General features: G+C 48.4%; 7 protein-coding genes and 1 pseudogene across 26 annotated transcripts; 5 read left to right on the top strand and 3 right to left on the bottom strand.

Moving 5' to 3' along the window:
• Positions 1-756: 756 nt before the first annotated feature.
• CA4 (carbonic anhydrase 4) lies at positions 757-9,409 on the bottom strand. Its single transcript, XM_025851486.2, has 8 exons — positions 9,252-9,409; positions 4,644-4,697; positions 3,726-3,881; positions 2,953-3,098; positions 2,740-2,838; positions 2,405-2,471; positions 2,097-2,263; positions 757-1,070 (listed from the first exon to the last, which is right to left on the bottom strand). The coding sequence occupies exons 1-8, from the start codon at positions 9,307-9,309 to the stop codon at positions 876-878; spliced, it is 942 nt and encodes a 313-aa protein (XP_025707271.1). The 5' UTR covers positions 9,310-9,409; the 3' UTR covers positions 757-875.
• Positions 9,410-20,869: 11,460 nt separating this feature from the next.
• MYO19 (myosin XIX) lies at positions 20,870-80,865 on the bottom strand. 10 transcript variants are annotated; one of them, XM_025851273.2, is made up of 26 exons: positions 80,810-80,865; positions 79,415-79,571; positions 78,033-78,184; positions 74,998-75,136; positions 74,383-74,531; positions 72,563-72,676; positions 64,102-64,234; positions 63,347-63,416; positions 62,711-62,813; positions 61,953-62,049; positions 61,735-61,811; positions 59,921-60,011; positions 59,324-59,492; positions 57,528-57,601; positions 56,716-56,837; positions 56,435-56,548; positions 56,000-56,176; positions 55,538-55,690; positions 54,410-54,517; positions 53,432-53,502; positions 51,601-51,704; positions 49,819-49,985; positions 49,555-49,684; positions 48,339-48,424; positions 47,644-47,946; positions 46,258-46,747 (listed from the first exon to the last, which is right to left on the bottom strand). In XM_025851273.2, exons 3-26 carry the CDS (start codon positions 78,042-78,044, stop codon positions 46,619-46,621), a joined length of 2,892 nt encoding a protein of 963 aa, XP_025707058.1. In that variant the 5' UTR covers positions 78,045-78,184; positions 79,415-79,571; positions 80,810-80,865; the 3' UTR covers positions 46,258-46,618. The 10 variants fall into 10 exon arrangements, 9 of the variants coding, with proteins under 9 accessions (XP_073735595.1, XP_025707058.1, XP_025707057.1 ...); XM_025851272.2 differs by lacking the exon at positions 80,810-80,865 and adding an exon at positions 80,585-80,718; XM_025851271.2 differs by lacking the exon at positions 80,810-80,865 and adding an exon at positions 80,273-80,439.
• Positions 38,218-46,114, top strand: ZNHIT3 (zinc finger HIT-type containing 3). Of its 2 annotated transcripts, XM_073879499.1 has the most exons (7): positions 38,218-38,824; positions 40,918-41,163; positions 41,284-41,315; positions 43,015-43,098; positions 43,510-43,581; positions 44,065-44,145; positions 45,573-46,114. In XM_073879499.1, exons 2-7 carry the CDS (start codon positions 41,078-41,080, stop codon positions 45,752-45,754), a joined length of 537 nt encoding a protein of 178 aa, XP_073735600.1. In that variant the 5' UTR covers positions 38,218-38,824; positions 40,918-41,077; the 3' UTR covers positions 45,755-46,114. The 2 variants fall into 2 exon arrangements, with proteins under 2 accessions (XP_073735600.1, XP_025707062.1); XM_025851277.2 differs by lacking the exon at positions 43,510-43,581 and having other exon boundaries at positions 38,234-38,824.
• Positions 38,317-39,684, bottom strand: LOC141370426 (proteasome assembly chaperone 4 pseudogene; annotated as a pseudogene).
• PIGW (phosphatidylinositol glycan anchor biosynthesis class W) lies at positions 80,484-84,310 on the top strand. Of its 4 annotated transcripts, none has more exons than XM_073879498.1 (2): positions 80,484-80,589; positions 82,493-84,310. In XM_073879498.1, the coding sequence occupies exon 2, from the start codon at positions 82,505-82,507 to the stop codon at positions 84,011-84,013; it is 1,509 nt and encodes a 502-aa protein (XP_073735599.1). In that variant the 5' UTR covers positions 80,484-80,589; positions 82,493-82,504; the 3' UTR covers positions 84,014-84,310. The 4 variants fall into 4 exon arrangements, with proteins under 4 accessions (XP_073735599.1, XP_025707061.1, XP_073735598.1 ...); XM_025851276.2 differs by lacking the exon at positions 80,484-80,589 and adding an exon at positions 80,703-80,818; XM_073879497.1 differs by lacking the exon at positions 80,484-80,589 and adding an exon at positions 80,947-81,078 and having other exon boundaries at positions 82,497-84,310.
• Positions 84,311-90,765: 6,455 nt separating this feature from the next.
• Positions 90,766-121,480, top strand: GGNBP2 (gametogenetin binding protein 2). 5 transcript variants are annotated; one of them, XM_025851142.2, is made up of 15 exons: positions 90,767-90,957; positions 91,468-91,666; positions 98,476-98,556; positions 100,225-100,478; positions 102,349-102,447; positions 106,221-106,346; positions 106,435-106,548; positions 112,858-113,061; positions 114,133-114,307; positions 115,491-115,685; positions 117,532-117,679; positions 118,481-118,606; positions 118,687-118,835; positions 119,556-119,804; positions 120,839-121,480. In XM_025851142.2, the coding sequence occupies exons 2-15, from the start codon at positions 91,574-91,576 to the stop codon at positions 121,040-121,042; spliced, it is 2,217 nt and encodes a 738-aa protein (XP_025706927.1). In that variant the 5' UTR covers positions 90,767-90,957; positions 91,468-91,573; the 3' UTR covers positions 121,043-121,480. The 5 variants fall into 5 exon arrangements, with proteins under 5 accessions (XP_073735597.1, XP_025706927.1, XP_025706925.1 ...); XM_025851140.2 differs by having other exon boundaries at positions 112,858-113,067; XM_073879496.1 differs by lacking the exon at positions 91,468-91,666 and having other exon boundaries at positions 90,766-90,957; positions 112,858-113,067.
• Positions 121,481-123,502: 2,022 nt separating this feature from the next.
• On the top strand, positions 123,503-131,526 carry DHRS11 (dehydrogenase/reductase 11). Its single transcript, XM_025851320.2, is given in 8 exon segments — positions 123,503-123,752; positions 123,754-123,840; positions 126,410-126,619; positions 129,186-129,280; positions 129,680-129,809; positions 130,409-130,501; positions 130,704-130,769; positions 130,894-131,526. Coding segments are annotated over 8 exon segments (825 nt in total). The 5' UTR covers positions 123,503-123,650; the 3' UTR covers positions 130,936-131,526.
• An 814-nt stretch (positions 131,527-132,340) lies between these two features.
• On the top strand, positions 132,341-137,551 carry MRM1 (mitochondrial rRNA methyltransferase 1). Of its 3 annotated transcripts, XR_012374448.1 has the most exons (6): positions 132,341-133,055; positions 133,251-133,344; positions 134,978-135,110; positions 135,195-135,314; positions 135,527-136,028; positions 136,354-137,551. XR_012374448.1 is itself a non-coding variant. In XM_025851528.2 (5 exons), exons 1-5 carry the CDS (start codon positions 132,493-132,495, stop codon positions 135,607-135,609), a joined length of 993 nt encoding a protein of 330 aa, XP_025707313.1. In that variant the 5' UTR covers positions 132,341-132,492; the 3' UTR covers positions 135,610-137,550. The 3 variants fall into 3 exon arrangements, 2 of the variants coding, with proteins under 2 accessions (XP_025707313.1, XP_025707316.1); XM_025851528.2 differs by having other exon boundaries at positions 135,527-137,550; XM_025851531.2 differs by lacking the exon at positions 135,195-135,314 and having other exon boundaries at positions 135,527-137,550.
• The last annotated feature ends 693 nt before the right edge of the window (positions 137,552-138,244 follow it).

Here is a 138,244-nt window from a genome sequence, read left to right as displayed (position 1 = left end):
CACCCCACTCCTGCTGGCCTTCCTGCTCTTCCTCTGACTGGCGCCCTTCCCTCCCCCCAGGAACACCTGCTGGCTCCCAGATGGCCCCCCTCCCTGGCCTCATTCAAGTCTTCCCGATGTCCCTTCCAGATGAGACCTTCCCTAACCACCTTCCCTTCCCAATTATGCTTCTCTGTAGCTCTTACTGCCTTCTGATACCTGTACGATGTTTGTTTGATTCACAGTGACTCCAGCTAGACTGGTGACTCCAGGAGGGCTGGCATTTTTCGTCTGCCTTCCCTGCCATATCCCCAGTGCCTAGAACATAGACGCTCAAGAAATATTTGGGCAAATAAATGAACACCCTGGCACCTCCCTTGCCTAGGCCGCACGCACACACGACCCGCACCCTCCAGCCCGAGGACAGAGGAGACAGCGCTGGGCCGGGGGCTGAGGCACCTCTACCAGAGCCCCACCATGTGGCCTCCATCCAGCCTGCTCTCTGTTCTGAGCTTCGGCTTCCTCCGTTACACAGGGAGGAGGCTGGATCGGAACTTCTGTGGCATTCTCTGTGTTGGAACTCAGAGCCGTCTTTGCATCTCTCCAAGTGCGGTGTAGACAGGGAGTTCACAAAGGTGGGAGGGGGTGCCTCATGGTCCCTGCTCAGAAGGAATCTCCAGGACTTCAGGCCCTTCCCCTGGAACAGCGGCGGATTGAGGGGAACAGGGCAGGGATAGTCACAGGGATAGATAGAAGCTAAAAATAGACCTGAGAGAGTTTTCTCCAAAAATATATCCATTTAATCATCATCAAAATCCAAGCTAGGAAGCCTGAGGAATGGAGGCCCCAGGCCTCTACACGCTGAGAGCAGAGGTCAAGTGTCCAGAAGTGAGCGATCATCGGAGGAAGCCAGCCGTCAGGCAGGTGAGCATGGGGACCAGCAGGGCGGGCAGGGGCAAGGGAAGCAGCTGTCCCGGGGCCTGAGACTTGAACACGAGGCGCTGCCCCTGGTCCTGCAAGGGCCTGACGTTATCTGTCATTCTCAGTGTCTGTTCCTTATCATAGTACAGCTTCTTGGAGAATGTGAGGATCTGTGGAAGGGACCGGGCTCAGCAGGAAACCAGGAGCCGAGCAGACCTGTGCTCCCTGCTGTGCGACCCCAGGCCAATCACCTTGCCTCTCTGAGCCCTCTTTAGTAAAGGGGCTCAGAATCTCTAGCTCTCAGGTTTCTTTTTGTTTTGTTTTGTTTTGTTTTTTCCTAGCTCTCAGGTTTTTGTGCAGATGAAAAGAATAAGGGATGTAGAATGCTTGGCACTGGTAGGGGCTTAGTTCCCACTAGCTTCCCTTAGCCAGGTGGACACACAGCTCACGGTTTTGAGGGCCCATAATCACTGATCTCTGCTGTATTATCACTGTTACTATAGAACAGTGGTTCTCAGACTTGAGCGCATGAGCATCACGGCGGGGCAGGGCAGGGGTGGGGGGCTTGTTGGTCCCCACATTGCCAGGCCCCACCCCCGGAGTTTCTGATTCAGTAGGACGGGGCAGGGGGCGGCGAGTTCCAAGAAATGAAATGTCTAACATGTTGATGCCACTGGACCAGGGACCACCCTTTGAGAGCCACCGTTCAGCCGTGAAAGTATCCCTGGAGCAGGGATTTGGGCTCTTGGGTTCACGGCTGTATCCCTGGAGCCTAGTGTGTTGTAAGGCCTCGAGTACCCTTGTTGAATGAATGGACTGTTCTCCTGTGGCTGCACGGCCCCTCTCTCAGCTGCTCCTGGCCAGCCCCGGGCCCTCCCCGTTGCTGACACCTCCTCCGGGTCCAGGACACCAGCTCCCTGCCCTCAGCTGGACATCTACCTGCAGGGGGCAGCACGGAGGCCTTTCCTGACTGCTTCTTCCACAGCCTCCCCCACAGCCCTCAAGCCAGGGACGGGATAGGCGAGAACTTTCTTGTCTGCCCCAGGGAGGGTCTATGGATTCAACCAACAGGACCTCAGCTCCCTGGGGTGCCCCATCCCCACCCCAGCCCAGGGGGCCTCCGTGAGGATCCAGAGGGATGGTTTCTGGGGAACTGGGTGGTGGGAGGCTGCACCCTTGGCTGGGGCCCTACGTACCTGATCCCTGTGGAGCTGAATGTGCTCCTGGAACACCGTCCAGACAACCATTTCTTGGCAGCCTGGAGTGGTGAGTGAGCCCAGGTAGCGGTAGTAATGCCTCAGTTTCTCCTTCTTGGGGAGCAAGTCGAACAGGCTGATGCTCTCTTTCATCGTGGTGTTCATCTCTGGGGTGGGGGTAGGTACAGAGGATACCGTCGATTGGCGGGGGAAGCAAGGGATCCCTGAGAGCCCCGGCCACCGCATCACCCTGGCCCTTCCTCTGTAGGAAGAAGTCTCCTTCCCTCCCCTCCCCCCCAGCCACTCACTGGGTCTAGGGACATAAGACAGCGCCTCCACCAGGGGCTGGAAGCCATCATTCTTCTCAGATCCGACCTGGAACAGAAGGGAAGGGGGCTTGAGAGGGACTTGTGGAGAGCCAGTGCTGACGACCAGTCCATTCTCCTGGTCTGGGGTGGGGAGGGCAGGCCGCTTCTGGGACTGGGGCCCTGAGAGGCACTGGCCTCCCCACCTGGGGGTATACAAGCTGCTGAGAAACAGAGGGGAAGTCGGGGGCCCCCCAACCCCCTCCTGCCTTGCTGGAATCCCAGATCTCTGGATCCGAAGCAGCAGCTTCTCAGCCCCTGGGGGATGAGGGTCCCACCTCCACCAGGAAGGCCAGCACTGCAATCTCATCTTTGGCATCCTGGGCCTCTTTCTCGTTCCTCGATGTGCCCTTTGCTTTCTCATGTACTATGTGCATCTGGTGCGGGAGGGGAATGGAGAGAGGACCCGTGAGGGGGCTGGAGCACCCTTCTTGCCCAAGGCAGGTCCACCCAGAGCCCAGCCATGCACCACCCTGGAAAGGGGCCCTCACCTCCATGGCAAAGCGACCCCCATCGATGGTGTGCTCTGAGCCCCCATCCAGCACCTCAGACCAGTGCAGGTGCAGCTGTGTGGCCCGGTACTGGCCACTCAGTCCTCCTCCAGTGATGGAAGCCTCGCCCTCCAGCAACACCATCACTGCAGGGCACAAGAGGGGGCCGAGTCCTCGCACCCACCTCCCCTAGCCTCTCCCAGCCCCACCCACACAGAACCTTCTCTCCTGCCCCCCGCCCCTTCCCAGGCTACAGTCCTGAGCCCTGCAGGGACAGGATGGGATCAGACAGGTGGTACAGCCCAGACCTGTCGCCGGCCACGCGCTGCCCCAAACATGCACCTGAGCCCAGTCCCTCCCCTGCTTCAAGCCCCTCCCTGATGCCGGGCCTTCTCCATGTCCAACCCCTCAGCCCCTGGGTGAGCTGCGCCTGGGCCCAGTTCAGCTGCTCCTGGCCTGACTCTGGCCCGTCCTAGCTCCGCTCTCTGCCTCCGTGCCCACGGCGCCACACAGGGTTTTCTGAACACCCCAAGCCACTTCACACCTCTGCACCTTTGCCCTATCGTTCCCTCTTCCTAGAACGCTGCCCCTCCTCCACCCAGACCGCCCTGATGAAAGTCCTGAAGATACTGTGAAGTGCTCCTTCCCTTCCGAAGCCCGTCCTGTTTCCCCTACCCCTGGGCTTTGCAAACCCCCCGCAGCAAAGGTGGACCTGGAGGAGCCCCCTAGCCACTGCCTGCCCAGGTCCCCCCCTTCACCTCCCCAGGACCCACCTGAATGCCCATTGTTCTGGACTTTCCACTTTTGCTTCTTGTCATAGCCAGAGAAGGAGAAGTGTCCCAGGTCTGGGTCTACCTGTGCCTTTGTAGTTACAATGTTGATGGGGGACTGGCGGTTCTTCTGGCAGTCTTCACCCCACTGGCTAGGCCCTGAGCAGGGAGGAGGGGTCGGCCGAGAGTCAGGGGCACATGGCACCTCCTCAAGTTCAAGGAGGGGAAGGAGGGAGTGCTTGGAAGCCCTGAGTGGAGTCCCCTGGAAGGGGACCTAGGAAAGGACAAGCTGACTAACAGTAAACATTATCTGAGGGCTTGGAGGCGGGGAAGGAGCCCTTGGAGGATGCTGATTCCCTGAACACGGATGGTTGGGGCTTGGGGAGGGGGCAACACTGTTCAGTCACTGAAACAGGGCGTAGGCAGCAGGAGAGCAGACTGCAGGGAAATGGATCAACAGTTGAAAAAAAAATGCTAAGGACAACCTCCCAGGTCCACCCGAAGAGGTGTCACTGGAATAGAACCAACTCTCTATTTTGTTATAAGAGGGCACCCAGCTGGCTCAGTTGGTGGAGCTTGTGACTCTCGATGTCAGGGTTATGAGTTCAAGTAGGGAGCCTACTTAAAAAAAAAAAAAAAAGTAAAATGTGTCTCTATATCTGATGCTACTGCTGATTTGTTTGTTAGAACACTTCCCCTCTTAGTGACAATGACGGGAGATGCCAGGGAAGACTTGCGTCACGCTACCTTCCCTGTCCTCTGAACACCAGGACTGTGTGTGTGTGTGTGTGTTTGAAGAACTGATATCTGACTGGGGGACCATCATTACCCTTATCCTTCCCACCCTCCCTGGGTTTTCATTTTGACTTGGGCAGTCCCCACCACGCAGAAAAGCCCGTCCCCAAGACTTGCTGTACTCACCCAAGCAAGTATAGTTGGAGGCCTTGGCTTGAATCTCGTAGCACCAGTGTGACTCTGGAGTAGAGAGAGGAAGGATGTGAGGCCTGTGTCGGTGTATTTGCGCACACATGCATCTAGGAATAGAGTTGAGCTGTGTGCACATAAGCAACACTGTGTGTGTGTGTGTGTGTGTGTGTGTGTCTGTGTGTCTGTGTGTGTCTAGTGTACACACTGGGTCAGAGACGAGGAATATCCCTGGAGTCAGAGACCCCCTTGGGTTGGGGTAGAGCATTCCTGGAGTCTGGGACAGAGGCCCGAAGGAAGGAGACTTGAGAAAATATAGGGATGGGGACAGAAGTGGTAGAAGCAGCCAGGCCCCAGGTGACCCATGGCTGATCAACTGGTCATCGTGCCCAGGGCACTGGTCCTCAGGCTAAACAGCCACTCTTGAGGGGCCTTGGGAGGTCCTCTGAGGCCCTCACTGCTACCCAGGGGCTGGCCTTGACACTCCTCCAGTTGCTATCAGCCTCTTCCTCCTCCCTTGTATCTCCCACCCCAAACCTGGAAGGGAGGTTTGGGGTGGGAGGGCAGGAACGGGATTAGGCCCAGGCTCTCCTCCTGGGACAATAGAGCCAAGTTCAGCTTGGCTGCCTTCCCAGACTTGATCTGGGGTGATGGAGATTAGACTAGCCCTTCCCTGGAACACACGCTCTTGTGTGATTAAGACCCATTCTGGACTAAACTCTCACAGCCCACCAGGGAAGGCAATCAAGGCTTTTCCCCTGCCCCACCACCCCAAAATCCTGGGACATGGGAGCAGATTCGGATTCTAATCCCAGCTCTGGTTCAGGGCAGTACAGCCAGCATCCCTGAAAAGAGGCTGCACTGCAAACATACTAACTAAATGCAAGATATTACCCAACAGGGGAAACTGCCAGGGCAGGGTGCCTTGGAACCTTCTGCGCTTTCTGCTCAGTTTTTCTGTAAACCTAAAACTCTCTATAATTACAGTCTTTTTTTTTTAAAGATTTTATTTGTTTATTTGAGAGAGAGAATGAGAGCTAGAGAGCATGAGAGGGAAGAGGGTCAGAGGGAGAAGCAGACTCCCTGCTGAGCAGGGAGCCCGATGTGGGGACTCGATCCTGGGACTCCAGGATCATGACCTGAGCCGAAGGCAGTCGCTTAACCAACTGAGCCACCCAGGTGCCCTATAATTATAGTCTATTGATTTAAAAAAAAAAAAAAAAAGGCTGCAGCAGTAGGGTGGACAAAACATTTGATCCAGAGCTGGAATTCTGGCTGGACCACTTTGGGGCAAGTCACCTTAATGTCCCTGAGCCTCAGTTTTCTCATCTGTCAAATGGAGCTAAGAGCATCCGCCTCACTGGGCTGTGGGAGGATGAAATGAGAGACAGTAGAGTCGTCCAGGCAGCCTAGAAGCATAGTAAAGTCCCCAGTGAGTCCTTACTTTCCCTGGCCTCCCTCCCACTGGCCTCAGATCAGTGCGCAGATGGCCAAAGCCCGGGCTGGGCAGAGAGGATAGAAATGAAGTGAGCTGGAAAGAAATCAGGGATGAGAAAATTCCCAAGAAAAGCACAGCTTCCCACTCAGCCTGAGCTGAGGCCTCTGAGCACCTCCGCCCCCTTCTCTCGGGGCTGCCTCCATCCACCCGACCTCTGCTGAGGTCTCTGGAATGAGGCCAGGGTGGGGCAGGAGCCAGGAGGAGGTCAGGTTCTCAGTAGGGGAGGGGACGAGGGGAGCCAGGCCAGGAGAGTGAGCATCCCCGGAAAACGGGCACCTTCTCACTCCAGGGCCCTCAGAGCCAGCTAGGGCTTTGCGTTTGCCAGCTCTGGGTCCGGGGCTTCGCCTGCCGCCTGCCATGCCAGTCCGACCTCTTTCAGAATCTGCCAGTTCCTGCAGGGTCCTCCCCACCATCCGCTGCCCCCCACCCCCCACCGAGGGGCACTTCCGCATCCCAGGAACCCCTATGTGTGTCAACTCTGCAAGGGGCAGAGGCCCCTCTCTGCAGGTGGTCAGAGCTGTGAAGTTGGAGCCTGCTCACCTGGCTCAGTCCTGGCTCAGTCCTGGCTCTCGCTCTTGCTTAATCTCTACGGGAGAGGTCATTAACTTTCCCGAGCCTTCCATTCTACCTCAGGCAGAACGAACTGCCACCCAACAGCCCGGCACTGTGGTCAGGGTCTGAGGAGACGATGGATGGAGCTCACTTGTAACCGTGAAAGGCTCCTTGTTGTAATTCACCTGTGTCCTCCCCTCTCAAAGGTCCTGAAGGCAGAAGGGGCCTCCAAGGTTGACTGGAAGCCCCAGTGGAAGCTCTTCCAGGGGAAGTCTTGCTGAAGCCAGAGTCCTGAGGAAGAGCGGACCCTTCTCTCAGCCTCCCCAGGGCCCATCTGGTTCAGGCTGAGCCATTCTCGGGAATGTGCTCTTCCCTGACTCTGGCTACGGCTCCTGGTTTTGTAATGGTGACCTCTGATCCACTGTCTTAATTGTGGAGACTTTCGACCCGTGTGACTGAATGCTCTTGTAACTACCCTCTTCGGGAGGCAAGAACCAGGAAAACAGTGTTGATGAGGCCAGGGGTCAGGTCTGTGTCCATGGGCTGAGATGGCAGGGTCACAAACCAGCTCAGGTTCCTGTATTCATTCATGAGAGGGCTGCCCTTGCAAATAATGACAAGCCTGCTGCCTTAGTCCATCTCCAGAGGGCCTGGGAAGGAGAGGGGCTCCCCACAGACAGATCTTGGCTCCAAGCTCCAGGTTCTACCTAGGTGACCCGCCCTGACCAGGGATGCATTCATAGACCTCGCAACCATCACCAATCACCCAGCCACTGTCCCCCCACCCTTGACTTGCCCCCCCACCCAACACCTTTCTTTAGAGTTGACTCAAGAAGTTCTCTCTGATGGACCTTGCTCACTCTACCCACCCCCTCTGTGGGGAAGAAGGAACCCTGGAAACCAGCTCAGCAAAACCCTAGTATGTCCTGGCAAAGTCTCAGCATCTCCCGGCCAGGGTTCTGGGGCCCCAAAGAGACCTAGGATCCTCTCCCCTCCTCCTCCCTCCATGGCAGCAGATGCTCTGGGTCGTCTGATGTGTATCCTGGTCACTCTGCAGCCTCAAGTGTCCCAGGGGATGAAATGGGTAGAGGAAGACAGGTCCCGAGACAGTTTCCAGTCAGAAAGCCCCACGCTTAAGGGGAGCACAGCTTGTAGGAGGGGGCAGCTGAGCTAGATTCCTGGCTGGCTGGCCCCAGGCCAGTGGTAGAGCCATGACGCCATCACGCATGGGGGCGTCTGCCATGCGCCACTCAGGTACCGCACTAAGCACTTACATCCACTAGCTCACCTGAATCCTTAAAACACCTGAAGTCAGAATTACTATCTCTATATTGTGAGAAAACTGAGGTGAAGTGACTTACCCAGGGCCACACAGCTACAAAGCAACGGAATTAATTGCTAAGTGTTTCTCTTTTCTCTTTCTACTGAGCCCAGCCCCTTAGGTAGGTTTCACACTCCATGGTTACATATAAATTTTTTCACAGCCTGGCTTTCCTCTTTCCTCCTTCCTCCTCTCCTAGGAAGAAGCCAGTAGTTTCTGCAAGATTCCCCTCAATCCCCTTACCACACACACACATACACACACACACACACACACACAGAGCTAAATCTTTCCTGCAAAGGGCACATTCCTGCAAAAGCCTTCTCTGCTGCCGAGGGCACCTTCACCCCTCACTCCACGACTCCAAGAAAGGAGCATCTAGCTTTGGAGAGGAAGTTTGGCCAGCTGGACCCGAACGGGGGACCATCGGAGGGGTAAGCTGAGCCGGGGACTGGCGGATGAGGGCTTCCTGCGGAGGAGATGGTCCCCTATGGGGCCGCAGAAAAGATGCCTCCCCGGATCCCTGTGCCCAGCCGTGGGGTTGGAGGCGCTTTCAGCTCCTTATCAAATATTAACACACAACCCCTGCCACCTCCCACCTAGGTGAATAATTAAGAGCTCGGCCACATCAATCTTTAAACGAAAATCACCCTGGCCGGAAAGACCGGCTCGGCCAGGGCCTCGGGTCTCCTCGTGTTCCACCCCCCACCCCCCACCCCGCCGCAGGCTCCCATTAGGGCGCTGGGGGCTGGGGAGGGGAAGGGGGCCCGGCAGCCTCGGGTGACAAGGAACCCAGGGTGCGAAGCGGAAAAGCCAGGTCCCCCGCGCTCTGGGCGGGGAGCAGCCCCTCAGCACTGAGCCCCGGCGGGACGGACAGCGACCCGGGGACAGGCTGAGGACCAAAGAAGCGGGCAACGTCAGAAAGGGCGAGAACGGCGTGCGCGCGTCGAGGCTGGTCGGAGAAGCGTCCACATCACTGACTCGCACGCTCGCCGGGCCGAGCGCCCCGAAGCCCCGCAGAACCCGCAAAACCCCGCAGCCGCGCACACGCGTGCACACAGCGCTCCGCCGCCGCACGTGGCCGCCCCGCCCGCCGTCCCGCCCCGTGGCCGCGGCGGTGGCCCCCGCAGCCCGAGCCCCGAGCCCGGCGCGCGCCCAGCGCCCCGCGCGCACTGGGGCTGGGGGCGCCGAGGGGCCGCCCGCCCAGGGGCCGGAGGGGGGCCCGCGCTGTCACCTGCGCTGGCCAAGGGCCGGGCGGCGGCGAGGGCCAGGAGCGCGGGCAGCAGCCGCATCCCGCACAGGAGCCGAGACGCCGCCGAGCCGGGGGTCGCGTGCCGAGGAGGCCTCCGGGGGTGCCGCGATCATGCCGGCCCCGGGTTTTATAGCGGAGCCGCGACGGGAGGGAGCCCCGACAGAGGGACGCGGGTAGCGGCTCCTCCCCCTGGCGGAGCCTCCCCTCCTCGCGTCCTGTCCCTGCGCTGAAATCCGCTCCCCTCCTGTGCTCCCACCCCCTGCCGGGCCACCTTGTGCCTCGTGCCCGCACCGCCACCACCCCGCCCCCGCCGCCGGCTCTGCTCCTCTCGCCTCGGAGGCAGCGCCCTGCCCCGCACACCCAAGAGCGGCCCGCCCCCGTCTCACACCTGGTCTCTGGTTTGGGAACGGGGTGGTGGTGACCTCGCGAGGTACTTGATCGATACAAGGGTGGGTGCCCGGATTTCTGCCTTTGATCACTTTGGCCTGGACCCCCCGCGCCGCCCTCTCGCTCCCTCCAGTCTGCCGGGGCCTTGGAATAGGCCTGGGCTGGAGGTGGACGGGTAGAGATAGCCTCCCGAGGATGGTGCTGTCGAGGGATGTGTGCTGGTGTTTCTTGAATCCGGTGTCCCCAGAAAGAAGGCTTGCTTTTCTCGCTCAGGCTGTGGTCGCTGATTATCTGGTCTCTTTTCTGTTTCCTCCCAGGCTGCTCCAAACTTAATTTCTAAGCAGACCAAAGACACTTCTTCCAACACGGAATGAAGATGCCTCTAAATTGCTGTGTGAGCATTTATGTGATGGCCAGAGCAGGAAGACAGGGGCGGTGAGGGGCAGAACTGAGAAATAGATCCCAAGGGGCTTATGGGGTCAGAGGGAGGGGGCTGGTTCCTGTTTTGAGGCCCCCAGACCCCTGAGATGCGATGGGAAGAGAAGAGACAGGGGTCTGAATGGACCCCTAGTTCTCTCATCTGCCAGGATCTTCAGGGGGGTCCAGGCTTGAAGGAAGCCCTAGCATTTGGGACAACGGGGCTGAGGGCAGTCATAGAGAGGAAGCTGCCCCTGGTCTCAGGAGGGGTACTCTGTCTCCTGGCTGCCTCCCCCCGGCTGCAGGGCCTCTAGACTCTTTCACGATGGCTCTAGGTACTCTGCGTCCCACATCGGGTGGGGCCTTCCGTGGGGGTTTGGAAAGCTCAGTCTTGGGTAGGGAAGAGGGACAGGGAACCAGGCAGCGGGCCTGGGCCCCCTTCATCAACAGGAAGCCCCTGTTTTCTGGTTTAGTCGCTTCCCCATCCGCTGCCAACCTTTCTGCTCCCACTGGCCTTTGAACCTAGGCTAGGGACCTCTGAAGAGGGATTGCCTCTCCTAGAACTCTCCAGGCAAAGGGGCCTCCTCCTTGCTCAGAGTCCTGGCTCTAACCTCTGCCCTCCCCCCCCCCCACACCTCCTGGCCCAGGATCACAGCCTCAAGGAGCAGCTTTGATCCTTCGGAGAGGGGAGGGGGCGTCCACATCATGTTTAGGGCTCTATTGTCTACACTGCTTTTGAATTTAATCAGCAGCTGAGGCTGTGGCAGTTAGGGGAGGGATTCCACACCCTAGGGCCTTTTCTGGGGAGTGGATTTATGTCCTCAGGGCTATAAAAATATATCTCTCAGGACTGGGGAATGGAGTGGGGAGGAACCCTATTCCTGGGAATGAAATGTACTTCAGGGGGTCCGTGTGAGCCCCCCAGGCCAGCCCCCTGACTGGCAGGAGAGATTGAAAACCTTTGGTGGGGTTAAGGGGCTACTGATCAGTGACCTTCGGACCCACTTCAAAGTCCATCCCCTTGGGGCCTCCCAGGGGAGAAGAATGTGATGGGGGAGCTGCCCTTGCTCCACACCTGCGAGTGTGCCCCCCTAGCATGCGGGGGCCAGCGAGATGGGGGAGAACCGAGCTCTGGTGTAGTGTCCCCTCTGAGGCATGGAGCATGCATGGGAGGAGGTTAAGGATGGGTGCCTCCTCATGGATGTGCCTCCATCAGGGACACCACAGAGGCTGTACATGGGCAATGCGGGACGTTGGGGCATGGCTCCTGCTCTGTATGGCATCTCCCCAAGGCTACACGGGGCAAGAGGCTCCCCGCTTCTAGGCTTAACATTCCCAGCCTTATCTCCCAGCCAACCCCCCTGTCCTGGCTTGCCATAAACTAGTCACCTGTCACTGTCTAGGCCCAGGGCCCCGCTCCCCTGGAGGGGACAAAGCCCTCATTCAAGCAGGGGTCATTAGAGCAGGGATGGGCCCTGTCGCGTCTTAGTGACTTACAGGGCCCATAAAGCTGCCAACCCCAGGCCCACTGGCCCCAGCCCTGGCGCAGTTTCCTTCCTCTTACTCTGCCCAGGCTCCCCAAGTGTCCTGCATTCAAGGCTCTGCGCTTCCTCTAACCTAGGCATGGCCTTGGGCAACTTTCCTACTCCTCTCTGATTGCAACTTCCTTGGCTGTAAAGTGGGGATGGGATGGTCATCCCTGCCCTCTGCCAATGAACAGTTACTGAGAACCAGCTGTGAACCAGTACCTGCCCAGCCCAGGCTTTCACAATGCACCTCATGGCTCCTGGGTGCCTCCTCCCCTGACCCATGGTTGTCGCAGAGATGAATCATGGCTCTCATCCTCTGGGGATGCTCACCCCCATGGCGCCGTCTGGTGTGAGGTGGTTCCCGGTGTTCATCGGTCAGAGGAAGGCTGAGCGTGTACCCCTAAACAGAAACCCATCGCACCTATGTTCAGGCAGCAAGGTGGGCTGACAGAGTATGAAGCAGAAGCTTAGAACCCGCTTTGGAGCAACACTGCTCTGGGTTCACATCCCAGCCCCACCACTCACCCTTTACCTCCCTCAGGCTCAATGTCCTGATCTGGAAAATGGGGATAAAGACAGCACCTCCCTCACATGGTATGGTTGGGCTCCAACTATGTGATGCTAAGTGAAGAGCCTGGTAGAGGTCTAGACACTCAGTAAGTACTCAACAAACCTCAGCTCTAATTACTAGCCATTAAGGGCAAAAATGGCACATGCCCTTGATTGTATAGGAGCCCAGAGAAGTGGTGCCTCAACCAGCCAGTGAGTGGAGAATTGGAGAAGGCTTCCTGGAGAAGATGAGATCCACACTGAGTATTAGAAGACAAGTAGATGTTAACCCGAAAAGGGAAGGGAAGTCCAGCCAGAGGGAACAGAATGAGAAGAGGCAGAGTGGGGTGGCTAGTCACCAAGTGAGAGGTAAGGGTGCTGAGAGACAGAATTGGGGAGGTATTTGGCATCAGATGGCTAGGACCTGTTTGTTGGGGTTAGAAGGTTGGACTGATACTTCTTTTGATGAGGGGGTAGATCTCAAGAGCCTGATTTTCTAGGTCAGGAAACCTCTTCAGAGAGGGTCCCTCGGCCCTAGAAAGGGACAGGGATCCTTAATTACTACTTTGAGTCACAAAAGAGGAAGCTGAGGCTCAGAGAGAGCAGGAACTCACCTAAGCTGCCCAGCACAGAGAGAGCAGAGCTGAGATTTGAACCCGGGTCTCCTGCTTCCCTCCTCATTTCCATGCCACTTCACCCCCCTCTCTCAAACACACACACACCTCCCTCCCACAGGGATACCCAGCCTCCATCTCCCATTGCTTTCTGCACTCTCAGGGCCTCCTGGGATTAGCAGATAATTCAAGGAAATGTTTGCAGAGACTCCAGGTTTGTGTCCCTGGAAGTTAAGATGAAACCCACATGCAGAAGAAGGTTTAAGCAATATTCTCCTCTCCACCACTCCCCAACCTGGATCTCTGCCATGTTCCAGCAGAGACAAGAAAGCTCCTTTCCTGCCGGCATCTGTGAAAGCTGCAGTTCTTCTTCCCTCATCCTCACGCCTACCCTATTTCTCTGGTCTATAGGGAGAATCCTGGGGGAGAGTGGGGGGGGGGCAGAAAGATTTGGAGGCTCTCATGGGGGCAGGATAGGGGCCTCCTTAGTGGAGGGGTTGGTGGAAACTTCTGCCCTTGAACATTTTGAAATAACAGCAGTAAGAAGCATGGGGAATGGTCCAGCAGTGGAGATGACATATGTTCTGTTCCTGCCCTGCAGAGAGTTCAGGAAAACTCCCCCAGGGCTGTCCCCCTCTCTTCTGTGTCTCAACCACAGGAATCCAGGCTCACACCAGCAGGAGGCTGGGATCAGAGCTGCTTTGGATTTTCCAAGTGTATCCACTTACGTTCTGGTTTCGTGATAGGAGAACCTCCGAAGAGGACGATGAGGGTGGAACCAGGTGGGGAGAAAAAGGCAGCCTTGGGGGAAAAGGGGACATTCCCTCCTCAGTTCACGATGCGGCCACATGAGGAGAACAGGCTCTTTCAGGTGTGTGTGTGTGTGTGTGTGTGTGTTAACTTCTTTTTCTCTGATTATCCAGGTAATACTTACTCATTGTAGAATATTTTTGAAAGAAGCAGTGGGGAAAAATCACCAAAAACCTTATCTCTCAGAGGCAACTATTTTACAATTTGACATATTTTTAAGAAAAAAAATTAAACAAAATAATCAGCTCCCCACCTTAATCTGTTTAATTTTTCTTTCTCCCTCTCTCTCTCTCTCTCTCTCTCTTTTTAAGATTTTATTTATTTATTTGACACAACGAGAGAGAGACACAGCGAGAGAGGGAACACAAGCAGGGGGAGTGGGAGAGGGAGAAGCAGGCTTCCTGCTGAGCAGGGAGCCCGATGTGGGGCTCGATCCCAGGACCCTGGGATCATGACCTGAGCCGAAGGCAGACCCTTAATGACTGAGCCACCCAGGCACCACCTGTTTAATTTTTCTGTCTTCTCTTTCTGTCTTTATCTATAGGAAAAACACTGTTGACATAGTGAACAGCTCAGTGTCATGCTTTTTAACCTTCACATTTCAGTGTAAACATGAGTCCACCTTACCTCACAGCCTTTGCAACTGTCATTTTGTGGTTCCCCATTGTACCCAGGCTGTGTCCTCAGCTGACTTCCCATTGTAAATAACACTTGAAGGAACATCTTCCACTGAGGGGCAGAGCTGTAGGCTGGGGAAGGAAACCAGGTGTCCCAGGGCCTTCCCCCAGCTCCTCATTGCACAGAACTGCCATCAGTTCAGGAGAGCAATGTGGAGGTGGGATAAAGGAGTGTGCGGGACCCCTGCCGAGGGACCCTCAGCGGTCAACTGGAGAATCTGAGCCTGGAGTCTCTTTGACCTCGGGTGTGCCTGTAAGGGAACATGTGGGAGGGGGGTGGGGAGATGAGGGGGTTGTTCTGTGTAGATCTGAGGGGAAGAGAGGCTGGGAGGAAAAGTGTGCGGGTGGGTGCCTCGGCCCCAGGGTGTGTTTGCACAGCAATGGCGCCCTCTGCTGTCCCTGTGCTTCCAACCCATCAGGGCCTTTTACACTTCCAAGTTCTTGCCACTGGCTAACTAGATCAGTCTGTCCTGCCCTGGCGTTTTTCAGTTGGGCATGGGTGTCATCTAATGACAGTGAAAGAGCATGCAGAGAGTTGGAAAGCAACTCGTTAGGGTCACCCCATACCTGATTCCCAGAATTTTAGCCCCCTTCAAGAGACTTCACACCATGACCACCGAAAGCAACCTCATTTCACACCTGAACTACTCTCAGATATCAGAAGGGAAACAGAGACAAGTACTTGAGAATGTGTCAGCAAGTACCACACCCTAGCTCCTTCCTTCAGGTGTGGCCCTGGCTCCCCCATACCCCGGGGACATGATGAAGGTGTCAGAGCCGCAGATAGAAGCTGAGATTTAGCAAGGCTGCATAGATTGTTCACCTCCTGCCTCTGGTAAGAGCTACGTGTGGGTACATGTGGGATGGTAAGAATAATCTGCCCTGCCTCCTCCCTTATTCTGGCAACCAAGGGAGGTGGGGGGCAAGTGGCTGCCATAGTAAGTAACCTCAAAGTTAACTCTGAAATGTAGTTAAAGTTCGATGAGACCTATGCCAGATGGGACTGGGCAGGGCTGGCTTCATGAGTGTGGGACTTGTGTAGACACAGAGGGGCTGCACTTGTTTGAATATTCTGCTGTCGCCCTCTTGACATTCTTTTTTTTTTTAAATATTTTATTTATTTATTTGACACAGAGAGAGAGTGAAAGAGCACAAGCAGGGGGAGCAGCACGCAGGGGGAGAGGGAGAAGCAGACTCCCTGTTGAGCAGGAAGCCCAACACGGGGCTCGATCCCAGGACCCTGGGTGGATCTCCACCCTCCTAGGGCTGGCCAGGAAGGAGGCAATGGTGCTTCAGAGAACCCATGGGCCAGCAGCCCCTTGTGGAGCCCTCAGCTGGGTCACATTCTGCTTTCTCGAAGCTTGGACTCCGGCGTGCTTGCAATTCAAACCAGTGATGGTTTGAACTGTTAAAGCAGAGGATGATCCATGCAAGTGATTGGACAGTGTGAACGTGTCCTAGAGTTCGGGTCGGATTCTGAGTGGAGGCTACAAGTGGGGGATGTGGCTCCCAGGAGGGATGGGAGTAGTTGGGAGCTTCAGCACCGTGAGATGGACAGCACCCTTGAGGCCTGGGCTGAAATCCTACTGGGGCGGTGACAGCCCCACTCCCCCACTGTAAGTTTTACCCTGGGAAGCAAGGCAGAGGAGTGCGCCCAGTAGGGCCAAGCCCCTGAGCCGGGGCCACAAGTCCCAGAGGCTGGCTGGGGCTCGGAGCCTGTGCTCAGGGAACCAGCCAGAGTTTGAGGTCAGGGATGAGAGGGAAGGAGGTAGGGAGGGAGCTTGAACTGAGCTAGCCTGGGGGGGCTGGTGTTCCAGGAACGTGGAGCCAAGAGCTGGAGGCAGAGGCCTGGTCACACCCCTGGGGCCTCTTCCCTGTTCGCTTGGAATCCCAGTATAGACTCTGGTTCCAGTGATTGTTGTGACAAACCCTCCTGCACCCGCAGGCCCACCTCACACCCCAAGTTAAAAGGAAAGGTAAGGGCACCTCTGAGGAGAAATGGAGGTGCAGAAGGGCTGTTTCGGGGGAGGGAGGCAGAGAGGTCCAGCTGTGCTGACTCAGTGACAGTGAGGGACATGGGGGACTGTTTCTAGGAAACATGCAAATGACCCTTTGTAGGATTCAGATTCCGTGTTTCATGGAGGGGAGTAGAGCAGCATCCCAACCAGGGCCTCCTCCCAGCAGCCACCCTGTCCCTGGAGCCTCCATGAGGCTCACGAATATGGTCGTGGGGCACCCCTGTCAGAGTGCGACAGGAAGGGGGAAATGAGCGGACAAAGGCGGAGGGGAGACACTTGAGGGCAGCAGTTTATGGTCATGGGAGGGCAAGCACAGTTGGTGTGCCCTGGACAGGTCACCCAGCCCCACCCCAGGACCAGGATGAGGCCCTGGACTTCCATTAAACACGACTCCATCTATACACAAGGCCTCCCCTCCTGAGCTCCTGTGCACCCAACCGGTCCCGCTCATCTCTGCCCATGGCCACTCCCCAGGCAGTCCGCCAGCGCCGGTCTGGGGAGCCACCTCCTAGCCATGTCAGTCTCCTGGAATTTCTGATTCCATCTATTCACAGCACCCTTCTTGAGCAAACTTGTACAGCCCCTCAAGCCTGAAGTGTCCCAACGCCTCCAGTTGGGTGGTGGCTCCCTAGCTTGGGGCCCTTGGCCCAGGCCCCATCGTCTGGTGGCAGATGTCACTGGGTGTGGTCCTCTTGTCTCTTCCCCGATCAGTCTCTCCCAACCCCGAGGCCCTGAGCTCAGTCAGGTCAGGATCCAGGTCGGCTTCTCCCACAGCAAAGCTCTTACACGGTGGGAGTGGGAGCTCCGCAAATATGTGTCAGTGAGCCAGCCTTGTCTTGCTGTACTCATTGTGGGTGGTCTGACTGAAGAAAGGTGGGTCCCTATAGGCCAGTGGCTCAGGATCACCCCGGGAGCGTTTCTGTGAATGCCTGTACCAGGCCGCAGCTGCTGGGACCAATCCAGGCTTGCCCAGTTGCAAGATGTATTGGCAATGTTATGAAAATAACATGGTGAATCTCGGCGCATTCTGCATTCATTTTACAGCTAGGGCTACAGAGAGGGGGCTGTAATTTGTCCCCAGTCACACAGAGAGGTAGGTAGACCCAGGCAATCAGAGGGAGGCCCCTCACACCCCTTTCCTGTCTTCAGAATGTGCATGCAGCTGCTTGCCTTTCCCACACTAGAAGCTGCCCAAGGACACAGCCTTGAGAGAGAGAGACCATCTTGACTGTATGTGTGACTGAACCCAGTTAAGGCCTTTATATAAAGTCTTAAGATTCTGTCAGTGGGTGCGGAGATAATACTCACCTTGCTGCCGGCCAAGACAAGCCTCATATGTAAGTTCCCTCGCTTGTCAAACCTGCCACCTACCCACAGAATGGTTTGTCTCCTTCTCCCTCTCTTCCCACCCCTCTGCATAGCAGGGTTGATTTCAGATTACACCAGGGAAGCTCGGAAGTTTCAATTTAACAATGTCAGAGTTTTTTTCTTACTTTTCCTTTCTTTTCTTTCTCTTCTTCCTCTTTTCTTTTTCTTCTTCTTCTTCTTTTCTCTTTCTTTTCTTTTTTTAAACAATGTCAGAGTTTTTCTAAGACATCAATGGATCAGGGAAAATCACTTTCCACCACCATCTCCCACACACACACACACACACACACACACACACACACAGAAAATTTGATCCTTTAGCAACCTGGGAGACAGCCAGAAAACACAGTTTCCAAATAGCTCTAGTCTCCCAGTCCTGATGTTGATCAAGTGCAACCATGCTTTACTCCCAAGACTTGAGGAACACCAGGGTTGCTCTGTTGGTTATGCTGGCCATGGGATGGGGGTTGCTGAGCGCCCACCCTATGCGTGAAAGTCTTACACCAGCAGAAAGGGCGCTGGAGAGGACCAGGCATGGGTAGCACACCGTGAGCATGAGCTGTAGGGAAACACGAATATGGCTGGCAGGTCCTCAAAAAGATTAATCATGGAGTTACCATGTGACCCAGCAATTCCTCTCCTAAGTCTTTACCCAAGAGGAGTAAGAACCATGTTCAGGTGAAAACTTGTACATGACTGTTCATAACAGAATTATTCATAGTAGCCACAAAGTGGAAATAATCCAATGTCCATCAACTGATGAATGGATAAGGAAAATACGGTATGTCCATTTAATGGAATATTATTCGGTCATAAAAAGGCAATTCTAATATACACTACAACATGGATAAAACTTGAAAATGTTTAGCTAAAGAGAGGTCACAAAAGATCACATATTGCATAATTCCATTCATAGGAAATGTCCAGAATTGTCAGATCCAGAGAGACAGAAAGTGGACTAGTGACTGCCTATGGCTGGCAGGGTTGCGGGGAAATGGAAGTGACTGCTAATGGGTATGGGTGTTTTGTTTTGTTTTGCTTTGGCATGGTCTATGTGGGAGGGCTCACCCACCCCAGTCAGAAACAGAGCCTGTGAATGGTTCAAGAGAGAGGGCCTTTCTATTACTTGGAAAAGCTGGCTCTTTCTGGGGGAGGTTGGGTGGAAGCCCACATTGCTTTATTGGCTAAGCCCTTGTGCAGTGCACAGATTGCACCACATCCATGTCATCCCTCCCAGAACAGGTGAGAACAGCCCTTCAGAGTGTCAGCCCTAGCTTGAGAGTGCACCTCTGGTCAGAGCTGATGGTCCTGCTCCTTATCAACCCAGGGCCACGGTCAGGCTTGTCTCTGTGCAGAGACCAGGTCCTATGTGAATTACCTCTTCCTGGTGTATGGTCTGTGCTTGTCCTGGCTGTTGAGCTTGATGCAAGGATGTAGGGAGTGTGGTGCTGTGCATAACCTGCAGGACATGGGCCAAGGAAGCCTTCAGAGGGGAGAGAAAGCAGCTCGGGAGGGGATGAGCACAAATCAGGGGCTTGTTGACTGGATCAGACACCTACAGGGACCCTCCCAGCCCTGAGATTGGGGTCCCCAGATCAGGATCCTCATGTGTCCTGGGATGCCCCATTGGATGGCCACACCTCCTGTGCACCAGCAGCTGTGTTGGGGCCGCAACAGAGCTATCTCTGCCCTCCCAAAGCGCAGAAGCTAACGGGTCATGGTGGTTGGGCTTGTGACTTATGCCAAGGCATGCACAGGGCACTAACTAAACTCGGTGTCTTGAGAGGTCCTTCTGTGGCAGCCGATGGTAAAGCTGAAGTTATAAGGAGACCGAATAAACTAAGAAAGTGATGTGGAGGATGGGACTGAGGATAGAGTTGAGGGGGCAGTGGTTGAAAAGCGTTCAAAAAAAGAAAAGAAAAGAAAAGCATTCCAGAAGGTGAACAGCATGTGCCTCAAAGGCTCAGGGAAAAGGAGAGAGTGTGGGATATTGGAGAAAGCCACAAACAAGTTCTGGCTCAAGGTAGAGACTGGGGAGGTACCTGGAAGGTAGGAACAGGCCAGATCACAGGGGTTCTTGTGATTAGTACATCCCAGTGACCATGCCACCAGCAGTGGGCGAGGGGCCCTCACCGTGTGTCACCCACAGCCCCTGAGATCACTTACACCTAATGATCTATTTGCACGTTTCCTGTGTCTGTCTTTGGATGGGCCTTGGTGCCCTGGGCTGCCCCTATCCCCCCTCGGGCCCTTCTGCCTGCTCTGGGCTCACAGAGGGGGCAGGGGAGGCCATGGTACCACCTTGGGTATGTACGGAGCGGAGGTTATTGCTCTGTTCACCGCCCTGCATCGTGTTCCCCAACCTTGTCCTCAGGCGCCCCAGTAGTGGGTTTCTTCTGGTTCATGATGGTCATATGTAGATGCTTAGGCTGTCAATCATTCAGTTTGGTGGGAGAGCTCCTTCCCTGGCCTTCACGAAAATCCTCTCCTGGTGGGCCCTCAGTTTCCCTCATTCTGCCAGGCCTGCTGGAGGTGTTTGGATTCATGTTTGTGATTTGGCACAGCTGTGGCTCAACTCCCGCAGTGAGAAGCTGAAGCCGAGCTCCGGGCTCACCCCGGGAGGGCCCAGCAGGTGTGCAAGGCACCTGCACTTCCTCCCAGCCCCCCACACGGCCGTGGGGGCTGACTGGCAGTCTCCTTTCCTCATGGGTGTTGTGCGTGTGCTTGCGGTGGCTGGCAGGCCGGCCAAAGGGGGGCATGTTGGTTCTCAGGGCGGAAAAGCCCTCCTCCTGTCTTCCCAAGGAGGATTCTGTTGTTGACGACCTGTTGTTATTTACCATGACGGGCAAATCTGTTTGGATTTGACAGAGGGGACAAAATCTGCTCCTTGATGACGGAGATGGAGAGCAAGCTACAGGGAGGAGGGTGTCACAGGGCGCTGAACACCACAGGCTGGTCCTTGGGCTTTCTCTGGGGCTTTGGTGACTGGCCCATGCCCTCTCTTGCCCCTCTGTCTTCCCATCTACCTCATGGGTTTGCTAATACCCACTTTGCCTCTTGAAGTCACTATGTCACCCAGTGGGACACTTGTCCCCTTGTGCTGTGCCAAATGGACAGAGGAAACTCAGGTCCTGGTGGGCAAGGAGACTTACCACAGGCCCCCATAAATGTCAGAGGCAGGACTTGCACTCAGGCCTTCTCTGTACCAGTCCACACTGCCTCACGTGGGACAGATCACGTCATAAATGCTCTTTTTTCTCATCTGTAGAACAGGGCCGCTGCTGTCTGCCTCCCCAGAGATGGGGGTGAGCAGGAACATCATGGTTTCACCGAGGGCATCGCCTTCCACATTCCAACCCCGGGCCTCCCCGCCTCCCCCCCCCCATCCCACCCATGTTGGCCCTTTTGCGGACAGGGCGGGCCCTGCTCCCTGGCGCTGTGACCGAAGCCTGAGCCCCAGGCCCCCGCCCTGTCCTCACACTTGGCATCGCCCATCAGCTGGCAGGGCTGAGCTTCGTCCTCAGAGTCGGCAAAGCGGATGTTGCCAAGGTGCAGCAGTCCGGCCAGGACCTGAGTGGGCAAGGGGACACAGTGTGAGCTCTTTCTCCAGGGCTGGAACCTCGCCCGGGAAGGGCCCGTCTCCTGCTGAACAGAGTCCCGGTACCAGGATCATTAAGACAAGCTCCTAACTGATGCCCCCTGACTACGAGACCCTGCCAGGCACAATGCAAGCAGCTTTTATGCATCACTGACTAGAATCCTCTCACAGTCTGGGAGGCGTGTGCTATGACAGCGCCCATCGCGCAGATGGGGTCGGTAGCAGTTAAATCACCGCGCAGACCACACAGTTGCAGAAGGAAAAGCTCGGATTTGAACCTAGGGCAGCCTGACTTCAGATGCCTCTCGGATGCTTTCGGTGGGACTTTGGTGCTCAGGAGAGCATGGCCTGCCTGGTCACCTCAAGACAAACCAAGCACCATGCCAGGGCCAGCAACGTAACAGGAGCACAAGATTTACCAATGAGCAAGCCCCATTTTTTTTTTCCCTCTATGCCTCAGTTTCCCCAGAGATGGTGTGTCGAACTGGGGAAAACCTGGCTGCGTGTGTTACTGCTGGAAGAGCTTCAGATGGCCATGGCCAAGGTGAGACCACTGACATCAGCCAAGAGACACCTGCGCTGATCTTGGGTTTGCGAGGCCAGGCTGAACGAGGGACCATACTGTTCTGTCCTATTCATGCTTTACAGGTGGAGCAAAAGACCCAGACAGAGTAGATGACTTGCCCCAAGCCACACTGTGAGGCCGGGGGGGGGGGGGACCAGATATGGTGTTCTTCTAGGACCTGAAATGTTCGAGAACAACTTCTTTCCACGCCACGGAATCTTGACCTCCCAACGACCCAGGAGGCAACAGGAGAGCAAGGTCCTCCAACTTAGCAGGGGTCCCTCCTTTGGGCCCAGGACCTCCCACCCATCGAGTGCACGACGCTCTGCTTCTAGGTCTCGAAGACCAAGCAGGACAATCGATTGGTTTTCCCCTCCGGGCCTTGCTGAGCGCGGATTGGCTCTGGTTTGGAAAAGCGGAAAAGACGGGGCGAGGGGAGAGCAGGTGGAGGGGGGTCCCGAGGACGCCGGGAGTCGAGCGGCCCCAGCACCGCCGTCTGCAGGAGGTACTCGAAGCCCAAGTGCGGGGTCCTGTCGCGGGGGCCGGGGGTTCCCTCCTTCCCCAGTGCCGTTGGTTCTAAGTCTGGTCAAGTCTGCCCTTTACGTCGCCCCCTGGCCGTGCCCAGAGGTCCTGTGGTTTCTTGTTCGGTGGTCTCCATAGCGAAAACTCATTAGTCGTACCCGCTCCTGCAGCCCCCGTTTTGTAGCAGTGTTTTTCAGAAGAAATCACAGCAAGCGGTCTTCTGTGCCCAAAGCAGAGTTGGGGGGCGTCTGGGTTCCTGAACACCTGTCTACACTCCAGAACTCTGAGGGTTTGCCTCCAAGCATATTCCTGTTCTTTCTCGGTTGCCCATGATATACAAGCATGGCGGCCTTGGAACATTCACTTGCCACCCCCAAACCCCACCTCCCCGCACCTTTCTTCTGTTGGGAAGGAATGTACGTTAGAGTAGTAAGATTTGAAAAAACAAATCGCAACACCAAAAAACCATGTTATGTAATGCAGTGCCATTTGACAGAACAAGCTGTCAACAAAAATAGGACTAGTTAATTCTCTGGAAGCGAAATTAATTACAAATTCACAGGAGATGCCAGAACCCTTCGCTGGGAGGTTTTAAGAAGTAATGGGACTCTGGAAAATTCCTAGCTGTATGGATACAAATAAACCAAAGCTAAAGCACCGAAGTGCAGGCTTCTGCCAGAGTTAGGGGGGCGCTTGACCTAACTTCCATCCCACTCCTCCTGGGGCTGCCTGGCCTCTCTACAGGGGCTGAGTGGGGCCGGGAGCTCTGGTGGGGCGTTCTCTCCTGTGGTAGAGTCATATCATGGATAAATTCAACGGAGGATTGGCAAGCAAAAAATAAAAGAGAAAGAGGAGTAATTTCAAAGGTACAGGCAGTTCATTCTCTTCCATTCCAGAACTGAGCCTGAGACCAGAGGAGAGGGGGCTGGGCCCCTAGCCAGTCTCAGCAACTGCTGCCTCTTAACGTGCAGGCATTTCTCCAGGCTTATGGGCAGTTGGAGGTGTATTTATTTATTTATTTATTTGACACAGAGAGACACAGTGAGAGAGGGAACACAAGCAGGGGGAGTGGGAGAGGGAGAAGCAGGCTTCCCCCGGAGCAGGGAGCCTGATGTGGGGCTCTATCCCAGGACCCTGGGATCATGACCTGAGCCGAAAGCAGACGCTTAAATGACGGAGCCACCCAGGCGCCTCTGTTTGTTTTTATTTATTTTTTAAAAAGATTTTATTTATTTGAGAGAGAGAATGAGAGCACGAGAGGGAAGAGGGTCTGAGGGAGAAGCAGACCCCCCGCTGAGCGGGGAGCCCGATGTGGGGACTCGATCCCGGGACTCCAGGATCATGACCTGAGCAGAAGGCAGTCGCTTAACCAACTGAGCCACACAGGCACCCTGTTTTTAAATACCTTTTGAGGGGCACCTGGGTGGCTCAGTTGGTTAAGCATTGGATTTGATCGCAGCTCAGGTAAAAAATAAGAATAAAAAAAATACCTTTTGCTGTTTGTGCTCAGTATAGAATATAACCTTTATGAGGAAGCATAACACAACCTTCATAGAAAAGAATATTATGTTACTTCAGTGGCTGGCTCATCTGATGGTGTATGTTTAACATTTTAAGAAACTGTGGGACTCTTTTCAGAGTGGTTGTACCATTTTACATTCCCACCAACAGCAAATGAGGGTTCCATCTCCTTGTGTGAGGATGTATAACTTGTACTTTTGTATTTTCTGCATTTTGTTTTTAAGTCAAAATGAGAAAATGCTGTTGGTATTATGTAAGACTCAGTATGTTGGCATTTGTAGATGAAACCAAAAACCACCTTTAACCTCACCCCCCCCATGCTTTTGCTGTATTTTCCTGCAGGATTTTTTCTTTTTTTTTTAATTTTTTATTGTTATGTTAATCACCATACATTACATCATTAGTTTTTGATGTAGTGTTCCATGATTCATTGTTTGTGCATAACACCCAGTGCTCCACGCAGAACGTGCCCTCTTTAATACCCATCACCAGGCTAACCCATCCCCCCCATGCCCCTCCCCTCTAGAACCCTCAGTTTGTTTTTCAGAGTCCATCATCTCTCATGGTTCATCTCCCCCTCTGACTTACTCCCCTTCATTCTTCCCTTCCTGCTATCTTCTTCTTTTTCTTTTTTCTTAACATATGTTGCATTATTTGTTTCAGAAGTATAGATCTGTGATTCAACAGTCTTGCACAATTCACAGCGCTCACCATAGCACATACCCTACCCAATGTCTATCACCAAGCCACCCCATCCCTCCCACCCCCACCATTCCAGCAACCCTCAGTTTGTTTCTGCAGGATTTTTTCTGAACACACACAAGCCTAATGAAGGATGTACCATGATTGAGTCATTCCTCTGCTATTGGATATTTGGATTGTTTCTGATTTCTTTAGTTTTTAAAATAATATTGCTATGAGCGTGCTGCTAAATAAAGTCAATTTGGTTATTTCATTAGGAGTGGAATTAGTTCATTCTTAGAAGTAGAATTATTGGGGGCAAAGGCATGAAGATTAAGCTTCTTGGTGAACACTGTCGCAGAACCAGTAAGGTATATATGTACATATACATGTACATACGTGTGTGTGTGTGTGTGTGTGTGTGTATCCTGGTCAAGGTGACATGTGAAATTCGCCATCACAGGAGTGAAGTACTGATGCATTGCTACAGCATGCATAAAACTTGAAAACACGATGCTAAGTGAAAAAAGGCAGTAACAAAGGACCACGTATTCTATGATTCTATTTATATGAGAGGTCCAGATTAGGCAAATCTATAGACAAAGAAAGATTAGTGGTTGCCTAGGGGTGGGAGGATTTGGAGGTGATGACTAAGGGGTGCAGGGTTTCTTTTTGGTGTAATGGAAATGTTCTAAATTTGCCACGGTGGTGGTTACACAACTCTGTGAATATAATTTAAAGCCACTGAACTGTACACTTGATTTTTTTTTAATTTTTAATGTAAGCTCTATGCCCAGCATGGGGCTTAAACTCACAACCCTGAGATCAAGAGTTGCATACTTTACCAACTGACCCAGCCAGGTGCCCTGAATTGTACACTTTAAGTGGATGAATTATATAGTATGTGAGTTATATCTCAATAAAGCTGCTAAAAGGGATGCCTGGGTGGCTCAGTCGGTTAAGCGTCTGCCTTCGGCTCAGGTCATGATCCCGGGGTCCTGGGATCGAGTCCCGCACCCGTCTCCCTGCTCAGCGGGGAGCCTGCTTCTCCCTCTGCCTGCCACTCCCCCTGCTTGTGCTCTGTCTCTCTGACAAATAAATAAAATCTTTAAAAAAAATAAAGTTGCTAAAAATATATCAGTCAGTCATCGCAGCCAATAGAGTGGTATGTTTGGTATTTGGTGGGTGTCAGCTCAGTGACCTTATTTTTGTCTGTGTTTAAAAATTATGAAGTGGCTCATTTTGTCTCATTTTATCATGGTTTCAGAGTAACCTTATCTGAGGTTAGTATTGTTGATTGCTTATATCCAACAAGAGAAGAAAATGACTTGGCTGTAAATGTTAGACCAGTTCGTAGCAATGCTGAGGTCTAACAGTGAATGTCAAATCAGTTGTGAATGTCAGGGCTGTGTTTTTTCTTCTTCAGCAGACACTGGGAACCTCAGCAGGGGCCTCAGGGGCCCTTGGGAATGCAAGTTAACACACTTGGGAAGGCCACAGAAGCTCTGGTCCCAGCCTCCTGCTGGTGTGAGCTTGGGCTTGTGTGTGTGGGACCTTGGGAGGTGGGGCCACTAGGCTGGAGGAGAATGTATGCCATCTGTGTTGTAGGGACTTTCTGTACTTCTTATGTCTGCTGCTATTTCAAAGTATTTAAAGGCAAAATGTTCCTTCACTCGCTCTGCCAAGGAGGCCCTGTCATACTCCAGTGACCACCGCTAGCCTTCTGCTTTGTTCAGTCTCCTAGGATTCCCTCAGTAGCCCAGGGAGGACTTGTAGGGTTGAGGTGAAGGAGAAGGGAGGGGAGCAACAGCTTTTTCAGGCCTGGCAAGAAGAGAACTTTTCCTGTCTTTGCTCTCCATTGCTGTTGATTGAGCCTTGTTTTGTGTTGGGTTTAATCCCAACAGACACCTAGGGGCACCCAGAGTCCCTGCAGACTCTTCCTGGTATCACTGCCTATCAGAGGATGCAGAGGGGAGGGTCCAGTGGAGGTTGGGGGTCCCAGTGAGCAGAAGGCAGGGGGATGGCATAGAAGGAGCCCTGGGAAGGAGCTTCAGATTCCAGCTGTGGTTCACTAGGCCTGAGGGCCTAGCATGTGTGGGGGGCAATCAAATCCAGAAAACATCTGTGCTTCCTCCAGGCCCCCCACCCTTCCTCACGGTCTGCCCATCATCATCATTTCTTCTTTGGATGCTGTTTGAGTCCTTGCCTTGGCTGTGGGGCCAGCCAAGGGGTGGCACATGGCCCTCAGGCCACATGTGCCCTCCTCCTGTCCCCCTAGGATTATGTTGTTGAGAGCCTAGAGTGGTTGCTTTTTAATTACTGTGGTAGCCAGATCTGTTAGGATCTGACTGAGGGGGACCTCCATTAGCATCAACTCCTTGATGGATGAAGTGGAGAGCAGAGGACAGGAAGGAGGGTGTTACGGTGAGCTGAACACCAGAAGTTGGTCTTTAGGCTTTCTCTGGGGCTTTGGTGACTGTCCCATGCCTTCTCTTGCCCCTCCGTCTTCCCATCTGCCTAATGGTTTGCTAATACCCACTTTGTCTGCCTCTTGGGGTCATTATGATGCCTAGGGTGACATTAGTTACTATCTGTTGCCATGGAGGCCACAGTATGGAGCCCATGTGTTGGGGGGTGGAGGGATTAGAACTTCTCATCTCCTAGTTGACTGTCCACTCCATCCCACACAGGTGTGTGCCTTCAATGGGCTGAGCAGTACTGCCCATCTTTCGACACTCATCCAGGGTGCACCAGCAAGCACCCTGGATAAGGAGAGGGGCAGGTTCTAAGAGTCAAGCAACATTCACTATGCAGCACAATAATTTTAAGAATCCTCATTCTTGGATGGTTCAACAATCCTGAGGCCACTGCCTGCCCTTCCCCCTGGTATGAATTCATCCTTACAGTAGTACATGGTCCCCTGGGACTCTGCAAACTGTGTCCAGCCAGAATGCTCTCTATACCCTGGGGAGCCTCAAACTGGAGTGGCGGGTATTTGTAGGCACTGGACCTGGTTCCTTTCATAAATCTCTGAAGAGCAGGATGTGACATTTACTTCTGCCAAATGAGTGCTGACCACATGCCCAGCTCCTCTGGAGTGCTCTCTCAAAACCCTTTTGCCTCAGCTGGTACCTCATCTCTCTTCTAGCCTGAACTGAGGCCAGCTGATGCTAAGGAGGTATGACTGGGCCCTGGACTGCCATGAGGGTCGCCATGGGATCCTGGGGCAAGCCAGGGCGTATGTGGGGTTGGTCATGAGCTCCGGTGCAGTCATCTGGCTGCCCCTTCTGGCGTCCTATCAGCCCTCTTCTCTGGACTAGTTTCTGGCCCAGGAACTATATGCAGCTTCTTCTTGCTGCCCACCATTACTGCCATCATGATTATGCTAGGCAACTGTGCCATTTACTCCCCCAGGACAAGATTCTAGACTCTTAAGTTGCAGAGCCCTTCACTGGGAACACCTGGTCTCCCCTGCCTGCCTGAACACTGGGTGGGTGGGGGGAGAGGTTGTGGGCATTCACAAAAGTTGGGGGTCATCCAGAGTAGAAGGAGAAGCATCCCCACTGCAGGGAATGTGTACAGGAGGAATTCCAGGGATTGTCTCACCTCATCCTCTTCAGGTAACAGGGCCTATTGGGTTTGGATGCAGGTGGGAAAAATCAAGTTCTTGGAAAGTGAGGCGACCCTCCCCTGGGCCCAGTCTCCCCACACAACCCGTAGGACAAGTTGGGAGAGGGCAGTGGAGATGCCCATAATGTATGAATGCCTACTCATTACAGAATGGAGCACAGGAATTGAGTACTGTCCACTTTCCTGTGCTGAGTGGCCCCTGGAAAACATTGGCCTTCTCTTGGCCCCGTCTGGGAAGCTTGGACCTCCAAGGCGATTCCTTTAAACCTGCTGAGGCAGACAAGCATCCTTGTGGATTATTAGGCCAGTGTGAACAAGGCCTGGAGTCTCCTGGGTTGGGATCGGCGGCTGTAGGCAGAGACTATTCTCTGTTCTCTGGCTGCCGGGCCCAGCATGCTTCAGCACTGCGGGCTGGACAGCGCCTTTCAGGGCGAGCGGTGGCGCCCGGCAAGGACGACTGTCCTCACCTCTTAACCAGACCTTCTCACGGAAGGAACCGGACGGAGTTTCCGGGGTGGGCCCTGAGCCGGCTTTGGGGTGAGGGGCAGGGTGTCCTTGTCCCAGCGCGGTGAGGCAGGTGTCACGTGACCTGGCGCCACCAATCCGCATTAGCCAGTGCCTGGACTTCTGGCATTCTGCAAATAGGAGGAGAAGCGGCTCCGCGGGGATGCTGGATCCCTGCCTAGGAAGCCACCCTTTCTGGCAAACGCTACCACCAGCGACTGGCCCAGAGAGGGCCTAAGCATCGTCCCAAGCCACACAGTGAGGCAGGGGAGAGCCAGCAGTAGGTAGGACATGAAACATCGGGAAAACCTCCTTCTAGTTCAAACCTATGAGAAAAATCACCGAATAAGCAGCCCCTGCTTATTCCTGCTATGGGCATGTGGACCCTCAGTCTGTGTCATCTCTCCACTAACTGCCTTTGTCACAGCATCATGCAGCTGAGCCAGAATGTCCAAACATGCTCTCAAGGTCCTGGCAGCCTTCTGTACCTTTTTGGACACTGTTCTGGGGTTTGCTATTCCCAGAAAGCCAGCCATGAGGCAGCAAGACTGGTTCTCAGGCCACATAAGTGGAGAATGTGACTTGAGAGAGTGGTCATTTCTCAGCTACCAGGAGAACCAGAGCTGTTTGGATCTGCTTGGGAGGAAAAAGTGCAGATATCAGCTGTCTGCAAGTGTTCCTTCACGGAGTAGCAGAGGAATCAGGTGGAGGTGGATGGGCAATGCCCTCCAGCCTGTTTGTGTGATGGGAAAGGTCCAGAGGAAACCCTGATGCAGGAAAGGGCACTCTTTAAAAGCTATGCTAATTTTTAAACTTCTTATTTTGAAATACTTTGAAGCTTACTGGAGAAGGTGGTACAAAGAACTTCAGTAAACCCATCACTCACATTTTCCCAAGTTTCTACTATTCTCTGCCTTCATTTTCTCCCTCCCTCTCTGTTTCTCGAGTACACGCACACACATGCAATTGTTATTATCACTGTTGTTTTGAATCACTTGCCAGTGAGTTGTACAGGTCTTACCTACTCATAGTCTGTGAAAGAGCCAGGTCGTTGGGCCCCGCTGGGAGCCACAGCCCAGGGGGGAATCAGCCTGGGGGGGGGGATGGGGTAGGTGGGGGTCTAAGTAGAGTGATCAATTTAGTGGGGACACTGAGGGAGCCTGGATCGCATGGTTTTCATCTCCTCAATGAGCCTGTGGGGCAGGTTGTTTGCATCCCTCAAAAAGCAGGTCGCCCCCCCACCCCGACTCTGTCAGGGGAGGTGCCCAACCCAGGGGAGGAAGCCAGCTCTAGTTCCTACCTCAGTGAACGGCTCCCATTCAGGGGCTGGAGTTGGGGAGGGGCCCAATTATCCCCCTGCCACTTCCTGACCGCCATTGACCGTTTTCAGCCATGTGATCTCTCTTCAGGGGGACCAGATTCTTGGCATGGGGCTTGGAAGTAGGAAGTGAGTCCTGTCTACACATAGCATGACACCCACACAGGCCCTATTGAGACAATCTGCTTAGTTTTTCTCCTGTCTTGGGTGCAGTTTTGTTACTTTCACTCTTCCTCCCACCTCCCTTTTCTCCATGGCTTACTTTCCTCTTCTGTGTCCCTTGCCTCTGGCTTCTGGTTGTAATGGATTTTTTTTTAAGATTTTATTTATTTATTTGAGAGAGTGAGAGAGAGCGCATGAGCCTGGGGGGGGCGGGGGAGGAGCAGAGGGAGAGGGAGAAGCAGACTCAAGTGGGATTACAAGAGGCCTCGGAATGGCCAGATCCTGAGCTCCTCAGAAAATGTCCAAAGGGAAGAAGAGAATTGGTTAGAGGCAGGAATGGCAGGAGAAGCCTGCGGAGTGTTGAGGAGGCCAGAGCCAGCCATCGCTCCAAGCTAGTGGTGGTTTGAGGGTTGTTTTCTAAGGTAATTTCTGACTTATTTTTGGTGCTGACTTTAGGATTTAACCTTTATGAAGAAGGTTAATATATTCAAACCTTGGGCGCCTGGGTGGCTCAGTCTTTAAGCATCTGCCTTCAGCTCAGGTCATGATCCCAGGGTCCTGGGATCGAGCCCCGCATCAGGCTCCCTGCTCAGCCTGGAGCCTTCTTCTCCCTCTTCCACTCCCCCTGCTTGTGATCCCTCTCTTGCTGTGTCTCTCTCTGTCAAATAAATGAATAAAATCTTAAAATATATATATATATATATATTTAAACCTTTACAGGAACACTGGCTTCAGATCAGGGACAGATGCCTAACAGCTCTAATGACATTTTAATTTTTCTCCTTTTTCTGGTTGAAGCTGAAACTATTAGCAGCGAGTTCCTGGCTAACCCAGAAACACACGTGGAGGCTGAGGTGGTTGCTGCTTTCACCAGCCATGCACCGTGCAGTGAGCGTCCGACTGTCCGGCCGAGGAGGCAGGGAGGCGTACTCGGCCCCAGACAGGCCTGAGTTCGGAGGCTGGCTCTGCCACTGAAAGCTGGGTGACTTCAGGGGAGTCCTTGCACCTCTTGGGCCTCACGTTCCTCCTGTGTGTGGGATCCCACCCACCTTGCAGCCTTCCCTCTGGGAGTTGTCTTAGGCTCCGGGGCTCCCAGGACCTGTGCTAAGGCTGCATCTCTTCCTGGCCTCTGCCCATGTCCATTACAGGCTGTGTCCACTGAGCATCAGCCACACCATCCCTGAACTCGAAGCCGAAAGTGGGACTGGATTTACCAAACCAAATCCTGCTTGGAAAACAGGTCCATTCAATGGAGATCCATTCTAGCCAGGGACTTTTCATGGGGCCATTTTAATTAGAATTTCTTTTTTTTAAATTTTTTTATTGTTATGTTAATCACCATACATTACATCATTAGTTTTGGATGTAGTGTTCCATGATTCACTGTTTGTGCATAACACCCAGCACTCCACGCAGAACGTACCCTCCTTAATACCCATCACCAGGCTAACCCATCCCCCCACCCCCCTCCCCTCTAGAACCCTCAGTTTGTTTTTCAGAGTCCATCGTCTCTCATGGTTCGTCTCCCCCTCCGACTTACTCCCCTTTATTCTTAGAATTTCTTTTTTTTTAAAGATTTTATTTATTTATTTGACAGAGAGACAGCGAGAGGGGGAACACAAGCAGGAGGAGTGGGAGAGGGAGAAGCAGGCCTCCCACCGAGCAGGGAGCCCAATGCGGGGCTCGATCCCAGGACCCTGGGATCACGACCTGAGCCGAAGGCAGTCGCCTAACCAACTGAGCCACCCAGGCTCCCCTTAACTAGAATTTCTTCGAATGTTCGGATTAATTAAGGGATAATTGGCATCTTTAGTACAGAGGATTAGCATTCCATTACTTAGGTACTCTTTGAAGTTTTTCTAATTGTTCGGTAATTTCCTCTATGACATTTTATGGTAGCATTTTTACAGATTCCCCATGAGCTCTTTGGAAGAGAACAGTGCAATCACCCAGGGAAGGCCAGAGTGAAATGTGACTTGAAATTTTGGCTGGGGAGGAAGTAGGGATTTGGCACAGAGTTCCTTTTGAAAGGGAACCAAACCTTAGTTTTTAATAAAGAAAACTTTGCCAAATCTTATATAATCTTATTATAATCTTTTGTGTGGTCTACCTTCATTATACCAAAAACCCAAAGGTTTAAAAACAACCATTTGGCAGTAAGCAAATGTCATGTCAAGTTTTCTTTCCGCAGGGCATTTGCCACCTTGAGTGCCTCCATATTTCTGTGGAGATGAGGACGAAGGCTTGAATGACTAGAACATTTAAGGAGTGCGGGTCTCTAGTATACTTCAACAGGTTCTTGCCTCAGAACTATTCTCTTTTTTTCCAGGCCCTTTGAGAGATACACACCCTTTTCTCCTTAGTTCCTCTGACCCCTATTCATTTATTGGGCTGATATTTCTTAGAAAAGTATCATGCCAGAATTTCTCCCAAAAAGAGGAAATAATTCTAGAATTTGATGGTAGTGATCAAAATAGCCAACCCAGGGAATTAAATGGCCCTTTGCCATCTCTTATTTGCTCCATCTCTGATAGCACTATACCTGAGTCTGGGGACACTAATCATTTATTCCTATGGATCAGCTACCATCCTTTTTACGGGTAAAACCCTCAAATGATACTGCAGAATCCGCAGTGCACGTCCCATCAGGATTCAAATAGAGTCCTTCAAACCTTTCTCCAGAATTAATCAATACCCTATGAATAACAAAGACCTTTAAGGTATCAAGCCCATAATAGAAGAGTAGAAGCCTCAAGGCCTCATCATCCCCAACACTAGTCCCTAGAATACCCTTATTTTACCTGTGAGAAAACCCAGTGGCTGAGGATGGAGGTTTGTTCAGAAACTCCGAGTAATAAGTAACATTACTATCTCTTGCCGCCCTGTTGTTCCTAAACCCCATGTGCTACTCACATCCATTCCCACGGAAAGCAAACCTTTTCACTGTGATTGATGTATGCAATGCATTTTTAGTATGCCAGTTGATAAGGAGAGGCAATATCTTTCTGCTTTCACTTGGGAAGAATGGAAATGCACCTAGACAGTAACGCCCCAGGGTTTCAGAGTCCTTTTTACCTTTCACAAATCTTTTTTTTAAAAGATTTTATTTATTTATTTGAGAGAGAGAGAGAATGAGAGATAGAAAGCACGAGAGGGAAGAGGGTCAGAGGGAGAAGCAGATTCCCTGCTGAGCAGGAAGTCCGATGCAGGACTCGATCCCTGGACTCCAGGATCATGGCCTGAGCTGAAGGCAGTCGCTTAACCAACTGAGCCACCCAGGCGCCCTACCTTTCACAAATCTTAAAAGCTGATTTGGATGCTGGAAGGGTTTCTGCAGCTTGCCCTTGGTCGCAGTGAGTAGATTTGCTTCTCTGTTCCCCTTCTCAATCCTCTTCAAAAGGAAGACAGCACCCACCTGTTAAAACCTTTGACCTTAAAGGGACATAAAGTCTCCAAAGAAAACTACGCAGTTTGCTCAAAGTCAGGTTCTGTACTTAGGGCATCTGATCTGGGAATGAGGATGACATTTGGACCCAGATGAAACCCTCACAACTTCTTAACAATGACAGATTACCTTTTGACTCCCCATGGAAATTTACAGAAAACTCTAACAAATGCAGATTATTCATAGTTTACCAATGGTTCTTATTTATTTTTTAAAAAAGATTTTATTTATTTATTTGACAGAGACACAGCGAGAGAGGGAACACAAGCAGGGGGAGTGGGAGAGGGAGAAGCAGGCTTCCCGCGGAGCAGGGAGCCCGATGCGGGGCTCGATCCCAGGACCCCGGGATTACAAGCCCAAGGTAGATGCTTAACAACTGAGCCACCCAGGCGCACCCAATGTTTCTTATTGAAAGGATGAAAATGGTGCATTTCTTGCTGAGTCTGCTATTGTAACTCCTTTTGAAGTCGCGGAGGCAGCACCTTAACCTTTCCCTTCTTCTGCCCAACAGGCCGAATAATCTGCCCTTACTCAAGCTTGTACCCTAGCTAAGGGTAAAACTGCCAACATTTATACTGATCATTGGTATGCCTTTGGGGTAGCTCATGACTTTGGAATATTATGGAAACAGCAAGATATCCTTACCTCCAATGGGAATAGAATTAAAAAATGGCTCTTATGTCCAAAAAATTTATTAAATGCCATTTTGCTGGCTGCTCCAGCTATTATGAAGGTTCCTGGGCATTCCAGACGTGACTCCCTGGGGGCCAAAGTAATCTACCTTGCTGATATTTCCACCAAAAATCCTGCTTTCAAGGAAGCCAATAGCCAAACCTCAGTCATGGTTCAAATGGATGTTCTCCCAAATGATAATTTGTAAAAGTTGACAAGAGATACCCAACAACTGTCCCAGAAAGGGAAAAATTTAATTGGAAATTTAATAATTATTGGCTCAATAACATAATTTGGTTTGGACCAAATAACAATCTGGGCCTACCAGAAATTCTAAATTCCCACTACTTGCCACTGTACGTGCGTTGAACCATTGGTCTCCTAGCAAAATGACAGAATTCATAAATGGGTATTTGTGGGGAAAAGTTAATAAGGCCATGAAAAGCTCCCACTTCTCTTGTCCAAAGTAGAACCTGGCAAAACCTGCTCACACAAATGGATTTCATACAACTTCTCCTCTCATTATGTTTCATGATATGTTGAATAAATCTGTTTTAGTCATGGTTTGTATGTGTTCTCACTGGATCAAAGCTTCCTGTTGTAGACAGGCCAACGCTTCTTCTCTTGGAGATTATCCCTACCTGGGGAACCCCTCTTAAACTTTATGGTGATTAGGGAACCTATTTTCCTGGTCAGGTGCTTTGACAAGTCTGTGCTATTTGGCTAGTTGTACCACATATTTTTGTTTTGTTTTGTTTTGTTTTAAGTAGGCTCCGCGCCTAATATGGGGCTTGAACTCACGACCCTGAGATTAAGAGTCACATGCTGTACTGACCAGCCAGCCAGGTGCCCTACAACATTTTCTTTGTGCATACCATCCTCAGTCCTCAGGGTTAGTTGAGCACGCTAAAGGCACCCCTAAGACTCAATAGGCAAAATTTGTCAAGCCCCTCCAAAAACTTTAGCCAAAAGCCTTGCCATTGGTCCTTCTAAATCTCAGATCTACCCCTTAGAGCAGGATATCCAATACACTTGGCCCCTGCCTCCTTTGATCCACTGTTGATCAAGGAGATTTACCTCAATATTGTAAAGTCCTAATTGCTTCTATTAGAAGTAACCATGCTGGGGGCACCTGTGTGGCTCAGTTGGTTAAGCGACTGCCTTTGGCTCAGGTCATGATCCCGGAGTCCTGGGATCGAGTCCCACATCGGGCTCCTGGCTCAGCGGGAGCCCTCTGACCCTGCTTCTCCCTCTGGCCCTCTACCCTCTCATGCTGTTTCTCTCTCGCTCGCTCTCTAATAAATAAATAAAATCTTAAAAAAAGATTATCTCTTAAAAAGAAAGTAACCATGCTTTGGGGCACCTGGCTGGCTCAGTCGGTAGAGCATGCAACTCTTGATCTCAGGGTTGTGAGTTTGAGCCCCACATTGTGTGTAGGAATTACTTAAAAAAAAGTTTCTGTTTTAAAAAATTAAAAGAAAAGACCAGAAAGACTCTTCCGCCTCGATGGAAAGGTCCTTTTCCGGAACTGCTCACCAACTCTTGTGTCACCAAAGTCCAGGAAACAGACTCATGGAGTCACATGACATGAAACTTTGGACCAGCACATCATTTGATGACCTGAAAGTAAAGATTTCCAGGAATTGGAGCCTATGACACAGCTTTGCCAAGATGTCCAGACTAGGGCTGTACACCTTTTTCTTACTGTTGCTTCTTCTGTCTCTTTTGTGGCAAGAAAATGCCCTTGTCCACGTTTCCCAAACTCTTATGAAAAGGGGTAACCTCTTCTGTGACTATGGCCTTTCGGACACAGTCTCACCATGATCCTGTGACAAAGGAATTTTTCACTTGCTTTTTCTGAAGGGTTAGAAGGTTCCGAATTCATGAAAGTCTTCTTTCATCTGAACTATTATTATCTGACTCTGGATTCTTATTCACATTCATGGTTTCTGAATTTACACCTTTACAAACTGTATTACTGAAAACCTGTTTGGTTCTAAACAGTTATTTTGAGATAACATTAGTGTTTTATTTTTTTTAAGATTTATTTATTTATTTGAGAGAGCGAGAATGAGAGAGAGAGAGTACATGAGAGGGGGGAGGGTCAGAGGGAGAAGCAGGCTCCTTGCCGAGCAGGGAGCCCGATGCGGGACTCGATCCCGGGACTCCGGGATCATGACCCGAGCCGAAGGCAGTCGCTTAACCAACTGAGCCACCCAGGCGCCCAACATTAGTGTTTTAAATCGTCTTTGAAATTGTGCTGTTTTGCAAAAAGTTCGTTAGCTGTTGCTCTATGTTTATAACTGCCCTGAATCTTCCCAAACGCACTGGGTTCATTCTTTCAGCGCGTTCCTGCACGTTTGCTAGTCACTGCTCTCCGGTTGCTTTAAGCGGAGACCGTAGGAGGCATACGGGTTGCCAGGTCTGCTCTTGCAGGATGGACCTGTCCCCCTCAGTCTCAGTAAGTGCCAGTTACTTTCAGACCTAGAGTCCTGGTTCAGAACCATAATTCCATTTGGAACTGTTATGTTACCTCTTTTGTTATGTATAATTGTTTTAAGTTTTGTATTTTGTTGCCAGTCACACTGTAAAAAAACCCAAAAACCAAAAAACAATGTACCCAATAAGGGGATGCTGGCTCAGTGCTTCAAGATGACCTCTGACACCTACGACCTTGAGAAGATACGGAGTTTAGATGGGAAGTACGTGAGAGTTCTCCCTCCTAGTCTTCCCTATTACTCAAATGTGACCTTAAGTGGTTTCCAACTGTTATGCACTTTCCCTCTGATGTAGGGTATGACGAAAGATCTTGATCAAAGGGGGAAAACGTGGAAATTAATAAAAGGAAACCTTGTTTAGAATGGAGTGGGGAGGGGCGCTTCCGTGGCTCAGTTGGTTTAGTGTCTGTATCGGACATCCTGTTCCAAGGAGTAGATCTGAGATTTAGAAGGACCAATGGCAATGCTGTTGGCCAAGGTATTTGGAGGGGCTTGAGAAATTTTGCCAACTGAATCTTAATAGTGCCTTTAGCGTGTTCAACTAACCCCGAGGACTGAGGATGGTATGCACAATGAAAATGTTGTAGGGGTGCCTGGCTGGCTCATTCCAGTAGAGGATGTGACTCTTAACCTCAGGGTCGTGAATTCAAGTCCCAGGGTTCTGGGACCAAGCCGGACATCGGGCTCCCTGCTCAGTGAAGAGCCTGCTTCTCCCTCTCCCTCTGCCTGCAGCTCTCCCTGCTTGTGCTCTCTCTGTCAAATAAATAAATAAAATCTTAAAAAAAAAAAAAGAAGAAGAAGAAGCTGAGATTTGGCAAGGCAGCAGAGAGCCCAACCTTATGAACCTCCCACCTCTGATAACTGGAACATGTAGCTCAGGTTGGGTGATCAGATCCCTCTGCCCACCCCATCATGGCACCAAGGAAGGTGCAAGGAAGAGGCTCAGGCCCTAGTTAGTAACCTCGCCCTCCCGAGAAGTACGGTTAAACTTCCATCAGCTAATGTGGGTGGCCAGCTTGCAGCTGGATCTCCACCCCTTGGGAATGGCAGGAAGGGTTGGGTGATAAGCATCGGTGAGTTTGGCCCTGGAGGGCCAGTTGCAATTGGAGCCCTCTGCTGATACAGGTCTCGCTTTCGTGGAGGAGACACTCCTGCCCATCCCGTCGCCGGCTTCAGCACCGCGCCCTGCAAGCTCTTTCCTGCCACTTGGCGATGGTCGAGGTACCGGCCAATGCCTGGATTTACCCTCCCCTGCGCGCGGAGACAGCCTTGGCTCGGACACGGAGTGGGGTGGAGTTTACTCCTATCCAGCTCGAGCTCCGCTACACCAAGCCAATCTGGACCTGGAGCGCCCTCTGGCGCGCAGTGCCAGGCTTTGAGCTTGGTCCCGGGAATGCGCTGGAGGGCGCCTGCCGGGTGGCGGAGCTCTGAAAATCATTCGGCCTTGATTATTATCTCACCCCTCTCCAGGTCCGGCTCAGGGAGGCGCAACGCAGCCTTACACTGCTGCCAGGATGGGTTTGGACGGGGGTCAGGGAGAACCAGGGTGCTGCTAAGGGTGGCTACATCAGTGTGGACATGCCGTTGCTGGGCCTGGAGTCATACGTGTTTTCTCTGACCTGGCCACTGCCAAGAAGATCTATACTGGCCTTGCTTGGCCTTTTGATGTTCCCCAACCTCATCACCCCCGCTGTCTTTTCCTGGACATTGGAGCAGGAGGGGTGCAGCTGTTTCGGGATGCTGGGGGTCTCCCAGAGTAGAGGGAAGGCTGTCTTTACCGCGTGTAATGTGCATGGGAGGAATTCCAGAAACTTTTTCTTTTCACTGATGTCACCATCTCTGGACCCAAAGGTAGAGGAATCAACGTGGTTTGGATGTGGGTGAGTTGGGGTTGAGCCCTGAAAATTGTGGAGACTCTCCATGGCCTCAGCCTCCAAAGACAGCTCACAGGAAAAATCTGGAGTGGGAAGTGGTGATGTCCACAGTCAGCAAATTTCTACCAGGTGCCAGAGAGGGCACAGGATTCAAGTGTGGCCTGGACAAATCACTGACATTCTCTGGCCTTCCCAGGTAAGCGTGGACCTTCTGGGATGGTTCCGGGGTGGTCACGACTATTGAATACAGGGAATGCTGCTGATTACTGGGTCGGTGTTGACATGTCTTAGATTTCAGGCGGGTCCTGGGATACCCAGGGGTAGCTGCATGCGGGGCAGGTTGGGAACTATGTCACTTCAGCACTAAGGACTGGACAGCATCCTCAGGGCAGTTTCGCAAAGCCAAAGCAGGGACGCCTGATGGCTTACGCCCACTGAGGGTGGCCCATAGAGGCTGCCGGCAGAACCCTTTTTGAGGATCCTGAGCTTCGGGACCCTGGCCTTGAGGGACTTGGGACCTGACACCTGCACTCATAGGGTTGGGATCTGAGCTCCAGGAGTTACAGACTCTGGGTATCAAATAACCCTTTGTAGTGCTTCGAATTACAAACTTTTAAAAAATTCAATCCATTTCTTTACATATATAGTCTACATGAGTTACGAATCCTCACTTCTGCCACTCTGCTAGAACTTTTCCAGAAAGCCTCCATTTCTTCCTTGATCTTGTTTTCTACCAGTAATGCGAAGTTACTGTGTTTTGAAGGTTATAGCTGTTTGTAAACACCTGCTCGTTGGTCTTCCTGGCTAAGTGCTGGGCAAGGCCAGAGGAGGTCACCATGTCAGAATTGTCTCTAAGGAGGGAGGTAGACACAGGGATGGAATCGTAGCTTTGCACATGGCCACCTCAAGGCTGTGCAGGTGTGGCATGGCCCCCACCCACAGGAAGAGCGAGTCCATCAGCTGCATGACATGGAAATGGGTGAGCTGCTCCTACAGCCTTGTGCTGAAGTTGTGCAGAGAGACATCCTCGACCTTGGCGACCCAAGGCCCCTTCATGCCACAGCAAGCCCCGGCCCTCAATCATTGAAGACTCTGGCTCCGCTCGGATTACATACACTTTTACACATGGTCTTTTCTGTGCTTCTCAACAGCTCAGGAGAGCAGGCCTGCACATCCACACTAATAGGTGGGGGACCTCAGGGAGGGTAGAAGTCACATAGCCAGGGAGGGGTTTGAACCAAGACTAGAACAATTGCCTTGGTCCTAGCAGATGTATCCACAAAAACAATGACGATCATGTGGAGCCCTTATAGTAGTGGGATCCTGAGGGCTGATGGGCTCAACGCAAGGGAGGAGGGATTTGGGAGTGAGAATGACTTATGGCCCTAGGTGGGCACTGTGTATGTGGGGTGGGAGCCCTGGTTAGGCTGGGCAGTGCTTAGGGCTTTAAGGAGGCACAGGCTACTAATGAAACATGACTGTTCCTGAAGTCTGAGGTGCCACTCAAGGCCCATCACAGTTCAGAGTTCATCTATCCAGACTCATTAGGCCAGGACCCCCTCCTTTGGGCCAGAGCTCCCTCATCTGTTGCCTGACCAAGCCATCCCAGCCAGGGCTGGGACTAGGGTGAGTCAAGTAAGGAGCCTAGGGTGCCAGATTTGAAGAGGCATTCACTGTCAGGGCCGTGCAAGTGCAGGCTGGCACCGGCAGGACCCTAAGACAGAGTCTCTTCTCCCTCCCCTCTCCCTCCTGCCTTCACTCTAAGCTTTGAGCTCCTAGAGGGCAGAGACTGTGCCTGCTACTGCCTTGGGGGCCCCGGCCCAGCATGTGGGCTGTGCAGGGCTGTTCTCAGAGCTCAATAAACATTTGTCAGTGGTCAAGCCTCAGCTTTCATTCCTGAGAGAAAAAGAACTTAAGCAGGGAAGAGCATGTGTGTGTCACTCAATCTAACCGATTCTGGTTTGGCCAGGGTCTGGACTTCTCATTTGCTAAATATAAGCAAATGGAATGTCAAGGGGGAGAAGGCAGTGCCCTTGCAAGATTCAGAAAGTCCAAGTCAGGGGCGCCTGGGTGGCTCAGTGGGTTAAGTGGCTGCCTTAGGCTCAGGTCATGATCCCAGGGTCCTGGGATGGAACTCCGCATGGGGCTCCCTGCTCGGCGGGAAGCCTGCTTCTCCCTCTCCCACTCCCTCTGCCTGCCACTCCCGCTAGGGACAACAGCTAGATCTAATCCGGGAAGCCAAAGCAGCTACTGGATGTGGATCGAGTGTATCGACTTTCTACTTATCAGGACTGGAGCAATAAGCAGGATCGATCCATTGCTTTTGACTGCCAGTGAGTGCTGCGCGCCGATTGGTCCCGGTTAAGGAAACGAGGAAAAAAAAGGCGTGCATGTGAGTGCCTCGGTCAGAGACTGGCGCGTTCGGTGGGAACGAGGCCGGCGAGGGACCATGGCGTCGCTCAATTGCAGCGCCGTCGTCTGCGTGATTTGTTTGGAGAAACCCAAATACCGCTGCCCCGCCTGCCGCGTGCCTTAGTGAGCGCGGGGGTTGTGGGGAAGGGGACCGGGCGGGGGCGGCGGGGGGCCGGGCGGGGACCCCGGGAGGGTCCGCGCGACCTTTCGGGCTGACGCGGCTCGTGGCTTCTGTTGTTACAGCTGCTCGGTGACCTGCTTCCGGAAGCACAAAGGTAAGGCACCGGCGTCCCCTCTCCTCCCCCACCCCCCGAGCCGCCGCTCTCCTCGTGCGGGCAGCCCCACGTCCCGCCGCCCTCCCTCCCGGCCTTGCCTCGCCCGATCCTGTCGGAGCCCCAGGGGGAGCCTCTGCCTGTGAATGCCTCCCCGGATTTTGAAGTCAGAAACTTGTGCTCTGCCTTTCCTCCTACAGACTGTCCTCCCCACCCCCCCCCCCTTAAAAATCGGCGACTGCTTTGGCCGTCGAAGTCAGCCCTAGCAGTTTCTTCATCTTAGTGTTCTGACTCAGAAGCAAGACCATTTTCTTTAAATGCCTGGCTAGAAACAACGAGGTAGATCTGTTTGCCTTAAGGAGCGATTAGTGCTGTTAAATCTACATTTTAACTCCAATCGGGAACGTCTTAGTCCTCAGAGACCGTTTCCCACGACTTCATGCTGAGTTGACTCTGGTTAAAGTTCTATTGGTTTTTTGCGTCTAGTGTGATCTCCCCCCCCCCCAAGCCAGTCTCTGGCTTAGAGGTCTGTTTCAAGCTGCATCGCTCCCCCTGCTGTTTTTTGTTTTTTTTTTTACCCTAGTATCTCGAGCATTTTCAAAGGAAATTTGTCAGTTCAAAGAAGTAGAACTGTTTTGCTGGAAATAGGGTCGGGGGAGCCAGGTTGGGTAACTTTGCTCTGGCTCTGCAGCCCTGGGTGGCCCAAGAACCCCTAGGGCAATGCGGGGCAATCTGGAGCTCTAAACAGTGTGGCCCTGCTGCTGCCAGGGTTTCTCCTAAAATGCACATTTGAGTAATTCACTCCCTTGTTGAAAACTCCAGCCTCTCTAGCAAAGGGAGGCAGTGGTTCTTAGCCTGGGTATTGCTCTTCCTAGGGAGACACATTGTGACAATGTGTCTCAGTAGCTGAGGAGGCTTGGGGCCGCTTCTGGCAATCGGTATTGTGCAGATAAACATCCTGTGGTGAGACCATCTCACACCGTTAAAAGACCTTTCCACCCTGAACATCACAGTGCCTTTGATGAGAGACACTGGTCTTGGGAAGGCCAACCTCCCATGTGGCATTCTTCTCCTGCTTCCTCCACTTCCTCCACCTGCCAGGCCTGCCCCGTCAATCAGCTGCTAGTCAGGCATCACTGTGTCCTTGCATGTGACCCTATTTTTCAGGGGTCTGGTCCAGCTGTAGACCTTTCCCTCTGCTGGGAATGCTCTTTCGCGCTGGCAGCACCTCCCCTTTGTCTCCCAGTCCTCTCAGGTGACATCAATCAGACTCTTAATCCCGGGCTCTAGCTGCCAGCCATAAGGCTCAACCCCTTGAGGTGGGCCTGATGACTTTCATCTGTGTCATCCCAGTGGCATGTGGTACATGCAAATTTGGTATCTGAAACTGCTGAGAAAATAGCTAATTGAAGTCAGTGTGCTACTTAATCTTGGGGAGAGCCCTGTGAGGTTAGGCGGTGTGAGGAGGATGGGGACAGTCCTCAGGGTGCATGAGGCCTGCTTCCTCCACCCTCTGCCAGGCTCAGGATTTCTTTTTTTTCCGGGTGCTGCCCTTTGATTGGATCCCTCGGTTCCTTTGCATTTATCTCCATCCCCACCCACATGCCTTACCCCGTACATGTTTCCCACCTAGATGCTGGCTCGGTGGGGAGGTGCAGCCTTTAAGTGGAAGTGATGTGCATCTGATTTATGTCTCTTTCAGAGCAGTGCAACCCTGAAACTCGTCCTGAGAAAAAAGTAAGGTCAGCTGTTACAGCAAAAACTATAAAGCCTGTAGCAAACAAAGGTGGGTTGCTTGACTTCAAAAAAACCTCGGAAGGGGTTTCATACAGAAGCTTAAGGAGGAGACGTGGGTTGGGACAGGTAATCAGGAACAAAGGCTTCATCTTAGCTCAGCACCAGGATGGGGGGGGGCACCTGTTGTGTATTTTAGAGCAGCCTGAGGGCATTGTTAAGGACAAGAAATGAGGGGGTGAGAGGCAGCTGGCTGTGGTGTGGGGGTGAGGGGTGGACCCTGCTGGCAGGAACCTTCTCCAGTCATAGCTTCAGGTCTCCATCCCTGGGCCTGGATGGAGCGGTCCGTTCACCTGAGCGAGGCTCAGGTAGGAGGCTGCCTTGACCTAGCTCACCTCCCTGCTGCTGGGGGCTCCTCATGGCTTATTGTGGGAGTGGGCTGTCAACCCATCCATCTCTACAGACTTCGGTATCTCCTGGGTGTCAGGCACCATGCCAGCCTCCGAAGGCAGCCCCTCCTGGTGCCAGCAAAGAGGTACTGAACATTCACAGCATGGGATAGCCTATTTCTGCCCTTTGAGAAACTTCCTTGTTGGCTTTAGGCAGTGTCAGAAATTTTTGGCCATGCTGAAAGCACAAGGTATTCACGGTAGCAGGTTTTTATAGAGCACCTAGTTTTTTGGCCCCTGACAGGGCTGGAGCCATAGTGAGGAGAGCTGGGGTGATAAGAACTGGAAAATGAGGCTCCTGGCCCAAAGACCACAGAGAAACACATAGAACAAGCATGTGAACACGCTCGGATGCATCTGTTAAACTCCCCAATTGTTAGCTTCACCCTCCTTCCCCAAAAAGAGGAATGTTGGTAAAGTCACAAATTCCAGAAAAGGTCACTTTTGTTTTGTCAATACCTGCTTACCGCTGCTCCTGTCACTGGTGTGCACATTTATCTGTTGGAGTAGTTCGTCTGGCAGCTGGGTTCTATTTCTGGTCGTAACTAGTTGTGTTCTGTGTTCCTCAGATGGTGAGGACTCTGTAGCTGACTTTCTCAACAGTGATGAGGAAGAGGACAGAGTTTCTTTGCAGAATTTAAAGAATTTAGGTAAGTGTGCTGTGCTTGCTTCTTTATTGACCACTGATACATTTAATCCAATGTATAGAATGTGATTTTTTTTTAAGTTACTAAATACAGGTGACCTTTGAACTGCACAGGAGTAGGGCTCCCTTCCGTCCACCCTGCAGCTGAAAATTCGTGTATAACTTCAGACCCCTGCAGAACTTAACTACTAATAGCCTACTGTCAGCCGGAAACCTTACCGGTAACATAGTCGGTTACCACGCAGTCTGTATGTTGCATGTATCATATGCTGTATTCTTACGATAAAGTAAAAGAAAATGTTGAGAAAATCACAAGGAGAAAATATATTTACATCACTGTATTTATAGGAAAAACTCCATGTATAAGCGGACCTGTACAATTCAAACTTGTGTTGTTCAAGGGTCCCCGTACTTGAGTGTGGCACGCAGAGCCCTTCAGCCACATGACCCTGTAAACACTCAGGGCTTCCACACTTCCCCGCCTTCCTACGACTCCCTCGGCCTGGAATCCTACTGGTTTTGTGAGTTGGCAAAATTCCCCTCCCTCAAGCTTGGTTCAGATTACCCTTCCTCAGCTCAGTTTTTCTTAGTCTTTTGTCTTTCTCAGAAGCAAGCACTTTTCACCTTCCCATGGGGCCTTGCAATATACCACTCGTATTTTATGGTACCTTCTCTCTCCCACACTGGTCTGTAGGGCAGGGATCTGCATTTACCCCACCTCCCCAGTGCGCCATATGTGGTCTAGCCATTCAAGCAGACGGTAACCCCAGGAGTTGGGAGTTTTAGAGGGATGAGAATGTTCGTAACGCCCGGTGTTTCTGTAGGCCCGCGCGGTCAGGCCTTGGGGCCATTCTGTGACCCGAGTGATGAACGGGCCTGGGTAGTTCCTACACGTGGGAGGTTTCACTTCCGCCTCACCGTCAGGCCCACCCTGCTGCTCACCCAGTCCCACAGCAGGGAGGAGACTGAGGGCAGGTGTGAACGGTTTTGTAAACTGTAAGGCACCACGCAGATGTTGGCGTCTGTTCATTGCTACTGAGCCTGCAGTGTGAGGGCCACGTGCTGGCTTCTGCAGCGTTCAGAGTCTTTGGTGTAACTCTCCTCACCAGGGAGAACCTTTGGGCCTGTGAATAACAACGTGCCATCAACTTCATGTTGTTCTCTGTGTTTGTGCTGGAATTTTTTCCTACTTGAAATGGTGTAAATTTATAGAGATGCCAAGAACAAGAATCTGTGATGGCATTTAACTGGGAAATCATCTGCTATGCTGACCTCACCTTGTTTATGTGGAGCACTGGTTCCATTCTCGGGTTTAAAGGTGAAAGGAATGCACCACCCTTGATCTGTACACTACATCGGACGCATTTAGCTTTTAGCTGTCTCCATCTGTTCCCACTTGAACTCACACTGGCTTTCTTGTTCATTTTTAAGGAGAGTCTGCAGCATTAAGAAGCCTGCTGCTCAACCCCCACCTTCGACAGCTGATGGTCAGCCTCGATCAGGGCGACAACAAGGCGAAGCTCATGAGAGCCTGCATGCAGGAGCCCTTGTTTGTGGAGTTTGCGGACTGCTGTTTAAGGATTGTGGAGCCATCCCAGGATGAGGATTCCTAAGACGGATGATTGTGCTGCTCACCGGAACGTGTGCATGACTTCGAACCTGCCCGCACCCCCAGGAGAACAGCTAGCGAGGGGCCCTCAGCGAGGGTGCTGACTTGCAGACTGGCTGGCGTAGGGTGGGCTGCACAATGGCTTTATCTCCAGCACTGTAGGTGTGGGTTTCAGGCAAGAGGAGGAGACTCGAGGTGACAAACCCTTTATGGAGGGAGAACTTGACATTCCGATGGTGTTTAAATGTTTTAATTTTGGTAGCGTTTAGACATCACACATGATTTGTCAAGTTTCATACCCATTTGAGTTAAAACTTGCTCACTGTTGCTAAATAAAATCAGGATATGGTGATTCTCTGGTAAATGGCATTGTTCATCCTTAGTTCATAATTGCTTGAAATTACATTAATCAACCTATTAAATAGTAAGGTTTTGTTCCTTTCAAAGGAACGAAATGCAAATATCCCAGTCGAAATTTGGGGGCTACTTTCAAGCTAACTCGGCCTGTTCTGTTTGCAGGGACTTGGGGGTGCCCCACTGTAGTGATGGACTACACAGCTCAGTCGGATCTCTGAAGGTAGTAAAATTGGGGAAATCCTTTCTGGCCCTGAGGTTTCTTAGCCCTGGTTTGCTAACCAACCCTTGACGTCTGTCAGGGCCTGAGATGTGCACGGAAGCCCCGGGCAGCGAGTGTAGGGGCCGCAGCAGCCGTTGCTCACTCACAGGAGCTTGGAGTCGTTGTGGGAGTAGTGTGGCGGCATTGTGTGGATTAAACGTCTTTGGCAAAGCAGCCGGCAGGAAAAGGCCTTGTAAACACAAAGGCACCAAAGGGTTGCCCAGCCAGGTGAGGCTAGAAAGTGAGAAGACCTCACTTGTGGCCCAGGCTGTGTCTTTCCAGCAGAATCTGATTAAAGCCAGTAACACTGTAGGGTGAGGGTTCAGGGCAGATGTCTGCATATGGCAGAGGAGACTTTTTGCAGTGGAACTTGATCGAGCCCTGGGGGGGGAGGGGGGAGAGAAAGAGACCACTGAACCCCAGCTCCCAGCTGTGCCAGCCCTCCGGGTGCCCCCCGCCCTGAGCCAATGCTAGAAACGCACAGAGATGTGGACGAGCACTGGTAGGAGACCAACAGCAGGAGGACTGGGTTCCTGCTTTTTGCTCATTCTAAACCAGTGGCAAATTAAAATACAACATTTCACATCCATTCACTGTGATGGATGAGGGAGCTCTCCCCTAATAAGAGTATTATCTGCCACAGTCTTAAGACTGCTTAAAACTGGAAGAGCAAACAATCCCACTTCTGTTTATACTCTGGCTGGCTTGTGTGTTGTCATGGGAGGTCTTCTCCAGATTACGTCCTATCGTAATTCCTCTGGTATGGAAACTTTCCTTTTGACTTGTGTCACTTAATCCTTGCTGGGACCCCATGTGGTAGGTTGAGCATTAGCCCACTATATGTGTTGGCTGACTCTCTCTCCGGCGGCCCGTAATATAAAAACAGAGCTCTTGGGCCACTGACTACCTGCTTGTCATTTGCACAGCTGGAGCAGGAGATAAACCAAGTAATAATGTGAGGAAAATAAGATGCTAACTTCAGAATAAACTGTCATCACAACCCAAATTTTAAAAAGTGGAACTAATTAAATGGAGGTTCAGAGGAGCCAGAACACTCAGAGGCAGTTTTTAAAAAGTGAGAGGGCTCTGGAAAATTCCTAGTTGTAATGATGGAAACCACCCAAACCGGCAGCCAGTTGGGAGACTCGGGCTTCTGGAGTCCTGAGCAGGGTCAGGACAGCTCGTGTCCTAGCCTCAGCCCTGCTCCCACCACAGACTCATGGGCTTTGGCTCCTGCCTTCTACAAGGAGGTGTGAGGGACCCAGAGGCGTGCTTACCTGAGGCAGTGCTCGGATGGATGTGACACCAGCTTGTCCTTGGGCCATCTGGACCGTGTAGCTACTGGGGCTGCCCATGGGGAGCTGGAGGCAGGCCCAGACCACCAGCTTCCTCTGAAAGCCGCGGACACCCACAGCTGCGTTGGCCAGGACCAGGCCCAGGGGCCAGAGGCGGATTACTGCCGCCAGGAGGCTGGTCTGTGTTTGTGGCAGCAGGAGGGAGCCCGTGGGAAGGGGAACTTGAGACAAGTGGTTTTCTTCCACACCATCCAGTTCTTTCGAAGCAAGGAAGGCCATTCCAATCTAAAAAAAAAAAAGAGTGCCACTTTATAGCTTTCAATGTATTCTTAATGGAAACCAAAATGATCTTTAACAAGGTAGCTTAACAAGGTGACCTGAAGGGCACTGGGCTGTTGAACAGCTGGATGCCTTCAACTAGATGGGTGCCATGTGGCCGAACTTCTTTATGCCCAGGGCACCTGTGCTTATAGGCCTTACATATGCTACTTTAAGAACAGCCTTGAGATCTAATTGATACACCATAAAATTCACCCCTTTAAAGTGTATAATTCCATGGTTTTTAATGTATGCCCAGAGGTGTTAATGCCGCCCTTTCTGCGTCCCAGGAGCCCCACCCCAGGGCCGTCGGGTACCGCCGTCCACTGTCCATCTTGCCCAGGGGGTCAGATACTCACTCGCCACCTCCGCCACGCGCGCTTGATGACTGTGGCAGCTGCATGAAGCCTCCGCACGTGTTTCCGAGCTAACCAGGACCGGATGGCTGAGGGGTTTGCCCAGAAACAAGAAGTGAAATGTTCCTTAGAACTATGCGTAGCCTGGCCCTGCAGCCACACCCGAGCTGCTGAAGAAGTTTGGAATTGGCGCATCTTCAGGGGCGGCTAGCCTATGCCACCCGGTAAGGGAGGGAATGGAAGTTGGTACTGAAGTGAACTTGGCTCTGAAAGACGCCCCTCAGACCGTCAGGCTGGGACAGACGTCGTGTGGAAGGGCCGCAGGGAGCAGGCTGAAGTTGCCGACAGGCCTTACGAATTCATAAACTGGACCCCACTGGGCACCCCCGTGTTGGTAAAGGTGACACTACTGGATGGTAGACTGGCAATTTTCATTTCCTTCTCCTGCAATTTCAGCATTTTCTGGTTCTTTTACATTCAGAAAAGGAGCTATTCCATTCAATATTAACATGTCTGGATTCTAGAAAACTAAAAAGCTTAAAGACAGATCCAAATCCTATCTCACCAATGCAGACAGTTCTTTAGTTTCCTTACGTTTTTTTAGGCCCATACACACAGAAACACACTTGAGGAAGGTGGCATCACCCTTGACGTGCAGTTTGGCATCCTGGTTTGAACATCACATTGGAAGTAGTTTTCCATTAAATTTAAAATATTCTTCTAAAACACTTCCTAGCTGCATCATAAGGATGGTCCGTAACAGCCATGACTTTATCACTGCCAGCTACATGGGTGGTTTCTAGTATTTTCAAAATAAGACTGCTGGGAACATGGTTCCTGTATCTCTTCCTTTGATGAATCAAATCTTGTCAGTTTTTACCTTCTCAAACTCATTACAAGCCCTGGACCCAACATGTAATTTGTCATAGAGGCAAAGGAAGGTGGCGGCATAAGCTGCTCTCTAGGTCTGGGAAAGGGGAATTAAAGGCAAATTTTCAGCCTCTGCTGCCTACAGAGCACCCTTATTTGTGGTGTCACCTGGTTTCCACTAAACTAGGGAGACACTCTGATGAGAATTCGAATCCCAGTGTACCATAGGGTCGTGCCGTCAGTGTCTTGAGGCTGGGACACAGCCTTGGCACAGGGGGGTCTCCAGGAAACCCGGATCATTAGGGGTCTGCACGTGGGCCCGTGGGCCCCAAGCCCATGCACCTCGTACCTGCCTGGATGAGCACGGCTGCCCGCCTCCGCCTCCCCTGCTTGCGGGACCAGTGTCGCCTCCAGCTGCCCTGGATGCGGCGAGCACACTGCTCCAGCACTTGGGCACGTCCGTGTTCCAGAAGCTCCAGCTGGGAGAAGGGGCATCCGCTGAGGGCCTCAGCCTATCCTCCCATTGCCCTGAAGTGGTCCCAGACCCTGTCCTGCTGAGGAGAGCACACGGCTGGCTTCGGGGAACCCCCCTCCTCCTCATAAACCAGCTTACCGTGAAGTCCGTCATGAACACCTTGGTCCTGCCACAGTGAACTGGGGCTGCTGAGGCCTCAGATGGGTCACCAAGTGTAGCCGCTGCCTGAGTCAGAGCTGGAAGAGTGTGGAGGATGTCCTGGAGGAGAGGCTGCAGTGCGGCCGCCTCAGTGCATGGAGACCATTCTGTGGGATGGGAAATGGAGGTCCCATCAGCTCTTGGTCATCCACACGCTTCTGTGGATTGGAGAAACCGGTTCTGGTCTCCCCAGTACTCCACAGACTTCTCTGCTATTCTTGCCTCTAACCACTTCCCCATCCTTTTTTGGGGGAGGCCAGAGGTGACCCCTCTAGTGTTCCTCAGGCCCTGGCTATTCTGAAGAATACAGGAGTCCCCACTTGTGGCTGTGTCCTGGGCTGGCCTGCAGCCTCCATCCCCACCAGTCCCCTGGGCAAGCTCGCAAAGGGCACTTGGTGCCTGGACCCCAACCTGGAAACCCAGGCTACTCAGCCGGCATTTGTTCCAAGGCCCCAAACATGCAGGGGACCAAGCAGGGCAGCGGAGCCGCTCCCTCTGCACTGGACCCCTTAACTCCCTGCCACGTATGAGAAAAGGGAGAACAAATCCCCGTCCCAGGGAGGCCCAGCAGGTGCCCCTGCCTGCCCTCTCGCAGCGTGCAGGGCTGGCTCCTGTAGAGGATTTACCTGAGGGCTCTGACCACCTTTTGCTGCCCAGCACCTCTCTGGAGGGGAGGCTGCCAAAGAGGACGCCGCAGACGAGAAACCGCCAAATCGGCTGGGGGCGAAGGGGGCTTTGGGCACGAGACACAGCAGTAGAGCAGATCATAGAGAGGCGAAGGAAAGAAGTGGGGGAAAAGAATGAAAGGCAAGTGACAAAACTGTGCCTGAGAGAGGCGGGAAAGCAGAAGTGTTCCCGGTCTGCTGGGCCCCAGGGTAGGGCTGTGTGTGTGGGAGCCGTGGCTGCTGGGCTGGGGTCCGGCTGGGCAGGGGCCTCGCATTCAGTCCTTGGCCCCTTCTTACTCCACCTGTGAGGGGGGGCTTACCCTACATGCGGCCGACCCCAAACCGGGGCCACACGCCAGACCTTTCCCTTGACATTAGAGCTTGCCAATGGGATGACACCAGGGACCTGGAGCTCAGGTCACCCCCGCGCTCCCCCAAACCTCTCTTCCCCACTGGCCGGGCACAGTCTGACCAGTTTCTTGCCAACATTGCCCACTGTGCTCACATCTCTAGCTTGCCTCTGGCCAACGTAATAGCCTCACGCCCGTGGCCTCCAGAAAGCACAAGGCTGACGTCACTCCCTTCCTCCTCTGAGGTGCCTCCATTTGCCCAGAGAATAAAGCTCGGCTTCTGTGACATGGCCTATCACCCAGTCTCACTTCCAACTGTTCTTTGGCCGTATGGGCAAGCAACACTGGCCCGGAGTTCCTCACACACAGGGTGGTCTCCTGCATGCAGCCCTCCGTTTGGATTACCTGTCAGGTGGAATGCTCTTCACCTGGCCAATACCATCTGTCCTCAGACACCACTTCCTCCAGGAAGCTTTCCCTCATTCACATTCCGTAGCACTACCCACGGCACTCTGTTCCCAGCTCTGCCTTTCTACTTTCCCCACTGTCTTCTTTTAGTCTGTTTTCCTGGCTGAACCAAGAACCATGAAGGCAGGGCTGTGTTTTACTCTGCTCTGAATGCCCAGCCCCTACCCCTGAGATGGCTCAGGATAGGCGCTCAGTCAACTGTGGCTGAACACACAACTAGCAAATGGGGCCCCACTCACCTGAGCGCCCTTCAGCAGGAGGTGGGCCGTGGGGGCCCGGGAATGTGTGAGCAAGGAACCTTCTCAGCAATTCATATCGTTCCACGAAGTTCCGGTGAGGGATCCTGGAAGCCAAGGGCAGCGGAAGAAATGAAGTGACTTCATCTGTGAGCCTGGTATAGCGCTTCGGGCCAAAGGGAGCTCCTCTGTTCAATCTACTCAACAGCTGCCTGACTGTGCCCACAATGAATGGATGAGGTGGTGCTTCTGGAGGGATGACTATGGTCACTCATGGAAGCCCGTGGAGACCATTTTAAACTGGGTCTGCTCTTCCTGCCGTCTTGGTCTACCCAAACAAAGCTGTTCGCTCTTCTTGTAGGGGATTTGCGGCCTGCCGCCTTCCAAAGGGGCTTGCAGGCTTCTCCCCAGTTGGATGGCTCCTGCCACGTACGTGGTCAGCCATATCTGTGCCTTCTGACCCCACAGCCTCCCTTGCTTCCTCCCGATTTCTCTGCTCCCCTTCACTGCAACACTTAAACAGCTGGTGACACCTTGTATCTATCTATACCTCCTCCTCCTGAGTCTGGCTTCTGTCCCCAGCATTGTTCCCATGTGGCTCTTGTTGCAGCCATCAGCAGACACCACGCCACCAAATCCAGTGGCCAGTGCTCTGACTGGCTGATGGGAGGTGCCCGGCTGACCCCCATGACCCCCGTGAGCCTGGCTTCCTCCTTCACCCACGACTCCTGCCCAGTTGTTGTTGCTGGTTTCTCGTCACCTACCCTAAATGTGAATGCTCCTCAGGGAATGGCTTCAGAGTGCTTCTCTCTCCCCACCGTGATTTCCTCCTTGCTCCTGATGTTACAACCCACTGAGGACAGATCCTCAGGCGCCCTCCAGTTCCCAAAGCTCTGGGCCCCGAGCTTGTCTTACAGCCGCTGCAAACCTGCCGAGGTCGCGTTCCTGACTCCCCCCACCATCCCACCTCCAGCCTGTGCCTTCCCCAGACATCCTATCTCAGGGACCTGTCCCCTGATGCATCCATTAGCCTCCGATGGAAGCCTGGAAGTTTCCTGTGTAAGCTGGAAGCTGACTGCTCCTCTGCCCACAACCCATGGTCAGCCAACCCCCAGTCCTGTTTCTATCGCAAGCCATACTCCAATTCCACCGATTTCGCTCCATTTTTCACGCTGCCCCCTCCTCTGGTCACCGTCTTACCTGTATACTGGCAATAGCCCTTCTCACACATCTTCCCTTCTCTCCTGCCCCTACGTCCAGCCTCCACACAGCCGTCACGCAACATGAATGGGAGCACAGCACTCTCTCCCCGCAACGTCCAGTGGCTTCCAGGCCCTGTGGACAGCCTGCCAAGTCCTCGTGGGACCTGTGCGGCCCCTTTCCCCCAGGTCCCTATGCTCCCATCACTTTAGTATCTTAGTTCCTAAGCTGGGAGCTTTGTGCTTGCTGTTTTCTCCGTTCCCAGAGGCCTGACCTGCTTAGAGGGCTCCTCCCTGACCAGCTCCAAGATCCTCTTCCCCCATTAGTCTCCCAGCAGCATTTTTTTGTTTCCTTCCTACACTGATCAACTTTATACTTGTGTGTGTACCCGCAGGAACGCATGCCCCAAGAGGCAGAGGCTCACCTTCCTTATTCACTGATACTAAAAACTGTGCTTGATACAAAACAGTACACAGAAAGTGAACAGATAAAAGAGCGAAGCCTCTCGAGTTGCAGAGATTGACCTCTGCAGCCCTGCTTCTTTCTCTTCACCTCTACCTCCTGCTCTGGGCTGGGCAGCTCTTGTCACGCCTGAGTCCCAGGCTCCACCCCAGCACCGGCCCTGCCCACTCACCGGACGGGGAAGCCAGCCGCACTGATGTGGATGGTCTCCACGAGGCCACAGGCCTCCAGCTGACTCAGGACCTGCAAGGGTGGGAGACAGGCTGGGCACCTGCGGCCAGAAATACCACTCCTGCCCTCTCTCTGAGGCCGTACCATGGCCTTGGTTGGTATGAACCTGCAGGCTGTCTAGAGGCGTGGCTGATAGGGGTCTATTCCTTGGGATCTCAAGAAAATCTCCCCGCTGAAAAGGGTCCTGGTGGCCCCAGGTCCCCTTCTCTGATGCCTGGCTTCTGATGCAGCTGAGGCAAGTGCTGGTCCTGCTCTTCTCTCACTCCTCCAGGTAGTGCAGAGGTTCTGCCTCACCATGCAGCCCAGTCCCATTTGTTTCCTATTTATTTTCTATTTTGTGGGCAACAGAGTAAATCATAGCTGAGAGGGAGGAGAGGTTATATTGTAAAGATTCTTTGGGACCTGAGCGGAGAGATCCTGGCCTTAAACCCCCAGGCCAGTTGACTGTGGGACACTCTCCAGCACTGTGCAGCACTCAGACCTCATCCACATCTCAGAGCCCCGTACCCTGAACAAAGGACAGCTGCTGGCCACCGACTGCTTTTGTGCAAATCAGAAAACACTCGACCTCTGGTCAGAAATGGCTGCACTGTGCAGGACTGTAAGGTGACGCAGGCTCTCAGCGAATCACAAAAGCCACCCGCCACCCAACCCTCGGGGCAGCTTCAGTTTCATCAGGGCACGTGATGGGCGAACAGAGTGTCAAACGCAGTGCAGCCTTCCTGGCTAGCTTACTGTGCTGTGCACAGACCACAAAACCGTACATGACTGTGCTGCCAAAGCAGGGGACACAAGACGCCCTCATGTGAGACTCAGCCCGAGAGACACGCTCTGTGCACTCCATTTGGAGCCTAAGTTCTGCCTTTCGGCCGTCCAGGGCCTTGGCCAGATGGAGCTCCCCTCTGGCCCCGTGAATTACCTCCTCCTGGAGAAAGGTGTGCGCCTGGCCCTGGCTGTTGGGCTTGATGCAGCGAATGTAGTGGGGCGTAGTGCTACGGAGAACCTGCAGAAGCTGCTCCAGGGAGGCCTGCGGGGGGGGGAGACTGCGGGGTCAGGCAGACTGGGGCTGCCTGTGTGCATCAGCTGGGTCGTGGTTAGTGACTGCCTCAAACACCCGAGGCAGTCCTCAAAGTCCTGAGGCGGGGATGCTCCTGGGCCCTGGGATGATTATGGGAGGTGCTGAGTCCAAGCACCCTCCTGGCCTGACCTCCCACTGCTCCTCACCCCTGCCTCCAGGGGCCTTCCTGACCTGTGATCCTGTACCTGGTTGGTCTCTGCTGCCCTCCCCCCACCCTCACTGGTGCAATCTTCCTGGAAGAGCACAATCTCGGAAGCCAAAGCCATTCATTCAGGCAACAGCTGTTCTCATTAAGCCCATCCTGTGTGCCAGGGGAGCTGTGCTGGGGCAATGACAAGGTCTGCGGCTGAGCCCAAGGTCTGACGGGCCACACAGACATGGGGTGGGCCCCCTCAGTGGCATGTCTGAGGCTAGGCAGGAAAGTGCCAACAAAATCTGGGCCCCACAAGGTGCTTCTCCAGGAGGTGATCAGGCTGAGGTTTGAAGGAGGAGAAAGCATCAACTTAGGACAAAGGGTATAGAGGGTGGGAGTGTGTGGGGAGGGCAGGGGCATGCCAGGAAAGTGGAACAGAAAGTGCAAGGGTTCAGAGGTGACAGAAAGCCAAAGGTGCTAGAGAAGGTGACAAATCTGCTAGCCAAGGACAGCTGGAGCAGAAGCTGGAGAACTGGGAAGGGACCGGCACACAGAGGTTCATGGTAACTATTGCTCTTCCATGACCGCCCTATCGGCAGTGGGTGAGAGGCCCTCACTGTGCCACCCACAAGCCCCTAGGCTTCCAATCATGTCAATTATGTCAGTTTCCTGTCCCGGTCTTCCCCATGAGACTACCAACTCTGCGTGGACTGGGACCATGTCTACTTGACTCGTCAACACTCCCTGGCACACAGTACCAATCCTGGAAGGTGCTGGGTAAATATCTGAGATTGGTGAATGAACCAAGCACATCATATCAACACCCCCCGACCCACCTTGAACTTGGACACCACAGTCAACACAGGGGCTCTGCTCTGGCCAGAGGGCTCCTCCTGGGCCTTCTCTTTGGGGTCAGCAGGAAACAGCACCTTGAGCAGGGGGTCCTGGGATTGCTGTAGGAGCCTGGTCAGCTCAGGTGGGACAGGGTCCTATTGGAAAAGGACAAGGGCAGCAGGTAAGGGCACGTGGAGTGCTACCCAGGGCTGTCTACAGGTGTGCCAGTCCTGCTCACCAGTGCCCCAGAAGATGGCTTCTATGGGAGCCCCACTGTGGCAGGAGTCATTTCTGGGCAGCTCATGCCTGATTATCAGGGACCTTAGGCAGGCCCTAGAGGTGACTTTGGATTCTGGGAGGATGTTCAGGAGAGAGTGGATGACTGGAAACTTCCATGTATGTGCAGCAATGACTCAACAACCTCATTTCACGCAGGCTCCCACAAGCCATGGCCTGGCCCTCACCTTGTTCTTCTCCACCAGGCCTGCAGTGTGGTACTGCACAGGCCCCGCATAATGCACCACGATGAAGCTGGGCTCCCGGCTGAGCTTGTTGTGGCCCAGGCAGGGGCTGCCCGCCAGCGCACTCTCGATGCGTGTCTGGAGCTGGGCTGCACTGCTTGGCCGATTAAGGCGGCATTCCTGCATGGGATGGGATGGGCAGTCAGCCACAAACATGAGACGGGCTCACCGCAACCCTCATGGTCCCCACGCCCTGTGGCCCCCCCGACAGCAGAGTTGTCACACAGTGGCTCTCAGAGTGAAGGAATGTAGGGATTAGCAAGCCCATTTGGCAGATGGGAAGACAGAGGCACAGGGTGGGTACAGTATAGTCTCCAAGGCCCCAAAAAGGCCCCAGAAAGGCCCAACTCTGGTGCTCAGCATACTAGCTGACCCCACCTCATTTATGAGGGAGCAGATGCTGATGGGGCTCCCCTCGATGAGATCTAAGCAGGGCTGGTTGTCCTGGTAGTTGACAAATGACCACTCCAGACCCTCGACTGCATATTCCTCCTAGGGGACAAAGGTGGGGGTTGGGTGGCAGGAGAAGGCAACTGTGATCTAAGGCCCAGATGGCTCATCCATGGCTGGCCTCGATACCACAGCATATTCCAGAATGGCATCAAAGAAGGAACTAAAGGCTCTTGGTAAGATCCTGGAAGGAGCATTCCACCCCTCACCTGTTGAGCCCTTAGGTAGTGAGCCACAAAGTGCTGTTGCAGCTTCTCATTGGCGTAGTTGATGCACAACTGTTCCAGGCTGTTGTTGGGAAAGGACTCAAATCCGTACACATCCAGCAGGCCTGAGAGGATGGGGAAGAGCCCATGGGGCTGTTGCAGGGGCAGGGGAGCAGGTGGGGGGACTACAGGAGCCTGGGGCGAAACCTCACGCTTGGCTGCCTGGAGATGAAGTTAAATGAGCATGACACCTGGCAGTGGGCACAGCACACACCCCGCCTTGGGGAGGGGCCCACCTCCACTTCATAGCCTCTCAGAATTCAGAGCAGGAGAGAAGGCTGAATGAGGTTTGAGGGGTGGCCTAGAGAACATTTTCTGTGTCCAATCCAGTTTGGAGGGCCTCGATCTCACCAGCCCAGCTGGTATCTAGAATTCCACTGTCCCTTGAGCAAACTTCACATCTTTGAGCTTGACTTCCTCCCCTAACTATCCCACCCCAGTTCCAACCACGTTAGCGTGTCCCCCAAACCCCCTCCAATCTAGCTACCTTGCCTCTCCCCCCACTGCTCTCCTGAGGCCGGACCTGGGTCTCAGGGGAGAGGAGGGGCCCTCACAGACAAGGCACCATCTGAGTCTGCCTAGGGAGCAACAGACGGGGCAGACGTGGGCACCGAGAGCACAAGCTGTCTTCCCCAGACGTTGGTGGATGAGGAGATGGGAGTGCAGAGAAGGGAAAAGAGCTGGGTAGAGTCGCACAGTGGACTCTACTGTTCTTTTTCTGAAGGAGTGCTCCTGGAAAGGTGAGCCCCTGCTACCTATGAAAGTGGTCCAGGAGTCAGGGTCTGCACAGATGCTGCTATTGATCACGGATACCAGCCAGTCAAACAGCCTGTTGGGGTGGGGGGTGGAGGGAGAGAGGACTCTGGTGAGAGGTCAGGTGAGCCTGAGGGGTGGCCAGACTGCTCCTCTGGCCAGGGTGCCACGCTCTAAAGGGCCTGTATCCCAAGCCTGACAGGCCAAAGGGTCAAACCCTCTCCTTCAGTTCTCTGGCCCATCCTGTCTTGCCCTACCACGAATGCAGTCTATGGTCGTGCCTGTTCCTAGGTACACATAAACCTGGCCTGTCCTGCCAGCAAGCTGAACACAGGACAACGAGACCTTGGGGCTAGATAGAGAGTGGGTCTCCATCAGTCACTTGGCCGGACACCCAGCTGGTGTCTTGACTAGAAAGGAAGGGGCCCGTGGGTAGGCCTGCATGAGGCTTGCGAAGAACCAAGTTCATTAGACTCCCCTGCAAAACTAGACCTGTGGTGCCTAGAGCTCAAGATCCTGCCATATCCCCCCGACTCGATCCTGCACAAGTGGGCCCTGAGTCACCTGAGGTCAAGTGGCATCCCGCACTTTGAACCATCCCCCTCCCGCCACAGAAGATGAGGTGGTCGCGGTCCCGGGGACACGTTTGGCATGATGTACGGTACTATTAAGGAGTCTCTTTCTTACAGTTTTTCTTAAAGTGACTGCTCTGCAACTTACTGCAATCCAGTCACTGGTTTCTATTTTTGCCATAGGGGCTTCAAGTACCCGTCTGAGGTACTGAACACAAGTGACCCGGCGTTTACCCCGTTGGAAATGTTCTATTGCACACAGGCTCGCTCTTTCTGCGGTCCTCTATTTATCTAATCTGCTCATTTTGCAGTGACTTGACACACAGGCTTTAGAAGACTTTGGCCTGAAATCAGCTTCGGCGCAGTGGGAACGAAGTCTCTTGCTGAACTGGGGTCAGTCTGAGCCCAGCTGCCGTGGGCCATTTTCATCCCAGTAGTGCCTCTCAGGCTCTTGCCTCTTCAGGAAGTTCATGAAAGCAGAGGGACCCTCTCTCCCCAGTGCTCAAGTTCCCATAAGCAGCACATGCATACGCACACGTATGTGTTCTGTCCCATAGCTGTGCAGGATTCCAGGGCCCTTGATACCTTTACTTGGTACCTTGAAGGTTCTCAGAACCCAGGGTGAGAAATCACCCTTAACCACATGGCCAGAGTCCACGTGGAGATGTCCAAAGAACCAACCAGGGAAAGGCTAGGACCCCCACCTTCACCATGTTCTGGGTTTGCACTTGCTGCACACTATGTCATGTGAGACTGTGGGCCACACTTCTGGCTCTACCGTCTATCAGGCTCCCCAGGTAACGAAAACATGAAGTGCGAGGGCACATGGAGACAGAGGAGCCAATTCACCCATAGGTCTAAACCTGGAACTGAGAGGGCCCCAGATCGCCTTGGCAGCCTGCTCTGCCAGTGGAGAGCCAGGCAGGCTTTCCTCACCCACTGCCAAGGGCAAGGCAGGCTTCTATGCTTTAATAATGAGTTGAATCTAGCCCAGACTATGGCAACTTCCCCACACAGAGGACTCTGGAATTAAGGTCAAAGGCCTTGCTCAGGAAAAATCCAGGAGCCACCCCTTGCTGTCCTCGAGGGTCTGGGAAGCAGGGAGAAGAATGTGTCTGCTTTATCTGGAAGCCTCCACCGTGGGCCTGGGCCTACTGCCTGATGGTGTCTGGTCCAACTCCAGACAGGGGAGAACCTGGAAGGAGGGCAGGGCCCCAAGTGCTCACCGTGCATAGACTAGTTTGGCCACACAGTCTCTGCGGGTGTCGCACTCGGCTCGGGAGCAGGGCTTCTGGAACACCTGCTGCCTGCCTGCCCTGATGGTTCTGATCCGCAGTGTCTCCAGCAGTGGGTCTTCTGGAAGCTGCAGCAGCAAGGCTGACGTCCTGATAGAACCTGAGGACAAATCCCCTCCATGCACACGGCCCTCTTCACAAGACAATGTGATGTCATCACAGTGGAACCATGGAATGGAATGGAATAAACCCCGGTTCAGGTGCGGGAGGCTTGCCCGAGGCAGAAGCAGGACTTGAACTCAGGCCTTCTCTGTCCCAGTCCACACTGCCTCATGTGGGACAGATCACGTCATAAATGCTCTTTTTTCTCATCTGTAGAACAGGGCCGCTGCTGTCTGCCTCCCCAGAGATGGGGGTGAGCAGGAACATCATGGTTTCACCGAGGGCATCGCCTTCCACATTCCAACCCCGGGCCTCCCCGCCTCCCCCCCACATCCCACCCCTGTTGGCCCTTTTGCAGACAGGGCAGGCCCTGCTCCCTGGCGCTGTGACCGAAGCCTGAGCCCCAGGCCCCCGCCCTGTCCTCACACTTGGCATCGCCCATCAGCTGACAGGGCTGAGCTTCGTCCTCAGAGTTGGCAAAGCGGATGTTGCCGAGGTGCAGCAGTCCGGCCAGGACCTGAGTGGGCAAGGGGACACAGTGTGAGCTCTTTCTCCAGGGCTGGAGCCTCGCCCGGGAAGGGCCCGTCTCCTGCTGAACAGAGTCCCGGTACCAGGATCATTAAGACAAGCTCCTAACTGATGCCCCCTGACCATAAGACCCTGCTAGGCACAATTCTGTACGAGTTACATGCACCACCTCGTTTACTCTTTTCAACGATCGCTAAGGAATGTGCTGTGATGATGCCCATGACAGACAGGGGTGACAAAGGGAGAAGTTCAGTCGTAAATCTACAGGGCACCTGGCTGGCTCAGTAGAGTGTATGACTCTCAATCTCAGGGTTGTGAATGCGAGTCGCACGTTGGGTGTAGAGATTACTTAAAAAAAAAAAAAATACATAAAATCTTCAAATCACAAGCCTGCAGGCCACAGCCTTGGTAAAAGACAAAGGCTGGATGAGAACCCAGGCAGTCTGACTTGAGGTGCCTCCCAGGGCAGCCAGTGGGGCTCCCAAGTCACCCACCATCTGTCCCTGTGCCTTCCCTTCTCTAGAAGCAGACTGTGAGACCACTCCTATTACCTGTGGGCCAGGCTCACTTCTGCATGGCCAGTGGGGCTTTGGCCCTGGCTCCCTCTGGCCTCCTCTCAGCACTGGGGCTCTCTGACAGCTTGGCCTGGGGTAGAATCTGGAATTTTGGTCTCTGCACATTGGGCTCAATGTCCCAGGCCACACTGTACAGTGGATCAGACCCTTATCGGGAGAGCAGGGCCTCTCCCACAATCCCCGTCTGGTCCCAGGACAGAGGTCTCCACATGCTACCAGTGTTCAGGCCACAACCTACCTTGGGAGAAGACTGCCATACCCATTGGGCAGAGGGTCATGATACTGCAAGGCCAGAACCCTGGGGTTGTCCACTTGCCCTGGGCTTGTCCCCATGTGCTGTCCCTCTGGCCAAGCTCTGGCCTGATGTGCCTATGCTGGCCATGAACCCCTCCCTGCCTGAGCAGCCCCCATCTAGAGGTAGAGGTCACTGTCCACTGCACTGTCACCTCCCTGCAGAGGCTTCCATGTGGCTGCTGCCAGCCTATCCTGTATCCCTGCCCCCCCTCCTCTGGTGGGTATGCGGTGATAGGGGAGGGCAGCAGTCAGCCCCATTAGCAGACACAGAAGGGAGAAGGGAGGCCACTGGCGGGATGATGGGGGCCCAGTCACCTGGGTCAGCACTCCATCTGAGAGGAGGGAAAAGTGGGAAGTCGGAATTACTACGTCTGGTACAAACTGTCACTTAGTGATGTCCAACCCGGGGAGGTCACTTTACCTCTCTAGTTTTCTCAAGCATAAAAATGGAAAAAATCTCCACACACACAGGACTGTTGAAAAAACCAAGTGGACTAAGAGGTATGAACGTGATTTTAAAGTCTGAATACACTAGATGAACCTGTGATAGCATTACTTCTCTATTCTGTACTCTGATCACTGCAGTAATAACTGACCTGGGCCCTGCGCCCCGCACCCTCCCCCCGCCGCCCACTGTTAGGTTTTGTAGCACAGCACTGCACACTAAATCACTGTCCTCTATGCCCTGTCTGGGCTCAGCGGCTCAGAGGGTAGGTGACTCCTTAGAGACTGCACAGTGGGGCTTAAAGTCCTAGATTTTCAGAGTTCAGAGAAGGGACGTATGAAAGGGGCTGCCCATCCATCACCTCTGCCAAACACAAGAGCTGTGCCTTTTCTTCTAACCTGAAAGATGTTGTTCTGAGTGGGGGTGTCGATACCCAAATGAAGCATGGCCTCTCTGGTCACCTCGAAACAATCCTCTGAAAAGGAATCCAAGTCACAGCCCAGGGTCAGGAACAGAGGTCAGCAGGGGCATCGAGGGGTGAAGAAGGCAGGCCCTGTGCAGAGGGTGAGTGGGTACTGACGGGCCAGCCCAGGGTGCTGGACAAGGCTCCCCCTACCTTCCAAGGTCCTCTCTGGATTGGGCAGCCAAGAGAAGGCTGCTCCCTCGGGGAGGTGCCACTGGAGCCTCTCGTCCGTGCTGGCTCCTTTACAGATCTGTGGGGAAGGGTGGGCGGGTGGCCGAGGTGAGGGTGTGAGGAAGCCCAGGCCCGCATAAGCCTGGGGTTGCCACGAGAGGAGAAATGCTTTGATATCACAAGGCTGAGAGGTCCCTCCACAGAGCCCAGGGCAGGCCCAGGGGCAAAAGCCTTAGCAACAGTTCTGAATGTCTCTAATCTGATGCAAGAAAAGCCTGCTGAGGAGGCCTGTGGTCTGATGAGGAAAGCACGACTCCTGTCTGGGGAGCCCCAGGTCCCATCTGAGCTGGGAGACATACTATCCAGGTTCTGGGGAACCCAAAGTCTGATTTATAGGAGACACATCAGACACAGCTCTAGGGAAGCCCTCACTCTGCTGGAGACCTTTGCCATTGTTAAGAGTCCTCGGTCTCATGAGGGGGACCCAGTCCCAGTCCCAAGGACCTTTTGGTCTGATAGAGAAAGCAAATGCGTCTCTATGTCAAAACCATCCTGGGAGCTAAAGTCCAGCACGAGGCAGAAGAGTTGCACAAAGCCTGCAGGAATAAGTGGCGGCCTCATGGAAAGCAGTGGGTGGGGCAGGCCTAGAGCATGGGGGCGGGGGCGGAGAGGAGCGTTTGGAGGCTCAGACCCATCTCCACCCTACATCTGGGCAGCTGTGGGCCCAGCTTGACACAAACCTGGTAGAAGATGTGGAAGTTCCTCTCACTGGATGCCTGACAGGCCACTCGAGTTTTCTCCAGGAGGTACGTCTGGACTGCAGCTCCAGTCATCTGCTGGGCCCTGGGCACAAGCAGGTAGTCATTTATTAAGGACTTACCATCTGCCAGAATGCAACCTAGCCACTCTCCCAAAAAGCTCTTCCACTTAGTCAAAGTGAATCTTGAGAACTAGGGACCAGCCAGCAGGTCCTCGGGTGGTCTGGGACATTCCCCTGTGACCAGCTCAGGTGGACAGGGCCAAGCCCTCTATATACCATTTTGTCCCATCTCAAGGCAGGAACAGAAGCCCCAGCTTCAAGCTCAGGGGTGCAGTCCAGAAAGGTGGTAGTTTAACTAGAAGCCCCTGAACCAGGGTAGAAGCCAAGAGGAACTCACAGGCCCTAACAAGCACACTGCCTCAGGGTCTCTAAGGCTGGAGTAGCTAGAATTCTCCAGGTTCAAAGATCACCCCCAGGTTCATTTATTCCGCAAACAGTGCGTGCCAGGAGGAGCAGGGTTCTGCCCATAGGAGTAGCCCAGGCTGGAAACCGCCCCAGCCACTTTTGGTCTCCCGATCCCCATCCTCCCATCAGCCAGGGCGGCAGTGACCATTACCTATTCAGCTGGAGCTGGATGAACTTCCCAAAGCGACTGCTGTTGTTATTCCTCAGGGTGCACGCATTCCCTAGAGATCACACCGAGGTTTATACCACTCCCCCATGCTGACCAGGTCCTTGTGGGCCAAGGTGGGGGCACGTCTCGATCCTCAAGTCACCTAACAGCCCCTTTGTGGGTTTCCATGAAACAGGGCACAGGACTAGGGAATGGGCACTCGCGCTTTAGCAAATGTTTCCAGAGGATTAGAACTTCTTGGCAATGAATTGGAATAAGCAAGGCTAGGAGGTCAGGGACTGTCTTCTTTGAAGGGAAAGGACCAAAACCAACAAGCTGTCACTATTGAGTTAGACAACATCTAGGTACAACAGACCTATCTCCACCCCGCGTCTGGGCAGCTGTGGGCCCAGCCGGACACATCTAGGCTCGAGTCCCGACATGGACACTCACTGATGAGCATTCTTAGGCAAGTCCCTTTCTTCTCTGAACCCTCAGGAAACCATTTAAGAACAGGATTTGAACTAGGTGAGCCACAAGGTCCTCTCCAGCACACTGTTACATCTGCCTAGGCCAGAGAATGGGGTGACTCTAATGGAAGGAGTCCAAGGGCACCTGGGAGGTTGAGGGTCCAAGGCAGTGAGACTCTCATCCTCCAACTCCCAGAGATGGGCTCAAAGCACTACCCCTCTCCCTGGGTGGTGGCAAATCCCAGAGGAAATAGAATTGAGGTACTGTGCAGACGACACTGAGCTTACCAAAAGCTTCCATGACAGGGTTGGAGTTCAAGATTCGCTGCTCAATCCTCTCTGTAATCCTGTGGCTCTCCCAGGATGTGGGTGAGGCGGCCACCACAGCAAAGAACTTCATCAGGCAGCGGGATGTCCAAGTCTGTGGCAGAAACAGCCCTATGGGAGCTGTGTTCATGTTCCCTCCCACCATACCTCACGATGTGGGGCCCACCAGAGTCCTCTTCTCTACCAGGCACGTTGCTGACCGAATGGGGGAATGTTGAATTCAACTGTGTCCTTTACAGTGAAATGGGGGGTTGCTCCCTTCTGCTGCTCCCAGTTCCAGAGGATGCCTTTAAGAAATGAAGGAAGGAGGGATAGAGAAGGGACAACCCACCTTGATCTGGGCAGACTACTCAGTGTCTCTGAGGGCTCACAGCTAATACTGACTACTCTGTGGCAGGTGCTGAGCTAATAAGGATGCTTTCTGTGCATCTTCTTACTAAACCTATCGATGCACATGCCAGGATATACCTGTTTTTAAAATGAAACTGAGGCAAATAAAGATACTTAATTTTACTGAAGATTACACATCTAGTAAATGACAGAGTTCTGATTTACACCCAATCTAATTAAAAAATTCCCAACTTGTTTTTAATCAGCTGAAATGAGGCACATTTTCACTTCCAATTGTTTGTTGCTAGGACATGGAAATACAATAGATTTTTAATTTTGTTTTTTAAAGATTTATTTATTTATTTGACAGAGTGAGACAGCGAGAGGGAACACAAGCAGGGGGAGTGGGAGAGGGAGAAGTAGGCTTCCTGAGGTGCAGGGAGCCCGACGCGGGGCTCGATCCCAGGACTCCGGGATCATGACCTGAGCTGAAGGCAGATGCTTAACGAATGAGTCACCTAGGTGCCCCAGATTTTTATTTATTTACTTTGTAACCTGTTACTTTGCTCAACTCTCTACACACCCCACTACAACTTTTTAGTTGTAGTAAATTTCTGTAAATCCTTTTAGGCCTTTCTATGAGGTGGGAGTTGTTCCCTTCTATTTTCTGAAAGACTGCGTAGAACTGGTTAGCATTACCTCCTTAAATACTCAGTAGAATTCACAAGTAAAGCCATCTGGGCCTGGAGCTGTCTTTGTGGCCAGGTTTATTACCATGACTTCGGCATCTTTCATTGATAAAGGCCTATATATTTCTTTTTTTTCTTTAATGGTATTTATTTATTTATTTGAAGATTTTATTTATTTATTTGATGGAGAGAGACACAGCGAGAGAGGGAACACAAGCAGGGGGAGTGGGAGAGGGAGAAGCAGGCTTCCCGCAGAGCAGGGAGCCCGATGCGGGGCTCGATCCCAGGACCCTGGGATCACGACCCGAGCCAAAGGCAGACGCTTAACGACTGAGCCACCCAGGCGCCCCAAGGCCTATATATTTCTTGTGTGAGCTCCAGCAGTTTGGGTCTTCCACAAGATTTCTCCATTTCATCTAAATTGTAGAATTTATTGGAATAAAGTTGTTCATAATAATCTCTTACCAATCTGTAGGACCTATAGTGATATCTATCCTTCAATTCTGATACTGGTAACTTGTGAATTTTTCTCTTTTTAAAGTTTGACTAGAATGTTATCAATTTTATTAATCTTTTAAAAGATATGGCCTTTGACTTCATTTGTTATTTTTGTTTCCTATTTTATTGATTTTTCACTTTATTTCCTTCTTTTTATTATGATTAATTTATACCCTAGTTAGGTGACAGTTCAATACTGACTTCAGGGGTAGAAATTCAGTAGTTCATCATTTACATACAACACCCAGGGCTCATCGTAACAAGTGCCCTCTTTAATCCCCACCCACACACCTCCCTCCACCAACCCTCAATTTGTTCTCTACCTTCAAAAGTCTCTTATGGTTTGTTTCCTTCTTTTTTTTTTCCCCTCCCATATGCTCTGTTTCTTAAATTCCACATATGAGTGAAATCACATGGTATTTGTCCTGTTCTGACTGACTCATTTTGCTTAGCATGATACACTCCAGCTCTATCCATGTCATTGCAAATGTTAAGATTTCATTCTTTTTGAGAGCTGAATATTCCATCTCTTTTTAAAATTTTAGGTAGTTAACATACAGTGCAATATTGGTTTCTTTCATTTCCTTCTTCCTTATTTTGGGTTTATTCTTTTTTCTCCTAGCTGCTTAAGGTGGAAGTTCAGATCACTAATTTGAGTTCTTTATTCTTTCCTAATTAAGCATTTAATGCTACAAATTTCCCTCTAAGCAGTTGTTTTTTTAAAGATTTTATCTTATTTAAAGATTTTATTTATTTATTTGAGAGAGAGAGAGAGCATGAGAGGGGAGAGGGTCAGAGGGAGAAGCAGACTCCCCGCTGAGCAGGGAGCCCGATGCGGGACTCGATCAATCACGACCTGAGCCGAAGGCCGTTGCTTAACCAACTGAGCCACCCAGACGCCCAGCACTGCTATTTTTTTAAAGCAGATTTTGATATGTCCTGTTTTCCTTTTCATTCAGTTCACAGTATTTTTCTAATATTCTTTGTGGTTTTATCTTTGCCCATAAGATATTTAGAAGGGTGTTAATTTCCAAATGCTTTGGGTATTTTCCAAGTATCTTTGTTACTTATTTTTAGTTCAATTCTACTCAGGACAGAGAACACAGTTCGCATGATTTTAATCTTATCAAATTGAGATTTGTTTTAATGGCTCAGAATGTGGTCTGTTGGTGAGTGTATCATGTATACTTGAAAAGAATGTTCAGGGGTGCCTGGGTGGCTCAGTCATTAAGCGTCTGCCTTCAGCTCAGGTCATGATCCCAGAGTCCTGAGATCAAGCCCTGCATCCGGCTCCCTGCTCAGCGGGAAGCCTGCTTCTCCCTCTCCCACTCCCCCTGCTTGTGTTCCCTCTCTCGCTGTGTCTCTGTCAAGAAAATAGAATCTTAAAAAAAAAGCTCAAATCTCAAACTATAATTTTGATTTTATCAAATTCTTTCAATTCTATCCACTTTTGCTTCATGTATTTTGAAACTGTACACATTTAGTATTATCTTCTCTTTTTTAAAGTTTAATTTTTTTAGGAATCTCTACAGATTGACCTCAACCCCAAGATCAACAGTCACATGTTCTTTCCAACTGAGCCAGGCAGCTGTCCCTAAAATGTTCTTTGTTCTGTATAACTGCTTCAGCTTTCCTTTGATTAATGTTGGAATGAGGTATCTTTTTCTGTTCTTTTACCATGAACCCTTTGAAGACCTATAACTTGAGTCTTACCTTAAAAAAAAAAAAAAAAGAAATCTAGTCTGATGTTGTCTTTTAATTGGAGTGTTTAGTCTATATTCATTTAATGTAATAATCACTATGGCTGGGTTGAAATCTACCATCTTGTTATTTCTTTGCAATTTGTTTCACATGATCTTTGTTACTTTTTTCTTCCTTTATGGTTGAATTTAGTACTTTTATGATTCCATTGTATCTCCACAGTAAATTGTTACTATCTTTGCCTTAGAGTGAATTATTTTTAAGGTTTTTTTTTTTTTTTTTTTTTTTTAAGATGGGGGAGAGAGTTGGGGGGGAGGTGCAGAGAGAATCTTAAGCAGGCTCCATGCACAGTATGGAGTCTGATACGGGGCTCAATCTCACAACCTTGAGATCACGACCTGAGGCAAAACCAAGAGCTGCCTAACCAACTGAGCCACCCAGGACTCCCTAGAGAGAATTATCTTATAGAGATAAAAAATAAGATATCACATCCCCAATGTTCTTTACTCCTTTGTATCAATCCAAATATTCACCTGCTTTCATATTCCTTTGGTCTAAAGAACTTCCTTTAATGTTTCTTGTGTACAGGTCTGCTGGCTATGAATTCCTTCAACTTTTGTTTGAAAGTCTTATTTCACTTCCATGGTTAAAAAAATTTTTAAAGTAATCTCCATGCCCAAAGTGGGGCTTGAAGTCACAACCCTGAGATCAAGATTGTATGCTCCACTGACTATCCGGCTGGGCATCCTTTGTTCTCATTTTTTTAGATATTATGATATTTTTGCTGGTAATGGAATTCTAGGTTGACAGGTATTTTTTTCTTAAAAAAACAAACAACAACAAAAAAAACTTTCCTTTTTATTAAGTAATATTTACACCCAATGTGGGGCTTAAACTCACAACTCTGAGATCAAGAGTTGCATGCTCTACCAACTGAGCCAGCCAGGTGCCCCAACAGATACTTTCTTTCAGCACTTTAAAGATGTTGCTATTACCTTTGGGCTTGCAGTTCTTGTTTGTGTTTGTTTTTGTTTTAAAGATTTATTTATTTTCTGGGGCGCCCGGGTGGCTCAGTCCTTAAGCGTCCGCCTTCGGCTCAGGTCATGATCCCAGGGTGCTGGGATCGAGCCCCCATCAGGCTCCCTGCTCCGCAGGAAGCCTGCTTCTCCCTCTCCCACTCCCCCTACTTGTGTTCCCTCTCTCGCTGTGTCTCTCTCTGTCAAAGAAATAAATAAAATCTTCAAAAAAATAATAATAAAGATTTATTTTCTGAGAGAGAGCGAGCAAAAGAGAACTAGAGAGAAAGAGAGCAAGCATGAGCAGGAGGGGCAAAGGGAGGGAGAGAGAATCTGAAGCTGATTCTGTGCTGAGTGCGAAGCCCGATGCAGGGCTAGATCCCATGACCCTGACATCATGACCTGTACTGAAACCAAGAGTCAGACACTCAACTGACTGCGCCACCCAGGCATCCCAGGGCTTCAGTTTTTGAAAGATGCCCGTTGTCATTTTTTTTTTAAAGATTTTATTTGACAGAGAGAGCACAAGCAGAGGGAGAGAGAGGGAGAAGCAGGCTCCCTGCTGAGCAAGGAGCCTGATGTGGGACTCGATCCCAGGACCCTGGGATCATGACCCAGGTCGAAGGCAGCCGCTTAATCGACTGAGCCACCCAGGCGTCCCCCCGTTGTCACTTTTATCTTTGTTCCTCTTTTTGTAATATTTCTTTGTTTTTCTGGTTCCCATAAAAGTTTTCTCCTTATGTTTGGTTTTCAGCAATTTGACTATAATGTGAAGTATGTTTTCTTTGTATTCATCTGCTTATTGTTTTCTGAACTTCTTGGATCTGTGCCTCCCATCTTTTGTTCATTGTGTAAGATACCACCTCTGACCCATGTGTTCTCTTTCTCCTGGCACACCAAGAACAACTATGGTAGAGGGCGCCTGGGTGGCTCAGTTGGTTAAGCGACTGCCTTCGGCTCAGGTCATGATCCTGGAGTCCCGGGATCGAGTCCCACATCAGGCTCCCTGCTCGGCAGGGAGTCTGCTTCTCTCTCTGACCCTCTCCCTTCTCATACTCTCTCTCTATCTCATTCTCTCTCTCAAATAAATAAATAAAAATCTTTAAAAAAAAAAAAAGAACAGCTATGGTAGACCATGGGATACTGTGACATAGCTCTCAGATGTGCTTCTTTCTTTGTTTCTCAATCTGAATTATTTCTATTGATTTACTGTCAAATTCACTAATGTATTCCTCTGCACGTCTGGTCTGTTGATAAGCATGAAGGAATTATTCATTATATCTTTAATTTTTATCATTTTCATTTAACTCTTTATAGTTTCCATATCTCTGCTAAGGAATCTTTTCTGGAGACACCAGACAAGCTCAAGAGAAAAGTTATGGACATTCAAGGTCCCACAAGTTTAAAAAGTTACCTACAGTGAGGCTCCCTGGTTGACAATCCTATCCATAAACATAATGACTCTAATCAGTTACTGAATGAGGCATTTAAGAATAATGCCTTATTCTTAAATATGAACAGAAATTTACTGATCATCAACTATTTGATAAACCTCTTTTACATGAATGACAAATATCACAACAAATGAAGGAAAAGGAACCAGAAAGAAACAGAGTCAAAGCAAGGAGAAGACAAATAAAAATCATGAAGTATCCTCAAAAATAAGATACTGAATCTATGAAATAATACCAGGATGGTGGGGCTGTGGGGAATAATATTCAGAGAACAAGCGAGAACTCTTAGAATGAACCCTTTTTTAACAAAAAATTCAAAATTCAAAAAACTGGAAGGTAGAGAATTATCTCCCAGAAGGTAGAACAAAATATTGAGATGGAAAAATAAGTGAGAAAAATAAGAATATTAGACAATTAATCAAACTTCCAACAGGAGTTCCAAAAAGAGAAAATAGAAGGGAGGAAATTATTAAATTACTAGCTATAATACAAATTCCCCCAAACAGAAGAACATGAGTTTTCAGGTTAAAAAGACCCACACAAAATATCCAGCAGAGCAAATGAAACAAAACAAAACGACATGCCAAGACATAGCCCTTGAGTTTTAATACCTATAGATAAAAATGAAGACTATAAAAGCTTTTGGAAAGAAAAACAAATCGCCATTATGGACTGGGACTCTATCACAACATTAAAAAAATACAGAAGAAAAAAACCTTATAAATTTGGAAAGAAAATGGTCTCTAACCTGGAATTATAATATCCAGCACGAGGTGCAACAACTCAAAAATCTGCCCTGCATGTAACTTTTCCAGGAAAAGAATGTGCTCCATAAAAACAAGGCCGTTAAGAAGTTGAAGCCATGGGCTCCAGAAATGGGTTAGGGGTGGGGCTGCTGTCATAGGACAGAGGGCAACTGGGGGATCCCCAGTGAGGCAGAGAAGTTCCCAGGTAATAACTGTGTGGCAACACCCCTTGGCAGCCACCAGTCCAGGTGGGAGCCAGAGATCTGGGAGCCCTGGGAAGAATATCACCAAGAAAAAAAAAGGACCTGATGTACTTGCCGGTGGATAGGTGTTATCCAGCTTTGGTGATAAGTTTAGTAATAACTTAATAATAGGTATATAGAAACTAAACAAGTGAAAAAACAGGGCAATTATTAAGTAGAGGAAAAGTAAAAATTATACAAGAAAGGATATTATACTGCTTTGCTGTGAACAATATACACATGGCTGTAATACTGCCTATTAAGTAGAAATCGTGATATAATCATGTATGTATTTGGGGGCAGAGAAATAGGGCGAAAATCCTTATCAGGGTAGGAAATGAGTGGATTAGGTAAAAAACTGAAAATTAGTAACAATATAAGGATGTTATTTAGAAATACAGATGCAAACACCCAAATAAACTGCTAGAAGATGTGAAAGTAGCTGCCTCTGGAGAGAGGAACAGTCTTGACAGATATGGGGTATGGCTGCTGTTTTTCTCTTTAAGCCCTGCAGTATTGCTTGATTTCTGATTTATGTAATTATGCTACTACTTATTAAAAAACCACACAGACCCAGCAAAAGACCATAGCGGCTGCTCAATAAAGGGTTACTGAGCTCCAGTGGCATGGGTTTCAGGCCAGGTCCAGCCTCAGCTCCTCAGAGCAATTCTGGAGGACAGTGGGCTTCCTTCCTCTGGGGGCTGGGTATGAGCCACTGCCCTGGCCAGTTTGAAAGAGCTCTTGTAGATCCTCTCCACACCCAAGTCCAAGCTGTCATCCCTGCAGCTAACTGTCTTTCCTAGTGGACTGAGAGCCCCCTGAAAGCCATATGTTGCATTTTTCAGCTCTGTTCCTCCCCCTGCTACTCTTCAGTGGCTAGCCCACGGCCTAGAAGCTGACAGGTACTCAGTGCTCGGCCATTCTCTTATATGTCGAGTACAGGCAGAGGCAGTTTCTGGTCTAAAAATTCCCTTGTGAAGGTAAAAGCATTGTGGAAAAAGTGGGGTGGCTGGGTAAGCCTTGGCAAGAGGGTGGCAAGGCCTCGCCCGGTGGCCTCCTCTGACCAGCGGTGCAACTCCTTAAGTGTCCTTGTGCAACATTCTGTCTCACCTGTGGTGGTTCTGGCACCTAGGGGGCCACATGACCGCATCACATGCTTCTGTCCTTCCCCACAGCTGGTCCAGTGCACTGTTGTTGCCAGCATGGGCAACCCAGAGGGTACAGGTGGGCTACTCCAATAACCCTTTCCTACAAGTGACCTTAGCTACTTTTAGAGGAGTGCTGCTACGTGCCAAGCATACCAAGTGCCTATGTGCACTGGTCCATTTAACTCTCGTAGGAGTCCCATGACTTACATATTGGTCCTCCTGTCCCTGTCATGTTACAAATGAAAGAACTGAGGTTTGCAGAACCTAAATACCTTTCCGATGTGCTCTTAACCGTATTCTGGAATCCCCAATAGCTGACTTTTGTTTCCAGTGGTGTCAGAGCTGAGACCTTTGAGGAGAAAATGAAGGCTGAGAGAAAAAAGTATCCACCCAGGGCTACATGGAAGAGCCTGGACTAGAACCCCATCTCTTGACTTCTTGCCGAGTGCTTGCTCAACACTGCGCACTGACTCCCTGCTTGAACCAGCCTATCTGGGAATGATCAGGCAGCAAAAGAACTCCACAGGGAATGACCTCCTCCCTCTCTGCCCACCCCACCAGTCACGAAGTTGACAGGGTGGGAAAGAGGCCCTCCTACCTTTCCAGCACCACTCTCTCCACTGACAATAACAGACTGGTTGACTGGCTCAGTCAGGCTCTTGACATTCCTGTAGGTCTGTTCACCCACAGTGAAGATGTGGGGCTTCAGTTTCTAAAACATCAAGGGGTGAAAGGTCACATGAGGGAATGCCTGTCTCCAAGGAGTTGTTGATCCAATGATGGCTGAGATGGGGAGGCTTCCTCTAGAAAAATCTCCTGGATGTAAGTGTTAGACCCAACTGTGGGACCCCTATGGTGCCTATATCCGCTCATCTTTTAGTATGGAAGCAGAGCTGGCCTTGACCAGTCTATGACCTTAACACTTTGTCCTCCCATTTTATTTTACCTTAATAGTCTTATTCTGCTTACTATTTTACGTTACTATACTTTGAAGCATGCAAAGAACTTTCCTACAAGTTACTGCCTAAAAAATCTATCCATTAGTTGGATAGCTAATCCTATTTTATGGACGAGAAATCTGAGGTCTGGAATGGGTTAAATAATCTTCCCAAGGCCACTCAGCAAGTAAATGCAACCATGTGATTTGAACTCCTAGGCCACTAGTCTTCTTTCCACCCACAAATATTAATTATCTTCAATGTGCTGGGCATTAAACTGGGCACTGGGGAAACAGGAAACCATGACATGGCTTTTGCCTTTGAAGAGGCTGTCAGTGAGATATGGGCTCTCAGGGAAGACTTGGACACTTAACCATGCATGAGCTTCTGGAGGGCCAGGCCATCTGCACAATGCCTAGCCAGCCCAGCACTGCCCACCCAGCACTCACCACCTACCCACAGCTTCCTGGAGAGAAGGTACTGTTGTGGATAGTGTCAGAGCCATCCCTCTCTGCACCTGCCTCTGCCCCAGCTCCCTCTTCCCTGAACTGTTAAAAGCCTCCAACTGTTCTCCCTATATCTTGTTTCACCTTCCTGAACTTGACTCCCGCAACGTCCCGAGTAATTATCCCCATGGTGGGCTCCAGTCAGTCCCACCAGCCCTGGGGAAGCAGCACTGTGGATACATTCTGCCTGCTGTGGTGCCTCGGACCCTTTGCAAGCAGCCCTGGCTTATCTCATCTCATCTATTGTCTCTCTTCTTGACAGCACCCTCTTTTTTTTTTTTTTTAAGATTTTATTTATTTATTTGAGACAGCGAGAGAGGGAACACAAGCAGGGGGAGTGGGAGAGGGAGAAGCAGGCTCCCCGCTGAGCCGGGAGCCTGATGTGGGGCTCGATCCCAGGACTCCAGGATCATGACCTGAGCCGAAGGCAGTCGCTTAACCAACTGAGCCACCCAGGCGCCCTGACAGCACCCTTCTTGCTAGCAAGTTTGCTCTTGACTCTCTCTGAAGACATCATGCACTTAAACACCAGCTAGCCTATTCTCTGCCTGCACCACCTCCAACCCCATCAGAATTTATTCTTCTCATTCCTCTCACTGAGAGGAACAAATGCTGAATTTTCTAGGGCACTCCTTATTATACGTGATTTTATTCTTTCCCCAAAAAATGGTTCATTAAATACACAAATATACCTTTGTAAATCCTTCCCTCTTAATAGTCACAAACAAGAAAAAAGTCCATTATCCTATGTCCTTATTTTAGGTTCCAAACTCAGTTGAACAAATATTTATCTCTCACTTGGCACCTACTGTCATGTGTCCAAAATTCTTCAACCACCTGGTGGGCAGGGCTGTGGCACCAGTCGATTCGGATGACTGCATGGCTGGTGAATAGATGGATAATGACAGGGAAGCTGCAAGGAGGCCCCGGGGATATGGCGGAGACCTGAGGCCCAGGAAGTGGCTGAGCCTTACCTGGGGCTGAGGCGCAGCGTGGTACTCTCTCATCAGTGCTGGTGAGTAGAGCTGAGGGACGGGCTTGAAGGGGTTCAGAGCGACCAGGGTGCAGCCAGCATTGGTGTAGAACGTGTCTGCTGCGTACCGAGCCTGCAAACACCTCAGGACTGAGGCAGAGGCACCTTTAGCAAACTCTGGCTCAAATACAGACACAACTGCCCACACAAACACTGGCCTAACAGGGCTACCTTTGCAATTAGCCAAGTGCCTTTAGATCCCAGCAGCTCCCTGATGGATAGGTACAAGATCTAATTAAGATGAGCCCCAAATCTGGAGCAAAGTCTGCCCTGGGGAGCTTGGGTGCAGCTGCCAGGCAGACGTCTGGAGCAGCCCATTGGCTCGAGGTCAGGAGTCCTGCCTGCCTTGGTCTGGCCAGGGGAAGCTGTGCAAGCTACCCACATCACACCCCTACCCTTTTGGAGACAGCCTTTTTTTTTAAAGATTTTATTTGTAAGTAATCTCTATACCCAACATGAGGCTCAAACCCACAGCCCCAAGATCAAGAGTTGCACGCTCTACCAACAGAGCCAGCCAGCACCAAGGGGTGCCTCTTGAGGATAGGGAGGCCCATACCTGTCTCCAGTGTCACGGGATTCACCTTGGTGAGGTCATCCAGCTGGTGCAGCGGGGCTTCCCCACTCAGGAACTCCCGCAGGTCTTCTCTGAGGGATTCCCCTCCTTGGGCACCAGAGCCTGAGCTGTGGCCATAAACCTGAGAAGCCACGAGAAGAGAGCCATGAAAGCTGGGATGAGACCAGCTGGCAGCAATGTAGGGGTGGGGGCCTGAACAGCAGGAGGAGAACAGGCCTCTAGTATCATAGTCTGCTTGGGTTCAAATTTCAGTTCTGCCACTTACTAAGCCTGTGAACCTGGGTAAGTTACTTAACTTCTCTGAGCCACAGCTTCTTTATTTGTAAATATAGGAAAATAAAACCAGTTCGCAGGGCTACTAGACAGAAAAATAAGAGATACACAAAGCACTTGGTGCCTGGCACACAGTGTGTACTCAATAAATGAAAAAATGCTATCCCCTCTCCTCTAAACAAGCTCCAGCTTCCAGGCTGGCCAGCTAGGGGTGGGGCCCAAGGTGGGGGGCTGCTATAGGGGATCATAACCCCCCCCAAAAAAAGAACCATGGCTTGGGCCTTTTTTGAAAGAGACCACTTAGCTTGTGATGAAAAACCAGCTGTAAGGTAGCCCCATGCCTTCATCACCTGGCTCTTGGGGCTTAAATTTAGCCTGGCTATTTAGTTAGTTTCCTCTGCCCTGGGTCTACTTGAGAGGGAGCCTGGTTTGGAAGTTGGATGAGGTTAAGAATAGGCACAAAAGGGAAAAGGCTGTTTCTCTTTCGCCCTTGCCGATCCTTGATGCCAACACTTTCCACGTGTTTCCCCTTTCCAAATTCCTCCCATGGTCTCATTTTTCCTCTGATCTCGCTGGAGACTGCAGGGAAGATGGGGTGGGGAGTAGGAGAAGACAGTAAGTAGTACCTGGCTGAAATCTGCTTTTGGAGAAAGGAGTCTGTAATAGGACTGTGCAGGTTTCCAATGAGATTAGGGAACCCTAAAAGTTCAAACCCCTCAAGCCAAGGTGTCAAGTGTCATCTGAGAGGCCCAGCAACAAGTTTCTTTCCAAAGATGTTGTCTGTTCTCTGAATTTGGGCCCACCATAATCCACAAGGCAGGCTCTTGGCCTCCAGGATAAAGGCTGAGGTCAGAGCATGGCTGGATCCATGCAAATCCCTTTGCTCTGGGTGGGGGGAATAATAAGCTGGGCCATAATTTATGATTAGCTCTGATCCAACCAGAGAAGTAGCTGAGTATGATGGTCAAGAGCCTAGGCCTTAAAGCTAGATGCCCTAGATTTGAATCCTGATTATACCACTTACTAGTTGTACAATGTTATGTAAATTTCCTAATCTCTCTGTGCTTCAATTTTCCTATCTATAAAATGGGAATGCTGGTAGCACCGAGGTCAGACACTAATAAGCACATCAAGTATTTAGAGAAGGCAGCTGTATATGCACCCAAAATAAGCTATTATTATTCTTTTAAAAACAGCTCTTCTTTAATTATGAAGTGATATAGCAAGGCCTAAAACGCACACATGCCTCTTTAGCCTGCAATTCTTTTAGAAAATGATCCTGTGTAAAGGCCATAAGAATATTCAGTACATTTTGAGCTACTTATAATCGTAAAAAAGTTGAAAACAACCCACTTGTCCTAATGGTGGACAATTTACAGTATATCCTTACAATGGAATAAAGCAGGTTACAAAAAACTATGTAGCTTCAAATATTTAAAAATATATATATTTAGGGGAAAAATAAAGGATATTTTCTAAAACGTTATCTCTGGTTAGTGTAATTATGGGTAATTTTAATGTTCCTTTTGCTTATATTTTCCACATTGCTTACAGTGAATGTGACCTTGAATAAGTCACATAACCTCTCTGAGCTTTATCTCCAAAACGGGGATACAGTAGCACCATACATATAACACTGTAACTTGCTTGAGAACTAAACAAAATTATTTGTGTTAAATGCTTAGAACAGTAGCTACTACTTAGGGCTCAATACAGAGCAGCTGCTAGAATGGTTATGGTGAACATTACTACTTTTTTAATTAAAATAAATAAATAAATAAAAAGTTAAACAAACAAAAAAAGCCCAGAGCAGACAATCGTCCTGCCAGCTTCTCTCCAATCTCAAGCTCATTTCATAAGACAAAAGTCTGGAAGATGATCAAGCAGTAGTGTCTACCAGAGCTCCCTTGAGGCTGGCTGGCTTTGCACTTGGTCATCCTGATAAGTCTCAGGCACCTACCTGCCTAGGACTCTACTAGACTGTGAGTTCCTGGAGAGCAGGTATCATCTTAAACATCTGCCTCAGCCCAGTGCCTGGCCACATTTTGTAAATAAAAATTCAGCAAATATCTACCTACTGGCATTCTCTTTGGACCGAGAGCTGCACGAGAAGGATGATATGGACAGGAGATGGCTGATTTGGAATCCCGAAGGCCTGGGGCCATAGTAGCCTTTTTAGAGAGGCAGAGGCCTGGAGTAAGGGCAGGTTTCATGCTGCAGTAGCAATTCTCCCACCATACGCTTCCTGATCCATTTATCAGACCCCTATATTTCCACCTAGGCATCTTCACCCACTGACCCCTCTGCTTGGACTGCTTATGTCCCTTCTCCACCTGGCTAATTCCTACATATTCTTTAAGGTTCAGCTTCAAAGAATACCACCTCTTGGAAGGCTCAGGCTTCCACTGTACCTCAGCAGTTCAGGCTGGCAGGGACATCTCTCAGGACTCCCTCACTGGTTCAGGCTTGTGAAGTCACCAAAGTGCCCTAAGGATTCCCCTTGCCATCCCATCTTACTCATCTCGGGAAAAAGAGCTAAAGACCACAATAGGAGAGATTCAAATCAGGTATCAGGAAAAGCTTCTCAGGTGAAAGGCAATAGAGTGACTGTGCGAAGAGAGAAAAGGTCTTTCTTCTTTCTTCCTTCCAGGTCAGGGTAAGTGGAATCTTCATTCAGCTAAGTGACAGATGGGAAAGTGCCTTGGATGCTTCAGGGCCTAGGTTACCTAAGGGTGAGGTTTTACCTGCTGGAGCATCTTGCTTCAGTGTGATCAGCCAGGGTTCTGGGTCACAGGCACAAAGAGTGCTATCCACGTGGTCATGGGGGCACAGGTTGGAACATAGGTCCAGTAAAAGGCTCAGTTCTGGAGGAATCTCAGATGAATCACCTCAGAGCCTACGACATGAGAGAGAAGACAAGGGCCAAACACGGGTGAGGGCTTCTTCAGGGTGACTCACTCCAGCTCCTCCCGCCAAGCAAGAAGAATCAAAATAAGAATCAGGGCGAGCCTGGGCAGAAAGGGAAAGTCTGTCCTATCCCCTGCCAATTAGGAAACGGGAAATTTTATGAGAGCCTCCAGAGGCTCCCTAGGCTCTTCAGGGGCAGTTTTACTACAGAGGTTTGGGGTGGGGCTGCATATGTTCTGAGTCAGTGTGCTGTGGAGAATGGAGACACTGGGAGACAGAGAAGTCTCATGCCCTACCCTCTCCACTGGACAGAAATATCGTATTTTTGTATAGCCAGTAATTGATAGACCAGGGAGGCTGGAGTCAATTCTTGATGCTCTAGGAAAGTTGTGTGGGAGCAAAATTACAGCTCATTCACAGGAAAGCCGTATCACCTTCCTGGCCCACCTTGATCCTTTATCTTGAAAATGGGGGTAGTAAAATCTACCTCACAAGGAATGGTTGTGAAGGTCAATGATGTCACGGAGTACAAATCTGAATATTCAGTCAGAGGGGGAATACTGTTATTAACAGTAAGGACTACCGAGGATGGATAATCCATGTGGGGACACTAATCAGGTAGAACAGCCCAGTGTCAACTTTAAAAAGGCAAGGATTTCAGAGGAGGAAAATCTGAGAGGGGGGGTGTTGTGAGGCTATACCTAGACCAATCTCTGAAAAACCGTAAGTGACCCTAAGACTCAAAATATCCCAGGCCTCACACCTCCCTGGCAAGGAGGGATGAGGATGAGAGGTGTCTGTAATGGATGGACCCTGGCGGAGACTTGTTTGAGGCCCTGAAATGCATCTAGCATGTGAAAGAATTCAGGGATAGGGACTTCATGGAAACTGGAAAAAGGACAGAGAAGAGCATCAGGAATGTGTTGGGTACATTCACCTTGAACATTGATCATATGCTGCCCAAGGGACAGCCATGGAGAGGGCAACCCGAGAGTCAAGGAGAACAAAGCTCCCTCACCTGGAAGCTCATTTTAAGAGAAAGGACGGGGGGGGGGGGGCGCGGAGCATAATAGGTTGTGGCGTTAGGAATCAAAGCCCACAACTCCTCCAAGGCAGATCACAAGAGCTCTCTAAGCCTTATTCCATTTACTCGTTTGCAAAAAGGAATACTAATACCTACACCTCAAAACACTGAGTTAAGGATCAAATGGGCTAGTACCTCACAGAACGCCTTGCAAATGTTGGTTATTATGATGCAGCGTCCGTTCCCAGCCAGAGTCAAGTCAGATTAGAGCGGTTTTCTCCAGTTCTCCCAGCTCTTGCTCTCCCCCAGCTTCGCGGTTACCAGCCAAGACTTTCTGGAAAGGGTGTGACCACTGTGGGCAGAAGGGAGATGGTAATGAACAGATGTAACACCAAGTCGAGGCAAGAGGCAACCTGATCACTAGCTCCTCCTCCTCCTCCCCAGCCTCAGGTTCGTCCTCCGCTTGGAGGACCGTGGGAGGGCAGGCGAGAAGAGCTGGGTAAGGGTCCTGGGAACCCAGCTGGGTCCGCCCCCAGCTTCCCTGCGGGAACAAGGACTCCCTCTCTGGACAAGGTGCCCGCAAGGACATCCCTTGAGGGCTGGGATGTCGCTCCGGAAGCACCTGGCACGGGGAGAGTATGCCCTTCCCAGGAAGGTGGATGTGACCGCAGCCAAGGGCGCGCGCGGCTGCCCTGACGCTTACCCGGGCCAGCTGCCCCTTCCCCGGTCCCTAGGATTGCGAAAAGGGCAGGAGACGGGACTCAGTCTCCCAGCTGAAAACTTTCCCCGACCCCGGGCCGCCTCCTGCCAGCAAGGTGGAGAGGTGGAGGGGGGACCATGAAAGGTTCTTGTTCTAAGCAAGGGCCAAGAGCTGGGCTACCCCTGCTGAGATACGAGACGGTCAAAAAGGAAATGGGAAAGGGTAGGCAAACGGCGCTTTGGAAGAAGGAGAGGAAGACGCCCTCCGTTCCTCTGCGCTCCGGGGGCAAACCGGCCTCCCTGCCCTTTCGGGGTCGCGAAGCGCTTCGGACCTGGGCTGGGGGCGACACTCACCGGTCCCACGGCCTGAGCCGCCGAGCGCGCGGCCCCCGCCAGGCCCGACTGCAAAGGCAGGCGGGAGGGCTGGGAGAGACGGCGGGAAGAGCCCGAGGAGGGGAGGGAAGAGGAGAGGGCGGGAGCGAGCCGGGGAGGAGAGGAAGCCGGGATCGCCAGAGCGCACCGGCCGCCCGCTGCTCTGGCCCAGTGGCCCGGAGCCAGCCGGCTCCTCCCACGGGGCGGGGCGCGCACTGAGAACGGGGCGCACGTGGCCCGCTCTTGCCGGGGTCGCAGTTAGGGGCTCCTGCTGGGACAAAGTATTTTGAGAACCTGGGGTAAGATGGGGTTGAAACGCCGCCCTCCCGTATTCCGGCAGGAGACGCGTGGGAGGCAGGGCCTCCCGGGCTTCACAGGGCCTGGGGTCCTTCAGTAGAGGACGCCGTGGTCGAACACTGAGCCGGGCCCTCTGACCCCCACCAGTCTGAGACTCGTCGTGGGGTTCGAGGGACGGCGGCGAAGCGCGTGACGCGTCTGCTCCGGGCTCCACGGACGGACCTGGGTGCGGTAAGCCCACCACGGGCAAGAACTAGCGCGGGGAGCCTACGCTGCTGGGAGACGGGCTCGGGTCCTGGGCGGGACCGGCGCGTGCGCGCGGCGCGCGAAATCAGCCGGCCCGGAAGCGCAGGCCGCCCCACGTCGGCCGGAAGCGCGGCTCGGGAGGCGAAAGCGGGTTCCTCCCGCGTAGCTCCGCGGTTGCGGTGGGAGTCGTGCAGCCAGGACCACGTAGACTGCCGGCTGCAGGGGCGCTGGGACACCGAAGGCACGTGAGGTGTAAGGGCCGGCGCGGCCGTGGCGCGTGTCAGTTAGGAAAAGGACTACTTTATTTCTAAAAGCCAGTCGATTCAGATCGGTTTATCGAGAGGAATTGTTGCTGGCTCAGGCCGTCAGGCATGCGTGCATTCATTTGTTCTACATGGTTCTGGTTTGGCCAACAAACGTGTTCTGTGTGCCACTTTAAAGACATTGAAATGAGAGAGAGGTGTTTTACATTCCTTTGAAACCACAAACAGTGTGTGCTATACGCCCAGGCCTCCCCCGCCCCCTTCCCCAGGATTAGCATCCATTCTACCCATCTACATTTACCCTGAAAGCATGGCTGTGAATGAGGTAGGGAGCAGCCTGGGGCTCAGGATGTCACTGGAGGACTAGTATTTTGTCCTGGAGGCAAATGGGTTCAGCGAGGTTCTTCACACAAACCAAGGTCTTCAACTCCAAGGTGTACTTAAATACCTTCTCCCTATCCCTGATTTGACTTGAAGTCATTAGTTAAGTGTATTCAGTTTGCATTACAAAATTTTAACAGCCTATCCTAATGCTTTGTAATAGGAATTACTATCTGTGATTCCATTTTCAGGGTTTATATGCCAAATTAACTTGATTTGTGAGCCTGCCTTATACAGAGAATAGCTTTTTAACCATTGATTTCATACTATTAGCATGACATTCTTACCCTTTTTAAAGATTTTATTTACCTGAGAGTGAGCGCGAGAGAACCCAGAGGAAGAGGGAGAAGCAGACTCCCTGCTGAGCAGAGAGCCTGAGGCAGCATTGGATCCCAGGACACTGGGATCACGACCTGAGCCAAAGGCAGATGGTTACCTGACTGAGCCATACAGGGGACCCTTTTTTTTTTTTTTTTATTAAGATTTGAGAGAGTGAGAGCACTAGCGGGAGAGGGAGAGAAGTTCAAGCAGACAACTGTGCTGAGCGCAGAGCCGGTGGGGGGCGCTCAATCTCAGGATCCTGCAGGAGCTTAACTGAAACCGAGTGGGATGCTTTACCCAGATGCCCTGACATTCTTATCCTGATGTGTTAGGTTTCTTCCCACAATCCTTGGGGGGAGGAATCACAAATTCTATTTTCTGCCCTGATTTGAATCATTAGGCCTAAAGTTCTGCTCTGAAATCTAGTAATATGAGTAAAATCGGGGGCACTGGGTAGGCAGTGAGTTAAGCGTTAGACTCTTGGTTTCAGCTCAGGTCATGATCTCAGGGTCTTGAAATCAAGCCTCACGTCAGGCTCTGAGCTCAGTGAGGAGTCCGCTGAAGTTTCTATCTCCCTCCGCTCCACCCCACTCTAATAAATCTTCAAAAAAAAAAAAAAGTAAAATCAAGTCATATATATGCCTATTCCACAAGAACATTGCTTTTCCAATGTATCCCTTTGCTCTTATCACAGGAAGAAGAAAAAATGTCTCAAAAGCAGATGAAGGAAGCTTTTGTCAGTAACCACAATGGAACCAGCGTGCTGGAAGTCACCCAGGGCCTGTGCTTACCTGCATTCTGTATCCTGTGCAGAGGGCTTCTCATCATTCTCTCACAGCACTTGTGTTCTTTACATACCTGGAGAACTAGATTCTTCATTGACTTTGTTTTCCTAATAGTTCCCCTGGTGGCCACTTTGACAATTTTGTCTTCATTTGTCCTCCTTGAGCACCTTGCTGTAATTATCCTTGGAGCAGGCCTAGTCTATCAAATATACTGCAGGAGAACTTGCTGTGCCAGAATGCCTGTCCAGAAAATACTTGAAAAATTCATGAAAATCAGTCTAGAATCAGAATACGTTCCAGCCATCTCCTGTTTCCGTGTAATTAACAGTGCATTTACTGCTATTGCCATTTTGGCTGTGGACTTCCCACTTTTTCCCAGAAGATTTGCCAAAACTGAGCTCTATGGGACAGGAGCAATGGATTTTGGAGTAGGAGGTTTTATTTTTGGGACTGCAATGGTTTGTCCAGAAGTTAGGAGAAAATACACGGAAGGGTCCAGATTTTATTATCTTACAAAGTCCTTGTACGCTGTTTGGCCATTAGTTTTCCTAGGAGTAGGACGATTAGTCATTATAAAATCCATAGGCTATCAGGAACATTTAACTGAGTATGGAGTTCACTGGAACTTTTTCTTTACCTTAGTAGTTGTGAAACTGTTAACATCACTGCTTTTGATTATTTTTCCTGTAACTAAATCCTGGATTGTGGCCATCAGCATTATTGTGTTATACCAGCTAGCCCTTGACTTTACCCCACTGAAAAGGTTAATTTTGTATGGCACTGATGGTAGTGGCACAAGGATTGGTTTATTAAATGCCAACCGAGAAGGAATAATCTCTACCTTGGGGTATGTGGCAATTCATATGGCTGGTGTGCAAACAGGGTCATATATGCTTAAAAAAAGATCACATGTCAAAGACTGGATAAAAGGAACATACTGTATCCTGCTGACAGCTATTAGCCTCTTCATATCTCTTTACATAGTTCAGGTAAATGTAGAAGTAGTATCTCGGAGAATGGCCAATTTAGCCTTTTGTATTTGGATAGTTGCTTCTAGCCTGATCCTTCTTAGTAGTTTATTACTGGGTGATATAATTTTGAGTTTTGCGAAATTTCTAATTAAAGGGGCTGTAGTACCATGTTCTTGGAAACCAATCCAGTTGTCTGCCACAAATAAAAAGCATTCAGAATCTCTAGTCTCTGAAGCTGAAAGAAAGGAACCCAGTCTTTGTTTAATTACAGCTATGAATAGAAACCAGTTAATTTTTTTCTTGCTGTCAAATATAACTACTGGTCTGATCAACCTGTTGGTAGATACGTTATACAGCAGTACCTTGTGGGCCTTAATTGTGCTTCATCTCTATATGTTTACCAACTGTTTAGTTATATATGTGTTACACTTGCAAGATAAGACTATAAAATTTTGGTGATCAGCATAGGTACAAAGTACCTGTGTTACAAAATGAGGGAGAATATTAAATGTGAAGAAAGTGGGCTTTTGGCAACCCAGTGTTAACCATATTATAGAATTGAGTTTCAATCCTCTATAATAGTAGTGATGCCTACTGTTTTAATGTATCCTAACACCATACAATTTTAAAGAAACTGTAGTCGTGACACTGAAAGATTAGAGGGTAGGGAGGAGGATTTTTACTTTACATCTTACATCACAAACCATTCTGTATTTTTTTATTGTATGACTTTTATAATAAATTTACATTACAACATCTCAGCATGATCGTGAAATTGTCAACACTTCATTTTTTTTTTAAGATTTTATTTATTTGACAGAGTGAGCACAAGCAGGAGAGGGAGAAGCAGGCCCCTCGATGAACAGGGAGCCTGATATGGGGCTCAATCCCAGGAAGCCAAACGCAGACGCTCAACCAACTGAGCCACCCAGGCACCCCTGTCAACACTTCTTTACTGCTGAATTTTAACCTTTTAAAAATGCCCAAGTATAAGAAAGCAGGTGTTGACCACGAAACACTTATAAAGTCAGAAAATAAATGTTCCAAAGAATGGACTGAATTGTGCGATGTAGTTTACATGCCTAGTAATTATGAGGTAACAGTTTTACTTCAGGACTAATTATTTTTTTTAGCAACTCTGCTAGGGATGATAAGCAGGTTTCTTGGTATCTTGGAGCTTGTAATCCAGTGGGGAAACAGACTGAACAACCATTATAAACTGTGGTAAGTCATGAAGTATAGGTTACCAAGATTGTCAAATCAAGAACTGATCTAGTAGAGTCAAAGTTTTCCCCACATACTGTATTTTTTTTTAATATTTTAAGTAATCTCTACTGCAACATGGGGGCTTGAACTCATAACCCTGAGATCAAGAGTCATGCTCTGCCGACTGAGCCAGCCAAGTGCCTCCAGACTGTTTTTTCTTTTCTTTTTTTAAGATAGTCTCCACACCCAGCACAGGGCTTGGGGGGTAAGGGGGTGTGGCACAAGGTGGGGCTCAAACTCACAGACTGTGAGATCAAGACCTGAGCGGAGATCAAGAGTCTGAGGCTCAACCGTCTGAGCTACCCAGGTACACCCCTAGATGGTATTTTTTTGAGCTAGAGCTGATCGATAGGATGAGGAATTAAAATGTGGTAAGAGAAGGAGTAAACAGCATTCTAGGTAGAATGAATCCTTCAGCAAAGGTCCTGAGTGGGGAGGGAAAATTGCACGTCTTGGAACTCAAGGCTGGAGCTCAGAAAAAGGGAGAGGGTGGGTAATAAGCTAGAGAGGCAGGCAGGGACCGTATCAGGCATACCTCACTTAATTTACCATGTTAAGGGGAAAGAACCAGTGAGAAAGTCAAGCACTAGGCTGATTTAATACAATGATGGCTATATAAACGTTTAATATCCTACTAGGAATTTGAGTCATTTAAAAGTTCTAAGCAGACCTTTGAACCAGCTGTTTAAAATCTAAGATTTAAAAAAAAAAACGAGATCCTGGGGCGCCTGGGTGGCTCAGTTGGTTAAGCGACTGCCTTCGGCTCAGGTCATGATCCTGGAGTCCCGGGATGGAGTCCCGGGATCAAGTCCCACGTCGGACTCCCTGCTCAGCGGGGGGTCTGCTTCTCCCTCTGACCACCTTCCCTCTTGTGCTCTCTCTCTCTCATTCTCTCTCTCTCAAATAAATAAAATCTTTAAAATAAAAAAAATAAAAAAACGAAATCCTCAGTTTCCAATTATAATGTTTCCTGTATATTGTTTAAAGTGGGCAAAAAAAGGGGTGCCTGGGTGGCTCAGTTGGTTAAGGGTCCAACTCTTGATTTTGGCTCAGATCTTGATATCAGGGTTGTGAGTTTGGGCTGGCGTTGGGCTCCATGCTGGGCATTGTGCCTACTTAAAAAATAAAAAGTGGGCAAAAAAATCAACTAAAATCTGCCTTTCTGTTGTGTTCTATTTTCAAGGAAAAATCTCATTCTGCAGAAATAGTCAAAGGTCAGAATGCTCAAGTTAATTTTATATTTGGTTTTATTTGTGGAGTGTAGGTAGAGCCTCCTCTAAAATTAAATTTTGGATTTGCTGTTTTAATCAGTTGCCTCTAAATTAAAAATTTATTTTATACCTGGATTTGTTAAATACAGTCATGTTATTACACTAATTAGTTTACTTCAATTTGTTACATTATGATGGCTAATTTAGTATTTATGTGGCATTTTTGCCAACTATAATCAATATTTGGAGTTAATCTATTATTGAAAGGAATTTTCTCCCTAATCAGTATGTTGAGCAGCTATAAAAACAAAAATCAGATTCTATTTTCAATTAAAAAGATTTTTGAAATTTAACCAGTAAGATTATAGCATATCAATTAAGCATGACTAGGAAAGGTGACTGGTTCTCTTGCTATGTCACAGTGCTAATACCCCATGACTTATCTGTTCAAAGCGTTCAGAGCAGGGCCGAGAGACTAAACATACTGTTCTCTCATTTAAAAAAATGTAATTTAAATTATCTGATGACAATGAATATGTTGTCTAACTGGTCTGTTGCTTGTGGGTAACTGCTCCTTCATCTTTTCTAGATCTTAAATATCTCTCAACAAGTCTGTCTCACAATTACAGATACTGAATCATAACTTAAAAGAACAAAGTGTACTCTGTTTTTTCTACCTCCAATTATGAAAGTCATGTAAGAGAAAGCAAATCAAATAGCATTCATAAAATAGAAGAATTAGTTAAAAAAAATTCTGACTTGGCTCTAGTTTACAGAAAAGATCACTCAACACAGATTTATTGAGCTCCAATGTACCAGGTATAGGTGCTGGGAAACAGAAAAGACAAAGTCCCTGCCTTACATTTTAACTTGCAGACATTATTTTCCCTTAAAAGAATTTTTCCCCTCTGAAAAATTTTAAGTGGGGAAAGTATGTCTCTATTGTTTTTTTTTATTGTTAACAGACACAACAAAACTTCCCACTGTCAGCTTATAAAACAGAAAACCAAATTCACAGATTCTCAGATTTGGGCAACAATGGTAATTTAAGTAACATTCTGCTACTGATTTTATTACCACATAAAACAACGTGGTTATTATAGTGAAAACAACAAAAGGTACTCTAATTGGCTAATTTCCTTTTCAACTATCAATTTAAAAAAAAATATTTGACAGAGAGACAGCAAGAGAGGGAACACAAACAGGGGGAGTGGGAGAGGGAGAAGCAGGCTTCCCATGGAGCAGGGAGCCCGATGCGGGGCTCAATCCCAGGACCTTGACCTGAGCTGAAGGCAGACGCTTAACTACTCAGCCACCCAGGCGCCCCTCAACTATCAATTTTTTAAAGATTTTAAGCAATTTCTACACCCAAAGTGGGGCTCGAACTCACAATCCTGAGATCAAGAGTCATATGCTTCACTGAGCCAGCCAGCCTACCCCTCAACTATCAATTTTTGAGGACAGAAGGGGGGGGGATAGAGAAGGGAAAAATATAATATGGTCTACGACTTTATCCTATCAATAACCTCCAGGAAGTGACTCATTCCCATGACTTTTTTTGTTTTTTTTTAAGATTTTATTTATTTACTTGACAGAGAGAAACAGTGAGAGAGGGAACACAAGCAGGGGGAGTGGGAGAGGGAGAAGCAGGCTCTCAGCTGAGCAGGGAGCCCCACACGGGTCTCGATCCCAGGACCCTGGGATCATGTCCTGAGCCAAAGGCAGACGCTTAACAACTGAGCCACCCAGATGCCCCAATTGTTTATTTTTTTAAAGATTTTATTTATTTGACAGAGAGAGACACAGTGAGAGAGGGAACACAAGCAGGGGAAGTGGGAGAGGGAGAAGCAGGCTCCCCACTGAGCAGGGAGCCCATTGTGGCGCTCAATCCCAGGACCATGACCTGAGCCGAAGGCAGACGCTTAATGACTGAGCCACTCAGCGCCCCTTTCATGGCTTTAATTTTACACAATTTAAACTGGAGGTATCTACCAACATGTATCAATAGCTTGTGTTTAGAAGATGACGTTTTATTGTTATTGAGCATTGACGTCCAATATGATGTATAAATCACACAAAATCTTATTTTGCTCCCTAGGAGTTTATGTACAGTCTATGAATATAGGCAATAACATAAGGAATAAATCGTTTCTCTTCATTTCTTTTAAACCTAAGTTGCTTGGAAAATACCTATCTCATATATGCTTGAGTTTTGTGGCTGGCTTTTGCACACTGGGAATCTAATAAGAAAAAGAAAGGTATTTTGTTGATAATCTTATTTTAAAGATTTTATTTGAGAGAGAGAGAATGAGAGACAGAGAGCACGAGAGGGAAGAGGGCCAGAGGGAGAAGCAGACTCCCCGCTGAGCGGGGAGCCCGATGCGGGACTCGATCCCAGGACTCCAGGATCATGACCTGAGCCGAAGGCAGTCGCCCAACCAACTGAGCCACCCAGGCGCCCAGTATTTTGTTGATAATTTATTACCTCTCCATCACTCCAACTGTTACTAGGTACCAGCAAAATGTCCTCTGCTGTTGACTGCATTCTCCTGGCCTTTCAAATCCTTCAACCTTGCCTTTCACAAGGCCTACATCGAAATTTAAAAATAGGCAACAGCTGGCTTTTTTATGTAGTAATAACTTATTTTGTCAGAGTTAAGCTCTCTAAAGGCAGATACTTAGTCATGAAATATTTGCTGCAGTACTGGTTTTAGCAGAAACTAGACCAATAGTGAAAATGAGTGCCTGCTCTAAAACTAAAAAGATATGTAGCTAAAACTTCTAAAAGTTGTTTTCCAGTGAAATAATTTTCTAAGCATTTCTCCTCGAATATTTATCATATTTGGAGCACCCAGGCTATCGCCTTACCTCCTTAAGAACCTACCTAGCAAATTATCCATCTTTTTAACTTTACAGTTTTCACTGAATACCTATGGTACTGTCCAAAGATACTAAGCAGCATGGTCAGTGGATTAAAAGACAATTCCAGGGGTGCCTGGTTGGCTCAGTTGGTAGAACATACAACTCTTGATCCCAGGGTTGTGAATTTGAACCCCACATAGGGTGTAGCGATTACTTAATAAAAGACAAATCCAAGTCGGGGAAAGTAACCTCAGATGGAGACTGTTGTGGTACCATTATGTTTTATATCTGGGTTTTAATGCTTTTTCTAACTTAAGATTTAAATCCCCCTGGGTGAAAACTCTGTTCTTTGCTAGTACCCAGTGCGTACTCAATAATCAAAGTATTTAAATTAGCACCTATATATTGAGCTTGTCATTTTCAATGCCCTTTACCAACCACAACCCAAAAGAAGTTTAAAAGGTATAAAGTAGGTACGTTAATACAGTCTTTATAAGAGCACCTTTAGGTCTTAAAAGCCACAGTACTCTTTTTTCCTTAGAGCAGTATTTTTACATAAAACACAAGATTCTCTCAAAAGTCCAAAGTTTGGCTATGTAGTCTAACCTATCAGAAGCTGCATGCTCGTCCTATATGCCTACTGGATCTAAGCTAACGATCACGTTGTTCTGCTCGCCAAACATGGCCAAAAGACACAAATAATAAATACTGGATAATCACACCTTTGGGACTGAACAATGGTTCTACCAGTTTATTATGTCACCTAACCTAACAGTGACAACACAATGTCGTAAGTCAACATGGCTAAAGATGTACTGCGGGGTTTTTTGTTGTTGCGAGTCTCTAAGATTTCAGGTGATGACGAAAATACTTTTTACAGATCAGTATCACTGCTCTAGCCTAGTCTACCAGGAAACACAGATGTCATCAGGATTAGTTAGTTGTAAGAGGAGCAAATGGACTTATCATTAAAATCATCAAGACTTTCATAGGCAAAGCACTTCCCAACAGCTATTTTGGCTTTACAACAGGCCTCCAAAGCCTTCAAGGTAGGAAATGAGTACATGGTGGCACGCAGAGTGTAGATGAATTGCCTTTACAGCGGCTCTGCTTCTAAGGAGAGGGTCAGAGGGAAGGGCCTTTACCCGTCCCAGTACTTTGCCCGGGGGAATCCGTGTCCCGAGTCCTTAAGTTAATATTAACCCGGCCCAAGGAGTTTCTCTGGCGAGTGCGTTTACGAGCCTCTCCTCACACAGTCTTCCATCTGCCTCTAGTGTAGCAACTACAACGCAAAACCGTCACCACTAAGTTTCCCTCGGCGGGATCTTGACGCAATCGCAGTCAAGGAAGCAGTGATGCGGCTGGCTCCCGGTGAATCAGGGCATTCAGGGAAAGCGGCGTCAACTACCTGGAAACCAAGCCCGGAGTTTCTCGCTCACCCTCCAGACGCTCGTCGCCCCTTCCCGCACTCCCGCTTTCCGCTCCCACTGACTTGGAAAGCCTCAGCTCCTTCCCACTTACCGAAGTCCTCCCAGGGCCTCGACCCTCGGGTGGGCACTGAGTCAGCTCGGCTCGGCACCCTTCGGCCCTCGGGAGAGCGGTTCTCAGGCCCGAGCGGCAGGGGAACAGAGGTTCGGGCCTATTCACTCCTCCTGGCGGCCCTATTTCGGATTTATTTGGGTAGCTAGACTCGGGGGAGGAGGTCGGTCACGCGTTCGAGAAACCCGAGGGAGAACCCCCCCCACCACCGCCTCCACCACGGTTTCGAAAGAGGCGACCCGGGAGTGGCGGTCTACAGTCTCGCGAGAGGAGGCGGGGCCCCGCCCGGAGTTCTCGGCCCCTCCCTGCCCCACCCTCCCCACGTCCCCCGCCCTCCCTCCCCCACTGCCCGTGGCGCGAGCGGCTGACTGAGCCTGGAGAGGAAACGGCGTTCGGAGCAGCGCTCCCGCCCAGGCCGGCCCTGACGCGGGCCTCGTCAGCCGGTAACGGGGAGCAGAGGTGGGGGTCAGGGAGGCGACCACGAAAACGGTGAAGGTCAGAACCCAGAGGCCTCCTCCGAGAAGGGTGAGGAAAGGGTCTGAGCCTCCCTCTACAGACTCCGCAGAGCTGAGGCGGGGTCGACCCCTCCCAGGGGCGGGGTCGCGCTGGGCAACTGCAGCCCTGGGGACTGACTGGGCGGGGCGCGCCAAGTAAGGGGAGGAAGGGGTCAGCTGGGGGTTGAGGGCTCCCTGGCAGCGGGAAGCAGGAGGTGGCCTGTGGGGCTGAGGCCGTGGGTGGGGTCCTGGAGCTGGGACTCCGGTGACGGGCTGGGGAAGCCCCGGGGCCAGCGGGTCCCTTCCGCCTCTCCTTTGGACCCTGACTGGAGGCCGGCGGGGGTGGGGGCAGGGGAAGGCGAGCGGCGCGAGGGGGCGGGTCCCGGAGCTGCTCGGCGCTGATTGGCTGAGCGCGTGTGGAATCGGGTGATGGGAAACGCAGCCCGGCTCTCCCGTGCCCTACTGCTCCTCTCCCTCCCCCCCGTGGCGAATGTGCTGCGCGGCGGCGGGTGCTTACGCTCGCGGGGTTTGGCTGTTGCAGGCAGGAGCTGGGAGGAGGCGGCAGCGGCAGCGGCAGGAGCAGCAGCGGCGGCGGCGGCGGCAGCTGGGAGGAGGTGGTGACGGTGGCAACGGCAGCGTCGGGGACGATGGCGCGACTGGTGGCAGTGTGCAGGGACGGGGAGGAGGAGTTCCCCTTCGAGAGGAGGCAGATTCCCCTCTACATAGACGACACCCTCACGGTGAGCGGGCCGGGCCGGGCCGGGCTCGCCGCTCCCCTGGCAGCTGTTTCCCCTCCTCCCCCTCCCCCAGGCTGAGCGCTGCGCACTGGAGAAAGAGTGTGTTGCAACTCCTAGGCGAGGCCTCCTCTCCGGCAGGCCCCACAAACTCGCCTTTGCAGTGTGTCGCACGGTAACCCCTGCGGGCCCCTAGCCCAGCGCTCCGTGAGCATTTCGAGCCCCTCTCGCCAGATTTTCCTTCCTTTTTGAACCTCTTCCTTTCCCCTGCCTCTTAGCGAGACGCTGCTTTGCCAAAGCACGCGCCTCGGAGAGGAGTTGAAGGATCTTGGGCGTTTAGGGCCTATCCTTTACAGAATCCACCTACCCTCGGGGAAGCTTAATTATCTGGAAATGTCGCAGCTGCACTGCTACCTGTGTATTTTCTCTCTCAATACTGTAGCTCACTACGGAAGCTTAATTACTTAAGGCAGAGTGGCATGCTCTCGCACAGTAAAGATTCCACTAAAATGATTTGGTTTCATTGCAAATAGTGTCATATTGCCTCGTACGTTAAAACTCTGAAATGATTGTAGTGCTAGGCCATGACTCCTCAAAATGGATTTTCTTGGCAATAATTATTTTTTAGTGTACAGGTAACCTTTTTTTTTCTTTTTTTTAATAAAGCAAAATTATTGAATGTGTAAGGGCATTATAAAAAGCTGATTGCTTGTCTGGAGTGTCAAAACCCACTTCTGGGTAGTTTTCTTAGAGTTGATGGTAGTACAGCATTACTGACCCTCTGCCCTGTGTTGCTGTACTATTTCCTTTGAAAGGAAATGGCAGAAATTTGAATTGAATCTGAACAGGAAATGAGTGCAGTTGCTTGCCACTATTTCGTAAAAAATGAAATGAACCTTTTCTGAATATCTTTTGAAATCTGCATTTTGATGATGCTGAAGCTTTGGATTATGCATTTGCCTCTTTTGATAGGTGTAACTCAGTCTTTTTATCGTATTACCTTTGCCTTTTTGCTTTTCAGAGGCAGTTCTGTTTTGTTCTTGAATTTTTTTTGGCAAATATCTATTGAAGTTTTTTCAAATTTTATATAAAATGCAAGTCATTGTGGAGCTGCCACTCTGTGCCTTTCTGTTTGCCAGTCTCAATTAAGATTTGATTGAGCTGCAGTACTTTTAGATTAGAAGAGCTATTTGGTGACAATTTGTTAGAACTTTTTATGTGAAAGCGTCTTTTTTTTTTTCATGGAAAGAAAGTGCATTTTTTTTTTCATGGAAAAAGAATGATTTGGCCTGACATAAGGTAAATAGAGTTTGTGTTGATGCATTAGAAAGTGCCTGTATGCCTTGGTTATGATTTCTGTATTTTTTACATTAAAAGTATAATGGAATTGTATTTTAAGTTAAAAAACTAGCACTCTGATCAAATTAAATGATGCATTTCTCCATTTTAAAACTCCTAATATGAGTTCATTTGTTACTTTCTTCTCTTCCTCTTCTTACACACTTTTCTAGAGCACGTAATTTGGTATCAACTTTCTGTGATTATTGTCCCACAATGTCTTTGAAGTTTAAAAAAATCCAATGGGTTTAGACATAAGATTACTTTTGAGTGTATAATATCAAAACATAGGGGAAATCAACATAAATTTGAATATTTACAGCATTTTAAAAGACACTTATTGACACTTCCTGACACTTATGGTCACATAACCACCTTTCGTTTGAGTGGAGCTTTGATACATCTGTCATATAGCACTTTAAAATAGTGGGTGTTTTTATACTCTGTTCTCTGTACAGTGATACTAGTTTCTAAAATTTTCCATAGAAAAAGATGTAACCTTGCACTGTGATACATAATTGTACTTATTTCTCCAGAGAAGTTGGGATTGGACTGAACCTGGTGATTTGAGTTTTGCTTTTATTGTATTGTGGACTTGTGACCAAGGCAAATAAAATTTAGGGTCATTTAATTTAAATATCCCAAAATAGTATTTTATTTAGGAAAAGGTGCAGTTTTTCTTGTCTTTAGAAGGGTTTTTATCACTAGGAATGAGTGGGACTATTTATTGCTTTGTCTTGGAACTTGTGCATAGTCATTGAATGCTGGTTAGTGAAAATTCTTGTCAAGAATGCATTATATTTAGGGAAACAACTTTCAGAACTTCCTATCAAATACTACTCAAAAGAAGACAGAGCAAACACCTGTTGGGGAAAAGGGAGGGAAGATGCTTGTAGCCTAAGTTTATGCTCTGCACTGGTCCACTGATAGTTTGATGGCAGTGTATCCCTGAAGTTAACATTTGGTCTGGTCTTTGTTCTTAGGGTCCATAGGTAATGCATTGAAAAAAGGCTGTGTGATCTTTATTTCAAGTAGTCTTAGAATCTTGTTAGCGCCTACATGTTAAGTCTGGTTACAGCTTTCACAGTTCAGTTACAAATGTTGTATCATTTTAGTAACAGAAGTTGAAACCTCTATCCTTAATTCTACTGGTGATTTTAGGTTGGATTTTATAAAATGAAATTGAGAAGCTTGTTTTTGTGAGGAAGTAGTCTCCTCCTTCATGTGGTATGTTAAATCCACGTTTAAGACTCATTTGGTAATTCTTAGTGGGTTTGAATAGTTGAGTACAGGTGATATAGGTGTATTTGAGAAAATCCCAAAGAAGTAAGTCGGTGGAAAATTAAGAAAGTGGTACGCTGTGTGGCCAAAATGCTTTTTGGTGTTACTAGAATTGTAAAATAACAAATGGGCAGAATACGGATTTTATTTTAGAGATATTTTTGGAGAATTACAATTTTAAGTGAGTAGTTTTAAAAAAAATTAAGAGTCAAAATTTACACCCTTTATAAAATAATCTTGAAAAATAGCGGTATAACAAAGAAAAAAAATTATCCTTAATCCTACTTCCCAGAGATAACTAAGGAGATAGCAGCATTTGCTATAATTCTAGTCATAGACACATACTTAGATGCAGAGTTGAGATGTATTGTTTACTGTAACATTTTACATCTGGCTTTTTTTTCCCCACTAAATGTAATACTGAGAACATTTGTTCTTGTCACTCTTAAGCAGCTTTATTAGCCATGTAATTTGTTGTGTGACATTCCATAATTTAATCATTCTTCCTTTGTGGATGTGTAGGGGTGATTCTTCCTTGACTATGAATAATATAAAAATATAAATAATGCATTAATCTAGGCATTAATTTTTTTTTCTCAGGCTTTGAAGTACAGTTCTGGATCACAGGAGAAGAGCGTTTTGTAAAGTTCTTGATACATAGTGTCTACATTGCTGTAATATTACTGGGAAGCAGTTTACCCTCCTAATAATTCAAATAATCTAAATGGACTAGAGACTCTGATAATGGATTTTAATGGAGACATTAAAAGATAGTAAATGTAACATATCCACTTGGGGATTAGGTATTTAGCATTTTTAAATTTAGTATTTAATGTTTTCTTTTAACTCTTAAGTATTTAATTGATTTTACCAAAGATGATAGATGTTAGAAATAGCTGTGAGGATGAAGTAAAAAAGTAAAGCTAAAGTGACAGTGACTTTTAATAAATACAAATTTAATATTGTTGGTTAGAGCTTGTGAGAATGTGCTAAAAACAGATTATTTGTGGTCAGGAGAAACCAGGACAGATATTTAAGAGTGAAAGTGGGTAATGGATTCAATAAACTTTATAAAGCAGTAATTGCAGGACAATGACTGGTTCTGTTTTAGGCCAGCGAGGGAAAGGCAACCTCATCATGAAACAGAACACTAATGATTCCTCTGTGAAACCACACCTGAAATACTTTACGTGACTGTCTTCTTTTAGGTAACCTAGAATCTGAAGATTAAGTCAAGGAAGTGGTTTTAAAGAATGGCAAAAAATAGTGCTACTCTCCTCTTTGCCTTCTCTTTTTCCTTTTTTCTTATTGTCCTCTCTGAACATAAGAGCATACAGTGATTTACCAGAAAACAGCAAGGTAAAAAGCCATTGTCCTAGGTGTTTGAAAGGCAAGGACAGAATAATTTAGTGTGAGTGCAGAGTTTGTAACCAGGGTGGTATAGAGTAAGTATAAGAGAAAATTTAGTATTATCCAAGCCAGTGAAACCCAGGAAAGACACAGTAATAGACCTAATCTTGACATTTATCTCTACTAGTTAGGTGAAAATCAAATGATCTGAAATGAAGATTAAAAAAAAATTTTTTTGACCCTGTCCCTTGTTGTACCTTTTAGAAATGATTCCTAAAGCAGGTATTATCCATTAAATTATATATATTTGAAATGTCAGCTGTTAGATCTCAGTGTTAGATTTGTTCTTTGACCTCCGCTTTAATTATTAAAACAATAAAACATAGTTGATAAAAATAAAAATTCATTTATGCAGAGTCAGAATTTAGGATTTCACCTATGAACCAGACTGGAGAGAACTTGATTTGGTTAAATAAGGAGCATTCTTTGAATGTTCCTTAAATTGGTAGCTTTGATCTTAAAATAGTATAGGTAATTATCTTAATTTTTTTTATGGTGGCAGTTGATAACGTGGTGAAATGGTGTACATTTGTTATCGAACAAGTGAGAATGCAAATCAAGGTGTTAGTTGCTTAAATGGTAGATTTGGAGTGACCTGCAGTGTCCTGTTGAGTTACATGGCTTTAAAAGTTTTCCTACACCTTTTTTCTGACTTGACAGTTCAGTTTCTTTGTGTTTTAAACTGTGTAGTGATGACAAAAAACTTGTGAGTTAACTGTACAGTACTATTAACTATTTTTATCTTTTATCAGTTTTCATGGACCAGGATTTCTAATATTGGGATTATTAATTTTTTTAAAAATATTTGAGTAGACTGTTAAATATAAGTACAAAGGACAGTATGGATCATTAGATTTTTTTCCCCATATATTTCTGTTATCCTCATGAGTTCATTTGGAGCCACCTTGTTAAAGCAGACCAGTGACCAGTTTTACTTAGTACTGTAGGTGAAGTTAACATATGAAAGTGCATAGAACAACAGCCAGTATCTATCATGCTACACTAAATGTCTTACTACTACCAGTCTTCGGAGATATTAATAAGACTGTAAGAGGGAAGATTAGAGAGAAGTCAGAAAACCTGAAAATGGGGTAATTGTTCCTTGAGCCTATGAGATTTGCACATAATAGTCTATGTGTATGGAAGAAGAAACTCCCAGAACAATAAAGCTGTTGAGATGGAAGCATGTCTCTGAATATGGTATAATGAACATAGAATTGGAAGCAAGGAACACTGACTTTTCTCCCTTGTTAATAAACAGTATATATGCATTGTAATAAATTTGGGAAAGGTAGGAACACATAAAGGAAAAACTCTTATCTTTTCACTGCCTAGAGATAGGCCACATCTAACATATGTGTTTTCTTTTTCTGTAAGAAAGTATACTCACATACAAACATTTGAATCATTTTGTACATGCAGTGTTTGGTTCTGTGAAATACAGTGGTGTCCTGGATTGTTGAGTTGGTGCTTGCATCATTGTCCATTCTTGGTATCCCCTTGTCTCTACTTCACATATCCTGTGTTCCCCCCTTATCAAATCAAGAAAAGATCTATTCCTTATACTTGTCTTTATTGTTCAGTCCTTAGTTTATTGTTAGAACAAGCATGTTTTAGGGCTGTTACTTCTAATGTGGAGGAAAAAGAGGGTCACGTCTATTAAAGCAGGTATTTGTGGTGCTGGTTGGTGAAGAAGGAATCTTTTTAAGATCATATTCAACTGGTTGGGGTATTTTTAGTGTTTTTGCCTCAAATGGGTCTCTTTATCAGGACTTCATTCTTTGGATATGTAGGAGTTTGTGGTCCTTGTCATCTGGAAATATAAGTTTGTCCTAGTACAATATGTTTAATACCTTTAACAATGTTTTAGTTAAGATATAAATGTGTTACTTTATTTCATTGTTTTGAAAGGCATACTTTTTTCCCACATTTTACCATCTCTGAAATTGGGATGTTTCTTTTATTTGGTGACATATCTAATTTGGTGACAGTTATAAAGGCTCTTCCCTAGTGGTATGTAACCATGGTACTTTCTAAAATGAGTGGTGTCACAGATCAGTGACATGTGCTAATTAGTAGTTCCCCATTATCTGATACTCAGAAACATCCTTTAGCTTTATATCCCTCTTCCTCTGGTAGGGAATTTTGATAATTGAATAAATGTCTCTGTATCCTTTTTGTTCCTAATTAGAGCAGACATTTAGTACATGCCAGGTGTTGTTCTGAGTATTTCATATATGTGTGGTCCGTATGTATATGGCCACTTGCATAATAAAATTTAGTATATTCCATAATTAAGAGGAATAACTAAAAGTACGTGTATTTAATGTAAAATACCAAGTTATTTTACATATTATTATTGGCCACTGCAACAAACGCTTTTAAACATAATTTAATCTTTACAACCACTCTATGAGAGATATGAAACATTATTACTTAATCTTATTTTACAAATGAGGAAGCTGAAAAATCAAACAGGTTAAGTAACTTGCCCAGAGTTATGACATACTTGTAAGTGGTGGAGCTGGGATTTGAACTCTTGTTTGCCTGACCTCATTTTCCTTGCTTCTAATGACTATACCATTCCTGACTTTAGAAACTTATATAACTTGCGTGGTGGTGGTGGTTGTTGTCTTAACTTCTTTTGACCGGGGGCGGGAGGGGGGGACTGGGATGTGCAAATCCTGCTTTAGGGATCTATTTCTGTCCTAGGAGTTTATAAAATAGTTCGTAGCATGTGTTCAAAGAAGATAAAATAATTGATTTTCATTCTTTTGCATATTAAGATGGTGATGGAATTCCCTGACAATGTGTTAAATCTCGATGGACATCAAAATAATGGTGCACAACTAAAGCAGTTTATTCAGGTAATATTTTTTAAACTTAATGTTTTAAATGGTGTGTGTGTGTGTTTTGAAGAGTCATTTAAAATTTTAGCTTTAAGTATTAGTTTCATTTTACCTGGGGCTCTCTAGGTCTTAAGATTGCACTGAAATTGCTTTCTTTCATCATTGCTATAGTGAATATATTTATGTACCTATTATGTGAAAGAGTTTCGGTGGTGGTGTGTTATCATTGTACATGTCCCTATGGCTTTAATTTCACCAAGCCATCTTTCCCAGTTTTTGAAAGATGAGGTGTACAGCTTTTCATTGAGAATGTGTTGGTTTTCTTCTGTAGTGATTGTTTTGTTCAAGTTAAAAAAAAAAAAAAATCTTGTACTATGAACTTTATGATTTTTATTTAATTTTTAAGCAATATATACCTTATAAAACCCTGTATGTGATCAAGATAATGGAAGGTAAATTGCTGCTTTACTTCAAAATTCTATTTCTCCTTTTGGAGAAAACTTTGAATGAAAGGTTAATGGTAAATGTGAGAAAATTCTAGGGAGTATCTTACCCATCTTTTTTGGTAAAGCTAGAAACACTATTTGTAGTGTAACTAACTCCATTCAGATAGAAGTTACTTACTAGAGTTTTGCCCATTTCTCTACAGCTGTGGTTCTCAGTCCTTTTTCTACCTTGTCATAACCAACAGATAACATTCATACGCACCACCATATTACTTACTCACTGCAGGCTTCTGCGTAGGTAAGATAGGCCTTGTTCCCTCCCACTAATCCGTAACACACCTGTCCGTACCTCCACGTTGAGAATTGCTGCTTTACATGATCACCATCCTAACTTGATTCCAGTAGCTAAACATAGTGTGGTGGTAATTGAGAGGAAGACATGGCAAAGCTGTATTCCATCTTTATTTTTTTCTTTGTTTTAAAAAAAATTTTTTTTTAAATTTTATTTATTTCAGAGAGAGAGCAGAGATAGTGACAGAGATAGCACGAGAGAGTACGAGCGGGGAGGAGAGGGAGAAGCAGGCTCCTCGCTGAGCAGGGAGCGCAATGTGGGACTTGATCCCAGGGCCCTGCCATCATGACCTGAGCTGAAGGCAGATGCTTAACTGACTGAGCCACTCAGGAACCCTAAAAATTTTTTTTATTTCAAGTGAGCATACTAAGCTTAATAGTCACTGAACAAACTAAATTTCCAGAGGCAGGGCTGCTTTTTGCTATGCTGAGGCACATACTGCTTAGCCCTAACATCCTAAGCAGAGTTTTTTTTTTTTTTTAAAGATTATTTATCTATTTATTTATTAGAGAGAGAGGGCAAGCAGGGGGAGTGGCAGGCAGAGGGAGAGGGAGAAGCTGACTCCCTGCTGAGCAGGGAGCCCGATGCGGGGCTCGATCCCAGGATCCTGGGATCATGACCTGAGCCGAAGGCAAACGCTTAACTGTCTGAGCCACCCAGGTGCCCCAAGTTTTTTAGACCTCAGATGCTAGAACAGAGGGCTTTGGGGAGCAAACAGTACAGCTTGGGCAAGGCCGACTTGTTTTTCTGACTCAGTTGTAGATAGAGATGGCAAGTCCTGCCCATATTGTACTTACTACACAAAGACAGGAACCAGAAGTAGTAATGAAGAGAAATTTTATGTTTTTCTCAAGGACTGTTCTTCATTTTTCTTTTCCTCTTTCTCAGCGACATAGCATGCTTAAGCAGCAAGACCTAAGTATTGCCATGGTGGTGACATCACGTGAAGTATTGAGTGCACTTTCTCAGCTTGTCCCATGTGTTGGTTGTCGTCGCAGTGTGGAGCGCCTCTTTTCCCAGCTTGTAGAGTCTGGAAATCCTGCACTTGAACCCCTGACGGTAGGGCCCAAGGGAGTCCTATCTGTAACTCGAAGCTGCATGACTGATGCAAAGAAGCTTTATACCTTATTTTATGTACATGGGTAAGTATAATCAATGGGGGTTAGATGACTTTGTTAAAAATTTTTAACTTTGTGACAGTGGTAGCTCTTTTATTAAATTTGGTAGTGGCAAAGCTTGAGTTCAAAATCAGTAATTTTATTGAATATCTTCTGTGTGTCAGTGACTATATATATTGTTCTCATATGGAGAGAGGCAGGCAGTAGGCAAATACATGATTTGTCCGGTAAGTTATAAGTAAGGGAGATGAGAATGGTTGGGTGGAATTGATAATGGAGGATGGTCAGGGAAGGCTTCTGTGATAAAATGACATTGAGTTTAGACTTGAGTAAAGTGAGTAAGTAAACCTTGTGGATATCTGGGGAAAGGCTCAGAAGGAGGAGCAAGTGTAAAGGTTCAAAGGTTGGAGTTTTCCTGGGATGTTTGAAGAACAGTAAGGAAGAGCCATTGTGGCTGGAGCCACATGATTGAAGGGAACAGTAATAAAAGATGAGATCAGAGGAGTAATAAAAGGCCTACTTATGTAGTGCCATCCTGAGTTTTTTGTTACTGTTGGTTTTTTTTTACTCTTAAGACGGGAAGATTTGGGAGCATTTTGAGCAGAGGAGGGACATGGTCTGACTTGAACACCTCTGTGTTGAGAATAAGTGGAAGGGTGGTGGAAGGAGAGAGAAACAAAGGCTCTTTAATAATCCATGCAAGAGATGATGGTGACCAGTATGGTGGTCACAGAGGTAATAAGAAACGGCTGGATCCTGGGTATATTTTGAGTAATGAGCCAGTAGTATTTTTGGATGGATTGGATACGGAGGACCTCAAGGGTGATTCACAGATTTGGGATCTAAAGAACAGGACCTGTGGTCTCCATTTACTGAGATGGGTAGGAATGGGAGGAGCAGTTTTGCAGAGCTCACTTTTGGACGTGTTAAGTTTGAGATACCATTTGGGCATCCAGGTAGAGTTCAGAGAGGTCTGCTCTAGAGACAAAAATTGGTGTCATCAGCGTATATATAGTATTTGAATTATAAACTGCACACACACACACACACACGGACATAATTTAAATCTGTGAGATGAGATGGTCATCCAAGACGGAATATAAATAGGAAATGAGAAGGTCTGAAGACCAAAGCCTTGGGTTTTTCTGTTTAGAGGTGATGGTAGAAAGTTAGGATTTTTTTAGTCTGCCTGAGAAAAGGCTTGGAGGGTTTTTGAACAGAACATAATGTAATTTTTGTTTTGAAAAGATCACTTCAGCAGCTGAGTGGAACCTAGGATGTAAAGGCAGAGGGTGGGAAGGAGACCATTTGGGAGGTCAGCTATTGCACTTAGCTAAGCTAGAGAGGTGAGTTGGACATGGATGGTAATGGTGGAGGTGATAAAGGGTATGATTCTGGATATATTCAAAAGTTAGAGTTGACAGGCTTTGCTGATTGGCTGGATGTAGGGTGTGGATATTAGCTGTACACATTTCTATATTTGCATAAAATTTCTGTTGATGGTTCCTCATCAAGAATAGGTTTTACTTAAATATCTTTTGAACAGGGGAAGATGGCTGAGAGGTAGCAATCAGTCATAAAATATGTGCGTGTCAGGCACACTGCTAGATACAGTGCAGATACAGGAATGAATGAGACAGATGCAGTCGAGGGGAATGAGTACACTGAATAGAACAGGTCTCTCTCAACATATTGACAGACTGGGAATGGAATGGAGAAGACAGTGTACAGATTCTTCTCCGTTAGACTTTGTTTGATGAGAAATTTTCAAGGTAAGTGATGTATCCATAATACTTTAAATATACTTTGCACTAAAAGGGAGTAAATAGAGATTTTGAAAATTCTAAAGAAAAATAAATATTAATCAAAATTTTAATGATTTATTTTTGATTAGGTCCAAACTAAATGACATGATAGATGCTATTCCAAAAAGTAAAAAGAACAAGAGATGTCAGTTGCACTCCTTAGATACACACAAACCAAAACCTTTGGGGTAAGTGGAATCCACTATCAAGATGCTTTGTAATTGTTAAGATTATAAATGTTGACTGTATTTAGTAAAAAAAAAAAAAAACACTGCTAGTTTTATTAATTAGTTACACTACAACGTAGGTTAAAATAAATGTCTCGTGATTCTATAAGGCCTTTCTGCATTGAGACTGTGTAGGGTCTGAATATAGATTTGATTTTTCTTTTGGAGATTTTTTCCCCTTATATTAAATATGTTTCAGAGGAGGAAAGTTGCGATCTTTTTGGATATTTATTTAGCCAATACTAAGTTTTTCAAAGTAATGATATCATTATTTGATCTATATAATAGTCATAATGTATAAATTATTTTTTTGTCTTTCTTATCTCTAGGTATTCTTAATAATTTATCAAGGATTAAAAAAAAGTCTTGGATCAGTTGTAGCAATATGTATTTATGTAACTTAATTTGCAGTTTTGTTCTGGTTAGATGGTACAATGCCCAAGGCTGCTTTTGCCCCCATCTCCCAGCACATTGTTACACTTGCCCCCTACAAAATTGCTTGAGGTTGGGGGTGGTAAGGAAAGGCCATGGAATTTGAAGGGGGGTAAGAAGTAACTTGTGTTTTGAAGAGAATGGGATGATATAAAACAATACTGGATTGCTTTAAAAATTAATTTTTTTCATACCTCATTAATAGTGTTGACACCATTGTTGTATAGACCTTTTCCTTCCTGGTAAAAGACCTGGATGACCAGGTGGTGATATGTTAGTATTTGTTTGTTTTCCTATACTCAGGAACAAGATTTTTAAAAAATTTTATTATGAAAACTGCCCAACACATAGGAAAGTAGAGAGACTATTCGGGAACCTTCCTTCCTACCAAATATCTTCACCCAGATTCAGTAGTGTTATCAAGATTTGTCACATATGTTTTATTTATCCATCTTTTTCTTTGCTGAAGTATTTTAAAACAAGTCCCAGGCATCACGCTTTTTTCTCCTACATATTTCCACATGTATCTCTAAATACATGGACATTATCTTTCATAACAACAGGGCCATTATAACACTTAACAGAATTAACTGTAATAAACTAATACCCAGTTTAGATTTCCACAGCTTTCTCTAAAAGTGTCTTTTTACATGGATTTGTTAGAATCAGGATCCAAACAAGAACCACAAAGTATATATCTAAATGTGAGAGTACTCTGAACCTTCAGTGAAGCTCTATAAACCTAAAGTGGTTATCGAAAGAAAATTGTTACTTTACATACCTGATTTACCAACATCTTTAGAGAATTGTCTTTCTAAATGTAAAATTCAGTCTAGTTTCCTCATTATGCAGTAACCTTTAACTGAATGACCTGTTGGCTAAAGCCACAGAGTAGTATCGTATTAGAAAAAGCCTGCCTTGTGGTTTTTTTGTTATAAATATTCTTCATTGCAGAACCAAAGAGCAGCAGATCTCAACATCTTACACATCGGCTCATTGTTACCTTCCTTCGAAGACCATTTCTTCTACTTTTCCTCTGGGTTCCATTTCTTCTTGTTCTCAGTGACTTTGCTTTATCAATTATCTACTTTTGTTAAATTGACATAAGCTATGTTTTCCTATCTTTCAGTTTAAAAACAAAAACAAACCTCCACAGACTTCACATTCCCCTTCAGCTACAGCCCCACCACAAAGCCAAATGTTTTAGGAGGTTGTTTGCTGAATTAAGAAATCAGTATGAGTTGGTCTGGAGCACTGTCTCCTAAGGTAGTTTCAGTTATTCCCACACACCATATGGATGGCAGGCCAGGGAGTACAGTGTGCTTAGCCAAGACTCCCTCTCCTCCACTTTGGATGGCCACTGCCATTGTATGATACTGTGACTCTCCATTTTACGTATTTCCACTGTTATTCCCCCTTTTCTCTGTTTAGACTTTCTCCAGGGAAGTGTTAACAATTGATTAGGTTTCAACCTAATCAATGGCAACAATCCAGCTCAGCCTTCCTGAGAGTTCTTGTATCTATGCAAGTAACCCCAAGTTATTGGCTGCCTGGGAGTAAGTTTGAGATCCAGAAGAAAAGTCTAGGCTGCATTTGTAGGCCTGTTGCTGATAACTGAAGATTATCTTAGAGAATAGTATGTAACGTCTGTCTAGAGAGTGAGTAAGAAAGAAGAATGCTGAGGAATTTATTCAGTTTATTGGTAGAAAAGAAGCTAGTAAAGAAACTTGAGAAAGAGTGGCCAGAGAGGTAGGAGGAAGCCAAGGGAAAAGAGTGTTTCATGGGGGTCTGGTCAGCTGTGTTGAATGCTGCTGAGTCATCAAGGACCCAGAAGTGTCCATTGGATATAGCAACACTGTGATAATTGGTAATCTTGATGATCAGATCTGTGGTTGAGTGGAAACAATCTGGATCAGAATGGGTAGAAAAGTGATTGTGATAGAAGGTTGTAGTGGATTAAGCTATGAGAGGAAAGTACGGGAGTGGAAAGACTTCTTTTTCAGAAAGCTTGATCTTGAAAGGAAGGAATGATATAAAGACAGTCTAGAGAGGTTACGGATAAAATCTTGATTTGAACTATAGCATTTTTTAAAAGTATTTTTTAGATTAATGCTCTCATGTTCTGATGATATAATAATCATTCCCCAGCTCTGATTTCATGAACCTTTCCCTCAATTGTGAGAACTTGGGTTTGAGAGTTGATCAGTTTTAGGAGATTATGGATCACTCAAGCATAATTAGAAAAAGAGGAAATATGGGCGTTGAGAGTAGAAGGATAGAACATGGAAGACAGAGCAGTGGTTGAGGTCTTTGTTTCAAATTAGAGTGCTGAACCTTGCTTGAGCCCTTGTGACAGGGAATAGGGAGTTGAAATGTACGGATGAACTTAAATTGGTGGGCAGGGAGTTGAGAAATACCTGTTTAGCTATATAGAGTTGGTTAAGTAAAGATACAGAGATTTTTCCATCTCAAGCATCCAAGGTAACGAATTTCTAGGGCTGTAGTGAGACCTGCAAAGGAACAGGCAGGAGCCGGTTGTTCAGAATCATGAAATAATCAAGAAGAATATCATTGAATGGAATAGAGACACACATTTCTTTTGGAATTTACATCTGCAACAAAGCAAAATGCATGACCAGCGCCACATTGAAACCTGTGGGGGAGGGAGAGTCTGGGAAGTTTTTAGTAAGTTTTTTAAAAATTATTTATGTAGTATTTATTACTGATATAGGCTGTGTAAAGTGTTCATCTTAGTGTGCTCTCCTTAGTGTAAAAATTTGTTTACTATAATTAGATTAATCTGATTTTTTTTTTTCTCAGCTACTTATAAATGTGAAGGTAGATAAGAGTTTTGTTGCCGTGGGTTAGATATAAAACCACATTAAGTAGATCAAAACATTTTAGAATTTTCAATTTGTGGAAGATTGATCCATGTTTATAGGTGAAAATACTGTGTGTTTTTGTTTTTTTTTTTTTTTAGCTCTGTTGACTTTAAAGTATTCCAAGTAGATTTGCTCATAAAATGCTTAGTATCTTAATGAGTTGGTATCTTCATAAATGTAAATGTTGTTAAATTGTGTCAAATAAGCTTAATAGTTGAGCAGAAATTTTTATGTAAAGGTATGAGCATATGTTTAAATAGTATTTTAATATGATTAAAATGAATATGTAATTATATACAAACTTGTAAACTTATTCTACTATAAATGTATTAAAGAGTTGATGATTTTAATTTAGACTATAGAAATTCCTCCTTCAGATCATCTCAGTGTCACTAAGCTTTGTACTATACTGTACTACAGTGAAGGGAGCAGTAGCAGTGTCAGTTCAGAGAAGTTAAGTACAGATAAGAGAAGTAGTGAAGACCACAGGAAGGACAGCAAGTGTAGGATCATTTTCCATTATGGACCTTTCCAGGGAACAGCCAGGTAAAATCAAGCAATCCTTTACTCTGCCTTTTTTAATGTTTTACCCTTATCTATTCCTCCTTTCACTAGTATTTGTTTCTTTCTGCAGAGGTTGTTGGATGGACGTATGGGAACTAATGTCCCAAGAATGCAGGGATGAAGTAGTTTTAATTGACTCTAGTTGTCTTTTAGAAACACTAGAAACATATCTGCGAAAACACAGGTAAGTCTAAAGGTCGTCACATTATAGTTGGAAGGTGCCTTGGTGCTCTCTCAGTCATTCAGATTGACCTGTTACCTCCTTCATATAATAGCACTCCAGTCTTCCCATTGATACCTGGTGCTGGGCAGAGCTTAATGTTAGGGTAAGCAGTTCCTTCATGGGATGACTCAGTGTTAGCCTTCTTGTGTTGAGCCGGCATCTCCTCTTTTTTGTAATTTTTACCTGTTGGTTCCAGGCCAATAAAGTATACTTAATTGAGTAAAGTGTACTTAATCACTTTGGAAACTCTAGTGTTCCTTGTTTTAATGGTAGAAGCATTTCATGTTGTCATTTTCAAAATTAAAGTTCAAATTAGCACCTTTCATTTTGTAATATTTTGAAAGATTTCTTCTATAATTGTCAAGACCTAAAAATAGAGTTAGAATTTGGTTCTTGTACTAAAAAAGTAACTTCAGGTTTTTCTTTTTAAAATACTACTTTACAAAGGAATTTTTTTTTAAAGATTTTGAGAGAGAGTGCACAAGCGGGGAGAGGGACAGTGGGAGAGGGAGAAGCAGGCTCCCCGATAAGCAAGAAGCCCAATGTGGGGCTCCATCCCAGGACCCTGGGATCATGATCTGAGCTGAAGGCAGATGCTTAACCGACTGAGCCACCCAGGTGCCCTACAAAGGAATTTTCTCTAAGTGTCATTAACATTTGGAAATTCGTAGGGAGGGAGAGTGCAGTAGGAAAGGAAACTGGTAAGGGAGCCATCTAGAGATAGTATTCTTGGGGGGAACTGTACTCTTTTAACATAAATTCATAAGTTATTTGGTATGTGATTGTGTGTTCTTTGACGTGGGACATAAATACTTTGGGGATACTTCTAGAAAACATACGTGAATGTTAAAAACTAGCGTTTTCAAGATTGGTGTTTATATGGCAATGAGCTAATGACTTAATCTGCATACTAAGTTTATTCAGTGTTTTTCTTTTTTCAGTTACAAACTTTCTTGTTTATATGCCTTTTTGGTTGATTATACCCAAGTAGAGAATATGTCAAATATTTGTAGTTTTGTTGGAGAGGGATTATACATATTTAGATATGTAGGTCCGTTATAGATTCCTTCCCCTTTCAATATGAATTGATCCTTATATTCAATATTAATTGGTCCATCCAAAAGATAGCTTTTTGGGGTGATAAATTACTAGTTATAAGAGCTAATGTTTAGGAGTTTCCTATAATGGTTGTAGGTGTTTCCTGTATTTGGACGGCAGTATTTTATGCCTATTAGAAGGTGGAATCTATTTGATAAATATCTGAAGGATGGGGAGAAGTACAATTAAGAGAGATTGCTTTGAATCTGGGTTCTACTGATTATAACTTTGTACAAGTTACTTTTCTTTGCCTCCATTTTTTTAAGACAAAAATAGTGATAGTACTGTAGGATTAAATTTGTCATGAGGATAGACGATACACAGGCTAACTTAGAACAGTATCTGGCTGGGAATGAAAGCTGGTGCAGCCACTCTGGGAAACAGTATGGAGGTTCCTCAAAAAGTTGAAAATAGAGCTACCCTACAACCTAGCAATTGCACTACTGGGTATTTACCCCAAAGATACAAATGTAGTGATCTGAAGGGACACCTGCACCCCCATGTTTATAGCAGCAGTGTCTACAATAGCCAAACTATGGAAGAAACCCAGATGTCCATCAACATGAATGGATAAAGATGTGGTATATATACACACTGGAATATTATGCAGCCATCAAAAAAAAAATGAAATCTTGCCATTTGCAATGATGTGGATGGAACTAGAGGGTATTATGCTAAGTGAAATAAGTCAGTCAGAGAAAGACAATTATGATACGTGGAATTTAAGAAACAAAGCAGAGGATCATAGGGGAAGAGAGGAAAAAATGAAACGAGGTGAAACCAGAGAGGGAGACAAACCATAAGAGACTCAATCTTAGGAAACACACTGAGGGTTACTGGAGGGGAAGGGGGTGGGGGGATGGGGTAGCCGGGTGATGGACATTGGGGAGGGTATGTGTTGTGGTGAGCGCTGGGTGTTGTGTAAGACTGATGAATCACAGACCTATACCTCTGAAACAGATAATACATTGTATGTTACTTAAAAATAATAATACAAAATATATGTAAATAAAATGTGAATATATATATAAAATTAAAAAAAAAAACCCAAGTATCTGGTACATACATAGTAAGCACATTAGTGAATGTTTGCATGCCAGATTTGCAAGGTCTTGTTATTCCTATGTATCTAGTTCTTGTTTTAGGTCTATTTTGAGTTTTTGAGGTCCGTATAATCAGTTGAAAATGATTTCTAAATGTCTGAATAATGGAGGCGCCTGGGTGGCTCAGGCGGTTAAGCGTCTGCCTTCAGCTCAGGTCCTGGTCCCAGGGTCCTGGGATCGAGTCCCGTATCGTGCTCCCTGCTAAGTGGCGTGTCTGTTTCTCCCTCTCCCCGTGTCTGCTGCTCCCCCTGCTTGTGCACGCGCACACTGTCTCTCTCTGTCAAATAAACAAAATCTTTAAGAAGAATGAGTAATGTACCTTTTTGGCAATTCTGTTTTATTTAGTGGACTTTTCTGAGTACTTTATAATAAAGATTTGATGGGGAACTGGGGTGGCTCAGTCTCTTAAGTGTCCAATTCTTGATCTCGGCTCAGGTCTTGATCTCAGGGGTGTGAGTCCTGGCCCCGTGTTGGGCTCCATGCTGGGCGTAGAGCCTACGTGTAATAAAGATTTGATAACACTAGCCAGTTAAGTATTATGGTAGTACATGATTAGAAATAAAGTGTTAAGAAACTGTGAAACCTCTGCTTTAAAAAATGTTTTTTACATTTATGTGCAAGGTTACTTTTGAAAACTCGAAAAATCACTTTCATTCTTACTGCTTCCGTATAGTATTTTTAAATTGCTGTTTACTTATGCTTATTATGATTATGTACAAAGATACATTAAACTACCATGAGGATTTAAAGTAGTAAAGTAGGGGCACCTGGGTGGCTCAGTCATTAAGCGTCTGCCTTCAGCTCAGGTCGTGACCCCAGGGTCCTGGGATGGAGCCCCGCATCGGGCTCCCTGCTCGGCGGGAAGCCTGCTTCTCCCTCTCCCACTCCCCCTGCTTGTGTTCCTGTTCTCGCTATCTCTGTCTCTGTCAAAAAAAAAAAAAAAAATAGTAAACTAAGGGGAAAATATTTCAAGTTTTATTATTGTTACTGTATGACATCTAACCATTTATTTACCTGAAAATGTAAACTTATCTTTTATAACCTGAAAACATGGAAGTATTTGTTATTTCTGCATCCAAGTCTTTCTTCTCCCCCTCAAGGGGAAGACTTTTTTTTTTTTATTGTGGTAAAAAAAACATAAATTTACTTCCTAAACAGCCTTTAAGTAAACACTACATTACTATTAACTATATGCACATTGTTGTACAGATGTCTAGAATTTTTCATCTTGCCAGATTGGAACTACACCCGTTGAACAACAATTCCCCTTTAACCCCTTAACCCACGCCCTGGCAACCAGAGTTCTGTTTTCTGTTTTTATGAATTTGATTATTTTAGATAACTCACATATGTGGAATCATTTGGTATTGGTCTTTTTGTGATTGGCTTATTTAACTTAGCATAAATCCATGCTGTAGCATATGATGCAGAATTTTCTTCCTTTTTTAAAACTGTAATAGTCCCATTTATGTATATACCATGTTCATCTCTCAGTGGACATTTGGTTGTTGCACCTACATCTTAGCTATTTGTAACGATACTACAATGAACATGAGTGTGCAGATATCTCCTTTCGGATATATACTCAAAAATGGGATTGCTGGATCATATGATAGATGATAGTGCTGTTTTCGGGTTTTTTTAGGAGATACCATACTCTTTGCCATTATTGGCAGCACTTTTTTACAGTTTCAGCAACAGCAGTGTCAAGGGTTCCAGTTTCTCTACATCTTTGCCAACACATGTTTTCTATTTTTTTGATAGTGGCTATGCTAATGGGTATAAGGTAGTATCATGTGGTTTTGATTTGCATTTCCCTGATGATTAGTGATGTCGAGCAACTTTTCATATGCTTGTTAGCCATTTGTATATCTTTAGAGAAGTGTCTATTCATATCTTTTGCCCAATTTTTAATTTTTTTTGTTATTGAGTTGTAGGAGTTCTTTATAAATTCTGGATATTAACCACTTATCTAGTATGTGGTTTGCAAATACTTTCTCTCTGTGGTTGTATTTCACTCTCGTTTCCTTTGCTACACAGAAGTTTTTTGTGTTTTTTTAAGATTTTATTTATTTGTTTGACAGAGACACAGCGAGAGAGGGAACACAAGCAGGAGGAGTGGGAGGGGGAGAAGCAGGCTTCCCGCTGAGTAGGGAGCCCGATGCGGGGCTCGATCCCAGGACCCTGGGATCATGACCTGAGCCGAAGGCAGATGCTTAACGACTGAGCCACCCAGGTGCCCCACTACACAGAAGTTTTTAAGTTTGATGTAGTCTCATTTGTCTATTTGCTTTTGTTCCCTGTGCTTTTGATTCCTATCCAAAAAATCATCACCTATTCATTGTCATGAAATTTTTCTTCCTGTGTTTGCTTCTAAGAGTTTTGTAGTTTCAGGTCTTAATGTTGGGGTCTTTAATCCATTTTGTGTTAATTTTTGTAAATTTCTGTGTTATTTGAAGCATTAGTGAAACTGATTTAACTTGTCAGCATTATTGCCTGTGTTTACCAAGTGGATTTAGGGACTATTAACATATATTCATTTCAAGAAACATACTTAGATGTGTGCATCAAACTAATGTGTGGCAGTATAAGGGTAAATGCAGTAGGAAGTGTAAATTGCAAATATAGGAACACAGGGGAAGGCTGAATTCTAGTTATGGGAATTGCAGAAGGCGTCTTTAAGGATGGACATGATTTAGGCAAATGGAGAGGGATATGGAAAGGGGTGGGGAGGAAGCAGAAGAAACAAGATTTTGAAGTAGGGACACATCTGCTATGTTCACAGTAGTCCATTGTTTGTATGGTTTGTATACAGGAGCAGGGTAAATTGCCTAGGCAGGGGGAATTGGAAAGAAGACCTATAAGAGATGTAAGAAATAATTGATACCAGTTGGCTCCATGCCTAAAAGAGGATATAAGAAGAAGTTGGGAGTTAACTGAGGTTTTCTTCCTGGGTGACTGTATGAATGGTGGTGTTCTTAACGTGTTTGTAAGGGAACATTCATGTTGCCCTTGGTTTTGGAGAGGAAGTTTAACATGTTGCCTATTGTACATTTGTGATGTCCCCTATTTTTCAGTATGGGTTTAGCCCTCAGGCAAGAGGCAGAAGACTTGAACAAGAGCTGTAGAGGTGAGAAGTACACGTGTTGGCTGAAGCCATTGGAATAGAAGAGGTCACCTAGAGAGATGAATTTAAACTAAAGAGGTTGAAATTTCCTCATTCCACCAAGCTGATCTTCTCAGAGATGCAGTTATAAATTTTATGAGCCTAGCAATTTTATCAGACCAAGTTATTTTTTGTTTCAGGAAATCAAAGCTAAAGAAACAAGGCTCTATTTTTTTTTTTCTGACTGAATAATGTTTGGTTTCTAAAAGAAAATGTCATCATCCTCTACGTTCACACTCTCTTCTACACTTTTTTTCTCTTCTACTTTTGCTGCTGAAATTTAGACTACATTTCTATGTATATATTGTCAATATTATGATTGTGTATTGAGAAAAATGCATTTTTTTAAGAAGAAATTTTTTTGGAAGTTACTAGTAAACTAAAATTCCATATTCGACTTTCCTGTTCTTCTCGCCCCCACCCTCTTCCCAGTGTTTACCTAGTGAGGTGTTAAAATATAGCAAAGTTTGGACTCAGGGTTTACTGATAGAAGATGGCTATTTTCAGAGGCTAAAAGGAGAGGAATTCTTTGAGTCACTGGTTTGTGTGGCCTCTTGTTTTATTTCCAACTTGTACAAATAGCTCTTGAGGTGGAGATACTCTAGTCCTTGGCAACTGTTTTCTGAACGTGTATTTTATGAGCGAGCGGGGGTATGTCCGTCTCATTCTTCAGGCACACATCTCTCTCTCTCTCTTTAAGAATCACTTGCAAATGGAGATCTAGCTATATTCTAATCCCTAAATTTGTATTTCTCTTACATGTGTATGTTTTAAATGTGTGTTTGGAGGATTTTTTTTTAATGACTCCATACGGTAGGGGAGTGTCACTGTCTAGTACACTGTTACGTTTCATGAAATAATTATGCAGCAAGTTCTTAATTTTGAAGTTTTTCTTTTCACCAGGTTTTGCACTGATTGCAAAAATAAAGTCCTCCGAGCATACAATATCCTTATTGGTGAACTTGATTGCAGCAAAGAGAAGGGCTATTGTGCTGCACTTTATGAAGGTTTGCGGTGCTGTCCACACGAGCGGCACATACACGTTTGCTGTGAAACAGACTTCATTGCACATCTCTTGGGTCGTGCTGAGCCAGAGTTCGCAGGAGGGTATGAGTATGTAATTTGCTAGAATGGGCTATCTAGCGCTTTGCTTCATTTTATTACTGAAAGTTTATTTCCATCACCTTTTGCCTCAGTACATATGATATATGTATCAATTAAAGTGTGCCTGTAAAGATTTTGCTTTCTTTAAAGTATGCATTTCTTAACTGACTGAGTAAAAATAGGTAGGGAGAAAGTGTTGTGTGGTGTTCATTTCAGTCCTCTTCTCTTTGTTGCTTGAAGTAGATAGGCTTTTTTTTTTTTGGCTTTCATTATTATAGATTATCATTTTCATTTGAAAATGATTAGAGGGGATTTTCCCCCCTCCATCCATGCATTTCCATGTTTAAATTTTGTTCATAATGATGGTTTTTGCATAGGAAGGAAGGTCTTTGCAGCAGGGGGTTAATACTTTATTGACTGTAATTCATGAACTGTATATATTATTATTGAATTGCATAAGAACCTAAAATTTTATCTCTGGCTTTATTATGAAAATAAAGTTCAGAGAAAGTTGTTCTAGAATAAATTGAAGCCATTTTCCTTTGTGTTTTGCATATCAGCTCTCATTTGAGTGCGTACTTTCTGCTAGGCATTTAGAACACGAAGACTTATCCCTGAAATTCTGTGAACACTTCTACTGAAGGCTAGCCTGGAGGGCTTTTGTCTATGATTGAATCACATTGGCATTTCTCCATTCCCCCTCAAAAAAAAAAAAACAACAAAAAGCAAGTAGGCATGTTATAATTGGAAGGTGAAAGGAGCTGTCATGCCTACCTCTGAGCTGGACACATATATGACTTCTCTGTGCCCAAAAAACCATCTCTTCAGGGCCAGTTCCTGAATTATCTTATTTTTAGCAATATTAGGACTGAGTTCTGCCTGCATGTGTATTTCTTATTGGTTATATACATGTGTGCTTCTATGTTTATGTGTATATTGAATTTGAATGTATAACTGGCTTGTTATTAGATATGCAAATTGTTTTTAAAACCCGAACTTAGAGAAGTCTTACCTGTCTTTTACTGTTTCAGTAAAGGGTATTAGGAATTATGTGTGGTTTATTCTCCTTTACAGGCGAAGAGAAAGGCATGCTAAGACAATAGATATAGCTCAAGAGGAAGTTCTGACCTGCTTGGGAATTCATCTTTATGAAAGACTGCATCGAATCTGGCAAAAACTACGAGCAGAGGAGCAAACATGGCAGATGCTTTTCTATCTTGGTGTTGATGCTTTACGAAAGAGTTTTGAGGTAAGAACAGTGGGCTGCTTCAGTGTCTAAGATTGCTTAGTCACATTATTAGACTGAATGTTAATATAAGCCACCAGTCTGATTTTGCCTCAGAGGCTTGTGATCCACTGATAGTGTCATGGATTTGGAGGGGTTCGGGGAGGAGAATTGGAATCTAGAAGTTTGGGGGTTTTTTTTTAGTTTTGTAATCCTCTTATTCTGCCAGCTTTGTTTTTTAGACTTTCTCAGAGTAGAAAACTGAAGTTGATGATTACTTAGCAAGATGTTGCTATCAAATATATCTAATGAAAAGTTAAAAGCAGCCCCAAAATAAACGATAAAATTAGAAACCTTTAATGAGTCTCAGCTTGCCTGCTGATGTCCAGTAGCCTCTTTATATTGCTGTTTTGGGTTTAGTGCTTATGATTTGGTGACCTTTTTTTTTTGGTTCTACTCAGCACATAAAATATTGGCTAGTGAACATTTTGTTACATTCTAGGGCATGGTCGTAACCCTTTAACTGGGTCACAGATCCCTTTTGAGAATAATATGAAAGCTATAAACCCTTTTTTCAGAAGCCCATCCATGAGCTTTAAACATTGTTCTGGGGAGTCTAAGGAGATTTGTACTAGTTCTTGCTGAACACATTTCTGTTTCTTTTCTCTCTCTGTTTGTGACTTCAGAAACTAGATCATCTAATCAGGTTAAATAGTCTTCTCGTGTGAAGAAATGAATGTTTACTCACTGCATTAAAAATTTTGAAATTTGAAACTAGAATATTGCTGGTTTGGAATAGGAGTGTGTATATATAAGTCTGGCTCTCCTGTAGGGATTAGCGGTATATTCACGTGCTGTGGATGTTAAGATGTCATCATTTAAAGTATTAAAATTGAAGATTCTTTATGGATGCCCTGTAAAATTGCAACATGAATTACCTGTGTGTGGTATCATTTAAAATTAGCAAGTGAAGGGAGAAAAAATTAGCAAGTGAGGGACACCTAGGTGGCTCCGTCGGTTAAAGGTCTGACTCTTGATTTCAGCTCAGGTCTTGATCTCAGTCGGGGCTGCAAGTTCAAGACCCGAGTTGGGCTCTACGCTGGGCATGGAGCCTACTTTAAAAAATAAAATAAAATTAGCAAATGAGAATTTCCATGGAAAATAGAGGAAGTTTTGACCAACATTCTTAACTTTGTTTTTGTAATAGATGACTGTGGAAAAAGTACAGGGTATTAGCCGATTAGAACAACTTTGTGAAGAATTTTCAGAGGAGGAACGAGTAAGAGAACTCAAGCAGGAAAAGAAACGCCAAAAACGGAAGAACAGACGAAAAAATAAATGTGTATGTGATATTCCTACTCCCTTACAAGCAGCAGATGAAAAGGAAGTAAGCCAAGAGAAGGTAATGTTCCTTAATTTTGACTCATAATTATGTAGTATTGCTTTTTGCTAGATTTTGGCATTTTTACTCTGCTTTTCCAGAATGTGAGGAGCTGCAGCTTGTATATTGGCTTTTTCCCTACTATAATTGGTAAAAGCCAAAATTTTTAATGTCATGTATTCATTTTATAATGTTCAGTAGTTATCTTTTTACCTGATCTTAGCATGTTGTTAGGTCAAATGTGGAAAGTTAACTCTTTGCATGACCTAGAGCAGTTCTTTTTGGTCTCAGGACCCCTTTGCATTCTTAAAAATTACAGTGCCCAGTGTGCTTTTTGTTTATATGGATTATACTTATTAAAATTTACTGTATTAGAGATTAAAGTGAAGAAATTTAAAATTATTATATTATTATATATAATATATAATATAATTATATTTTTTAAAAAAATAAGCCATATTGTATGTTACCATGAATAACATTTTTTGAAAAATGTCACCCCCCCCAGGAGAAAAAGAAATGAGAAGAGTGGCATTTATTTTATATTTTTGCAGATCTTTTTAATATTTGGTTTAAAAGGAATTAGATGGATTCCCATATCTGCTTCATTTAGTCTATTTCCATAGGTTGCTTGGTTGAAGCATATGAAGAAAGTCTGGCCTCACACAGAAAAGGGAGGAATATTTTAATATAAACTTTTTCAGATAGTTGTGGCTATTCTTTGGTATTACAACTTAACAAGTGGTAGTTTCTTAAAGATTAGTTATGATGTGGAACCTGGCACCGGTCAGTGACCTTTTCATAACTCAGTTAAATTAAAACCCATTATTCATTCTTGTACTTTGAATAGATCTTTTACTCATGCATGATTCTGTAACATCATGCATTGGTCATTTGAAAGATACAGGTTTACTGAGTTATGCAGATCTTGCCAGATACTGACATTTCATTACATAATATCACATAATCATGTTAAAACCAGTACTGATCTCATCAGAAAGGTCTTTAAGTATTGGGAAGCTTCAAGCTCATTGTGCTTGTGTATACAAGTTTTCAAAATTCTGATTGTGATTTGAAAGTTTGAATTTTATCACTGACAACAAATACTGTCCATTGTTTTCCTTGAGGTGATGGGCTGACTTCATTTTTGAGAAAATGTCTTTTAAGTGTCTGAGTCTGAATAACCACGGTTTGTCTCTCATGCTTTCAAGTAAAATTAATGTTTCAGGATAAAAAACACCTAGTTCGGTATTTATAACTCAAACAGTTGCTCAAGTGCTCTTCCTTGAGATAACCGTTGTACTTTGGTATGCAGCAAAAGTGCTTTAAGCGTACTTCCTGTTTGTCACGTAGACTATTAAAAAGGCATCTGCTCGTGAGTTGATACTTAATAAAAATATTTTTATTGTCTTCATCAAAGAAATTCATAAGTGGAGTATCTACTTACTGATTTCTAAGAGTGCTTGACAAGTAAAGAATATAGTGACTGTTAGTACACTTTGATTGCCACTGCTTTGACTTGTGCTAAGTACCAGCAACTTTTCCCCACCATTGCTTTTGTACCATCAGTGTAAGTGTCAGTACAGTGAAAAAGGCAATTTGCATCTTAGTATTCTGATGAAAATAGTTTTGACCTAGGAATCAGCAGTCTACACTTTGAGAACTACTCTCCTAGATTTTCCTGATACCATTAACTCTTGCTTTTAGTTGTTCCATAGTCTTGATCAGTGGGTTAGTGATTTTTCCATGAGAATAATTTTTTCAGTTGTTAACTTCTTAGCTCCTAATTAGTTGATGTTAAGGAAATTAAAATGTATCCATTATGAAGGTAAGACTTTTTACTATCCCTTAAAATTGGTCCTTAAAGGAAACAGACTTCATAGAAAACAGCTGCAAAGCCTGTGGCAGCACTGAAGATGGTAATGGTTGTGTAGAAGTCATTGTTACCAACGAAAATACGTCCTGTACCTGTCCTAGCAGCGGCAATCTCTTGGGGTCCCCTAAAATAAAGAAAGGTAACCAAATACAGTTATCTTTTTCTTTTTTTTTTTTTTTTTAAGATTTATTTATTTATTTTAGAGAGAGCACGAGCGGGAGGGGCAGAGAGAGAGGGAGAGAATATCCAGCAGACTCTGCACTGAGCATGGAGCCTGACATGGGACTTGATCCCATGACTCTGAGATCATGACCTAAGCTAAAACCAAGAGTCTGATGCTTAACCGACTGCACCAGCCAGGTGCCCCTCTTTTTTCTTTTTTATGTAGGCTCCATGCTGGGCGTGGAGCTCCAACATGGGGCTTGAACTCACGACCCTGAGATCGAGTCCTGAGCTGAGATAAGAGTGCTTGATGCTCAACTGACTGAGCCACCCAGGCATCCCCACCCCCCATATCATTCATTCATTTTTTTTTTTTTTTTTTTAAGATTCAAGAGGTTTTTTGGGGTGCCTGGCTGGCTCAGCCGGTAGAACATTCAACTCTTGGTCTCAGGGTTGTGACTTCAAGCTCCACATTGGGGATAGAGATTACTTAAAAAAAAAAAAAAAACTTGAAAAAATTAAAAAATAGAGGTTTTAGAGATCTTATAACTTAGACACTTAATATTTCCTTTTTCTTGGGGCACCTGGGTAGCTCAGTTATTAATTTGATGAAAACAAAACACCATAAGCCCGTACTCATGTTTTCATTATTTAATTTACTTTCTATTTTCAGTAAGCCATCAATTTTGAAATTTTTCTGTAGTCTCCAGTTGGTTCACTCTTTGTGTAATATATTTATTGGTATCTTAATTGTAACACTCAACTGATTTATTCTCAGGCTTATCACCACACTGTAATGGTAGTGATTGTGGATATTCATCTAGCATGGAAGGGAGTGAAACAGGTTCTCGGGAGGGTTCGGATGTTGCCTGCACTGAAGGCATTTGTAATCACGATGAACACGGTAGGTTCAGATTAAGCTTCCCAATTACTTCTACTACACGGCTGATTTAAGCACATAAATGAGATTATTGATTTCTGCAGGTGATGACTCCTGTGTTCATCACTGTGAAGACAAAGAGGATGATGGTGATAGTTGTGTTGAATGTTGGGCAAATTCTGAAGAGAACACCACCAAAGGAAAAAATAAAAAGAAGAAAAAGAAAAGCAAGATGTTAAAATGTGATGAACATGTAAGTGTTATAATTCTTAAACCTTTGCTGTTGAGGGGAGAGCAACCTATTTTCCTTGGAGTAGCAGCTTAGTTGCTAGTATTTATTATTATTTGAGAATGAGTACCTTTAGAATGCAGTTCCTGTTGGTTGCTCGTCTTGTGAGGTTTGTATGCATGTGTGTCTGATGTGGTCATTTGACCAGTAGTCCATGTGAGTCATAAATCCAATTCATTCTTTTCATAATACTTTTTTTTTAAGATTTTATTTATTTGAGAGAGGGCAAGAGCACGAGTGAGGGGCAGAGGGAGAAGCAGACTCCCCGCCAAGCAGGGAGCTCGATGTGGGGCCTGATCCTAGGACCCTGGGATGATGACCTGAGCTGCAGGCAGACACTTAATCGAAAGAGCCACCCAGGTGCCCCATTTTTTGTAATACTTTTAAAGGAATTAGCCATGTAATCTTGAGCAGTTTGCTTGATATTAGTTGTCCCATCTGTGAGGAGAGAATAGTCCCTATCAGATTAAGTTCTGCGAAGATGAAATGAGGTGATATTGATGGGTTAGCACAGCGTCTGGTAGGTCGTCAGCACCTGCTAAATGCCGGCACTGCTGTTACTCAGCATTCCTTTTAAGAAGTTAACACACTCTTAGTTAACAGACCTTTTTTTCCCTTTCTTTAAAGAGTAATTGCTACTATTTCCTGCCTTTTTATCTGGGACATCCTTTGCTGTGCTTTCAGATCCAAAAGCTTGGAAGCTGTATTACAGATCCAGGTAATCGAGAGACCTCAGGAAATACCATGCACACAGTGTTTCACCGCGACAAGACCAAAGATGCACATCCTGAAAGCTGTTGCAGTTCTGAGAAGGGTGGGCAGCCACTGCCTTGGTTTGAGCATAGGAAAAGCGTACCACAGTTTGCGGAATCTACAGAACCGTCATTTGGTCCTGATTCCGGAAAAGGTGCCAAGAGCTTAGTTGAACTCCTTGTAAGTAAGGATATCTTATTGTGAATAACTGATTGCTCATGGGGTAGATGTGGGAGGGGATAATATTTGAGAATTTAAAGGTGGGACTGGGGAGGCTTTTAAGAAATTCAGGGCAGTCTTTCATTTTTGGTGACTTCATTTCTGTTCTTTTCCTCATGGCTTATGCAACTGTTCTAGAGCACATTTCCTTGTCCTCCTTTGTCTCAAAGGTAGGAGAAAATAGTTGGGAGAGGGGGATAGAGTTAGCATTATGTCCGGGAGTCTGCCTCCTTGAAGACGGTTATTTGTAAGCAAACTGCCTTTCTGAGTGGCAGTTTATAGTGGCCAGAAACCTTCCAGACCAGGAAAATATGTAGAATCTGAACTAGAGTCCACTCTTCTAGGTTACTTCCTTTCAGTTCATGTAAGATAAAAGCATAACTGAAGTTGGAAAATCTTTTATATTGACTCCAAGTCTTGATACTTAAGATGAATTATGCCCTAATTCCAAGGAACCCAGTATATATTTGTGTGCAGCTTGGAGGAGGGGCAGAAAAGAGAAGGGTGGTATACCTTCTCTATAGTAGTTTGGTTCCTAATGGAACCAAATCCTTTAGAATAGTTTTTTCTTTTAACATGGTGGTTAAGTTTCATAAGTTTTAAAAAGGTTATATTTTACTTAATTTGTACAGATAAAAGTTTCAACATAGGACCAGCTGATTAAAAACCAAATCAGTCTGGTTATTTAAAATTTGGGAACTAGTTGTACCATCTCTAGTCATTTTTTAAGCCAAAGGCATGTTGGTAGTCTGTCAGGCTCATAGGTCTTCTAGGACAAATTATAGATCCAGAGTTTCAAACCGAGTTGAGTTCGATTTTATTCTTACTTAGTACTTTAATGACATGATGCTTGTTCTGTAAACAGTCCAAAGACTTTACGTGACTAAATTGCAATCAAAAGGCTAACCTGCCTTAATTTTTAGCTGTCCTCCATTGGTATAGTATTTTGCATTCTTAATTTAAGTCATAATCTTAACTACTGGTTTAATTTGCAGGATGAGTCTGAATGTACTTCAGATGAGGAAATCTTTATCTCACAAGATGAAATACAGTCATTTATGGCTAATAACCAGTCTTTCTACAGCAATAGAGAACAATACCGACAGCATCTGAAGGAGAAATTTAATAAATACTGCCGCTTAAATGATCACAAGAGGCCCATTTGTAGTGGCTGGTTGACAACGGCTGGAGCAAATTAAATAAATAAAATAGCTCTGTCTTTCAATGAAACACTCAAGATGACTACTGCGCCTTCTCTTTCAAAAACTCTTAATTTAGTGACTTATGGCAAAATTTTATCTTAAATCAATGTGATTCTTTCTTGTTTTGGGAGACGGTGGAGGTAACCTCATTAGTTTGTTCTTTCTTCAGGCTTGTGTCTTTAGTTGCGTGGCTGCGCAGGCCTGCCATATGATTTAAGCCATCTCTCTTCATTAAATGTTTCTCTTCCTGTGAGACTTACTAAAGCAACTTAGTGGCAAAAAGTAATGTACTTATACTTCTGTACAGAAATGACAATGAGCTGAATATATGGTTTTACAAAGTAGACATCCACTTGCGAAATGTTTGGATGTAATGTTAAAGCGCAATGTGCAAAATTTAAAATAAAGAATATTTATTAATATGCATAGTAAAAATTGGTGTACATGTTTCTACTTAATGTGTGGCAGTATTTTAATATTTGCCACTTTTGAACTCGGTACTTGGCCAGTGATGATGTCAGGATGAAGTGCAAATGAGGATAGAGTTATAGATTGTTGAGGACAAAATTCTTCCCTTCACCAGAATTGACAGCCAAGAAAAGCGGTTTCCAGTCTTTTGTTTTGAAAGAATAAATTTGCTGCAATACCTTTAAATATTGGCCAGCTAGCATCTTTCGCATGACATTGTTAATTGCTGTTACTAAAAATTCCGTGATACCTAACATAAAACACCTTAAATTCAGAGATTCATATTGAACTAGAAGAATGAAAACAGAACTTGGCAGAATTTCCATCAAGGGTTGCCTGAGAAGGAATTACTCTAGCATGTAGACCTGGGACTAGAAGGCTGCACCCAGAGCTAACCACATTGCAGTCTGTAAGTGCATGCTCCTTATCTGGTTTCCAACAATAAAGTCACTATGGCATTACAGTGTACTGCTTCCATCAGCTGTCTGTGAGTACTGAAGGAGAGGGATTCCCCGAGGACTAGCATTTGGCTGCCATTTAAAAGGTTGAGTCAGTAGTAGACATGTGCTTAGAGCTTTGTGTCTGCGTGTTGCTAATACTTGGTGGACAGCAGGCAAAGAGTGGGACTGTCAGTACCTCTGCAGTGGGGATGGAGTCAATTTTACAGGCTCTCTACCATTTAATCAGATTTCAGGTGGGTAACAGCAGAAGCTTAGATTTAATTTTTATAGATGGTGGCATTTCTTTGATATACCCCTTCATTTGTCTTTTCAAAATCTAACTGTTGTATAGGGATGGGGCAGAAGTAAAATGAGTCTCTCTGACCTTTGTTCACTTCATTCTGGAATCCAGGAAAAATGACTAAGGATCCCCCACAGCCCTGGACCCTGAGCCCAAACCTCTCTTCACCACCTTTGCTGTCAAGTTCTCTCATCCCTAAAAGTAAGGGCTGGTTTCATTTTAATTTAATCTTTATCCTTAGGCAAAACACATGAGTACTTGGTGAATGAATAAACCAGCCGCATTTACTGCTTATACCATTGCTTGCAGGGGAGGGATTCCTTAGGCAGACGTGTTTTTTCTTTGGAAGGAGGGCTATATTAATGCAGAGGTAAGGAAGGCAGTTTCCAGAGCTTTGATGGAACATCCTGAGAGGTCAGAGAGCAAAGTGAACTCTCCTCTGAGCAAAACCAATAACCCAAGAAGAGACAAAGGGGAGAATGGAGAGAAGGCAGTTTAGGAGCACATCCCCTGGCCTAAGACTGGACACTGTGAAGTCCAGACCATGCTCTACCCCTGTCTGTCTCGTATAGTCCTTTATACAATGAAGACTAATAAGTAGTATCTCATAGGGCTGTTGTGCGTATTTGTTAATATATTTAAAGTGCTTAAAAGTGCCCATTATACAGTAAGGCCTCAATAAATACTAGCTATTGCTTTAATCTTGGGCATACATAGTGATAACATTTGTCTCATTGGGAGTGGGAGGGTCTAGGACAGTTGGAGACAGTAGGCCAATAAACGTGTACTTGGGAATATTTCCATTTTTGAGTTCTCATTCCGGTAACACCAAGGGATCAGGTAGGGTTGAGAGTCTCTCAAGGTAACTGGGCGGTGATAGCTGAGACACAACCTTTTCTGGGCTGAACCCTTCCCATCAGCCACTGGGGGTGGAGTCACCTTAAATGCCCGTAATTTCTCCTCCTGACCTTAGGGCTCAGGAACTGGGAAGGGAGACTGAACACGGAGCAGGGGTACGTGCAGCCTCGGGCCTAGGCCTGGAGCAAGCCCCCGCTAAACATCGGTTTCCCCGCCCCTATGGGAAGCAGAGCCTCAAGCTCCCGGCACCCTCCCGCGCCGACGGGCGCCGCGGGAAGCCTGGCTTCCCACCTCCCGCCAGGCTCGGGGCAGGGCCGGAAGGGGCGTGATACGGGGGCGGGGCAGGCCGGGACCGCCCCCCGGCTGGATGGGGCGGGTGGCGGGGGTGAGGAGGGTGGAGCCCCAGCCCCGGGCCCGGCAGAATGGAGGCGGGTTCGGGCGCGGCTCGGAGCGTAGCGGATCGGCTGCTGCAGCGTTCGTGGCGGTGACCGAAGAGCGGCTGAGCCCCTGCGACCCTGGGCGGAGCTCCGCGATCCAAATGTCCGGCTCCCGGAGCGAGGTGGGCGGGCGCCTCGGGACCACCGCTAGGGCTGGCATGGAGCGGTGGCGGGACCGGCTGGCGTTGGTGACAGGAGCTTCGGGGGGGCATCGGCGCGGCTGTGGCCCGGGCCCTGGTCCAGCAGGGACTGAAGGTAGTGGGTTGTGCCCGCACCGTGGGCAACATCGAGGTAAGTCCCCACCGGGGAGAAGGTCGTTCTGGGAGGCATCGTTTCCGCCGGGGTAGGGTCTGGGCTGGGGGTGGGGAGGGAGTGGTGACCTGAGCCAGGCTGCGACCCTGACCTCCCTTGCCCGTCACCCCAAGGCCATTTGCAACGGGATCAGAGTGGGAGGCTTGGATACCTAGTAGGGCAGGCCTCTCCCTTCCCTTTTAGAAAGTCCCGTCTTTTAAGGAGCCCCTACCTACTCCTGACAGACTCTACTCCAGTGTACCAAATCTCTGACTCCTTGGCAACTTTCTCCCTGCCTATCTGCCTGCCCAGGTAGTCAGAGGAAAGGGGAAGCCAGGGAGAAGGAAAGAAAGCTTTCTGGCCTCAGGGGCTAAATTGGCTACTGGATTGTTTCCTCTAGTCCCCAGACCTCGCCCACAAAGCAGAGCAAAGTGGCTGCCAGTCAGATGAACAGGGGCTAGAGGTTTTGATCATGATGATTTTTTACCCAGGACTGAGAGTGGTTTTGGGGTGGGAATGGAGCTTCTCAAAAGAGACTTGCCCTCTCCTTCCTCACCCCCAAATTTAAGGGTTAACCCCTACCCAGGGGGATATTTACAGATAGACCTTTCTCCAATTTCACTGTCCTAGGTGGGACTGAGTAGGTGAAATAAGGTGCGGAATATGTGAGCCCTGAGGGGACAAAGCAGTGTGGAACTGGAACTCCTGGTTGTTCTTTCCCAACCCTGGGGTTGGGAGCCGCAAGATGTGAGCACTAAGAGCTCAGAGAAAAATGAAATGAAGTTGGCCGTGTTGTAAGAGGAAGGAAGAAGACGAGAAATTTCCATCACAGGTCATCTTTGGATTTGCTCCTGGCAGGAATCACTCTTGGGGTTTGGGCCAGTGCTTAGCTGCAGGGCATTATTTTCACCATTGCTCAAAGTCCCTGCATAAGGAGGCCTTGGGTGCGGACAGAGGGAGAAGGTGTACCGGAAGGAGGGCTGTCCCCTCCCCTGCTGCTGACCAAAGGTACACTTTATAGCTGCCTAGATAGTCCCAAGGTCACCCAGCTATACCACTGCTCTACTCTACCTCTCCCTTTCTCCTAATCCGAGGAGCTCAGGGCCCAGCCCCAGCCTTGGAGCCTAGATGATCAGACCAGGATTTACACCGCTGGATTCTTTAATTCTAAAGCTGCTGTTGCCTTCTCTTTCCTACTCCTCCACCCCAAACTAGCCAGGAGAGGGGTCCCTGAGCTCCAAGGGGATCATCAGGCTGCTCACCCAGCCCCAGGATGACTCTTTTAATGAGAGAAATGCCTGTGCTGTGAGGGGACAGACATGGTTTAGGGTCATTTCTAGGATAAATGAGGACAGGGAGCAATATGTCCCCCGGCCCTGCAATCTGGTTTTCCTGCGGGGATTTGAGTCTGGAGATGGAAGGGAGAATCCCAGGCTTCCTTAGTTTGCTCTTACTGATACTAAAGCAGAGTTTGAGTTCTGGCCTCCGACAGAGAGAAGCCCTGTCTCCTGAGGTGGTTGTGAGTAGGTGAAAGGGGGTCAGCGGGGCCTGCTAAGTCCCGGAGGACCATACCTTTTGAACGCTTGGAGAGTTAAGGCAGAGAAGAATCTCTAGCCCTTTATTCCCATCTTGATTTGGGGAGGAAGGGGTTCGAGGCCAGGGCAGCTGGCCTAGGGCGCCTCCTACCCCCCAACTCTCTCCCTCCCACACATGTACGGTCACCTTCCCGAGGCTCAGGTGCCCAGGCACCGGCCTCCAAGGCCACACAGCTTGGTTTCTTCCTGCTTCTGAGTCTCCACGGCCCTCACGGCCACCTCCCAGTGGCTCTGCTTCCTCCGGTCTTTCTGTCTCAGGGCTCCTCAGTGTGCTGAGGTCCCTGTTGATACACTGGGGCTGCCCAGGGTCACCTGCCACGTGACTTGCCTCATCATATCCCCAGAAATTTTGGGGTAACGGAGGGTACACTGTGGGACAGACGGAAAGAATCTGTCCTGACTTCCTCACCTTTCCTAGAGGTAGGGCGAGGGGAGACTGGCAGTTGGGCCCAACTCGAAAGCCAGCTGGCTGCCCTCTGTGGAGGGAGGGTGACAGTTCAGACCTAAGCCCTCTGGGAGGGACTGGAGGAGGGAACGGGAGAGGAGAGAATCCCGGAGTAACCAGCTTAGTGACTCATGGCACTGGTGGAAGAAGCATGGGGTGGGGTGAGAGGTACAGCTTACCTGTGAGCCGAGGAGGGGTTCCCGTTGGAGGAGAGGCAGAAGAAAGAGAGGTCACGCTATGCCTAGGGCTCCTGGCTCCCCTCTCCCTTTTCTGAACTGAAGACTCGAGTTTATCAGGGGATTCCTCCATTGATGATCTCAACTCCCCTGGGCCCCCCTCACTCAGGGGGTGCTCATAATCTCCTGGACTTTGACCAAAGAGGACCGGTAGTCCCAACATCTGTGCGGCTGGAAGATGGCCGCCAAAGGAGCAAGTTCTGTGAGCGGTGACAGTGGAGGAAGGTTGTCCTGGGCAGGACGGTGTGGGCGTGAGCAGCTCACCCCAGTTAGCCCCCTGTCGGGTTTCGTAGGAGCTGGCTGCCGAATGTAAGAGTGCAGGCTACCCCGGGACTTTGATCCCCCACAGATGTGACCTGTCCAGCGAGGAGGGTATCCTCTCCATGTTCTCGGCCGTCCGGTCTCAGCATGGCGGTGTGGACATCTGCATCAACAATGCTGGCTTGGCCCGGCCTGACACCCTGCTGTCAGGCAGTACCAGCGGCTGGAAGGACATGTTCAATGTAAGGGCTGCAGGCCTGGAGGGTGGGGCTGGGGGGAGAGTAGGGGAGCCAGGGCTTTGTGAACCAGAGGGCTACTCAGGGTAGGACATCTAGCAAGAGGGAGCTTTGGGTTCCTACCTGGGGCACCTTGACTCTCCCCTTGCTTCTTTCCCTACCAAAGGCATAGTGAGTGGATGCATGGCCATATCTTTTGTTCTCCTTTCCCTTGAGCCCCTTAAAGGGGCAGTTTTCTGAAGTCCAGGCTGATTTCCTTCTACTGGAAGAAAGACTAGTAGGGAAGAGAACTGCTTATTGAATGCCGTGTGTGTCGGCACCATGCTGAGTGCTTGGGAACATGGTCTTACAGGAAGCAAAGGAACCAAGAGACAGGAGATGAGGTTCTGACCCAGCCCTGCCAGTCACCCTGTGGCTTCAGGCAGGTGGTTACCCTCTATGAGCTGCAGTCTTGTCACATTTAATTGGGGTGAACACACCTATACCAAAAATATCTAGGGCCCAGGGTCCCCCGGGGCCAGGTAAATACCTGAGTGAGTGAGCTGGGTCAGGTGGAGTGTGCAGTAAATGCGGGAGCACACGGCCAAGTACAAGGCTGACTGCTGACATCCCGCATCACTGTGGTAGTGCATTGTGGGTCCAGTGTGGCCAGATCTTATGGTTTCTTTGAGAGGAGTGGAGAGCCTGGGTTTTTCTGTGACATCCTACCCCTCCCATTTACCAAAACCTCAGCTCCACAAGGGGAAGGATTTTTTTTTAATAAAGATTTTTTATTTATTCATTTGAGAAAGCGAGTGAGAGCACGAGCAGGGGGGAGGGGCAGAGGGAGAAGCAGACTTCCTGCTGAGCAGGGAGCCCGATGTGGGGCTTGATCCCAGGACCCTGGGATCATGACTTAAGCCGAAGGCAGACGCCTAACGGACTGAGCCACCCAGGCACCCTAGGGCAAGGATTTTTGTCTGGTTTATTCTCTGTTGTATAGCCTCAGCCCATAATAGATATCCAGTAGATACTCAATAGATATTTTTTGAGTGAATGAAATCTTCCAGTACATGTTGGGAATGAATTGAAAGTGTTTTAAAATTTTGTATAGACCAAACACAGCCTTGTTTTCAACCTGTAGACTATATTATGGGTAATATTAGGGTATAAAAGTTTCCTGAGGGTGCCTGGGTGGCTCAGACGGTTAAGCGTCTGCCTTCGGCTCAGGTCATGATCCTGCGGTCCTGGGATCGAACCCCACATCGGGCTCCCTGAAGCAGGGAGCCTGCTTCTCCTTCTCCCTCTGCTGCTCCCCCTGCTTGTACCTCTCTCTGTCTAATAAAAAAATTTAAAAAAAAGTTTCCTGAGAAGTTGAAAGTAGTGTGTGCATGGGGATGTGTCTTTTCCCACAATTGATTTAGCACCCAAAAGGTGCTTGGGCCTGCAAATGAACAATGAATGTTGAAACAGTGAACCATGAAAATGAGGCACTACCCCTGTGCTCAGAGAGCCTTCTGGGAGATCTGAGTTGTGGTCCTTGCCTGCAGTAAGTGGGTCTCTAAACCTGGACCTCAACTTCCACATCTGTAAAATGAGGGACTTATATCGAATCCTTAAGACCCTTTCACTAAGAGGGCCAGAAACAGGGCTGAAAGCCCATGAATGCTGAGGCAAGTTCATGCCAAGAGTGTTCTGACCCGATGCCTGGCTCTGACACCCGAGAAACATCGAATGTCTGGGCTGGTCTTGTTTCTTCCCTGGAGGAGAGACATGAGGACCTGCTGAAAGCTTTGTCTCCGCTTGTCCTCATGGGGGAGGGGTGGGGCTTGGCGGGAGCTTTAGAGCTGAGATATTTCTTCAGGCCTTTGTTCCCTGGAGGGTGGGGATTTGGGGTCACCTCTGGCAGAAGCCAAGGAAGACAGAAAGCCCCCATGTGCTTGGGAGCTCCCCTTCCATCCTGTGACCAATTACCCCACCCCCTAAAAAGTCTCTGTGCCTAGTCTTGTAGATGGAACAGAGGGTAAAGGAAGGCACGGAAGGAAGGAAGGTCAGGTCTTCTCTGCTTATAGTTGCGGGGGAGGGGACGGGAAGGCAGCAGAGAGTACTCGGTAGGGTGGGGAGAGGCTAGGGTCTGTGCTTGAGGAGAGAGATTTTTTAAAGCCATCTTAGGAAGGATTTTAGGCTTTTTAGAGAGAGCAGGGCCAGGGACGCTGACCCAGAGAAGAGTAGGGTGTTTGGGGAAGAAAAGGAGATGGTTCTCTAAGGCAGACGTTCTATTGTTTGCAGAGGAGACAGCCAAGACAGGGAGGTTCCGGGCTCATGGATAGGTTTGGGGGTGTTCTGTTCCTGTTTACAGAAACTGGGGGAGGAGAGGGTTCACCGGGGGAGAGGAGCTACCTACCACTACTGTCAGCTGGGGCTGGTGGCTTTCGGGGGAGGCAAGGTACCCTGGAGCCATTGGTGGTCTCTGATAGGACCTGGACACTGTTTTGGAATGCCACCCGCCCTGGGCGGGGGCTGCTCTGTGGCTCTGTTACCTGCTCAGATGGGCCCAAGCTGGAGACACCCCATTGCCCTCCTCGGCCTGCAGGTGAACGTGCTGGCCCTCAGCATCTGCACCCGGGAGGCCTACCAGTCCATGAAGGAACGCAAGGTGGATGACGGGCATATCATTAACATCAACAGGTGAGGCAGGTGGCCAAGGGCTAAAGCTCAGACCACCACTCACCCACCAAGCTGGGTGACCATGCTGAGTGATCTGTTGCAGCTCATTTGACCTCTTTGGAGGTCCATTTCATTGGTGGTAAAGTAGGGATTTAATAGCCGGTTAGCAGCCAAATGGCCCAATTATGGGTGAGGGAAGGAATAGGGCATATCAAGTGCCAGGCCCTAGTTGGACTCGCAGGGAGCTCAGGGCTTGCAGGAGCTGCTTGAATCACAGAAGCTACCTTAGTGGGCCCCCAGAGGTCCCGTTGAGCAGGGTTCTGTGGGGCATCCGGGTGGCGGGGCTGACTGGCGCAGCAGGGGACGTGGCTGCTCTCGGCAGCTTCACTCTCTTCCTTCCCCTTCTCTCCCTCCACCCAGCATGTCGGGTCACCAAGTGTCACCCCACTCCATGATCCATTTCTATAGTGCTACCAAGTATGCTGTCACCGCCCTGACAGAGGGACTGAGGCAAGAGCTTCGGGAGGCCCAGACCCACATCCGAGCCACGGTGAGGGTGCGGCCTGGCCCTAGGGCAGTGGGGGGGGCAGGGGGGGCACAGGCCCTTCCCACCCCCCACACACACTGGTCAGGGTTTGCTGCTGGGAGTGTGAGGGCACAGGGCCCCTGGGCTCTGCCACTGCTTGCATGACCCTGCCCAGTCCTTGCCTGTGAGGGGGGAGGGGGCTGATGGGAAAGGGAACACAGTGGGTGAGACTGGGGGAAAGCAAGGGGTGTGGGACAGCCTGGCTGGAAACCCGGACTCTGGGCTCTTCGCTGGAAGGCCGCAGGGCCCTGGGCAGCTCACTCAGCCCCTCCAAACCTCAGCCTTCTCACTCATAAAATGGAGACAGTGACCCCTACCTGGCTATGATGTTTTAAGGGACATTGTTGGAAAACCCTTACCTGATAAGGGCTCTGTAGGTTGCAGGTATCACTGTGATCATTGCAGCTTTGAGAGGATGGGGTGGTTGCTGGACATGGGGCAGCCATCACCGGGAAGCAGGGGGCCCCACCGTCTCCATCCTGCCCTCCCCAAAGCCCGGCCTCTGATTGGGGTGGAAGTGGGGCTTGGCTCGGCCCCTGAGCAGGCCCTCTCTGTTGGTCCAGTGCATCTCTCCAGAAGTGGTGGAGACACAATTCGCCTTCAAACTCCATGACAAGGACCCTGAGAAGGCAGCTGCCACCTATGAATGCATAAAGGTGGGGCCTCCCTCTGGGACGGCTGAGCCACTCACCCCCTACGTAAAGGCAGAGGGAACCCTGGCCTTTGGACCGAACCCTTCTAGCCAGCCTGTTGCCCCTCCTGGAGGGCTGGGGTGGGGATGAAGATGCTAGAGAGGACGTTAGAGGTGGGAGGTCCATTCTGCCCTCACCTCACCCCCTTTCCTCCGGTGCTCTCCAGTGTCTCAAGCCCGAGGATGTGGCCGAGGCTGTCATCTATGTCCTCAGCACCCCTCCACATGTCCAGGTGAGTCTGGCCTTGACTGCGCACCCCCTGGAGGAGGCCAGCCATCCTCAGAGGAGGACAGCAGGGAGGCCTAAGGGGGTGGGGAGAACGTCCTGGCCGCCTCAAGCCTTGTGCCTTTCAGCAGATTGGAGATATCCAGATGAGGCCCACGGAGCAGGTGATCTAGTTTCCTGTGGGGAGCTCGGCCTTCCCTCCCCGCCCCTCGCGGCTTGGCTCCTGCCTCTGGATTTTAGGTGTTGATTTCTGGACTCCTGGATTCTGCTTCCTCTCCCCACCCCACCAGGGGCTAAAAAATTTGTTTGAAGTTTTTATATCTTATCAAATCGTTTCCATCACAAATAGGAACAGTGGGCTGGGAAGAGGAGGTGGTGTCCCTGATTATTTTACCTGTTAACTCGTTCTCGGTCCCCTTCTTACGCTCCTTGGCCTTTGTTTGCTCTCTTCCGTCTCTTCCTTTTGACCTGGGGAAGGGACTGTGGCCAAAAGGGGGGCTCCCCCTGTCCCTCAGGAAGGAGGTGGCAGAGAGAAGCCCTCACCTTCCATCTGAATGGTAATCCAAGGCTCCAGGATCCCTCCTCTCCCTGCCCTACTGCCCCCATCACCCCTTCACTTCCCCCATCCCAGTTCTCCAGCCCAGTCTTGGCTTCTCGGCTCCCACAGGGGTCATCACTCCACTGACTATGGCAGCTGAATACCAGGGCCTGCCATCCCAAGTGGATTTCACTGTGGTAATTAAAAAAAAATTGCAACAACTTCAGGAGTGTCTTTCAGTTCTTCCTCCTTTTCCGTGTGATCAGGGGAGGTTGTGGGTGGATTTGGGGCATCACTCCTGGAGTGTGGATGACCTTAGGTAGCAGACGTGGGTTTGGGTTGGGTCTTGAAAATGGGTCGGAGTTTGCCAGCCAGGAAAGAGGACAACAGTGGAGACGAGGGTGGGAGGCTGGCTGAGCAGGCAGTGGTGTGGGAACAGCACGGAACATAGTGCGCGGGTGTGCGGGGCTGGAAAGGAAGCTCCTGCCTGAATCACCGGAGGTCTGAGTGCTGAGCCAGGAGACTGCCCATTACCTGTGGGCCGAGGGCATCAGTTGGCTTGTCAGCAGGCGCAGGACAGGCACAGAGCTGTCACTTAAGAGAATCAGCCGCCACGGGATAGGAAGTTACTGCTGCGGTCCTGCTGACTGATGCCGAGGGTTTGACAAGGCAGTGGAGGTGCAGAGGAGGGGCTGGATGCAGAAGTTTCTAAGGAAAATCACCAGCACCGGGTGGTGAGCTGGACGGGGGCAGGGAGTCACCACGATTGATCTGGTTGAACACCTGCTCTTAAAGTGGCCTTTGCTGGTGCCTGGGGTGAGTGTGGCCCTCCAGCCTCCTGGGACCTCTTGGGACCTGGAAGGGCGCAGAATGAAGTCGCTGGTAGGGGTGGCTCGGCCGGCGGCGGGTACAGACAGGCGGCGGTTCAGCCCGCCCTGCAGGAGGCTCTGTGGGCACGGCCCGGCGGCAGGGCATGCGCAGTGCGTCGGCGGGCAGGGGGCGGGCCGCCTGGACCCGGAAGCGGGGTCGCCCACGTGGGAGGCGGGGCGGGGCCGCTGTGGTTCGGCTCCCTGCTTCTGGGTAGTCTTCGCGGGGCAGTCCAGGCCGTTCGTCCCCTTCACCCGTGTCGGGGAGCCGGGAGTCGGCCCCGGCGGGAGAGAGCGCTCCAGATGACGCTGCAGGGGCATTGACCATGGCACTGCTCTTGGCCGTCGGGGGCGCGACCTGGCGTTGCTCGGGGCGCCTCCCCGCGCGTCATTTCTCCGGAGCGGCGCGGCGTGGGGAGCGGCCAGGCGGGGAGGAGCTGAGCCGCCTGCTGCTGGACGACCTGGCGCCGACCTCGCGCTCTGCGGGGGGACTGGAACTTCTGTTTGGCCTGTCCCCTTGTCTCCTGGCCCTGCGGGCCGCCCGTCGCTGCGTGACCAGGCTCCTGCTCCAGGCCGGCAGGTCCGGGCTGCAGGGGGAGAGGGCCGAGCTGCTCCGGGCGGCAGAGGCGCGGGACATCCCCGTTCTGCGGCCCAGACGGCAGAAGCTGGACGCCCTGTGCCGCTTTCAGGTCCACCAGGGCGTCTGCATGGAGGTGAGCCCGCTGAAGCCTCGGCCTTGGACCGAGGTCGGGGAGGCGAGGCCAGGCGACGACCCCCAGCAGCTGTGGCTCGTCCTCGAGAGGCTCCAGGATCCCCGGAATCTTGGGGCCGTGCTGCGTTCTGCTCACTTCCTCGGAGTGGATAAAGTCATCACCAGCGGGAGAAACAGGCACGGACGTCCCTTAGTCCCCATGTGCCCCAGTTTGGGGCGCAGCCGAGTTTCTAAGCACCTTGATTCTTGATCCCTCAGCCAGGCCTCCCCATCGCCAGAATTCTCACCTTAACCCTTGGGGGCCCAGGCGGAGGGCAGGGCCACTAGGTTTGAGATTACCCAGATTAATGCGGGGCATGGGGAAATTTGCAGCTGCCCACTCACTCCGGTAGTCAGCAAGGCCAGCGCGGGGGCTCTGGAGGTGATGGACGTGTTCTCCACTGATGACCTGGCCGGCTTTCTACAGGTAATGGCGCGCAGGGGGGGCGGTGGGTAAAGGAGCAGAAATGAGCCAAGCTCAGTCTCTCCAAGGGCACTCATCCAGCAGCTGATGGAGGAAGGGGAGGATGTTGGCATCCTTCCCTACGCCCTTCTGAATCGCTTTGGGAAGGGAAGGATCCTGGAATTTTCGAAACCATACGTAGAGCAGGATCTGAAGTTAGAGACTTCGTAGCTTCATTCCCTTTAACCTCACTTCTTCCCCAGGCATCTCTTTGCCCCGTAGGCTAATGTACCTGAGAGCCTCACTGCCTTCTCAGTAGGTTGTCAGTAAATACTTTTTGTTCAACTGTGGGAAGCTGGGTGGCAGGAATCATGCATTCGCTGAGTAGAGACACATCTCCAAAGGCTCTTTGAACGAGGACAGACTAATCTCTGCCTTTCCCCTCCTCCCACCCCCACAAAAAACAAAAACTCAAACAAACCACCACCACCACCATCATCAACAACAACAAGAAACAACTTTGATGTCCAGGAAGGGATAAACCTAAGAAACCCCTCTACTGCTCCAGCTTTTGGTCTTCAGCTGTCCTTCTCTTGCTGGACACAGGGGGGCAGTCTTGCCTTGCATTTGGCTGCTCCCCTGACCAGCCGCCCCCTCAGGGCTTCCAGGCCCAGTTCTTGGATCTCTTCATTTCTTAGTTTCATCCAGTCTCAAGGCTTTACACAGCATCTATACTTGGATGCCTCCCAAATGCGTATCCTAGCCTGGATCTTACTCGTGAGCCCCAGATTCAACAGCTGCCTTTGTGATCTGAGGGGCATTTCACACTTCCCATTTCCAAAGCTGAGTGCTTCCTTCTGTAGACTTGCCCAGCTCAGTCGAGGGTGACTGCATCCCTTTGTTTGGGGCCCTTGATTCTTCTTCCTGCTCTCACACCCCGTGGCCCACCTACCTGCAGATTCTGTCGGTTTTACCTTGAAGTCACTTTTGTATTCACACCAATCCTCACCATCTCTACGGCTCCCACTGTGGGGCAGGCCACCATCCTCTCTTGCCTGCCTTACTGTGGAAACATCCTCACCAGTCTCCTCCTGCTATTGGCTCTCAACGCAGCCGGCGGAGTGATTCTGTTGAAGCATGTCAGACCATCTTACTTCTCTGCTCAAAACCTTTCAAAGCCTTTACAGCTCTCCCAGAGTAAAAGCCAAAGTCCTTCCAGTGGCCTTTGAGGTCCTGCCTTAGGTGGCCACTTGGTTTCCCTCTCCTGCCCCAGCTGCTCCCTCCCCACGGGCCACCACCTTGCCCGTCTGCCGTTCCTCACACGTGTCCCATAAGCACCAGCCTCTCAGCCTTTGCATTTACTCTGCCTAGATTATTCTTACCCCAGATGTCTACACGGTACTCTTCATCCCCTTCAGCTCTGCCCTCCGGTGTCACCTCAGTGAGGCCCACCCCAATCACCCTTCCCCTGGGTGGCTGCGATTTTGGCCTGTTTTGTTCCCTGCCCTGTCCCCAGAGCCTAGAACAGAGCCTGTCCATTCTAGGGGCTTAACAACTGTTGACTGAATTGAATGGATCATATGGGCAAGTCCAGCTCCTCGCCTGGGGCTCTGATGAAGGTTTGGGGAGCTAGAACGTGATTTCTTCTCCTTGTCAGGCTAAAGCCCGGCAGGGCTGGCTCGTGGCTGGCACGGTGGGCTGCCCAGGGCCTGAGATTTCCCCGTCCTCTGAGATCCCCACCATTAGCTGCTTGGAGTTCCTCTGGGACCGGCCTACTGTCCTAGTGCTGGGTAGGTAGATGTCCCCACTTTTCCGTGTTGAGATCTGTGCGTCCCACTGCGGCCTTGTTAGCCCTGCGCGTCCGTGCCCTGCAGGTAACGAGGGCTCGGGCCTGTCCCCGGCCGTGCAAGCCTCCTGCCAGCTGGCCCTTACCGTCCTGCCCGGCCGGCGGCTGCCTCCTGGACTGGGGTCCTTGAATGTCTCCGTGGCTGCAGGTGAGTCTGCTGTTGCCCAGCCTCCTGCCCTCTGATCGCACACGCACGGCTCCTTCTCCCTAAACAAGTTGCTCTCTCTGTCTCTGTCACTCTATGTGCCAAATGGGGAAAGTGCATTCTTTTGAGGATGAAACGAGGGAGTGCTGGGATGTGGTCCTTCCTCCTCTCCATCCTCTCCCTTCCCCTTGTCCTTCCCCTGTCTGTCGGCGCAGGAATTCTTCTTCACTCCATTTGCAGCCAGAGGAAGGGTTTCCCTGTGGAGGGGAAGAGAGAGCACCTTCTCCAAGACCCCTGAGAACCCTCAGCCACATCCGAAGGGCCCGGAGTGGCGCAGCACCCAGGACTGGCCTCAGGATCAGAACAAGAGAGGCGGAATGGGAGCTGACTTGGACTGAGTTGTGTGTACTGGAGGGCACACACCCCCACACGCTCGAATGTGCTGGAGTCTCTTACCCAAGTGTGCACCCAGGCCCTTCTTTACTAGAGACCAGAGGAAAGTTGTTTCCTGTTTTGATTTTGGCCTTGGGCTTGGGGGTGGCGGCTTGTTGATCTCCAGGATGTGCTGGGCTGGGATAGAGGGTCTCTCCTCCAGGGCCCTGCCTGGAAATGAAGACATCAGAAGGGAATCGGGCAGCCCAGTCCAGGTGTCCTGCTCCTCCTGAACCAGTGTGAGAACGTAGAGGGAGGCCTGAGTTCCTCTTGTGGATGAGACAGGTACAAATCCAGGCTAAACTCTGCCCCAGTGGGTTCCTTGAGCCCATGGCTTCATCCTTCCATGCCTGCCTCCCAGGGCTCTTTGTGAGGATCAAATAAAATCCCCTGGGCCAACTGAGGGTTCTAGGGGGGGGGGATGGGCTAGCCCGGTGATGGGTATTGAAGAGGGCACGTTCTGCGTGGAGCACTGGGTGTTATGCGCAAACAATGAGTCATGGAGCACTACATCAAAAACTAATGATGTAATGTATGGGGATTAACATAACATAAGAAAATTAAAAAAAAAAAAAATCCCCTGGGCTGTTCTGTCCCATTCCTCCACTAGGTGGCAGCCTTGGTCTTTGATCCACAGTCTCTCTTGGTAGCTTTGGCAGCCACCCGGGGAGGTGCTTGGCGGTGGCCCCCAGAGAGGCGAGGGGAAGAATAGCAAACGCCTCTCACCTCACTGGCCCTCCAGAACCCCTCACCAGCGACTCATCGGTGCACCTCTGAGAAAGGAACCTATGAACCACAGAACCTGGCCTTTGGTTCTGTGTAGTAATGAGCACAGGGTTGCTGTCGATTATACCCCCCAGATGGGTTTGGTCCTCCTCCCACGGGGTCCCACAAGTGGAGCAGAAGCCCCCAGTATAAATGGTGTAGAGCAGTCTTGGCTGCACGTTGGAACCATCTGGCAAGCTTTCAAAAACAACCGACACTGGGGGACTACCCCTAGAGAACCTGGTGTAAATGGTCAGGGGGCAGCCCTGGGTATCAGGATTGTTAAAGCCGCCAAGTGGGTGTGCTGTGTAGCCCCGGCCGAGAACCAATGGAGCAGGGCTTCTGGTCCTCAGCAGTCTTGACATTCGTTGTGATGGCTTGTCCCCCACTGGATGCCAGTAGCACGCCCTGCACCCTGTTGTGACAACCAAACGTGTCTCCAGACATTGCCACATGTCCCCGCCGGAGGACACAGTTGCCCCTAGTTGAGAACCACTGCTCTGGAGCCTGGATCTGGGGGACAGCAACCCAAGTTCAAGTCCCGATTGCTGTGTGACCTTGGGCAAGTTCCTTTCCCACCTGAACCTCAGTCTCCTCGTCCGTGAAGGGGGATCACCCTACCTTCCCGAGTTGTGGGAGGACGAGAGGGCAACGTGAGCTCAATGCCCCCCACACAGTGGTGCTCAGTAAATCATAGCACCCTTTTCTCTTTGGAATGAGTTTATCTTGGAATTTGATGGGGATGCCAGTTTAGAAAGACATTAAAAGATTAGACAATAAAAGATTGCTCTAAAGTCAAAGTTCTTCCTCTCAAGAAAGAGGAAGAGGGGTGCCTGGGTGGCTCAGTCGTTAAGCGTCTGCCTTCGGCTCAGGTCATGATCCCAGAATCCTGGGATGGAGCCCCGCATCAGGCTCCCTGCTCGGCAGGAAGCCTGCTTCTCCCTCTCCCACTCCCCCCTGCTTGTGTTCCCTCCCTTGCTTTGTCTCTCTCTGTCAAATAAATAAATAAAGTCTTGAAAAAAAAAATAAAGAGGAAGAAATCCTTTCGTGAAACTCAGATCTCTCTACCATGTTGGTCCCCTTGAGCTGTCCGTCTTCAACTCCCACACAGATTCTGACCTCTACTAGCACATGTCAGCCTTGGGCAAATTACACGGCCTCCCCCACCCCTGCTGTGCTCTTGGCCAAGAGCCTAATGTGGTTTTGAACCTTGGCTACACCTTAGATGGAGTTGAGGATGTGTGTGGTGGTGGTGGTGGGGACATCTTTAATATTCCAGATGCCCAGGGGCATCAGGCTGATTCGAACAGAATCTCTTGGGAGGGAGACAGGTCCCGCCCCTGCTGACACCAGTGAGCCGTTGGGGTTCGAGAATCACCTGTCTTCGAACCACCTTCTCATGTCCAAGAAACTGTTTCTAAATCACTCACACCCGTGCTTTTGAGCGCATGTCTGCAAGTTTGGGCCAGTTGACCTTTATCTCTGTCCCTGAGGTCTTTAAGAAGGTGCTGGGTCCAGCCCTGGCTGCATGGATTCTGGCCTGGATGGCTTCCCAGCCTCCGCATATGTAAAATGGGGATAGTGCCTTCAGTACCTGCTCCAGCTAGCCCTCCCCAACAGGGATTTGTAAAAATAAAACGAGAGAGCATCAGTAAAATAGCATTCTGTAAATCTAAGCCCTGCATACCTCAGGAATAGCACATGATAATACAGACCTGCATGTAACCGCTCAGTTT

This window comes from Callorhinus ursinus, unplaced genomic scaffold, assembly GCF_003265705.2.
Source record: "Callorhinus ursinus isolate GAN/ISIS: 27379988/994484 unplaced genomic scaffold, GSC_fseal_2.0 scaffold34, whole genome shotgun sequence".
Taxonomy (NCBI): domain Eukaryota; kingdom Metazoa; phylum Chordata; class Mammalia; order Carnivora; family Otariidae; genus Callorhinus; species Callorhinus ursinus.
Note: the sequence above shows the minus strand (reverse complement) of the source record. Positions and strands in the feature narration are given on the sequence as shown.

What these genes read in the sequence shown, in the direction of transcription:
- CA4 (XM_025851486.2), bottom strand. Translation starts at nt 9,309, where the DNA reads ATGCGGCTGCTGCCCGCGCTCCTGGCCCTCGCCGCCGCCCGGCCCTTG. An exon ending in CCGGCCCTTGGCCAGCGCAG is followed by an intron (nt 4,698 to 9,251) that starts GTGACAGCGCGG and finishes TCTCTACTCCAG; the next exon opens with AGTCACACTGGTGCTACGAG. An exon ending in TTCAGCTCCACAGGGATCAG is followed by an intron (nt 1,071 to 2,096) that starts GTACGTAGGGCC and finishes TCCCTTCCACAG; the next exon opens with ATCCTCACATTCTCCAAGAA.
- ZNHIT3 (XM_073879499.1), top strand. Translation starts at nt 41,078, where the DNA reads ATGGCGTCGCTCAATTGCAGCGCCGTCGTCTGCGTGATTTGTTTGGAG. An exon ending in CCCGCCTGCCGCGTGCCTTA is followed by an intron (nt 41,164 to 41,283) that starts GTGAGCGCGGGG and finishes CTGTTGTTACAG; the next exon opens with CTGCTCGGTGACCTGCTTCC. An exon ending in AAAGCCTGTAGCAAACAAAG is followed by an intron (nt 43,099 to 43,509) that starts GTGGGTTGCTTG and finishes CCATCTCTACAG; the next exon opens with ACTTCGGTATCTCCTGGGTG.
- MYO19 (XM_025851273.2), bottom strand. An exon ending in TCCAGAGAGGACCTTGGAAG is followed by an intron (nt 61,812 to 61,952) that starts GTAGGGGGAGCC and finishes ATTCCTTTTCAG; the next exon opens with AGGATTGTTTCGAGGTGACC. An exon ending in GCTGATGGGCGATGCCAAGT is followed by an intron (nt 59,493 to 59,920) that starts GTGAGGACAGGG and finishes ATTTGTCCTCAG; the next exon opens with GTTCTATCAGGACGTCAGCC.
- PIGW (XM_073879498.1), top strand. Translation starts at nt 82,505, where the DNA reads ATGTCTCAAAAGCAGATGAAGGAAGCTTTTGTCAGTAACCACAATGGA.
- GGNBP2 (XM_025851140.2), top strand. Translation starts at nt 91,574, where the DNA reads ATGGCGCGACTGGTGGCAGTGTGCAGGGACGGGGAGGAGGAGTTCCCC. An exon ending in ACATATCTGCGAAAACACAG is followed by an intron (nt 106,549 to 112,857) that starts GTAAGTCTAAAG and finishes TCTTTTCACCAG; the next exon opens with GTTTTGCACTGATTGCAAAA. An exon ending in TTGTAATCACGATGAACACG is followed by an intron (nt 118,607 to 118,686) that starts GTAGGTTCAGAT and finishes TGATTTCTGCAG; the next exon opens with GTGATGACTCCTGTGTTCAT.
- MRM1 (XM_025851528.2), top strand. Translation starts at nt 132,493, where the DNA reads ATGGCACTGCTCTTGGCCGTCGGGGGCGCGACCTGGCGTTGCTCGGGG. An exon ending in ATCACCAGCGGGAGAAACAG is followed by an intron (nt 133,056 to 133,250) that starts GCACGGACGTCC and finishes GGAAATTTGCAG; the next exon opens with CTGCCCACTCACTCCGGTAG. An exon ending in GCCTACTGTCCTAGTGCTGG is followed by an intron (nt 135,111 to 135,194) that starts GTAGGTAGATGT and finishes CGTGCCCTGCAG; the next exon opens with GTAACGAGGGCTCGGGCCTG.